The sequence below is a fragment of the Alligator mississippiensis genome, chromosome 5 (genome assembly GCF_030867095.1).
Source record: "Alligator mississippiensis isolate rAllMis1 chromosome 5, rAllMis1, whole genome shotgun sequence".
Classification (NCBI taxonomy): Eukaryota; Metazoa; Chordata; order Crocodylia; family Alligatoridae; genus Alligator; species Alligator mississippiensis.
Genome location: NC_081828.1, coordinates 219,310,092 through 219,447,703, shown reverse-complemented (window position 1 = coordinate 219,447,703; position 137,612 = coordinate 219,310,092). Strand labels below are relative to the sequence as shown.

General features: G+C 57.4%; 6 protein-coding genes and 1 long non-coding RNA gene across 9 annotated transcripts in view; 4 read left to right on the top strand and 3 right to left on the bottom strand.

The window, feature by feature from the left end:
• The window catches only part of LOC102565599 (zinc finger protein 420), a 26,792-nt gene extending 6,844 nt beyond the window's left edge, over positions 1-19,948 (top strand). Inside the window, exons 5-8 of the mRNA XM_059729373.1 lie at positions 11,314-11,542; positions 14,585-14,711; positions 15,583-15,696; positions 15,905-19,948. Coding sequence (XP_059585356.1) covers positions 11,314-11,542; positions 14,585-14,711; positions 15,583-15,696; positions 15,905-17,187 — 1,753 coding nt within the window. The 3' untranslated portion in view covers positions 17,188-19,948. The remainder of the gene's footprint in view (positions 1-11,313; positions 11,543-14,584; positions 14,712-15,582; positions 15,697-15,904) is intronic.
• Positions 19,949-24,974: 5,026 nt separating this feature from the next.
• Positions 24,975-50,703, bottom strand: LOC102565361 (gastrula zinc finger protein XlCGF26.1). 2 transcript variants are annotated; one of them, XM_059729409.1, is made up of 3 exons: positions 50,552-50,703; positions 35,687-35,813; positions 24,975-33,780 (listed from the first exon to the last, which is right to left on the bottom strand). In XM_059729409.1, the coding sequence occupies exons 1-3, from the start codon at positions 50,573-50,575 to the stop codon at positions 32,006-32,008; spliced, it is 1,926 nt and encodes a 641-aa protein (XP_059585392.1). In that variant the 5' UTR covers positions 50,576-50,703; the 3' UTR covers positions 24,975-32,005. The 2 variants fall into 2 exon arrangements, with proteins under 2 accessions (XP_059585392.1, XP_059585393.1); XM_059729410.1 differs by having other exon boundaries at positions 24,975-33,777.
• Positions 50,704-50,765: 62 nt separating this feature from the next.
• On the top strand, positions 50,766-62,323 carry LOC132250998 (uncharacterized). The gene is made up of 2 exons (XR_009462809.1): positions 50,766-51,150; positions 61,780-62,323. It is a non-coding gene; the product is annotated as an uncharacterized LOC132250998 (long non-coding RNA).
• Positions 53,814-115,179, bottom strand: LOC109285107 (SCO-spondin). Its single transcript, XM_059729438.1, has 114 exons — positions 114,492-115,179; positions 109,915-110,034; positions 109,024-109,236; positions 108,834-108,916; positions 108,481-108,651; positions 108,034-108,284; positions 107,064-107,166; positions 106,464-106,622; positions 105,536-105,621; positions 104,664-104,792; positions 104,404-104,566; positions 103,567-103,807; positions 102,895-103,033; positions 102,595-102,721; positions 102,140-102,312; positions 101,769-101,990; positions 100,769-100,934; positions 99,261-99,510; positions 98,208-98,388; positions 97,816-97,910; positions 97,466-97,722; positions 95,793-95,927; positions 95,322-95,524; positions 94,469-94,596; positions 94,038-94,147; positions 93,727-93,876; positions 93,048-93,141; positions 92,358-92,758; positions 91,909-92,139; positions 91,245-91,451; positions 90,752-90,988; positions 90,496-90,618; positions 89,518-89,609; positions 88,998-89,235; positions 88,602-88,754; positions 88,247-88,387; positions 87,443-87,625; positions 87,219-87,369; positions 86,812-86,971; positions 86,522-86,576; positions 86,162-86,281; positions 85,091-85,309; positions 84,642-84,769; positions 83,677-83,818; positions 83,337-83,501; positions 82,777-82,966; positions 82,409-82,454; positions 82,027-82,084; positions 81,771-81,891; positions 81,255-81,459; positions 80,871-81,012; positions 80,535-80,681; positions 79,961-80,335; positions 79,521-79,649; positions 79,225-79,395; positions 78,961-79,125; positions 78,517-78,696; positions 78,140-78,262; positions 77,708-77,837; positions 76,785-76,910; positions 76,448-76,539; positions 75,984-76,172; positions 75,582-75,746; positions 75,212-75,464; positions 74,942-74,988; positions 74,554-74,724; positions 74,251-74,382; positions 73,837-73,982; positions 73,603-73,697; positions 73,470-73,522; positions 72,890-73,060; positions 72,528-72,698; positions 72,229-72,308; positions 71,910-72,079; positions 71,654-71,700; positions 71,221-71,421; positions 70,874-71,044; positions 70,436-70,633; positions 69,736-69,832; positions 69,312-69,535; positions 68,813-68,962; positions 68,555-68,721; positions 68,021-68,181; positions 67,497-67,717; positions 67,336-67,377; positions 66,993-67,160; positions 66,482-66,691; positions 66,201-66,368; positions 65,638-65,769; positions 64,807-65,047; positions 64,524-64,676; positions 64,295-64,341; positions 64,049-64,219; positions 63,391-63,561; positions 62,799-62,963; positions 62,408-62,538; positions 61,021-61,145; positions 60,883-60,929; positions 60,348-60,617; positions 60,049-60,210; positions 59,763-59,879; positions 59,539-59,677; positions 59,116-59,318; positions 58,653-58,826; positions 58,234-58,361; positions 57,500-57,651; positions 57,212-57,258; positions 56,875-57,039; positions 55,872-56,074; positions 55,695-55,790; positions 55,368-55,428; positions 54,938-55,068; positions 54,313-54,463; positions 53,814-53,944 (listed from the first exon to the last, which is right to left on the bottom strand). Exons 2-114 carry the CDS (start codon positions 110,022-110,024, stop codon positions 53,922-53,924), a joined length of 17,358 nt encoding a protein of 5,785 aa, XP_059585421.1. The 5' UTR covers positions 110,025-110,034; positions 114,492-115,179; the 3' UTR covers positions 53,814-53,921.
• Positions 115,180-115,261: 82 nt separating this feature from the next.
• On the top strand, positions 115,262-124,235 carry ZNF467 (zinc finger protein 467). The gene is made up of 5 exons (XM_059729420.1): positions 115,262-115,503; positions 117,296-117,411; positions 118,001-118,114; positions 118,711-118,815; positions 120,294-124,235. Exons 2-5 carry the CDS (start codon positions 117,378-117,380, stop codon positions 121,718-121,720), a joined length of 1,680 nt encoding a protein of 559 aa, XP_059585403.1. The 5' UTR covers positions 115,262-115,503; positions 117,296-117,377; the 3' UTR covers positions 121,721-124,235.
• Positions 124,236-133,145: 8,910 nt separating this feature from the next.
• On the top strand, positions 133,146-135,530 carry LRRC61 (leucine rich repeat containing 61). 2 transcript variants are annotated; one of them, XM_006266419.4, is made up of 2 exons: positions 133,146-133,218; positions 133,854-135,530. In XM_006266419.4, the coding sequence occupies exon 2, from the start codon at positions 133,995-133,997 to the stop codon at positions 134,775-134,777; it is 783 nt and encodes a 260-aa protein (XP_006266481.2). In that variant the 5' UTR covers positions 133,146-133,218; positions 133,854-133,994; the 3' UTR covers positions 134,778-135,530. The 2 variants fall into 2 exon arrangements, with proteins under 2 accessions (XP_006266481.2, XP_019336660.1); XM_019481115.1 differs by lacking the exon at positions 133,146-133,218 and adding an exon at positions 133,234-133,297.
• Positions 135,531-135,853: 323 nt separating this feature from the next.
• Positions 135,854-137,612, bottom strand: part of RARRES2 (retinoic acid receptor responder 2) — a 3,476-nt gene continuing 1,717 nt past the window's right edge. The window contains exons 3-5 of the mRNA XM_014593427.3: positions 136,776-136,874; positions 136,382-136,487; positions 135,854-136,035 (exon numbers count right to left, since the gene is read on the bottom strand). Of these exons, the coding sequence (XP_014448913.1) occupies positions 136,386-136,487; positions 136,776-136,874 (201 nt within the window). The 3' untranslated portion in view covers positions 135,854-136,035; positions 136,382-136,385. The remainder of the gene's footprint in view (positions 136,036-136,381; positions 136,488-136,775; positions 136,875-137,612) is intronic.

Here is a 137,612-nt window from a genome sequence, read left to right as displayed (position 1 = left end):
CTGTCTCGGGGGCAAGGATGAACTGCGATACCTACTTTGTTCATGTATTTAATCGCACGTAGCCTAGCTTTTATTTATGCTGTATTTATGCTAGGTCAGTCTTGCGGCAGCGAGGAAGCCGTTTGCTAGGAGACCTCGCTGCAGCTTGCTCTGGACTATGGGACCTTTGTCACAAAGCTGTCTCTTATTTATTGTTTCCCTGGTACAGTGGGAAGTGACAGCGTTCTTCCACGTGCTGTTGAATTGTCCCACTGTTAGGTTTTTGTCCTCCTCCCTCATCTCTTGTAGCAGTCTCTGGCTTTAGTGAGCAAGCATCTGCAGTCAAGCACCCTTCCCAGTTCTGCTCAAGCTGCTCTGGAGTGACCCAGCATGCTGCATGAAAATGCCTCTTAAAGCACCACCAGCTGCTCCTCTTTTGTATTTAAAAAAAATGCATAGAAAACATTTCTAAAGTACAGGGGGAAATGCTCATTCTCTTGGATCAGTAAAGTAAAGGTTTCTTCCTGTGGAAAGTACAATGAGCCCCTTGGCTTTCCTTGATGAGCGGCTCCTTTCACCTGAATGGCTGCACCTACCTAGCGGCCTCTCTCTTGTGCCATGAACTTCATTGTCATGATCTTCCCCTACTTAACCTTTTGCTCCTGCTGGTTTATCACCAAGCCACAGCATTGAATTCTCCAATCTGATGATACTTGCATTGCTTTAGGGCTTGTCCAGGCTCACGTGAGCTTGCAAGAATTGGTGGCCCTTTGTGGCAGTCAGCGCAAGACAGATCTTGCGATGACCACCTGTCCTCTGGGTGTCTGTCTGCTGGCTTCTCTGGGGTACGTTGTCCACTCTAGGGGCTAGATCCTAGTTGAAGAACCATTTGGTCTTTGCATGGGTGCATGTGACGTTACTTTGGTACAGCAGTAATGGCCAACCTCCCTCCACCACATAACGGCGCTCCACACACCAAAGTCTCTGCCATGGATGCAGGTCTGTAGTTCCAGGGGATTAAGTCAGATGAACTGCTGATCCAGAATGACGGTATGCAAAAGGAATGGCCTGTAATCCTGCCAGATGCACAGGAAATGAGGACACTGCCTTTATGAGGCAAATGACCCTTGTATAGCTAGGTAGCTGCAATTTTGGGCCCCTCAATTTTGATTTTCTTTGCACCCATGATGGAATAGGATTGCCTGGTGCATGTCTGTAAAACTAGCAGGTGGGGAAGAGAGCCCTCATGCATTTAGCCCAATGGTCTAGTGGATAGAGCACTTGCCTAGGGTGGGAAACAGCTTCCAGCCCCCCTCTACCTAGAGAGGGTTTGAATTTGACTTTCCCAGCAGAGAGCTCTGATCACCAGGCCATGGGCTGGGCATTGCCTAGGGCAATTTCCAGCCTGCTCTTGAAGCTGGCTCATGGGGCAGCTAGGAGGGGAAGAGATGTGGGGCAGAGAGAGAGAGAGAGATGCTGCCACGCGGGAGAGAGGGCTGTAGGCTCTGGCCCTGCTCTTAATGCTGCTTCTGCATTTTGTATTTAATGGTCAGATGGGATGAGTAGCAGCGGGATAATTTCTACCCCACTGCAAAATGAAACTTAGGTGCACAAGTGTGAAATAAGACATAGCTGTCAGTCTCAAAACCAAAAAAGCATTTTTTTTTAGTAGGAAATCGGCTATTAGAAATCGAGAGCTGACAGCACAGGTAGGCAGGGCAGCAGCCGGTGTTCCTGGTCTCAGTCTCAAAAGGAGGCTTATTACTTTAGTTCATAAAAAAAACCCGAAAAAAAACTTAAGGAAAGCAACATTTTTCACAGGTTGAGGCATTTGGAGACCATTCAGACTATCAGAGATGACTGACCTGAATAGAACCAGCCCAGGGTTAAATGTTACATCTGTGTAGTTTGTCTAAGAGGTCAGACAATGGATGTGTGTAGGACGGTTTGGCCAGCGCTGATCCTGCCTCAGGCAGGGATTGGACTAGATGGGACCTCTGGTGCTCCCTGCCAGCCCCACTTCTCTATGTGCTGTGATTACAATACTAACATACAACGTCTCGGGCTCTTATAGCACTTGGAGCTTTAAAGAGTTTATCACGTCTGTGCCTGACTGGCCTTGGCAGGGGTATGCTGTGAGACCCCAGACCTTTTGAATATTTTCAGTCTATGGAAGAAATTACAGCCCAAAACCTAAATAAGCTGGGGTTCCTGGCAGGTCTGTGGCTACACAGCCATGCAGACAGGAATCATTTCCTTCGGCCATCACTGTGCAGGTCCTCATCAGGAAATATCTGTCCTTTGGTCTCTGTCTAAGGCCTGCAATATAAGTTATTTTAGGGTACTCTGATGTCTGTTTGTAAACTGAAATGTCACCAGGACGTTCTGGACATAAATTGAAGTCAAATGGGAGATTCAACCTACAGGTGTTTATAGTATAACACCTGTAGGTTGAATCTCCCATTTGGCTTCAATTTGTATATAACAATTATAGGACAAGCAGTTGCATCTTGTTGCAAGCTCATCTGGGCCCAAGCTGCTGTTGATCACCCAAGCCAGAAACACTTCTTCAGAGGGAGGACTTTGCCAACCTCCTCGTTTGCTTTCCTCATCCAGTGTTCAGGGCAATGTCATGGGAGACATGGGAAGTCTTGGGAATGCTCACTCAGTCGGAGGAGGAAGTGTGGCATGGCTGCTGCAGTGTGTCGGAGATGAGATAGCAAAGTATTACCCTGCACAAGAATTACACCGGTTCTCTTGATTAGACAAGCCTCCAGGGTTCCCCGGACTTAGGCGTTTGGGTGGAGAACAGTATTAATTCCTCTAGTCTTGCCTATTAATGCATTCTGCAGAGCCCCTTGCTGAACTGCAATAACCCCTAAGAGTGCTACCTCTCCCGGCTGCAGTCTGGATCCATGTCCTACCCACTCCATCCAAGAGAGTTGACTGGAGCCAGCAGGGTTAATTAGGCCTGCAGGAGAATGTCTAAGCTGCTCCTCTGATCATAAAGGCCTGGGATTTGGGAGAAGGCTTCAGGGTGACAGTGAACAAGAAGCTGAATGGGAGCCAGCAGTGTGCCCTTGGTGCCAAGAAGGCGAACAGCATCCTGGGCTGCATTGGGAGGAGCGTTGCCAGCAGATCAAGGGGAAGAATCACTTCCCCTCTATCCAGCACTGGGGAGGCCACATCTGCAGTCCGGTGTCCAGCTGTGGGCCCCCACTACAGAAAGGATGCGGACACATTGGAGAGAGTCCAGTGGAGGGCGAGGAAAATGGTTGTGGGCTGGGGGACATGACTGGTGAGGAGAGGCCGAGGGAACTAGGCTGATTCAGCCTGCAGAAGGGAAGACCGAGGAAATTGAATAGCAGCCTTCACCTCCCTGCAGGGGGGCTGCAAAGAGGATGGAGCTGGGCTGTTCTCAGTGGGGGCAGGTGACAGGACAAGGAGCAATGGGCTTCAGCTGCAGCAAAGGAGGTTGAGGTTGAATAGTTGAAAAAAACTCTCATGAGGGCAGTGAAACACTGGAACAGGCTCCCTGGAGAGGTTATGGACTCTCCATCCTTGGAGGTTTTTAGGGCCCAGCTACACAAAGCCTTGGCTGGTATGATGTAGTTGGGGCTGCTCCTGCTTGGAGCAGGGGGTTGGACTAGATGTGACCTCATGAGGCCCTTTCCAACCATCATTTTCTATGATCCTAGGATTCCTAAGGCAGTCTGGAATACTTAGGCAATGTTGGGAGAGAACTTGAAGACTGTGGGTTTGGATGCAGGTGAGCAAAAAACTATTTTATTTACTATGGAGCTGCCTTTTTCTGCCTCTCTGCTACTTGTAGCTGACTCTGCAGATGCAGCCAGTGGCTAAGGCCACTTGAGATCATACTGTTGTATCAGACCCATATTGTCATGGAATTTCTCCCCCTGAGGACAACACCGTCTGGCCATGTGTTTGACATGACCTAGCAAACTGGGATAGAAAGTCAAGGGAGGGCTTCGTAAGCGATGATCAGCATGCCTCACTCTGCTTTCCAAAGACAGTCAACCAGGAGTGGAGGAGTAGGGGCTTGTAATGGGAAGCAGGGTTCCTCCAGCAGCTGGCCCAGAAAAGAGCCTAGAGAAGGATCAAAAATGATCCTTTTGACAGTGTTGCAGCAGAAAATTAAGCAATGAACATGCCTAGGGTGCCAGGGTCTCACCCTGCCCCAGTCTAGATAACACCTGCTGGTTCAGCCACCAGCCAGTGGGCTCAGGGCAGGATTTCAAAGTGAGAAATTGCAACCTGTTTGGCAGGAGGTCTGGCTGGAGGACTGCAAACCCTTTTCTGTCCTAGGAATTTTTGAGTCCCAGGAGTCTGTCCCACGGCCCACTTGACAGCCAATGTTACTGCCTCTAGCTCACTCTGTGGCAACTAGCGTCCAGGTTTTATCTATGGCAGTGGTTCTCAGCCTTGTTAGACTCAAAGCACTGTTCATTAGACTGAAGGCTCCCTTGGAAAATGCCAGCTTTTAATTTTCTCTTCCTTTTGACCGCGCAAAAATTAAAAAGGGGTTTTTTTGGTTGTTTTTTTTTTTGTTGTTGCAAAGAACTTGGACCGACCCTAGCAAGGTGGACCCTTTTTAACACTTATTTGGAATCTGTGTTTATCTTGTGAATCACATTTGCACCTCTCGCAGTGCTAACATTGCATGGCACCCTTGAAAGGATCTCGAGGCATCCCAGGGGGCTGTAGCACCTAGTTGAGGAGCACTGGGTACATCTACACATGCAATTAATGTGGATGAATAACCTCTGAAGCACCCTCGTGCCCCAGCTAGCCCCATCGGCATCAGTGTGTTGCAGCAGAGTAAATAACTCTGCTGTAGGATAGTGCTTGTGTCTAACTGTACTATCCTACAGTGGAGTTAATTATTTTACTCTGTCCTAATAGCACTGCATGTGTAGATGGTGACACTTTACTGCAGAGATGGGTAGGCAGCTGTGCAGTAAATGTCTAGCATAGATGCACCCACTAATCTATATAGCCTACAGCATAGAGACTTCAGTCTATTTGCCTTCTATCTTTCTCATCCCCAGTTCCTGTGATGGTTTCATGCCTCAGACTTCAGCATTTGGTGATTTTTCCTGGTTGTACCAAGTTGATTTAGCTACTGAGTATAGATTTGGTAACTTTCAAAAGTGTTTTGCAAATCCTCACAGGACAAACCTACCGTTGTGCCACTTTCTCATTGCAATGAAGCAGCAGTGTCGGTGGGAAGGTGCAAACTGCCCTGCAGTACTGAAATCCAGTACCACCAGAGGACCAAGAAGTGACCCTGAGCACACACAGGATACCAGTCCTTATTCACCTTCTTAGACAGCTTGACGTATAACACACAAGTACAAACTGGCTTAATGTGTGTGACCTCAAATGAGATCACTGCAGTTTAATAACAGAGCTGGGTTTTATGTGTTGTGTTGCCAGGTCCCCCTTACAGAGTCCTGTGGGCTACCCATAGCAATGAGTTTCTGGACCAGCTTTCCTGTAGGACTGGATGGGGCAACAGCTGGATTTAAGAGGGAGCTTTCTTCACTTACGAGAGGAGTGATGGGATGTGGTTGCCTGCGATAACAGGTCTGGACTTCATGCCCCAGGTGTCCTGGCCCGTTCCGTGTTCCTGCTTTGTTTCTCAAAATCATAGCAATTAATAGTAAAATATAACGTGACAAATACAATACCAGGTCAGGCAGGTAGTCCAGCTACAGCAGTGGTTTTCAACCTGTTATTTGCAGACCCCTAAAAAATTGCGAACGGAGGTGCAGACCCCTTTTGAACTGTACGTGTGGGCATTCGCGTGCTTTTGATTGATCACAGCCATCTTTCACAGGCTGTTTAGATACAAACTGTGGACCCACCGATCTACAGTGATCCACCCTCCCTGGCATCTACCATCATTGGTTTAGGGATGTCAGAAGACACATCCCTGGCTGTTTTATTTAATAACTCCCAAGGGACCTGCCCTCCATGAAACTGTCTAGTCCCTCTTTTGAGCGTAGCCATGCTGCCTGCCTCTCCAACCTCCTGTGGCGATGCATCCTTAGGTTCGCTATGTAGTGCATCAAAAAGTACTTCCTTGTTTGTTTTAAATGAGTTTCCTGATGGTTTTGGTGGATGCCTCTGGTTCTAGTATTCTGGGACTTGATGAATAACTATTCACCGTATCCACCACCTTTCGTGATTTAATAGACCTCTGACCAGAGTACCTCAGCCAATTTGGGAATAAGTGGCAGATACAGGAGTCTCCGGGAGTGCAGCTTTGTCCTCTGGAAGTGTAGCGGTGAGAGAGACGGGAGCGAGGGCTTTGGTGGGTATTTAAACGAATGCCCATTAACGAAGTTCTCGCGCTGGTTCTGGACTCCAGCAAGTGTCAATGTGGGGCTCCTGATAGCTCTGCCTTGATGGAAGTGCTGCATGCAATTTGTTTTTTATTCAAAAGGGAAGTAAAAACAAAAGTGAGACCGGCCAAATTCACTATCTCCTGAGGCCTCCCTTTACATTCCCTGCCAGGGTCTGGACTCCCATTTGCTATTGTGCAAATGGTAAAGGGGGCTAAGAGAGGGGCAGACGCATGGGAACTAGCTGCACAAGCATCCAGGTCAGCAGCTGGCACGAGGGGACCTGAACACTGCAAGGGGTGAGATGTCCCCATGCTATCGGGCTGGCAGACTACAGGACTGAGGATCTTTGCCACCAAACAAATTGCACCAACGCAGGTGTGCTGCACAGCACTGTTCACCAGCACAGCTCTCCGCTGCTGTGACGTAGAGGTGCCCGCAAGCTCTGTGAAGAGCCAGCTGTTTGCACAATGCAGTCTCTCTTCCCATATCCAGCTTCTCTGCACATGTGTAAAATATTTCCTAGGATTACTTTTCCAGGACAGACCCCTCCATAGCAGAAGGGGAAACGTCCATGAGACGAGGGCTGCAGTTTTCACAGGAGCGACTGGTAAGGTGCTTGCTTGTGAATGGCATGCAGGGAGATATCATCTAAATTTGAGACCGAGATGTGGAGGCAGATGAGTGAAATGTACCTAGTTTGCTGTCCTCCTGGGAGCCCCAGTGAATACACAGCCCATTTATGTGCCAAAGACATGGCCTGTGGTGGTCTCCCTGCTTTACCTGTGGCAGGTGTGATGGCTGGTGTTGACTGTACTAAGAGATTAGACGATAGATTTATACAAAGTGGTTTGGATAAGGATGGCCTTGCCTCCGGTAGGAAGTTGGAGTAGTTGTGACCTCTGGAGGTCCCTTCCAGCCCCACTTCTCCCCATTTTTTGATGTGAGAAACCCCCAGAGCATCAGGCCGAGCTGAGAGCACACGGGAGAGCGCATGCCAAGAGCAGCTGCTGTGATGTGTGCTGGGCGAGGAAGAGGAGGTGACCGCTGAGCGCGGGGAAATCTCCAGAGAAGAGAAACTGTTCCTGTGCTCCAAGCCTGGGAAAAGGCTCCTTGTCATCATAAACTAAGGAAGGAAAATTAAACCAGGAACAGTTTTAGTGGGTAAGCACTGATTAAGTGGACAAGCGCCCTAGAGGGCTGCAAACCTACCAGGGAAGCAATAGTGGGGAGAAGCTACTTACATGCAACAGAGGTGGGAAAAGCTTCCCTGAGAGGAGCCGCTTGAGGATTACCCCCAGGACAGACCACGTGCAGGCAGGCAGCCCGGGAACATCTGACGGTCACCCAGCAGCAAGGACCTCCTTACCGGGTGCTCAGGGGAGAAAGGGGGGTGCACCAGATGAAGCGGGAGAGATTGGTGACGTGATGTGGGGAAGGCATCGGAGGTCGGAAGCAGGAGGTGAGGCACCTTCAGTGCCCTGTACAGAGCAAACTGTCCCCAGGCACTTGCAGGGGAAAGCGTTTCCCAGAGATATTAGCAGAGCATTCGTGCAAGAGAGGAGCCATTTCCAAGGGCAGAAGGGCCACAAGAGCCACGTCAGGGAGCTTGTGGGTTTGATCCTGGGACTATCAGCATGTCTCAGGGAAGGGTCAGAAGGATGCTGGGGGAGCAGATGGTGTGGGGTGAGTGCGCTCCCCCAAAACACCTGTGGCTCTGATAAAGAATGATTGCTATCCCTCCTTGTTTCCGTCATGGTGCCTGCCATGGGCAGACAGGTATTTAGTTCTAAAAAATGAGTGAAACTAAATCCATGCAAAGAAGGGACGCAAGGTCTCTTGGGGCTTTGAGCTAGTTTGGTGCTGTTTGCACCCCTGAGGATAGTCTCTTTCCTCTTCTGCTGGGTCTCAGTCTTGAACCTAAATCCAAATCTTCACTGCAGGCCATAGTTTCCATTTGGCAAGACCCTCACCCACTATTCCTGCTCTCTTGTCCTAGGGGAAAGGGCTCAAGTGGCACAAAGGAGCCATAAAAGACATCGATCCAGCTGGTGAATTCCCCCCCTGTGCCACCATTAACATGTAAGAACGGCCGTGTCCTGGGGCAGGCCAAAGGTCTATCCAGGCCACTATTCAGTCCCCTTTGGGACTGGGGTATCAGCCCCCACAATACATCGTGGCCCTGAGTTCTGCAAGTGAGTTGCACGCTGCATGAAAGAGGACTTCACAATCACGGACAAGGAGGGTTGAAGGGACCTCGGGAGCTCGCATCTAGTCCAACCCCCTGCTCCAAGCAGGACCAGCCCCAACTACATCACCCCAGCCAAGGCTTTGTCTACCTGGGTCTTAAACACCTCCAAGGACGGAGATTCCACCATCTCTATAGGTAACCTGTGTAGTTTACTACCCTCCTCGTGAGAAAGTTCTTCCTAATATTCAACCTCAACTTCCCTTGCTGCAGCTTGAGCCCGTTGCTCCTTGTCCTGCCATCTGCCCCCCACTGAGACCAGTCCAGCTCCGTCCTCTTTGCAGCCCCCCTGCAGGGAGGTGAAGGCTGCTATTCAATCCCCTCGGTCTTCTCTTCTCTAGACTAAATCAGCCCATTTCCCTCAGTCTCTCCTCACCAGTCCTGTCCCCCAGCCCCACAACCATTTTCGTTGCCCTCCACTGGACTCTCTCCAATGTGTCCACATCCTTTCTGTAGCGGGGGCCACAGCTGGACACAGGACTCTGGATGTGGCCTCCCCGGGGCTGAATAGAGGAGAAGGATCACTGCCTCGATCTGCTGGCAACACTCCTGCCAACGCAGCCCAGGATGCCGTTAGCTTTATTGGCACCAAGGGCACACTGCTGGCACGTATCCAGCTTATTGTCCACTGTCACCCCTAGGTTAATTTTAAACCTGGTCCCTAATAATTTCATTTTGTGTCCCCTCATTCTGCTGTTGTGAGAGAGTAAATAACAAATCCCTGTTTGTTTTCTCTGCATCATTTTTATTATTTTGTCAACCTCCATCACATTTGGCTCTCCTGGGTATCAGTGATGAGTCTAAGCTCATCTGGTGTGCTAATGGGATGCAGAGCGATGTGCAGTGTCTCCACAATGGGTCCATTGAGTCACCCTGCCTGGAGATGTCAGTCCTGACTCTGCATGTCTGCATGCCATCCTTTTCCATTGCTTGCCATTACAGATGTGATTTCTTGCTGCTGTGACACCCAGATGAGCCTTTTAGTATCACTGGGGCCCTTAGGCACATTGTGGCTCCATTTTTTTCTTGTACTTGTGTAGTTTTACCCAGCCCTTTCCAGCTCAGAGCTTCCCTGGGGGCCTCCTCATCTCCAAAACAGCAGGGACAGGAGGTGGTGCATGGATTTGCTGCTCTTTTCCTTTGGGACAGGGTATGAAAACAGCATTAGACATGCCTGGTTATCCTTGATTTACTGTGGGGTCTCCCCCAGAGCATGCAGGGACGTGGACTGGATTCAGCCTTTCATGCAAAGGGCCAGGGAAACTGCATCTTGAACATGGGATTGTTCCTGTTCCCCCACCCCAGTGTTGCAGGTTAAACATGGGGCTGTCCAGGGTTTCAGCCCAGCTACCTCAACCCCTTTTCCTTTCCCTGGCATCTGCCCTCCATGCCCAGGCATCGCTGGTGCTCCAGGGAAGACAGGACAGAGGAGACCTAAATATCTGACGACAGGGCACAGTCTCGCAGCAAGGGAAGTTTAGATATTAGGAAAAACTCTCACTAGGAGGGTGGTGCAGCACTGGAGCTGGCTGCCCAGAGAGAAGGATGGAGACTCCACCACAAGACCTGGCTGGACAAAGCCCTGGCTGGGATGATGTAGTTGGGGCTGGTCCTGCTTGCAGCAGAGGGTTGGACTAGAGGTGACCTCCGAAGGTCCCTTCCACCCTCATTTTCTGTGATTGCATGTTGGCAACAAAAATGGTTCAGGACACACGACTTATGAGGAGAGGCAGAGGGAAATGGGTTTATATAGTCTGCAGAAGGGAAGACTGAGGGGGATTGAATAGCAGCCTTCACCTCCCTGCAGGGGGGCTGCAAAGGGGACAGAGCTGGGCTGGTCTCAGTGGGGGCAGATGGCAGGACAAGGAGCAATGGGCTCAGGCTGCAGCAAGGGGAGCTGAAGTTGGATATTAAAGAAAAACTTTCTCACGAGGAGGGTGGTGAAGCACTGGAACAGGTGACCCAGAGAGGTGGTGCAGTCTCCATCCTTGGAGGTTTTTAAAATGAAATGTGGCTGGGATGATGCATTTGGGGCTGGTCCTGCTTTAAACAGGGGGTTGCACTAGATGTGGCCTCCTGAGGTCCCTGCCAACCTCATTTTGTATTGCTGTGGACTCTCCATCCTTGTCCCAGCTGGACAAAGCCTTGTCTGGGATGATGTAGTCGGCGCTGGTCCTGTTTGCAGCAGAGGGTTGCACTAGCTGTGACCCCCCTGAGGTCCCTTCCACCTTCATTCATAGATTCATAGATGTTAGGGTCGGAAGGGACCTCAATAGATCATCGAGTCCGACCCCCTGCATAGGCAGGAAAGAGTGCTGGGTCTAGATGACCCCAGCTAGATACTCGTCTAACCTCCTCTTGAAGACCCCCAGGGTAGGGGAGAGCACCACCTCCCTTGGGAGCCCGTTCCAGTCCTTGGCCACTCGAACTGTGAAGAAGTTCTTCCTAATGTCCAGTCTAAATCTGCTCTCTGCTAGCTTGTGGCCATTCATTGTCTATGATTGAATGTTGTGGACTCTCCATCCTTGCCCCTGTAGACAGTCTTGTCTGGGATGATGTAACTGGGGCTGGACCTGCTTGCAGGAGGGGGTTGCACCCCTTCCCACCCTCATTTTCTATGACTTTATGTTGTGGACTCTCCATCCTTGCCCCGGGTGGGCAAAGCCTCGCCCGGGGTGCTGGAGCCGGGGCTGGTCCTGCTCGCAGCAGGGGTTGCAGTGGGGTGGTGCCCCGTCCCGCGGTGCCCTGCACCCCGGCCGTGGCGGCGGCGGAGGCGGAGGCGGGCCCCGCGCTGCGGCCGGCCGCCGGCCCCGCTCCGCCCCGCACCCCCGCGAGCTGCGAGCCGCCGCGGGCTGCCGGGAGCTGTAGTCTGCCCGCGGAGCTGGTGCAATGGTCGCCGGGCTGCAAGCGCCTCGCCCGCAGCATGCCCGCCGGGCTGCCGGCCCAGGTAGGCGGCTGCCCGCGATGCTCCGCACCCCTCGCGGGCGGGCGGCGGGGTGCGGGCCGGGGGCCGCTCCTTGCACGGGGCAGCCGGATCGGGCACCCGCGCACGCACGGCGCTCCTGGCCAGGTAGCGCCGGGCAGGTGGCTGCGGGCCCGGGAGGGAGCTGCCTTGGTGATTCAGGAGCAATGTTGTCGCTGGGGATTTCGGGCTAAGATGGCAGCAGTTTGCAGCGGAGCAGAGAGAAGGGTCCCGGGGACCCCCGGGAGATTTGGGAGAAGGGGCAGCGGGGGCTTCGGGAGAGCGGAGCAGAAATTGGTCCGCAGCGGAGACTCCAGGCAATGGCAGAATAGGAGCCAGCAGTGCCCTTGCTGCCGGGAAGGCTGCATTGTACGAGCCTTGCCAGCACATTGAGGGAAGTCATTATTCAGCACTGGGGAGGCCACATCTGGAGTGCTGTGTCCAGCTGTGGGCCCCCACTGCAGAAAGGAGGTGGTCACATTGGAGAGAGTCCAGCTCAGGGCAATGAAAATGGTTTGGGGGATGGGACAAATGATTTGCCAAAAGAGGCCCAGGGAATTGGGATTGTTTAGTCTGAAAAAGAGACGACAGAGGGGGATTGAATAGCAGCCTTCACCTCCCTGCCGGGGGGCTGTCAAGAGGATGGAGCTGGGTTGTTCTCAGTGGGGGCAGATGACAGGACAAGGAGCAATGGGCTCAAGCTGCAGCAAGGGAAGTTGAGGTTGGTTATTAGGAAAAGCTTTCTCACGAGGAGGGTGGTGAAGCACTGGGACAATCTCCCCAGAGAGCTGGAGAAATCTCCATCCGTGGAGTTTTTAAGACCCAGGTAGACAAAGCCCTGGCTGGGATGATGTAGTTGGGGTGGTCCTGCTTGGAGCAGGGGGTTGGACTCAATGTGACCTCCTGAGGTCATTTCCAACCTGAATTTTCTGTGAATTGCACTGAGTAGCTGGATGCATTTGCAGGAGATGCAAGGAGCAGGTTTTCATAGTGTTACCCACTGGGGCAGTTTGCCAGGGTGTACTCTCCAGCCTCTGATGTTGAGCCCAGGTGTCCTTCTGGAAAGAGTGAGGTGGCTCATCCACAACACACAGCAACCCCTGGGTGGAAGCCTCTGGGCTGCATTATGCTAGAGGTCAGGCTGAAGACTCAACACAGTCCCTAAATATGATGACTCTGTGGATGAAACAGATGTGAATCCATCAGGTGTTGAACAGAGTGCATCCGCATGTAGCATGTCTGCTGAAATCAGTGAAGAGGATGATTTCAGCTGAGAAGTGTTTAGAAATATCTCATTTTGGGCCAACTATGTAGTTAGGAGCGATGCTAGACAAGCTTTCGGGCACAAAGTGCCCTTCCTTGGGTTTGAGAGAAGCAGATATGTCCTGAGAGAAATACCAGGTAGAACAAGGCCCTCTGTAACTCCATTATGACAATGAAAATAGTCACTTAAAATAAAAAGAAAGTGGGCAGTAAACCTGTAGTGCAAAGAGAAGTTATTGGAAGTAGGCCAATAACCAAGTAAAGGGCAGTTGAAATAGATTAGACTAATTATGTAAGAAAATAAGACCATTCAAAAGGAAAGAGGGTTGTGCAGCACAGAGAGGCCAGCCGAGGGAGCAGGTAAACCGAGTCACAGAAGAGCACTGATAATACAGAGCGCTAAGCATCTGTGTTATCTTCCTTGGGCAGATGATGGAGCAGAGCTGCTCAGGACATGTCAACCACGAGCTGGGAGCGTTGTGCTCCACGTAGCCGAGTCGCACCCATAGCTCTCCCCCACTCGGAGCTGCCCCGGATTTCGGTGGAAACTTTGTCCGGGTGCAAACTGCAGCGTTTAGCCCCTTGTGAGAGCCAAGACACACAGAGGAAGGAGAAAAGTGTGACCTCATCCTCATTATTCTGTGTATGAGGAGCCCTGGCTTAGCCCCAAAGAAAAATTGGATTTGCATTCATTATGCTGAGTTTCATATAGTGCCTCTGATTTTTCCATCCTCCAGTCACCTACACCAGTGCAATGCATGCGCATCAGAATGCTGCCCATTTTCACTCCTTTTGCACTGGTGTAAAGGATCACCCCTGGGCAGGGATAGAGGAGAAAGGCCCTAGATCTGTCATGGTTTATGCTGATCAAAGTCAACTGGGAAATCCTCTGAAGTGACAGAGCCATTGCCAGGCACCTGTCTAGACTAACTAGACTAACCTTTATAGGTAGATATGCACCTTTATAGACTAGTTAATGAAGATATATATAGCAAGCACCAGCTTATACCTATGTAAATCCATCCTTCCCTCTGAACTGCATTTTCCTTGTCTTCAGTATAGGCATAGAGATAATCACAGGCTCGAGCTCTGTAGATGGAAAGGGCCAAGGGAGTGTTCAAAATTAGTATTGCCAGTCATGAATAAAGAGGGATGCTTGCTCAGAGCACAGGGGTGATGTTTTGTGAAGTCCCAAAGCTTAACAGCATAAACATTGACAAGGGAGGGAGGAGGGTTTTGATGCTTTAAGGTTTCTTGGAATCAACTTCCCTTTACTTAGGCTTGAAGGAGTCCTGTGAAATCCCATGCTCCGATGCAGATGTCAAGGAAGGGCAGCAAACTTAACCAAATACACCCCTGAGACTGTGTCTGTATCGAGAAGGGATGGCTGAAAGGTGTCTTGCTGCTCCCTGGAGAATTTTGGTAGGATTTGAGTGACAGAGACCTAGTTAGCCCACGTGATCTGAAGTCAGGCTGGAGGCAGGACCGGGTCCATAAGGTGCCACCCCGTCTTGGGTTGCAGAAAGGGATGCAACAAGCTGGGCTTTAGCACCATGGCATAAAACTAGCTTTGCTTTCATTGTCATTCCCACGGTGAGGAAAGCGACTGCAAACACTGCCAGGCCATGACTGCAGCTCCGACGTGGAGCAGGAGGGTTTCTTTCCTTTCGGCTTCCTGCAGAGCTGAATTGGGAGCGAGCTGGGCTGCAGGGGTGGAGTGTCCCTGGCACACGAGGTGCTGAGCAGGGGCTGCTTGTCTTCCAGGTGCCCGTGGCGTTTGAGGACGTTGCTGTCTATTTCTCAGCAGAGGAGTGGGCAGAGCTGGCAGGATGGCAGCGGGAGCTCTACCGGGAGGTGATGAAGGAGAATTACGAGCTCATCTCTTCTCTGGGTAAGGAGAGGTTGCTTCTTGGGTGACACGGTCCGTGCCAAGCCAGTCCCAGCGGGCGAGAGGATTCTCTTTTTGGGGTGCCCGCTGATCAGGATCCTGTTACTATTCAGATGCATGGTGCAAAGGCTGCTGTACAGGTGGAGATCAAGCTCCTGTGCTCAGGAGGATGCTTAGCACCTGCCTGAATAAGAGGAGATTTCACTCTTCCAGTGGGGAACAGCAGGTAACATGGAGCTGATCCCCCTTTGTCCCCAGTGTAGTCCTTCCAAGATCATGAATAGCACAGTGAAAACAAAGCCATGAAGGAGGCAGGACGTAGCAGGTTAAGGATGCTTGTCTTACCCAAGCTGAGCTCTGCCTGCCAGCATCGTGTTTGAGGGGCAGGGAATAGTTAGCCTTTGTGCTGCTTATGTGACGTAGGGCCATGCAATGAGAAGAAATTCCTCTTGTCTGCTCAGTCTCTTTACAGTGTCACAGCGCAGCAGGAAATAACACAAGGCATCTCTGTGTGCATCCCACGAGCCTCATCACAAGAAGTTTTGGGCTGGATGTGGACACATTGGAGAGAGTCCAGCAGAAGCCAGTGGAAATGGTTGTGGGCTGGGGACAGGACCTGCGAGGAGAGGCTGGAGGCACTGGGTTGATTGAGTCCGGAGGAGAGAAGACCAAGGGGGTTGAATAGCAGCCTTCACCTCCCTGCAAGGGAGGGAGGGCTCTTATCTGTCTACCAGTGAGTTAGACAAGTAGGACCAGCCTTCCTGTCCTATCAAGGACGCTTGACAAGGGACTTTGGTCTGATGTGGTGTCCCAGGGAAACCCCTTGCCCTGATCCTGCCTCCCTGACCAGACCGTGTTGCTCTGCTCTGCACAGGATGCCCCAGTGCCAAGCCAGAGCTCATCTGCCAGCTGGAGAAAGGAGAGGAGCCGTACGTGTGGGATCCCCAGGGCTGGAGATCTGGATGCAGACCCCCAGATACTTGGGCAGGTGAGTCACAGAAATCCTAGAGAAGCGGGGCTGGGAGGGGCGTCACATCTAGTGTGACCGCTGCCTGAGGCAGGATCAGTCCTGCCCAAACCATCCTATATGAGGGGTCACGAGAGAGACACCCCGTGAGCGCAGCTCAGGTTGACTGTGGGAGCTTTCTTTTGTCCCAAGCAGATGAAACGATGTCTAGGCTTTCACCTCTTTTCAGCAGGCCACGTGATCATCGTTAAAAGGGAGGAAGAAGAGGAGGAATGGCTCCGCGAGGAAGGTGCTGGCATGCTGGCCGCACGTGGCAGAACAGTAGAGAAATCCCTTCCATCCTCGGCTCTGAGCTGCTGGACCCAGGGGCAGCAGAGGAACCTGTCTGGGGGCACCGAGAACCACGAAGCCCACGGTGCCCCCCACGGGATAGCAGCTGAGCGGCCCCACGCCTGCCCCGACTGCGCCAAGTGCTTCAAGGACAAGACGGCGCTGCTCATCCACCGACGCGTCCACACCGGGGAGAGGCCGTTCGCTTGCCCCGAGTGCGGGCGCGCCTTCACGCAGAAGCAGCACCTCACCACCCACCTGCGCACCCACGCGGCCGAGCGCCCCTTCACCTGCGCACAGTGCGGCGGCTGCTTCCGCCTGCGCCAGGCCTTCCTCGCCCACCTGCGGGGGCACGCCGGAGAGCCGCCCTTCACCTGCGAGGCGTGCGGGAAGGTCTTCCACCACAAGCACCACCTGCTCACCCACCGGCGCGTGCACACGGGCGAACGCCCCTTCCCCTGCGCCCAGTGCGAGAAGCGCTTCACCCAGAAGCACCACCTGCTCAGCCACCAGCGCACCCACTCCGGCAGCCGGCCCTTCCAGTGCGCCCAGTGCGGCAAGCGCTTCAAGGACAAGACGCCCTTGAGCATCCACCAAGTGGTGCACACGGGGGCCAAGCCCTTCGCCTGCGAGGCCTGCGGGAAGATCTTCAGCCACAAGCACCACTTGGTGATCCACCGGCGCGTGCACACGGGGGAGAAGCCCTTCTCCTGTCCCGAGTGCGAGAAGCGCTTCACGCAGAAGCACCACCTGCTCAGCCACCGGCGCATCCACACCGGCGAGCGCCCCTACCCCTGCACCCACTGCGGCAGGAGCTTCAAGGACAAGATCACCCTCAAGCTGCACGTCCGGCTTCACACGGGGGAGAAGCCCTTCTCCTGCCCTGACTGTGGGGAAAGCTTCCGGCTGCGCAAGGTGCTGCTCACCCACCAGCGGGTCCACACAGGGCAGGGCCCGCTCATCTGCACCCACTGTGGCAAGAGCTTCCGGCAGGCGCAGCGCCTGGCCATGCACCAGAGGAGCCACCAAGGCCAGGTCCGGCCCTTCCGGTGCGTCCGGTGCGGGGAGAGCTTCCCCCAGGAGCAGCAGCTCCTGCTGCACCAGCACGTCCACGCCACCAGCTGCCCAGAGCCCCCAGTCGAGGTCCCTGAGAAGTCCCCGGCAGCACCCCCCGTGAGTTAAGCTGGTTATCCCCAGGCCTGCTAAAGCAGCTTCGGTAAAGCTGTGCAGACCCCCGAGGGACTCCCAGAAGCAGCGGTCTGATCTTGGAGCGGGAAAGAAACACCATCGTGGTGTTGGCAGTGCTGTCAGGCTGCGCGTGCTCTGCTCTGTGAAGCTGACCCGGGGTAGAAACCAAAGACTCCTCATGATGGGCATCAAAGCCATCCTGCAATAGCCCAGGTCATTTTTCCTGTAAAAATAGCCGACCTCATCCATGGGGGAACCGTTATCAAAACGGGGAGCAGAAATGCAAAGCAATCCTGTCGGTATCTTCTGATAGCCCTTTGCAGGGTTTGGGCACAGCCTCCTCACCCTCTCCACCAGTCCTCCACCTTGCTCCACTCACTGGAAATGAAAAGACTGGGAAGGAGGTTTCCTCACCCTCAGCAGATCAGGTGCAGGGGATCATTTCTTCCTGGGTCCAGCAGCATTGTGTTTTCTGAGCGGCAGAGAGGATCCCAGAAGCTCCTGCTTTTGTTTAAGTGCAAAAAAGCATCATGGCAGACAAGGGTCTTTAGTTAGATGTGATATCTTTGATTAGTTGGCCTATAAACTAATGGTCTACTATTTTAGACTAATTAGTCTATAGACTAATGGTCTATAAACTTAGTTGGTTTTATTAGACCAACTAATAAAAGATATCACATCTACCCAAAGACCCTTGTCTGCCCATGTCCTTAGACTAACACGGCTACAACCAACACAACAGAGAGCATCGTGGTGACTGGTGTTCCCCTTGCTCTGAGCAAGAATGAGCATTTATACAGCAGGTTACAGGTGCTCAGACCCTGGGAGGGACCTGTGGAGAGCTGTGGGAAGCACCTTGCACACACGCAGGGCTCTGCTTCCCTGTGGAGGGATATGCACGGACAGAAGAATGCAGTCGGGAAGTTTCGAGATGGGAAGTCCAGTTCCTCCTGCAGGGTTAAGGTCGGCTGGTTCCCCAGCGCCCATTTCTAGCCCCCTGTCCAGCTACGTCTATGCTGTGTGGCTTCCTTGGGCTGGTGATTTCACAGCCCACTACATCACGTCTCTAGAAAGTTATCTTGATACTCTCCTTTCCCTATTGCATCTGATGTCCCTGTAGGTCATGGGCTTCTGGGCATGAGAAATCCCTGTGTGAGAGAGAAAGGGGATGATGGGATGTGCCGCTGTCTTGGCAGGTGTCCGCACCCTGCCTTATGGCATCTCATCTTCCTGTTGCTCTTGTTTGACCCCTTTGTGCTTGAAATGCATGTGCTGTGCGCGGCTCTGTTTTGCTCTCACTGCTGCAGCAGATGGATCAGCCCCCGGGAATGTCCCAGCACCCCTCTCCTCTGACAGGTTCAGCTTTGGGGAGAGATGACAAAAAACATTTTCATGGTTTTATTGGACCCCCTGTAATCATTGGGAGAGATGTTGGGCAAGCTTCTGAGCACAAAGAGTCCTTGCCTAACCTCTCTCCCCGTGATACAGTTGATCCGGTAAAAGATATTACCAAAGAAACCTTGCTTCTCACTCATCCTCTGGATCATCACAGCTACAACCGTGCTCCTCGCCCATGGAGAGCAAACGCTGCAGCCAAGTGCAAGTGCAGCCAGAAGGCAAACAAGGAGGGACCTGTCAGCGACAGATGTGCTCAGATAGTCCAGTGGTGAGCACCAAAAAATGTCTGGTAAGAGAAACACAGAACTGAATCGCATCCACAAGTGAATCGGTAACCAGGAAAAGGTACAGGACTCTGTCTTGTCCCTTCTGGCAGTCAATAGGAAACTCTCTAGGATCGCTGCGAGACTAGGAAGACATAGGATCAGCGTGCATCAGGAAGGTGCTAGCTTGTGCGGTGAATGCAAGAGAAATCCTGCCCTCCAGAACCCCGCTGGGAGGACTCTGCCTCTTTGGTGGCTCCAAAAAATGACTTTGCAATGACACCAGAGACTCTCACTTAAGTATCTGACCCACCTGGAATCTTAGAGGCTTCTGTGACCCCGCAAAAGACTGAAATATGTAGTCAATGTTATCTTTTCCTAGGATTAATTAAGCTATCTGATCATGTGTATTGAAATCCATGTGTATGTAATACCCCTTTCGAGCTCAAACAGGCCGTTGCACATATTAGGAGATAATGTAACAGATAAATATGTGTGTGACTGCGAACAACTGGTGAATATATAAGAGGGACATTAGATGACAAGCCTGAGCACTTAAGTGAGCACTTCCCAACTTCAGATGGCGTGCAAACATTTTATAAGGCATCCTTCACCGAATCGTAGATCAATACTCCTACCAGTGCAGCCCACGATGCTGTTAGTCTTCTTTGCAATAAGGGCACACTGCTGGCTCCTGTTCAGCTTCTTGTCCCGTCACCCCAGGTCCTTTTCTGCAGAGCCGTTGCCCAGCCAGTCGGCCCCCAGCCTGCACCGGTGCATGGGATTGTCCCGTCCTCAGTGCAGGATTTTGCACTTGTCCTTGCTGAATCTCATGAGATTTCTTTTGCCCCTATCCTCCAGTTTCTCTAGGTCACTCTGAATCCTAGGCCTACCCTCCAGCGTATTTACTGCTCCCCCCAGCTTGGTGTCATCTGCAGACTTGCTGAGGGTGCACTGCATCCCATCTTCCAGGTCAGTGATGAAGACACTGCATCCCTGTGAGATGGGCAGAAAGTGCGAGTGAGGAAACGGATGCGTTGCTAGATACACATCCCCGATTCAGCATTCAATAAACATGTCATGTTTATACCAAGCTTTGTGGCTACACCTCGTGCTTTGAGGTTGAATGGCCTTTCCGTGTACGGGCTGGCGGTGCTCCATGGATGAAACCGTGCAGGTGGGTGGTAACAGGCCGCTGGGCCTTTCAGGGGATCTCTCAGACTCCTCCATGGTTCAGTGCAAAACCCCATCAATATGAGACTTGTTTTCAGGTCTGATGGGACCTGGTAGGCACACAGCAAGAAGTGCTGGGGAGGAAGGAGGCTGAGAGAAAATTTCAGCATCTTAGGAAAAACTTTAATGGCAAATATTTAATTAAAAAAATCATTGAATCATAGAAAATGAGGGATGGAATTGACCTTAGGAGGCCACATCTAGTCCATCTCCCTGCTCCAAGCAGGACCAGCCCCAACTACATCATCCCAGACAAGGCTTTGTCTAGATGGGTCTTAAACACCTCCAAGGATGGAGACTGCACCATCTCTATTGGTAGCCTGTTCCAGTTTACTACCCTTCTAGTGAGAAAAATTTTCCTAATATCTAACCTCAACTTCCCTTGCTGAAGCTTGAGCCCATTGCTCCTTGCCCTGTATCTGCCCCCACTGAGACCAGCCCAGCTCCATCCTCTTTGCAGCTCCCCTGCAGGGAGGTGAAGGCTGCTATTCAATCCCCCTTGGTCTGCTCTTCTGCAGACTAAATCAGCCCATTCCCTCAGTCTCTCCTCACCAGTCCTGTCCCGCAGCCCCCAAACCATTGTTCTGGACTCTCCAATTTCCCCACATCCTTTCTGCAGTGGGGGGACCACAACTGGACACAGGACTCCAGATGTGGCCTCCCCAGTGCCGAATAGAGGGGGATCCCCTCTCTGCACAGAGTTAAGGTAGATTGCGCTGCTGCTAAAAAAACTCCTTCTTTGCTCAGTTGAGTGTGAGCACTGGTAAGGACTGATTTTTGTGGCCAGTTCAGTTAAAAGATTTTAGGCAACTGGGAAAGTTTCAGGGAGTCTGGGGTAGAGTATCCTGAGATGAGGAGGTGTTTTGGCGAGAAGGCACTGGTTGGGAAATGCAGGCCTGATGGGAGACGGGGGCATTACTGCTATACCCTGGCGAGAGCTGAGCAGCATCAGAGCTTGTTTTGTCCTGTCTTTTGGTACCTCAACATGGAGGGAGTTTAATGTAGCTGTAGAGCTGCAGATGCAGGGGCTTTGTTCCTGCAAGGCAGAGATGAGCTGCTGTTTCCGAAACACCTCGTTGCCTTTGATGTCGGGTTATGTTGCTGTTTGCAGTAGCCCTGTGTCAGATGGTCAAGTTCAGTCCTGACCAAAGAAGCAAAATAGCCCGTTCATGGGTACAAAGGGGAACAAAAATAAATATGCAAGTGTCTCCACTGAATTTTTGGCAGCAAGTAGGAAACTCAAGGATCATTGCAAGGCTGGGGAAGATCAGCAAAGCCTCTTGCTGGGGAATTGGCAATACTTGTTGTAAGCCAGGGGAGCTTTCAAGAGCCTGTGCTTTGGAAGCTGCGATAGTTTTGGGTCTAACAGAACAAACTGCCAAAGGTTGGGCACTTCCGCCTCGTACGCGGGCCTTGCAGCGAGGCGCATACACATGTAGGAAGCTTGCTGACCAGAAAGAGACCTGTAGAATAACTCTAGTCTTTCGGCTGGTTGGACCCCAAAATAAGAAATGTTGTTTCAGGTTGAGGATTTCTTAAGGTGAGATCTTTTATTGGCCCAGCCCTGGAGCTGGGATAAAGTCAGACAAGCTTTGTAAAACATTCTTCCTCAGGTCTCAGGCATGGTTGGTCCAATAGAAGCGATCACCCTAAAAAATGCTGGCTGCTCGCATAATTTCTGGACTGTCACGGCTACAGCATCGCTCTGACACTACTTTTTCAGGTCGACTCAAAGTAAATAATTCTTTGCTTTGGAGTGGTGGTGAGGGGGAAGTTTGGCTTTTAAAAGCAAAACACTGGGGACTTTTTGACCTTTTTCAGTAGATTTCCCCACCTCCCACCTGTTTTGTGTGTTTTTTAAGAGCAAAGCCACCCTAGAAAGGAAACCTTTGATAATAGAAAATCTGAAACCTGTACAAAATGTGTCAGCCTAAATGCTTTGACATTTTGAGCAGAAAAGTTACTTTGGGTAAATGTGATCTTTTATTAGATCAACTAAATAGTTAGAAAAATTGTTCTTTGCAAGCTTTTGGGCACAAAAACACTTCTTCAGGCATAGGGAGAGTCTGCTGGTGTTTGTCTACTCTCTTGGGTGGAATAGAGGTGTAAGGCAATATGCAAAATGCAAATCTGTGAAAATGCAAATGCACGGCAGGGAAGATCAGATGGGATGGGGGTTAATGGGTATGAGACAGGTAGGTGGGAAGGAAAGGAGAAAACGTTGATCTGGTGACAGAATGTAGCTGGTAAAATGTGGAGTAGTTACCTGGGGCTATTGGATGGCAGGCAGGTGATAATGTGCAATAAATCCAATGTCTAGATTTAGTCCATGATTTTTTGTATCCAGTAGATTTATGAAGTGAAGTTCATTGGCTCGTCTACGAAAAGTGTTTTGTAAATTCCCTTTGAGGATTAAAACAGAGACTGGAGAGAAAGCGGTTGTCTCATGAGAAGTGGGCACTCACAAGTCATTTTGTATTTTTGTTTTTGATGGATTTGCAGTGTGCATTCATTCTGCACGCAGTTGTTGCTTGGTTTCTCTTACATAATTCCCATCCAGGCATTCAGTGCACTGGATGAGATATATCACATTTCTGGAGGTGCAGGGGTCAGATCCAGAAAGGGGGATGGTCCTGTTGTGGGGTGTAGTTATTGTGGGGGTGCTGGAGATGTATTGGCAAGTTTTAATTGTCTTGTCCCAGCATGGTCTGGATCCATTCAGTGTGCTTTCGGCCATAGGACTTTTTGCTTCTGGTGGTGAAGTTGGCGAGGTTCAATGCTTCTTTAAAAGCTACGATGGGTGGCTTTGGAGAGCTCTCTTTTAAAATTGGGTCTTTTTCTAGTATGGGTTGCAATTGCTTGAGGATTTTCCATAGAGGCTCCAGGGAAGGGTGGTATGTCATAACTAATGGTGTGCGATTCATGGGGATTTTATTTTTGAGGTACTTTCATGCTTTTATTTCCCCCCAGAAGGGCTTGCTAGGATAAGTGTGAGTGCATGAAGGGGGCTGGTTGACCCCAAACCCAATCCTCCACAAGGTCAGTATTTGGCCCATGTGCTCTGCCTAGCCCTGGGCTCAGACTGATACAGGTGCAAAGGGGGTCCGTTGAGTGTCACGGGATCTTGAATATGCCTTCAGAGCACTCAGATTTCCAGGACTGAGACCATCTAGTTCAGTGGGTTTGACCTCTGGCCAAACTCAAGGCTTCCCATAGAAAACACCAGCTCTTTATTTCCACTTGTTTATTGACTACAGAAAAAAATAATAGAGCAAATTTTTGCATTGCAAAGAACTCAGAAAGGCCAAAGCAGGGCAGGATGTTTCCTATTTGAAGCCTCTGGGTTTATCTTGTGCATCGTGTTTGCACACTTAAAAGAGCCAGCACTGTGTGGCAACCTTGAAAGGATGTCAAGGTCCCCCAGTTGTGTTTCATTACAGTCAAACCTCCCTTAAGCCACTGTCTTGATTTCAAAGGCCTTGGGAGATGGAGAATCTACCATTTAATCGAAAAATTTATTCCACTGGACAAAGCACCCTTGTTTGTTAAAAATTTGTCCCTAACTTGAATCATAGAAAATAAGAGTCAGAAGGGACTTCAGGAGGGCACTTCTAGTCCAACCCCCTGGTCCAAGCAGGACCAGCCCCAACTACATCATCCCAGCCAAGGCTTTGTCTACCTGGGTCTTCAACACCTCCAAGGATGGAGATCCCAGCACCTCTCTAGGTAACTCATTCCAGTGCTTCACCACCCTCCTAATATCCAACCCTTGCTGCAACTTGGCTGGCTTCAGCTTTCCGCCTCTGATTCATGCTGTCCTTTCTCCTGCCAGATTAGAAACCCCAGTATGTTTTCCCAGCAAAAGTGCTTAGAGGCTAATCAAGTCACTTCAATCATCTCTCTGGCAGGATAGACGGGTTGAGCTACTTTTTTCTTCAGCCCTCTGTATTAAGTATGCTGATATCATTTTCATCAATCCCACTTGCAAAGGGGGAGAAAAATCACTACTTCACTCTTTATACGTCTGAGAACTGCAGTCTTTCTTGCCGCAGGATTGCATTGGGAGCTCATATGGCAGTGACAGTTATTCTTCCTAAATCCCTTTGAAGTCCCTGCTCCAGGATCCAGTCTGTGCTTGGTAGCTATGGTTTGCATTCCTTGTTCTTAGGTAGTAACTGGGTATTTGGCTGCATTTTGCTTGAATTGGCCCAACATACCAAGAGACTGAGGATGCTCTGTAGTGACTGCCCTGTTCTCGTTATTTATCACTTTGTCAACTAAAGTTATCAATGATTTGTTATATATATGCTATAATATATATATATATATATATATATATATATAAACTTCCAGATGACTCATAAAAAAGGCTGAGTAGCACTAGAGCTAGCATAGATCCCTATAAAACACCACAAGACACAGTCCTTTTAACAACCCTTATGACTTCCCTCTTAATAACTCAGTCTCTTGGCCATATCAGAATCCACTAAGGTAAGAATTTCTCAGGGTGATATCTTTTATTGGACCAACTGTGTAGTTGAGGTAAAGTTAGACATGCCTTGAATGCAAGACATTCTTCATCAGGTGTCTGATCATGGGAAGCCAGGCATGGCAAAGTGCTTTTTTATTACTAATGCGTGGTTAGTTTTTAATCAGGATTTTGTGTGGTGTCAAGCTGTGTACTTGGAGAACACATACCACCAGCAGAGTCTCCCTATGCCTGACAAAGGGTATTTGTTTCCAAAAGCTTGCAAATAACATTTTTTCCCATCTATTTAGTTGGTCTAACAAAAGATATCACATCTACCCAAAGAACCTTGCTTTTGAAAAGTCTAAGTGCATTGCATCTTTGAAACCTGTGCAGCAGAGACGGTGACTCCTGTCGTCTTCACTTTTTTTTTCCTTTTTATTTAGAAATATAGAAGAACAAACAAGCAAAAAGAACCAAAGATCAAATTAAGTCATTAACAGGCATAAATGATGCCTACAGAATAGCCAAATATTATATCATATAATATAATAATCATATTGTATCATACAAGACAGGCATGGACACCCTGGTGTCTTACCTTACATGTACAGACAAATGTTTTTCCGTAGCAGGTTTACCATAAGGAATGTGCTTTCCCTAGCCATTATTAGTATACACTGTGTAATGGAGCTTAAAACAGCAAAAGTACCTACATTACAGCAGGCTCAAAAATGTCACTCCGTATGTGAGAAAGACGGCAGCATCTCCAGCACTAGTCCCACCTCGTAACTGGATTTCCAAGCACCAAGCGTGGCTGCATCTTCTTGACGTTGCTCTTGGAGTTTGCGGTACCAAGTTCTGAGGAGTCCGATCTGCGGTCGGACCATTTGCCATCTGCTAACAGGGCGTCCCCCTTTTTAGATTTCATGAGCGAAGTTTCGCTTTGTGCGTCAGCATTTTACACTGAGGCAAATCTGCCAGAAACAACCCTTTATTGGTGAAAGTACTTGGCAAAGGAAAGAACAATAAACTCACTGTCTTCCTCTTCATTACACAAGTCTCTGTGGTTCGAGATGGTAAGACCTCTTCCTCTGAGCTATATTGTCAGATCAACAAGCTGGTGTGTCTTATATTTCATAGACTTCATAGACATTTGGGCTGGAAGGGACCCTGGAGGATCATCGAGTCCAGCCCCCTGCCCCAGGGGCAGGAAGTCAGCAGGGATCATAGGATCACAGGCATGCATTCGCTTGGGAAGGGGCATGTTTATTCTTCATTTCAGTTAAAACAAGCTTGGCTGGCATTGCTTATGAACACCACTGCTAGTCGTTCAGGCTTATTTTACCTCAATGCTTAAACGTCTACTGTATTTTGTGTGTTGTGTAATATTAGGAATAGCAGGTTAAAAAATAAGTGACACTGCAGATGCGCGTGTGTCTGTGCTCTCCCAAACTAATAGCCCACAATGCACGAGCCTTTATATGTTTTACAGAAAGCTCTCTCATTATAGAAAACCATTGTGAAAATAAAGGGAACCTCCCCACAATTCAACTCTAACCCCTGCAAAGGGGTTAGATCCTGCATAGGGGTTAGCCCCCTGCAACTCTAACCCCAGCACACTTGTCCTATGCTTTCCCTGCAGCATGCTACCACGCGGGAAAGGGTCCCAATGGCTCAGGGCACAAAGTGCACAGCACCACACTGACTTAGCATGATGCTGTCTGTTCCTCTAATGCCTCTTGACCGAAAGGTGGAGAACATAACAAGACCCTAAATCTGTTTCCCAACAGGACAGCCCCAAACAGTCCTTGATCCAGTGAAAGTTAGATTGGTAACTCCAGGAAGAAAAGTCAGTAACAAGCTCGTTATTAAATAAAATAGGATGAAGCGTGAAGAACACATTGTGAGGATAAGAATAAAAAGAAATCCCTTCCCACTGATTTTAATAGGAGCATGACTGGACCTCAGTATTAGCCAACTTGCCCCTGTTACCTTCCAGCAAAAAGCACAGCACGTGTAAAGAAAGCATAATTAAAGTTAAAGCTATGCATGAGGCAACTGCAGGAATATCATATTTACAATGTTTCTGTCTATCCCCTTCACTTACCATTGGGTGAGAAAAACCCATTTCTCTTAGCACCTCTTTGGCAGAAAGATAAGCACGCACCGAGCCAGTTCTGTTCTCCCGAACAGCGATTAATGACCGGGCCTGATGCAGCACCTCTGAGGTTGATGGCAGGGCTCCTATTGCAATCAATCCCCAACTGTGGACTTCATATTATTGCAAACCTGACCCCATATCATGCACTCTCAGCAACTGCAAAATGGGGGGAAACAGTAAAGCAAACACAAATACGAGTCCTTTAAAAAATAGCATGATCCCTCTCTAAACCGACAAAGTCCAACAAACTGACAGAGGCCACTTTCGTTCCAGCTCCAAGGACTTGAAGGAGCTCTGGTACGTTAAGGCATCAAATGGCTTTATGCTTTTTTTCCAGGTCACGAACACAGTTAAACATGCCCATCTGCCTCCTGTGCATCTCGAGGCAGCTCCTGGCAGAGGCCTCCTCTGTTGCATCCCACCTTCTTGTTTTAACCACGCTGTTTTCCATAACCCAAAGGGATATCTGAATGTTGGCCTCTCCATTTCCTCTGGCCACTTCACATTTCTTGGGGCATCCCCACACCCACTCTGTAAGGATTTACCAAGTCTTTAATTTTAGGAGTCACAAAAGAGCTTAAAGGGATAAACGACATAGCAGCTTCAGTGTTTGCACCAAGGCTCCCAATGATTTTTCAGGTTTTTTTCTCCGTTAAGGTTTATGGTGACTGGACTTGTGTCTTTCAGAAAAACAATCTCCTGGATTCCTGCTCTTCCCTGGCTGCTTTTCAGATTATTTAAGTCCTTCCTATATTGACTGAAGCTGCTCTTTTTAAATGGAACAAATCCAATATCCTCCAGCTAATTTTCTTTCTCCCACTAAGGGACTTCTTCAAACCAGTACGGGCAGGTTTGAGGTCAGCTCATTTATGCTTGCTCTCCCCCATATCCACTGAATAAATTGTTGTTTGCCACGAACTCCCAGCACAGGTTGGATATTAGGAAAAGCTTTCTCAACGAAACAGCATACTGTTCTTCACTGTGGCCGTGTCTACGTTAGATGCTTTACTGCACAGTAGACTAATCTGCTGCACAGTAAAAAGTCACTGTCTACATGTGCAGGCACTTACTGCACAGTAAATTTACTGCGCAGTAAAGTCAAATAGCATTAATTGCAAGTATAGATGTGCCCAGCTAGTGCAACTGTTCAATATCCAGGCAGAAAACTGGCCTATCATTTCTGTGGCGGCTCACACTACCAGCTGGCTGTCCTTAGGACCGATATCTAGTCCTCCTATAAAAATCTCCCTTATGTAGCCCTAGCATTAGCCAATTATTAAGTCAAATTCACCTGCAATCTGCAGCAGGGTCCTATAACTGTTTCCAAGGCCCAGTTTTCCCCTCCTGTGTCATAAAGGCTCTTCACATTGCACACAGCCAACTCAGCTCCATTTGTTTACACCACCGTCGTATGCTTCAGATGTCAGCAGTGTTGCGGGGTGGTAACCTAGCCTGTAGCTTTTCCTCCAGACTTGAAGCCTTATCAGTTTTAATTTAGTGTCTTGATTGCACACATAAGCCACAAGAGGTTCGTGAAGGCAGCATATCTGTTACGGGCTCTGTGTTAGGCCACGTTAGCAGACGAAACAGCTGCAGAAGCCTTCAGTCTGGTGGAAACCGGCACAGCTGTGGTGCATTGGCTCAGCGGAGTCTCTGATGGTGCGGTATGTCTCCTCCAATGCCAACCCTTCAACTATAGGGCAGCTTAGTGAGTGAAACGATGACTCTGGTCCTAATCACAACATGTCTCCCAGGGGGATGTCTGATCTCTCAGAGACAAAATCCAAATTGGCCACAGAACCATAGAGCCGTGGGGCTGGCAAACCCACAGGAGGTCACATCTGGTCCAACCCTCTGCTCAAGGCAGGGTCAGCCCTGTCCAAATCATCCCATACAAGAGCTCATCAAACCTACTCTCAAAGCTGCATGAACAACCGTCTTGCACAAGTGCAGGGCGCGCTGTCCAAAAACAGCAAAACTATCCCGACTCGCCCCAGGTACAAGAGGGAGGTGAGGGCACTGCTACGCTCCTGCTGCTGCCAGGGTAGGACGTAGCTTATTAAAAATACACCTGAGAGGTCTCAGGAAGGCCAAAGTGCATCTCTGCAAACCTGAGTAATCTCTGGGGATCCAGTTTGGCCACCAGCTGAGATACTGCCTTACTCTGGGAATAGCTCATCTGAGAAGACTAAACCGGTCCTCCCAGGACTACCTTGACTTTTATAAATTAGTAGATTAGGTGCCCCGATTCTTTAGTAATTGGCACATCAGGAAAACCCACATAAAGGCTGGCTCTAGGAACAGACAGCACAGAAACCTACCTGATTACCCAGTAATGATCATTTAGATGTCTCTTGTACCTTTGAACTGTGGGTCCTGTTATAAAGCAGTCCTCCAACCCCCACCCTCCCCATGATACAGGTTTTATTAACCCCATTTTACAGAGGTGGGAGCTGAGACACAGACAGGTTAAAGTGACTTCTCCCCAGGCACACAACAGTGCACCGGGACCAGGACGGGAGGGCGCTGTCTCCCTGCTTTGACCCTGGACCGTCCAACATCCAACGTTCACACGCACAGTCCTCGGGAATGCCAGCACATCAGCCAGGGACCAATTTGCCTCAATGAGAAACAATCCCTAATTTATCTCATAGTTACAGCACATATTAAGGACCATTACACAGAACAACCATGCTCCAGTGTGGCAAATAAACCAGCACATTGACTTTTTATACAGGGAGAGGGGCTTTCCAACGTAGTAAGTGAAAACAGCTGTCCAAAGAACCCGGGAGTCCCTAGCTCCCATGCACTCAGTTTGGTCTGCACCATTTAAACTTTTGTGTTGTTTTTAGCAAAAATATCTGGACCTGTTAGGAGCAAAATGCACCCCTGGGAGGTGTGCAGGGCAGCATGGAGACCCACCCTTAGTGTGAAGCAGTAACAGAGGCAGGAGAAACAGCTTTCCCTCGACCACGGGGACAGGTACTCGCTGGACCTGGGACTCCCACGTTAGCCCTTGGTGTTAAAAACAATCAGCAGGTACTTGAGGGTGGTTTGGGACATTTTTGCATCAGAAAATACATTTTTTAGCCGGACTTCTCACATCAGCAACCCCAAGCAGAAACTTGCGCTTATTATGCTCCTTGGAACATCGCCTGAGACGGAGAGAAACCACTCTAGGCCCTAATGTATGAACCACAAAAAGTCCCTGGATGAAGAGGAGTGGATTCCCAGCCCTGGCTTCCTTCCCTGGGGTTGCATCACTAAAGATGCTCAGGGGCCAGCTGAGACGGCCTGTGCCGCATGGTGAATCCTCAGGGGAAGTCATGCAAGAAAAGGACTCAGACAGCATCAGCTTCTGTGGGGAGAAGCTGCAGCAAGGGAAGTTGAGGTTGGACATCAAGAAAACCTCTCACGAGGAGGGTGGTGAAGCGCTGGGCCAGGCTCCCCAGAGAGGTGGTGCACTCTCCATCCTTAGAGGTGTTAAAGGCCTAGGTAGACAAAGCTTTGGCTGGGATGATGTAGTTGGAGCGGGTCCTGCTTGGAGCAGGGGGTTGGACTAGATGTGCCCTCCTGGGGTCCCTTCCAACCTTCATTTTCTATGATTTTATGATTTTAGGGGCTGTTTCCAATCCCTCCCAACACCTCTCACGCTCACTGTTTCACTTCTCCATTGGTTTCTAAGGTGCATCATCTCAGAGAGACACTCTTTCACCTGAAGCAGGGTGGGCGCTTTTTGTTTCTTGTATGCATTTGTGGTGAGGTCTGCAGTTACATTTCTAGCAGCACCTAGCAACAGTTCCTGTCTCGTGCAGTTGTGGTTATATTCAATGTGGGTTTCAAGCAAACCGTTTCTAATACTTATTACAGATACAACAGAAGTCAACGTGGAGAAACAGAAAGATGAGGAGTGCAGTTGCCCCAGGGCCAGTGCACTCAATGGCTTGAAAGTTATTGAAAGGGAAGGTCCAAATTCATCCCTGGTACCACTCCAGTGAAGCCAGCAGGCTGTGAACTGGCCCATGATTTCCAAGGATGTACGTGAAGCTAAGCTGGAGTCAGAGGAGATGACAGGGAATAACAGAAGGGAGCAGGGAAGGAGGAGGATCAGTTGGACGTTTGGGCTGGCTGGTTGGGAATGCACTGTGCGACGAAATGAGCGTGCAAACAAGCAAGCAGCATAGGGGACCTGTGCTAAACAGTGTTAACAACGCAGTGCACTGAGTCGTAGCCTGGGGGTTAAAATCACAGCAACCACTGGCTTGATTCATAGATTCATAGATGTTAGGGTCGGAAGGGACCTCAATAGATCATCGAGTCCGACCCCCTGCATAGGCAGGAAAGAGTGCTGGGTTCAGATGACCCCAGCTAGATGCCTATCTAACCTCCTCTTGAAGACCCCCAGGGTAGGGGAGAGCACCACCTCCCTTGGGAGCCCGTTCCAGACCTTGGCCACTCGAACTGTGAAGAAGTTCTTCCTAATGTCCAGTCTCAATCTGCTCTCTGCTAGCTTGTGGCCATTGTTTCTTGTAACCCCCGGGGGCGCCTTGGTGAATAAATCCTCACCAATTCCCTTCTGCGCCCCCGTGATGAACTTATAGGCAGCCACAAGGTCACCTCTCAACCTTCTCTTGCGAGGGCTGAAAAGGTCCAGTTTCTCTAGTCTCTCCTCGTAGGGCTTGGTCTGCAGGCCCTTGACCATATGAGTTGCCCTTCTCTGGTCCCTCTCCAGGTTATCCGCATCCCTCTTGAAGTGCGGCGCCCAGAATTGCACGCAGTACTCCAACTGCGGTCTGACCAACGCCCGATAGAGGGGAAGTATCACCTCCCTGGACCTATTTGTCATGCATCTGCTGATGCACGATAAAGTGCCATTGGCTTTTCTGATGGCTTCGTCACACTGCCGGCTCATGTTCATCTTGGAGTCCACTAGGACTCCAAGATCCCTTTCCACCTCCGTGCCACCCAGCAGGTCATTCCCTAGGCTGTAGGTGTGCTGGACATTTTTCCTCCCTAGGTGCAGGCTTGGTGCGAAGTTGCTGCAGAAAAGCCAGAGCAGGCGTTATGGATGAAAAACGAACAACGAGCAAGTCTGTAAGGCCTGAGACAGCGTGCAAAACTGGGGCTCACTCCACCAGGGCACGATCCCTACCTCGGACACGGTACCGCACGGGAGCACCAGGGAGTGGAAGTGAACGGGGGAACCTGGGCAGAGCTACGTCATGCAAAGGGAGGTCTCAATCACGCAGAAGAGGTCGCTGGGCATAAGCAGGTGGCAAGGCGAGTTCAAGAGACAGCTAGATTTATCCCGGGGGAAAGAGGTGGGGTCTGCGGAGAAAATGGGAAGCTGGGCTTCAAATCCAAAGGGAGGGGGCAGGGACTGGGGTCCAGGTGACTGGCCCCTGTTCTTAGCCCGTCCTGGGGCAGGCTCCCGGGGCACAGCTCCGCAGAAGCCAGGGGAGGGAAGCCGGGCTTTTGCATCGCAGCCGGCCTCTCCTCGGCGTGGGTCTTCTGGTGCGTTAGCAAATTTGACTTCTGGCAGAAGCTCTTCTCGCAGACAGTGCAGGTGAAGGCAATCATTTCCCGGGGGGGGTTTGGTGGGATGTAAGCCGGCGGCGAGGCCCCTCTGCTCCCCACGGACAGCTGCACCAGGTCCCGGGCGTGGATCTGCTGGTGCACCTTGAGATAGCGCAGGGAAGAGAAGCTCTTCCCGCAGTCCCCGCAGATGCTCCGCGACACCTGGGTGTGGATCTTCCGGTGGACTTTGAGGGAGCCCTCGGCCGTGAAGCGCTTCCCGCAGTCCGTGCACGCGTACGGCCGCTCCCCGGTGTGCATGCGCCGGTGGATCTGCAGATACTTGGCGGTGAAGCTCTTCCCGCAGTCGGGGCACGTGAAGAGCCCCTCTCCCTTGTGCGTGCGCTGGTGGATGCGGAGGTAGTCCTTCTGGGCAAAGCTCTCCCCGCACTCGGGGCAGGTGAAGGGCTTCTCCCCGGTGTGGCTGCGCTGGTGCATCTTGAGGTACCGCGTGGTGGCGAAGCTCTTTCCGCAGGTGTCGCAGGCAAAAGGCGCGCCTTCGGCATGGATCTTCTGGTGGATCTTGAGGTAGCCCTTGGTGGAGAAGCTCTTCCCGCACTGACCGCAGGGGTACGGCGTCTCCCCCGTGTGCAGCCGCTGGTGGATCTTGAGGTACCCTTTGGTGGTGAAGCTCTTCCCGCAGTCGGGGCACATGAAGGGCGTCTCGCCCGTGTGGACGCGCTGGTGGATCTTCAGCGAGCCCTTGGAGATGAAGCTCTTCTCGCACTCCAGGCAGGCAAATGGGCGCCGGCCCTTGTGCTGCCCCAGGTGGATCTTAAGGTAGCCCTTGGAGGTGAAGCTCTTCGCACACTCCGGGCACGTGAAGGGACGCTCGCCCGTGTGCTTCCGCAGGTGCACCTTGAGGTCCACTTTGCGGGTGAAGCTCTTCTTACACTCGCTGCACAGAAAGGGGCGTTCGCCCGTGTGCTTGCGCTGGTGCATCTTGAGGTCGCCCTTGGATGGGAAGCGTTTCCCGCAGTCGCCGCAAGGGAAGGGCTTCTCCCCCGTGTGCAGCCGCAGGTGGATCTTCAGGTAGCCGCACTGCGTGAAGCGCTTCTCGCACTCGGGGCAGGCGTATGGCCTCTCGCCCGTGTGGATGCGCAGGTGGATCTTCAGGTCGCCCTTCTGGGAGAAGCACTTCCCGCACTCGCTGCAGGGGAACGGCCTCTCTCGCTTGCGGCTCCGGGGCCGCATCAGCAGCTCGTGTCTCTCCAGGAAGCTCCTCTCGCGCTCCGGCGGGCCGGGGGGTCTCTCTGCCCCTGGGGACTTTTGCGGAGCCAGACTGCTCAGAGGTCTCTCTGGTGGGGTGCATGCAGAGCCTCTCGGCGTGGCCTGCAGTTTGCTAGGGTTTGGGCAGGATTTCGTCTTTGCTGGGCTCTGGAGCACCTTCTCCTTGAGCTTTGCAAGGAAGGGCTGCATGGGCAAGCTTTCCACCTCCTCCTCCCGACTCTTTTCCTCCAGGCTTTCATTTGTCAGCCCATCATCTACTGGAGAGAAAAGGAAAGATCATGTCATGTTATACGGACGTAACAAAAGGTATTGCATCTGGCTGGAGAAAAAATCTTTGAGTAGCTGCAAACCCCAACGATGTCAAGCGCCCCTGGGAGAAACCCCGCTTGGATCTGAATGGTGATTAGTGTGTGTGGCCAGAAAAGTTGGGCAGGCTGGGCCCTCGGTCGGGCTTATCCAGCCCCTGCTCAAGGCAGGAGCATCCCTGAATAAACCACCCCAGACACGTGTCTGTCCAACCTGCTCTTGAACATTTCCAGGGACAGAGAGACTCCACCGCTTCTCCAAGTGCCTGTTTTAATACTTGACCACCCTCAGTCAGAAAGTTCCTCCTAACTTCCTCCAATCTGAATTTCTCCTGCTGAGGGCATTGCTCCTAGTCCTGTCCCTTACGGTCAGAGAAAAAGACCCATCTCCATCCTTTCTGTCATCCCCTGTCACGTATTTGAAGATGATTATCAAATCCCCTCCCAAGTCTTCTCTTCTCCACACTAAATACCCTTAGCACTTTCATCTTTCCTCATAAGTCTTGCTTCCCAGGCCTCTAGTTATTTTTATTGCTCTGAGCTGGACATTTTGCAAACTGCCCACATCCTTCTTATAAGTGTGAAGCCCAAAACTGGACATAGGACTCCAGGTGAGGCCTCCCCAGTGCTGAATATAGAGGAACCATCATTTTCCTTGATTTGCAAAGGAAACTTCTGTTAATACAACCCAGGATGCAGTTGGGTTTTTTTTTTTGCAACAAGAGCACACTGCTGGCTCATATTTAGCTTATGGTCTACTGTAACGCCCAGGTCCTTCTCCGCTGCACTGCGGCCCAGCCGGTCACTCTCCAGTCTGTGTTGTGCACGCTGTTATTCCATCCCCAGTACAGGACTTTGCACTTATCGTTGCTGAAAGTCATCCGGTTGACTGTAAACCATTTCTCCAGCTCAATTTGCATCTAGCCCTGTCCTCCAGGGTCTGTAACTCCATCCGACTTGCTGTCATCCACAGATTCACTAAGCCTGCAATCAATCCCATCGTCTAAATCATTAATGAAGATGTTACAATTACCGGACCCAGGACAGACCTCTGGGGAACCCCACTTGATACCTCCTCCTAACTAGATATCAAGCCATTGAGCACAATGATCCAACCAGTTGTGTATCCACCTTACAATACTTTCACCCAGTCTGTGGGCACATTTACATGCGTGCTTTAATGCGCATTATTAGCCTTTTTTAATGTGCATGAATAAAGCGTCACAAAATACCGTTCATTTTCACTAATGAGCATTAAAATAGGTTAATGAACCTTTTCCTAGTACCTCACAATGGAGGTACTACATGTAATGTGCATTAGCAAAAGCGCATTAATGAACGTGCAGATGCACCCTTTATTTTCTTAATTTATTCTTAAAAAATCCATGTCGGCTGTGAGTGTTCATACCTCCCATGCTGTTATGGTTTTGACTGACATCACTGGAGATCAGAGTGTGTTTTAAGTGCTTTCACTGCACATTTCTTACTGCAATATGTTTATATTTCTTTTAAGTGTAACCTTAGTTCTGAATTTCCTGGGTTCGTAATGCTTGTTTTTTTGGATAACTGCAACATCCCTGCCAGGTTTTTGCCCTTCAATTACTGACCCATACTTTCAACCTTAACTGCATCTTTAGTGGAGTCTGTCTGTTTTGTTTGGGATATAAGCGAAGCTTAGAAATTGGAGAGACATTAACAACAACCTCAAATCTGCTCCCTGTGTTTTCACTCACAAAAGAGCTCGATAATGTGCAATTACAACTATGCACTCCCAGCAGAGTGAATCCCACCTCGCTGGTAGGTGACTTGGCTTTTCATGGCCCATGCAGCTGCCAGGAACACAGAAATATCTTTTTACCTAATGAAGTGACCAGCTCGTAGTTCTCCTTCATCACGTCCCAGTACAGCTCCTTCTGCCACTCGACCAGCTCTTTCCATTCTTCTGGAGAGAAATAGACTGCAACGTCCTCGAATGTCACCGGGGCCTGAAATACAAATGTTGACCTCTTTAGCAGCATGGTGCCAGCAGTCCTGACCCTCTCCTGGGAAAGTGGGGTTCAATTCACAGGGAGGATGACTTACTGCTGATACAAGGGGTCTGGTAGTCACATACCCAGTCTCTACCAGTGGCAGTATCCAGTGCTTCGTAGGGACACTTAACAAACTGTAATCCAGAATGATTTGTACATAGCGAAAATGTCTTTGCAACTCCATACCAGCTAGTGATTTGGAGTGAGCTCTGAAGAGGGGAGTAGTTTTTTTGCAAGCATTGTTGCCAGTCTTGGCCATTTTCAAGGGGCCTAGGTCAAACTGTGGCTAAACAGAAGGCCCCAAAACCTGGTTTTGAGCAACCACAGTATGACACTTTGCAGATGTGACAACGCTTTGTTAGCAAAGCAAAGAAAACCATCCCCATGTCTAACTAAACCAGTAATGAGATACAATTAAACAGAGCACAAGGCCTGAAAGGAGACATTATAAGGGAAGATCCTATATTACATCATCCAAATACACCATATCATATAGTTTTATCTTAAAATATTTGTAGTAGTGAGTGATGTAACCAAATGTTTTATATGCTGTTTTGCTATAATAGATATATTTTGGATCAGATGCTTAGATAATTTGTAAAAAAATCCAACCCCCCCCCCCCCCAAAGCCCCCAACTGTGTCAGAGAAACCCATAAACTAATGTAAAGAAGAAGCAGGCCAGTGCTGAACAGCGTTCCACCATGGGGAAGGAAAGGAAACTCTCCCGTTTACTTTCCCAAGGATATAAATCCCAACTAACTGACACCTTCCAAGCCCACGAGAGATCTGGTTCCAAATGTTTCAGCGAAACAAATAATTTTAAATAAAACCAATCAGAGATCACTTATGAGCCAGCAGTGTGCCCTTGGTGCCAGGAAGACTACTGGCATCCTGGGTTGCATTGGCAGGAGCGGTGCCAGCAGATCGAGGGCAGTGATTCTTCCCTCTGTTCTGCACTGGGGAGGCCACATCTGGAGTCCTGTATCCAGCTGTGGGCCCCCCACTGCAGAAAGGATGTGGACACATTGAAGAGAGTCTAGTGAAGGGCAACGACTATGGTTGTGGGGCTGGGGGACAGGACTGGAGAGGAGAAGCTGAGGGAAATGGGCTGATTGAGTTTGCAGAAAAGAAGACCGAGGGGGATTGAATAGCAGCCTTCACCTCCCTGCAGGGGGTTGCAAAGAGGATGGAGCTGGGCTGGTCTCAGTGGGGGCAGATGGCAGGACAAGGAGCAATGGGCTCAAGCTGCAGCAAGGCAAGTTGAGTTTGGATATGAGGAAAAAAACTTGCTCACTAGGAGGGTAGTAAAGCATTGGGACAGGTTACCCAGAAAGGTTGTGGGATCACCATCCTTGCAGGTGTTTACAACCCGACTAGACAAAGACTTGGCTGGGATGATGTAGCTGGGGATGGTCCTACAGTGAGCAAGGGGTTGGACTAGATGTGACCTCCTGAGGTCCCTTCCAGCCCTCATTTTCTATGATACTATGGATCATTTACCAGAATATTAAAACAAGCCATCTACAGATACAGGTTATAGGCTGGAGGGAAATTTGGAGAATTCAACTAATTCAAGAAGACCTGCTGTCAATCTGCGTGCCACAGTCCTCCCACCTTCCAAGTCTCCCCAGGTGGCATAGATGAGAGAATGTGTGTAGTGATGTCACAGGCAGCCAGACAGACTTTGGGATAAATGCTTGCTTTAATGTTTTAAAATGCAAGCACAGAAAAGGTTGGGCTGTAGCCCTGTTTCTGCCTCTTCTATCAGTAGCCAACCCAGAGGCCATCTGTAATCTGGGTAACAGTGTATGCAAGCAACTTACCTAAAACACCATCGGATGTTCACACAACTTTGCAAGTGTTTAATCTTGTCCTGACTTCTGTGAAACTCAAGGTCTTAATGATGCCTGGTGCTAAGGTGTTTCCCAGTGTCGTACATGTCACGGTAACCTGTGTTTCCTTCCCCAGGTTTGCATTGCTGCTGCCTTTCTGCTTCACTAGCTGGACTCTTGCTCTTGGGTTTTACAAGTAGATACCCACTTTGCCTTCCTTAGGTCAGGAGCCTCCACACACAGCTGTGCCCAGATGGCATGGGGCTGGCCATGCCTCTATGTCTGGCCACACCTGGATGGGGGAGGAGAAGAGGAAGGAGGCAGCGCGGTCCCTACTTATGATTACCTACAGCAATGGTCTGTGGGCCATTTGTCAGGCATGTTAGCTGTTCTGCTCCTGACTCCTCTGGTTTTGTGACTCTGGCTCCAAAACTCAGCCGCTACTTTTGGTCTGACTCCGCATGTCCTGGAAGGTAATGCCTTATACTCCTTATTAGCTTATTTACCTCTGGCATGTCCTCTCTGAACTGAATCGTTCTCATCTGTTTTCCTACAAACTCTTTGGCAATCCCTCGCAGTTGAGGATGACCGTCTTCCATGAAGGTCTTATTTGTGGGGCTGAAGATGGCCGAGGACGCTGATCTGGGATCCACGCACTCTGTTGCAATTCGGGCACGCGTCTCCATGCTGGTTGGGTGGCTCTGGGTTCTTGGCTCAGTCCACAACAGACTGTTTCTGCCACTCCTGCTTTTCCATCTCCTGTTGTCGTTGTAAGGTTTTAAAGTGCTGAAATCGCTCCAGCAGACTCTTCCTCTATTTGGGGTGGTCCTGGGTGACAGTCTCCCATGAGCTGATGTCAGTAAAGCCTGAAGAAGGGTGTTGGTGCCCAAAAGCTTGCAAAGAACAATTTTCCCAGCTAGTTAGTTGGTCTAAGAAAGATATCACCTGTAATAAGATCTCACATCTAATCTAAATAAGATCTCACATCTACCCAAAGAACCTTGCTGTCAATGTCCTTAGACCAACACGGCTACAACCAACAACCCTTGATGTCAATGATGCATTTGTTTCAAGTTGGCCTTGAAGCACTTTCTCAGCCCTCTTTGTGAGCGTCTGCCTTGGCTGAGCTGGGAGAATAAAACTTGCTTCGAGAGTCTGGAGTCAGACATCCAGATGACGTGGTCGGCCCAGCGGAGTTGATGTCGGATGATCACCACCTCGATGCTCATGGTGTGTCCTTAGTAGTGGGCACCAATGTTGGTGCATCTGTTTTCCCACTGGATTTGAAGGATCTTCTGCAGGCAACCTTGATGGTATTTCTCCAGTGACTTATTTGTCTTCCTCCATGACATATCACTAGCTTCTGGACCTACAATGTCTTTTTGGGGTGGACCGACAAAAACTGAACTCAAGATTGCAAAACAGGTAAACCACTGACTTCTATAAAGTCGTTATAACATTTTCAACATGAATATCATCTCATTCAATCTTCTAACACTGCAAAGACAGTGGATATCCTGCAAAGACAGTGGCTCCAGTGGCTCCAAGGACCCAGTGGCTTCCACCGCACTATCACGATAACAGCCAGGTCTCTTTCCGAGTAGTTAAAATTAATTGCGAATTCAAAATGTAAATAAGGAGGAATGATAAGGGACATTGTTGGGATTTTTGGGGGTATTGTTTTTGGAAGTCCATGTAAACGATGTATTCTCTTTCTGACACCTTTGTTTGCCCAGTTACAGACTTATGCTGGAACTCTATTGCTAAATATATAAATATCAATAGAGTCATAACGTTGATAAACATAAAGGTAGCAAATTTGGGGGTTTTTTTTTAAGTTATGCATCTTTGCAGGGGCGGGGATTTAAAAGGTGCTTTGACTAAAAGGTTTCCAAGAAAAAAACTTTCTGGAAAGCCGCACAGAGGAGCATGAAAGTGCTAGTGGGGCTTCAGAGTCTGGAGGGACCTCGAGTGATAAAACTGGCCCTGGGTGTTACCCAGGGACAAGTTTCAGCTGAGAAGGTGGAGCTCTTCTTCTCTGGACAAAGACCTTTGGGAGGGTTATTCCTGGGTATTTGTTAGACTAGAACTGAACTGTGAGATAAGATTTGGGCTTTTTCTAAATTACCAACACAGCAGCTGGGTTTGAAAAACAAGCCAGGCAGATGGCTCAATGTATTGGAGAGACATATCTGGACTGGTCCAGAAGATCCTGCATTTTTAACGTCTACGGGGAGGGTCTAAATGAGGCTTTGGTTTGCCAACATTTTGCATCGTGGCAACCGCTGGTTCTGCTCCCCTAAGAGCAGCAACGACCGGACCGCCAGGCTAGACACAACGACAAAGTTGTGCAAACACAAGTGGCCGCTGTGGCTGGACTTGTATTCCTGTTGGAGGATATACAGGAAACTTTTTCATGGACAAAACCTATGACCTGAATGTCATGTGCACCTCAAAGCGGTGAGGCCCAGATGCCGGGCTGCTGTAGAGCAGCCCTTGTACAATCAATGCCCATTGACACCCGCTGGGGATCTAGCCCCTGTATGACAGCCTGGCAACCCTCGAAGCCATGCTCCCTCACCCATGCCACGCTCCCAGGATGAATTGCAGCAGCATCGAGCAACAAAACCAGCGAACAAAACCCCTGCCTGGCCGTGCAGTGTGGGTGAGCGAACGTTGCTATGTGAACGCGCGTTCTTCCTCTGCCTTGCTTAACTCTTGCACAGCTACTAGAAATCCCCCTCGGGGCACGTTAAGTCCTGTCTCTTCAGGAAGGCCCTGTCCTGAAAAAAAAATGAGCCACCAGTTTTGAAAACAGCCGTCTCAGAAGCATGGAGAAGACAGCTTGTTCCTCCGGAAAATGGAGAGAGATCCTTAAAGTCTCCTGGGGGGCGCCTAGGGGAGCTGGGGATGCGGGACTGGAAATGCACATAGCAATCAAGATGAATCTTGTTTTCTGACTCCCTTGTTGTCTAGCCTTAGCGCAGCGTGGATATGACTAGGCAGAGCACAAAATCAAGTGTGTTCTCCCAGGGTGAAATTCACTGCAGGGCCGGTACAGCTTTGAAGTCCCACTTCAGCCACAAATACTTGCCTTGTATGCAGTGCTGGATTTCATTCCCTCGTCCAGGGAATCATATTATTAGGTAGCTCAGCAATGCAGGGAACTGGGCTGATTTAGTCTGAAAAAAAGGAAACTGAGGGGGATTGACTAGCAGCCTTCACTTCCCTGCAGGGGGGCTGCAAAGAGGATGGAGCTGGGCTGTTCTCAGTGGGGGCAGATGGCAGGACAAGGAGCAATGGGCTCAAGCTGCAGCGAGGGAAGTTGAGGTTGGATATTAGGAAAAGCTTTCTCACGAGGAGGGTGGTGAAGCACTGGGACAGGTTACCTAGAGAGGTGTTGCAGTCTCCATCCCTGGAGCTTTATAGGACCCGGGTAGACACAGCTTTGTCTGGGATGATGTAGCTGGGGCTGGTCCTGGTCCTGCCTTGAGCAGGGGGTTGGACTAGACGTGACCTCCTGAGCTCCCTTCAGCCCTTAACGTCTATGATTCTAGGACTGGGAAGTTTCTAAGAGGGAAACGGATGGCCAGTGAGACTATTTTAGTCACAACTTGAAAACTTTATTAGGATGCACAATAACAAAGATTTATTTGGATTAATAAAGATGGTGTTTACATGGCCTTGGATTCAAGTGGAAAACAGGTCCACTGGCCAGGCTTCTCTGTCCCCTTAGAGATTTTCACTGATTTAGTTCCTCTTTCGTACTGAACTTCGGAGAAGTCCAAAGTCGCACGGTTTAACCACGATTACATACTTAACACAGAGCTTTCCCTATCTGGTGATGCTTTTGGAGCTACACCAGTCCTCTTTCATTTTGCACTTAACAGAGTTTTTCCAGATTTGGTTCTGCTTTGGAACAACACCAATCCTTTTCCAGTTCCTTACATTATGTTACTGTACCTTATCACTGTCTGCAGTGCATGCTTACTAGGGCTGTGCAAAATTTCGCCGGCTGTTTCATTTCGATGCTGTTTTGACTCATTTCGAGCTCGAAACAGTGAACTTTAAATGAAATGGAGGGCTTCGAAACAACCTTGAAACGAAACGAGGGCAGTCAAAACGTTTCGAAAGTTTCGAAATGTTTCGAGTTTCAAAGCTGAAGCTGGGCTTGCTTGCAGGGAAACAGAAAGTAAGGAGAGACAGGGGGAAGAGGGGTGAAGGGGTGAGGGGGAAAGGACTGCTCTCATTATTGTCTGTGTGGCTGGCCAGTGAGTGTCCTCCTTCCCCGAGGTCCCTTCCAGTCCCAGTGCTCTGGGGGAGGGATGGAAAAACAGCACCAAAGGCAGCATTGTTTGACCTGACTTGCTTTCTGCCTTGAGGTCTGACAGCTATTGAGCTATCTTCCAGCAGGTCAGGAGTGTTAGACAACAAAGGTACTACTACCATTGATTTGAATGATTTCCTACTTGCTAGCATAGCAAGTGGGATTTCACAATGCCTTATGCTTTCTTCTAGAATAGACCCTTTTATTTTATTGCTATTTTCATTGATTTATTCTTTTCAATTTTATAATTATATAGGATATTACACTATAGAATTCATATAGGAACAGAGATACATTTATCGTTGTAAATTCCCTCTCAGGATCAGGCCTGAGAGACTGGAGGCAGAGTTTTTTTTGGTGAGGAAAGTGCCCCCATGGGTAGTTGGGTTTTGTTATCTTTGATAGAGTCTGGCGTGCAGGTTGTGGGGTGCTGGAGATAGTTGGCAGGTTTTGTGTTTTGAGCTGTAGGAAGATGGCTTCAGTTCTGATGATGAGGTTAGGTGCTTGTTTGAATGTACAAACCACTTTTCAGAGCTGAGCCTATGAACTGCACTTCATCAGCCTCCTAGGTACAGAAACTCATGGACTCAATATAGACATCGGATTTATGATGCAGTACAACCTGCCAGACATCTGACTCCCCAGGTACCTCTCCACTTTCACCTGCGCTGCTACACCCCCTTCCCCCCCACCCCAGCCTGTCTCTTATTCCCTGATACCTCCATTTCCATTTTCACTGACTAGCTTTCATGCCTGCATTGTGGGGCAGGCCAGCCTCTGGCTTCTTTATTACTCCTTCCATGCAAGACCAGCACACACACCCACCAAATGCAGGTGCTTCCTCAACCGGACAAAGGGTTTTCAACCCAAAAGCTTGCTAAGATATATTTCTGTAACTAACTATTCAGTTGGTCTGCTAAAACATGCCAGATTAGATTGAGCCAAAGGAAAGGACCTTGTCTGCCAGCGCCATGTCCTTAGACCAACACCCCTAGCACCTCTCCCTGGTCAGCTGACTGGGAGGACCCAGGACCCTGGGCACATCTAAGCCCCAGGGCTGGGGCTGACAGGGAGAGTTGTCTGGCAGCTGCTGGAGAAGAAGAAGCTCCTGCAGCAGAGGAAGGAAGGGCTCTGTGACAGTTTGGCTGCCTGAGATGCTGCTCGTGCTACTGTGCTGCTGCTCACTACGTTATTATTTTACCTGTTGTCATTTAAAGTGGTGGACTGGACTAAGGCTGTAGGGGAGGAGGAGCCTCACTGGGGCACACTACTGTGTCATGTAGAGGCCCCAGCACCAGTGAGGGTGCACCTTAACACACACACAGCATCACCCGTGTCACGAGTTATGCTTATCAGCAGCCTGAGGTGCAGTTTCCCAGAAACTGCTATACTTATCTCCTTGAAACTTAGCAGACTCCATGACCTCAGGCAGGGCTACCAATTCTGCAAGTTTCATCCAAATCAGGCAAGAAATGACAAAGTTATAGGCAGTTTCATGCTTCCCCATTATAGCCTATGGGCAAAATGTCAAAACAGAGTCGAAACAGTTTCGACGAAACGAAACAGCAGTTTCTAAACAAAACAAAACTTGAAACAAAACACCATCCTGTCAAAATGTATAAATGGCAATTGAAACAGAAAGGTGCCTTAGGTCCTAGCTACACAGGTCTAGCTTAGATCAGGTCATGACATGGCCTGTTACTCATTGCCCATGCTGCACACGGCCTACGATGCATGTATGACCTACACTGCAGGCAACAAATGCAGGAAATGCCTAATTTACAAATCCTGCCAGAGCTGAGGTGGAAGCTGGGCATCAAGCTCATGGGCCAAAGCACCTAGGGATTGTGCCCATAAATAAATATAGGCACCGCAGGACTCTGAGTGTCCCCAGAGCTAGCGAGCAGCTGAGCAAAGGGTTGTGAATGCCCCTGAGACCTGAGATGTGAGGCACATAAGACACTGAGAACTGGTAGGCAGGACCCTGGGGAGGCAAGTCCAAGGGAAAAAGGAGTCCAAGAGAGATGGCTGTACCTTAGTGAGATAGGGGCACACAAACAGATCAGATAGATGAGAAGGAAGAAGAAGAAAGCCCAAGGCACTAGCCTGGCTAGACAGCAAACTTTTCAATGACTTAAAACTCTTACAAAAAATGGAAACTCACCCATATTACTAAGGGTGAGTGTAACCGCATATCCCAGACAGGCAGAGACTTGAGACACAGCTAGGAAGGGGCATACAGCATAACAAAAGCATTAAAGGAAAGGGAAGGCCAAAGCTAGTGCTGATGCCTTACTGAATGGGAGAAGGGACAAGCTAATAATGGATGGATGCATAAAAGGCTGGTGTTTAATGACTTTTTTTTTAAACTTCATTCTTCACAAAAAAGGTTGTGCTTCTCACATGGCAGTCAATCAGTATCAAGAACAAGGGCATAAGAATTCAGCCCAAAATAGGGAAAGAACAAGTTAGGGATTAATTAGACACTTCCAAATCAAGCAGGGCCTGATGAGATTCATCCTACTGCACTCAACAGCAGCTGGGCTAATTGTTGAAACTTGTCTAACAAGTTTGAAAATTCCTGCAGGTCAAGTGACAGCGCAGAAAACTGGGAAAAGGGCATATCCATAGAAAAAGTGCAAATTAAACAAAAAGGGAGGTAGGGGGAGGAGACCCAGGGAACTATGGTCTAACTGATACTTGGATAACATGTTCCAGTATCTTCCTAACAAGCAATTTGGAAGCCCCAAGAGGCTGACAAGCAACAAACTCATGTGGCTGTTAAGTGTAAATCATGGCTATCCAAAGAGATTTCCTTCACTGATGAGCTAAAAGGGCTCGTATAAAAGGGGGAGCAGCACATGTGGTATGTCTGGACTTTAGCAAGACTTTGGACAGTGTCGCCCACAACATTCTTCAAGGAAGCAAAGAAAATAAGGCATAGCTAAAACTGCAAGTAGGTGGGTGCATAACTGGCTAGGTAACCATGCTTTGAGAGTAATCAAGATCCTCATGTCCAAGTGGAAGAGGTACCACCTACTCCAACAACAGGCATAACAGATACGTGTGTAAATTGTGTAACTGCATCACATGCTGCTGGTTCCCAATTCACTGCCTGTTGCTTGCATTGGACCAAAAACCATTCATCTACATGTTGGCTGAGGGCATAAACTGCTCAGGTGCATAGGAGCTCTTGCCTCGGGGGTAGCCTTGCAATGTAATTTTTACTCTGTTTAGCTGCATAATTGGTGGCAAAAGCCATCCATGTCAAGGCTTCTACTAGATACTCTCCAAAACAAGATAAAAAGTCAGCGAAGTATTGCTCCAAGGTTTAACTGGGGTTGAGAATGAGGCTGATGACCAACGAGACTATTTCAGTCACAACTTGAACACTGTATTAAGATACTCAATAGCAATGGAGTAAAGGACCAATATAACCAATCTGAACACAGCTCCAGGGTCCTGTACTACCCCGGCACTACCTATACTGGAGGTTGGCTTTCTCTTTTAGCCATTATCACTCCTGATGTGTATCTCCAAACTTTCCACCCTCAGTGTTCCCCTTTCTTAGCCAGCAGACTCACCTCCTTACCAGCTTGCCATAAACTAAGCAAATCCACGGATGATGACCTCTTTTCTCTGAATGCCTCCACTACTGCTTTATGTGCTTCTGGCCACATCTGTCCCTCCTTCACTTTCTGCTCAGCCTAACTATTAATCTCAGTCCCTTTCTTATGAAGTTTAACTTCTACTAATTTTACACACTTTTCTCTCCCCTGAGCTAACTGCCAAACTTGCATCAATTCGCTAGCATGCGCTACTGGTTTTTCAGTAATGTTCACAAGCTCCATGAATGACTCAAAAGATAGACCTGAGGGTATGCAGAATAAATTTTTAGGTGACACCTAGCTGGGGGCACACAAGGACAGGGCTGATATTAAGAATGAGCTTGAGAAAATTGGAAAAAAATGGCCTGAAATAAACAGGAGGAAAATCAATAAGGACAGGTGCAAAGCCTTTCATGTAGGAAGAAAGAAGTAGATCAGAGAAACATAGAAAATGAAAGTTGGAAGGGACCTCAGGAGGTCACATCTAATCCAACCCCCTGCTCAAAGCAGGATCAGCCTCAACTATATCATCCCAGCCAGGGCTTTGTCTACCCAGGTCTTAAACACCTCCTGGCTGGATGCACAAATATAGGCTGGCTAGGCTGCAGTACAGCAGAAAAGGACTGGGGGGTTATAGCAGACCACAAGCTGAATGAGTCACCTGTGTGCTACTGTTTCCAAAAGGCAAGTAACGTGCTGGGATGTATTAACAGCAGTGGCTCCTGCACATCCAGGGAATGGATTTCTTTCTGCTCTGTTCTGCACCGGGGAGGCCTCCCCTGGAGTCCTGTGCCCAGTTTTGGACACTGCGTGGACAAACTAGAAAAAGTCCAGTAGAGATCAATGGGGCTGATGAGCTGTCTGGGAAACGTGACTTATGAGAAGAGGCTGGAAGAACTGGGATGACTTAGAAGCATAGGGTTGCATTCACATCGCTGACTCAAGAAATCCCCAAAGTTTCCACTTCAGACCTTCCCCCTCCCCACAATCCTAACACCAAGAACACCCTATTACAGGCCCTAGGTAAAAGGGGAGCAACAGGGGAGACAAGGCACTGGAGAAGGGAAGACTGAGGGGGAACTTGGTTACAGTCTTGAAATACAAAAAAGGTTGTCCTGTTTAGGACGGGTAAGGAGCAAAAGGCTTGCCTTGCAACCAGAGGGCGCTTGTACACGTTACGAGTTGTCCTCATACACGGTACACAATGTTACAAAAATCACCATCTATGTAGCATAATGATGTAACTGTGTACACGAGCATTGTTTTCTTTTGTGACAGATTTCGATTTATTGTGGCTACTTAGGCTTAGATTAAGGTGTGTTGTTAGGAAGGACTTTCTCACTCCGAGGAGCAGCTACCTAGAGAGGCTGGGGAATCCCCATCCTTTGAGGTTTGCAAGAGTGGGCTGGACAGACACAGGCCTGGCATGGGTTAGTCAGGGATGATCCTGCCTTGTGCAGGGGCTTGGACTTCTTGTGACTTGTATTTCTCTATGAGTCTAAGAAGCCTGATTTTTCAGAGACTGGGGGCCCAACTGTTGAGAGAGAGGGAAATCTTCAGTAAAACCTTGTTAATTCACAAAGCAGGGAACCAAAAAACTACCAACTTCAAAATGAATGAAGTAAAAAACCCCAAACATACCGGCAGTAATTTGCATGTATGCAAATGACTGCAGGTACATACAGACTTAGTTCACCCATGTGCAGACCGTACTAACTGATAAGAATCAAGGGAGGAGTTATCCCAGTGTCAAATTAAGATGATTTCATGGGATGTAGCACAAGGAGGCTGTGTCTACACATGCACTTTACTGATGAGTAGACTAATTAGCTGCGGAGTAAAGCATCACTGTCTACAAGTGCAACAGTATTAAGCTGCAGTAAATGAATTGACACCGGTGTAAGACAGAACTGTCAGGGACAGCACTATCGTACGTAGGGTAATTTACTGTGATTAAACATACGTGCAGACGGGTATAAATTGCGTCCGCTCAACCCAGCGAGCCAGGGCCCAGCCTCCTGCCTGCTGCCTAGCCACACAGCTCTGAACTTTAGCAGCTTCATGCCCCAGCCACCACCTCCTGCCACCCAACACCACCACCCAGAGCCCAGGGCTGGCCCCCTGTGCCCCCTGCCAGCCGTGGCCTACTCCACACTGGCTCAAATTGCTGCTGTACTGGGCGCTCATGTAGACGGTGTGCCTGGGGGTAGTTTAGTCCAGCTCCACCTGCTCCACAGTTTATTGCTTCACATTAATTGCATGTGTGGATGCACCCAGAGCTCCTGATGTCAACCCACACCAAGGGTCTAGGGGCCCTTTTTCTTCTGCTTAGATCAATCTAAGTGTGGAAATGTGCTACCACCCCATCCCAGTCCCACCAACCCCCACTCCCCACGGCATTCCTGATCCTTCCCCCAGTTGTGCATGTAGCTGGGGCTGCTGCCTCTGCCTCCCACCCCTGCAGACTCCCCTGCACCCCGACACTTGCTGGCCTGAGCCCCAGCCACTCCATGTGCTCCCACCCCCTCAGGCACTCCCAACTTCCAGGTATCCCCATGGCAGGGAGGTCCCCAGGCCAGGTGTGCACTGCCTGCAGAGGTGAGTCCTCGTGTCCAGCTGGTCTGGGTGCCCCTCAATCTCATATTGCAAGGCAGAGGGGAGACAGCCACATCCTCCCTCCAGCCATCTCCTGCCAGGCTCTTATCACACGGCACTGCCCACCAGATTCACACCATAGTCCACAGCCTGGAAAAACTGCAGGTTGGTGCAATCAGGGTTGGCTCAGGAGTGCCCGAGGAGATGGGAGCACACAGAGCAGCTGGGGCTCAGGACAGCAAGTGCCAGGGCACAGAGGAGTCTGCAAGGGCTGGGGGCAGAAGCTCCAGCTACATGCACCATCAGGGGCTGGATCAGGGGTTGGCTGGACCAGGGGTGGTTTTGCAGGATCTGGGATGCTGTGTAGGGTGGGTTTGATGGGACCGAAGGGGTTGGCAGGGCAGTTCTGCACTTAGACTGGTCTAAGCAGAAGGAAAAGAGCCCCTAGATCCTCGGTACAGGTTCACATTAGGATCCCCCTGCGCTACATCCTATGAAATCTGCTTAATTAATTAGTCACTGGGATAACGCCTCCCTTGCTTCTTATCAGTTAGGACGGTCTGTACATGGGTGAAGTGAGTCCATCATAGGGACACCTACAAATTACTGTCGGCCCATTCATTTCGAACCCATTTACAGTCTTCCAACATCGATATATTTTGTTTCCTGCGTTTGGGGTTGACATGGTTTTCCTGGTCCATGGGCCCAGAAAACAGCTTCAAATTCAAAGCATAATTTTGAATTATCCATGTCATAAGACAAGCAAAACCCCAACCTTCAGCTGGGAGCAACAATAGCTTTCAGGTGTGCAACACTGAACTATCCCATATCGAACAAATGAGGTTTCCCCGCATTTTCGCAGGCCTGAGGCACTGCAAAACGGAGGGACCCAGAATTTCTGGGTGCCCACAAAAAACCTAAACCCCTATTAGAGTTAAAATAGGTACTAATTATTTGGATCATCATTGCTGCTATCAGTGGGATCAGGCCTTTTAGCTGCTGAGTTTTGCTCATCTGGATACAGTATAAAGGCTTAGCCAGAATCAGTCCAGGCATCGCAGCAGTCCCTGGAGCACAGAGGCGAAGTCTCTGCTTAGGGTCAGGTATGTGGATCCCAAATGATCCCTCCCCTGTGAGACATACCCCCCAGTTACTGCTCATTAATAAGGCTTCATGCATTGGGAGCAGGCCCCAGTGGCTTCAGTGGTAGCCGAGGCTCCCAACACCCCCACAAGCCATGCAGGAAAGGGGTCTCGTTGGGGGTGTCTAGGGCTGGGCATCCAGCGACGGGAATGCAGACTGGCACTGGGAACGTCTCACCGGGGGAGGGAAACTAAACCTTCGGCCTGGCACTACTGCAGTTGGCTCGGACAGCGCTGGCTGCTGCGAACCCCGGAGAGGCATTCAGTCTGTCCACATCCACTTCCACCCCCACGGGGGAGCAGAGACCGGTGCCAGGAGCCCAGGGTCCCGGTCCCCCCGCATGCATGCTCCAAGCTGCTCTCTATGGCCTGCTGTTACGGACAATGCAGGGTGCAGGGGCGGGAGAAGGAAGCAGTCTGAGCCAAGCCTTCCGGCAGCCGGAGCTCGGCGCACGGGAAGGGAGGGGGGGATCAGTCCCTGCCGCGCTGCCACGGACCCAGGACTGGGGCCTAGCTGGGGGGGACCGTGGAGCGGCGTCAGCCCCAGGGCACCCCAGCTGGCTTGGCAAAGTGGGGCCACAGGGTTGTTTGCAGCCAGTACCCGAGTGCAGCCTGGCCCCAGGGGCGTGAGCCAGACCTGGCTCCAGAAACCAGCGGTGGAAAGTGGGGCACAGAGGGACCCACCAGGCCTCCTGACTCCTATATGCAGCTGCTCATCAGCCCTGCCCAGGCCAGAGGCTGGTGGGGCAGGGCCAGCTTCATTCCCCCTGCCCCCCCCTCACCCCCCAGCCTCCAGCTGGGCAGCTTCCCCCCACCTGGCTCCAGGCCCAGCTGCAGGAGACCCCAAACGGGGTGGTGGGGGGGGGGTCCCAATGCTTCCAGCCCTTCCCCAGCCCCATGGCGCTGATGCCCCCCGGAAAGGGGGCTGCTCAGAGCCAAGCGGCTCCAGGGACCAGGCATCTCCATCCTCTGGGGCTGGGCAGGGGCTGTTTGCTCCCCCTGTGCCCCGGACCCCTGTGCACCCCAGACAACTCTCGTGCACCCCGGACCCCCCCATGCACCCCCGACCCCTATGCACCCCGGATCCCCGTGCACCCCAGACCCCCGTGCACCCCCCGATCCCCGTGCACCCCCCGATCCCTTGCAGCCCGGACCCCCGTGCGCCCGGGGCGCGGAGCCGGCTCCTACCTGCGCCGAGCGCCCGGCGGGCATCCTGCTCCCGGCCCGGCTCCGGCTCCGGCTCCGGCTCCAGCCCCGCGGCAAAGCGGGCGCGGAGGCGGGGAGGTGCCGGCGGGCGCGGCGCGGCGCGGCGCGGCGCGGGGCTGCGGGAGGCAGGGGACGGAGCCCGGCGCCGCGAGGATGCCGGAGAGCAGAAGCGGGGAAGGGAGAGGAGCGGCCTGGAGGGGCGGGGAGGCCCGGCCTGCTCCGAGCGAAGGGGCAGGGGGTGGAAGCAGAGGAGCCCAGAGGAATGGGGCTGGGAGGGACCCCCCAGAAGCAACCCCTGGCCCCAGGCAGGAGCAGCCCTGTGCAAACCAGCCCAGGCAAACCCAGCCTCTGAACTCTTCATAAAACTATCCTCAACTCTGACACAGCCCCAGGCTTCGCCCCGCAAACCGCGCCCCGGGAAAGCAGGAGGGACCAACGTCCTGCTGCCACACAAGGGGCTCGTGGATGCTGGAGAGACCCCGGGTCAGGCTGTGCCCCCGCTGCAGAGGAAGGCAAAACCCCCCAGTCCGGGCCATCCCAAATGGCGACGAGGCAGTCGCTGGGGATTGATGACTGACCAGGTAAGAACCAGGGGTTACGGCATGAACCGAGAGGGCTGGCAACTTCGCCAAGTCTTCTCTTGCTCCTTCACAGCTCGTGTCCTCCCGCTTGTCCCAGTGCCCTGCAGCCTGCTTATATCCGTCCTTTCGGGATTGGTCTCAGGTCCAGCCCTTCGTCTCTGCCTGTCTAGGTCTCAGGCCCTCCTGCAACCCCCTTCTCAGGCAGGCATTTGGCAATCCAGGCTTAGGGTCTTTGAGGTCAGGAAGGTTTCCCCCATGGCATGAATGCTACTGGGAGCAAGAGAGGTTTACTCTCCTCTCGGGGCTGGGATGTTGGTCACAGCTATCTGGGCATTTAGCCAGAGCTCCTGCTGAGCCTCAAACCCGCAGGGTCCTGGCTAGAAGGTCTTGCCCCTTCACTCAGGCGCAGACCAATGCTGCATTGGGGGCAAGAAGGGATTTTTACCCTGTGGTCAGGCTGGCAGGGACTGAGGGGAGTTACCTACTCCTGCAATGTGGGGCACAGTCACGACATAAGAATTGCTATTCACCGGGTCAGGCCATCGGTCCGTCTTGCCTGGCTGACCGCCCTCCGAGTTAGGCAGTTCCTCCTCATCTCACAGAGAGCTAGAGATGCAGGGCTGGAAGGGACCGCTGGGGAGCGCATCTGGTCCAAGCCCCTGCCTGAGCTCTTCCTTGTCTCCAGCCTCAGTTTCCCCTGCTGCAAATTGAGCCTATTGCTCCTAGTCCTGTCTCCTGCTGCCACACAGAAAAGCCCATCTCCATCCTCTCTGTCATCACCCATCAGGGATTTACAGACTATTATCAAACCCCTGTTCGGGCTTCTCTTCTCCTGTGTCGCACTGGGGCAGAGAGAGGAGGCTGAAGGGAGAGTGACCCCTGTTCCTCTCTCCCTTGCAGCCTCCAGCATCCTTGTTGCCCTTTTCTGGACCATTTCTAGTTCAGCTACATCATTTCTGAGGTGCAGGGACCAGTGTGTTACCCACTGCCTTCCCTGTCGCTGCGGGCCAGGGCAGGGACAGTGCCCTCCTCTCCCCCGCGGCAGGGTATGGGGGCTCCTGGTTCTGTGCCCTGCAGCCTGAACTGAAGGTCTGAAGGGGAGATTTGGGATGTTCCTCAGGCTGGCGGCTGCTGGTGAATGCAGAGGACTGGGTCTGATATCTCTGGCTGTCCCTGCCCATCCTACATTCCCTGTGCTCCTCCTGCTATCCGGCCTCGGTGCCTCCTTGTGCAAACATGCCAGGGAGACCCACAAGCTACTGCCCTGCTCAAATCCATTTCCAACAAAAAAGCACCTGCTTCCAGGGGCAGCTGTGGGCGTGATCTGAACCCTGCAGATTGCAATGGAGCTGCGAGGACCTGGACTGATTTTTGTGCGTGTGAAATTTCATCTCTGGGGCTAGATCAGCTCTGAATCCTCTCAGTGGAGCAGAAGTCGATTGCTCCCATCTGTGCGGTGCTGCCACCCGCAAGTCTCCCCCTTCCAGACCCCTCAGCCCGGGGCTGCAGATACCCCCAGGTCCACAGCCATATCCTACAGAGGCCTCGGAGTTCAGGTGCCCCCGGGTCTCGCCTGTCCCGAGCCAACAGGCCGGAGGAGCAAGCTCAAGGCAGAGCCCCAGAGGAACCCCCCATCGCCATCAGTCATGTGGCCACGATCCTGGCATGGGGGCCCTGCAGCTTGGCAGGGGTCAGCCTGTCGCCGTGCAAGGGGCAGACATCCACCCAGTCACTCAAGGCCAAGGAGAAGGGGGTCTCCCCTGCTAGGGCAGTCAAACCCCCTGAGGTCCAGACTGCAAGGGTGCGGACCGATTTTTGCATGCGTGTCATGTCGTCACCAGCCACATCTCAGCCTCTTCCTCTTCTCCCCCCTTTTTGGCACGTTTGTCCCTCAGGACTCAGTTTGTGGGGGCTCAGGACTGAGGTCTCCAGCCCGGGCGAGGTGTCCAGCTGCCCTCAGCAGGGCCAGGGTATGGAAAGTGCTCAGGCCATCACATCTGACAACTTACAGACAACTTTGTGGAGAGCGTCTCTAGACATGGCAGCTTTGCACAGGGGTGCAGCCAGCAGCTGTGGCTCCCCAGGTCCGTTCCCAGGAAGCAGGGAGGGAAAACAGTGCCTGCTCCAGCTTCCTTCTGCTTTGAGGAGGGGTGGCTAACCCCAGACCTGCCCTGCCGTGGCCGTGGGGGCATTTGGGATCCATGGTGGGTGATGCACGGTCCCAGTTTGCAAGAACCAGGCGCAGGCAGGGGGGAAAGGTAGGGCCTGGGCAGCAGCTGGTGAGTGCTGCATGCAGTTTCTCTCTGGAAGTGGGAGGGCAGGATGGGGGGCCCTGCTGCTTGGGACCCAGCTGCTGTGGCCACAGCAGGTCTTGTGTCTAGCAGAGAAGCAGGCTTTGCTTCATAGCTTCCCAGGGGCTGTTCCTGTCTCATCCCATAGCTAAGCACCCCCCTCCCGTGCTCCCAGCATCTGTCCCCAGTGCCCATCATAGCCCCCATTTCCCTGGCCAACTCTGCAAAGGATTCTGGGATGTGGGTTGGGGTGACAAGAGGAGCCCAGGGAGGCTGAGCTGCAGATGAGAATGATGCTCCAGACCCTGCCCTCTCCGCCTGCCCTGGGCAGCTGTCACCGGGGGGAGACAGAGTCGCTCAGAAGCTGGTTTCTCTTCTTTTTATTACCGAGTGCAACCACATTGGGGATGGCAGGAACCAGGAAGCACCTTGGCACCCGATCTCCTGCCGGGGGGCCACGCAGCCGGGGTCCTGGGGCCTTCAGCGCTTGGAGAAGTCCCCACCTAGAGAAAGGGGAGTGGGACATGAGGCTGGGAGCGGCCCAGAGGAGGGGGCTTCAGAGCCAGAGCTTCCTCCTGCAGTACCAGGGACCTGGCCATGCCCCATCCATGGGCCGCAGTCACCCCGGTCGGCAGCACAGCCTCAGCTGCAAGTGCTGTGTCTTTGCACAGCTCCAGCTGCCCGAGAGAGAGGCTGGCGAGGCCCAGCCTGGGCTACCCAGCTGTCTGAGCCATGCTGCAGGGGGTAAAGGCCCTCCCTGATGTGGGTCCCATTGCTGGCACAGCCACCCCAGGCTCAGGGGCACATGCACTCTGCCCCATGTCCAGGGCAGGAGGACAGGCCAGAAATCCCCTCACATGCGTGCACTCACCCTGGCAGCTGCTGCACTCGCAGCTGTGGATGACGGGCAGTACCACGGGCTCCACCTCCCCATCCTCGCAGCGCAGGCTCAGGAGGCGGACGGGGCTCACGGGGTCCAGGCGGTAGCTGCAGCAGTCACACAGTGTCTGCAGGTATGGCTCCTGCCAGGGGGAGAAACGCAGAGTATTGTCATGGGAGAGGTCCAGGATAGGGCCCAAGGATGTCGGTGGCTCAGCTGCTGCAATGCATGCAGTGGTGTAGAACAGGCTCCTGGCTGCAGCCCTCACGCTCTTCTTGGTGCCCGTAGCCCTGGCCGTCCCGCTGCGGCTTCTGGCACTGCCAGTGGGCACGTGTGCATGCGCCCCAGTGCAGGCTGTGCTCTGGCGAGGAGCTATGTGATGCCAGAAACACGTGTGTGTATGTGCCTTGTGGGTACCGAGACCAGTCAGGGCAGACAGGGACCTGCTGAGCATATCCAGCAGGGATAGGAGCCAAAAGCCCATCAGGTGAGCAGACGGGAAGGCGGCACACAAGCTGCAGGTGACAGAGCAGCCAACACAGCCACTGCCCCTGCACGGCTGCACCGCTCAGCTCAGGGGTCCCATCCCCGTGGCCCCCCGCCATGCCGTGCTCACCTCTGGGAGGACATTGGTGCGAGACAGGCAGCGCCCACGGCAGTAGCTGACCTCCACTCCGCGCAGCGAGCACCGGCCCTTGGTGATGTTGCGCACCTCAGTGTAGCGCTGGCACGCGGCCGACGGCTCCTCTGCGGGGACAAGGGCAGCAGTGACCATCCCCATCTCTAATGCTCACAGACCCACACTGTTGGGGTGGAGCAGGCGGTGGGGCTCTCTTGCTGGAGGGCTTCAAGCAGCTGTATGGCCTCTGCGTGTCTGGGGGCACTGAGGACAGCATGCTGCCTCTGCATGGGGCTAACAGGCCCCATCTCACCCCAGGTTCACCGCATTAGTGCCACGCTGGGTGTGGGATTCGCAGGATGCTCCTGCAGTGCCCCCCAGTGACGCCCCCAACCTTGTTAGTCCCGGGCTGCTGGCGGGTTCATACCGAGCGACTCCGTCCTGCACACGGGGCAGCAGCTGCCCGGCTCCTGCACCTTCACCTCCCCCTGCGGAGAGAGAGAAAGTTGGCACCGGTGAGGTGGGCTCAGCTCAGGACTGGCCCCATGGGCTCCCTCGGCCCGGACACCCGGTGCCAGCGGAGCCTGGGCTGCAGGGGTGAGTCCGGCTGTGCCCCCTGCCCTGGGCTGCCGTGTTCCCCACCCTGCAGCCTGCAGCTCCCTGCCAGCAACGCAGCCCTGGGGGCTCTGCAAGCTGGTGCCCAGGACTGTTGTCCTTGGCCTGATGGGGGACAGGGTGGCCGGCGGGCCCGTACCTCGAGGCAGGAAAGCGGGGGGCAGCCGGCCATGCACACGCCTCTCCCATTGAGGCAGCGGCAGGTCTCGCAGTCTTCATGCCACTCGGCGCCGGGCTGGGGGCAGAGGAGAGGTGTCAGGGCAGTGGGGGCCTTGGGGAGACCCTGAGGCCCCGGCACCCATCAACATGCACTCACCGGGTAGAGCCGGCCGCGGTGCTGGCACTCGCAGTGGGCAGCCGGGACACAGCGTCCACTGCCGTTGCGGTACAGCCCGGGGTCGCACATGCAGCCCTGCCCCGGGCAGGCCCCCGCCGCCGGCTCCTGGTAGATGTCCTGGCAGCTGCGCTCGCAGGGCGCCGTGGCCTCGGGCCGGTGCCAGCGCTCCCCCACGGGGCAGGCTGCAGGGCCGGGGCCAAGTCAGGGAGCAGGATGATGCCATCGTGCCCCCCAAGCCAGGCCTGCAGGAACCCCTGCACTGGGACCAGACCCCAGGAACCCCCTAGCCCAGTACCCACCCCTTCCTCACCACTGGGACCATGCCCGTCTCTCCCAGTACCCACCCTCCACTGGGACCAGAAACCAGGCCCTTCTCTCCCAGTACCTACCCCCTCCCTGCCACTGCGACCAGACCCCAGGCCCCCTCCCTGCCACAGGACCAGGCCCATCTCTCCCAGTACCCAGCTTCCACTGGGACCAGGCATCAGGCCCTTCTCACCCAGTGCCCAATCCCCTACCACTGGGACCAGCCCCCCAAACCCAGGACCCACCCACCACTGGGACCAGCCCCCAGACCCCTCTTACCCGGTGCCCACTCCCCTGCCACTTAGATCAGACCCCCAGGCCCCGTTCACCCAGTACCCACTCACTCCCTGCTACTGGGACCAGACCCCTAGACTCCTCTCTTCCAGTGCCCATCCCCACCCTCCACTGAGACCAGCCCCCAGGCCCTTCTCTCCCAGTACCTACCTCCTCCCTGCCACTGGAACAGCCCCAGGTCCTTCTTACCCAGTACCCACTCCCATGCCACTGGGATCAGACCCCCCCAGACCCTTCTCACCCAGTACCCACCCCCCCTGTCACTGGAACCAGACCCCCAGAGCCCTTTCTCCCAGTATCCAGCCCTCAGCCACTGGGACCAGAGCCCCGGACCCCTCTAACCCAGTGTCTCCCCACTGCCCTGGGGCCCAGCCTGTCTCACCGCAGTCCGGCAGGCTGCAGGGCATCTGGCGCGTGTTGGGGCCCAGGCACTCGGCCCCGTCGTAGAGGCGCTGCCGGAGCGGGTGGCGCTGGGACAGCTGCACGCCCGAGCCGCACGTCACCGAGCAGGAGGACCACGGTGCCCACGGCGCCCACAGGCAGTCCACTGTGGGGAGCCGGGGGGTCAGAGTACAGGCCATGGTGAGGGGGAATGGACAGTCAAGGTAAGGGTCAAGGCCCAGGAGAGGTTGGGAAGGAGAGGCGTGGGAAGGGGACCTGTCTGGGCTGGCCCCGAGACACATGGGACAGTACTGGGAAGCTCAGGGACCGGGTCTCACCATTGCAGTCCTGCTGGGAGCAGACGAAGGCACCTCCACGACACACGCTGCAAGCAAGGAGGGGGCATCAGAGCCATCCTGGCCCTCCCCGGGGTCTGAGCCCTGTGTCCCCACTGCACCTGGCTCCCAGCCCCCATGGGGGCTGCACTCCGGGATAGCTGAGGAAACTGAGGCAGAGAGAAGCTGCAGCTTCCCCAGGTGCCACAGCAGGGCAGCGCGGGTGTCCTGCCCCCTTGCTCCAGCTCCGGAGGCTGCAGCTGCCCTTGCGTGGCACACTGGGGCACTTACCAGCTGTTGCACTGGTGGTGGACGATGCTGCCAGGCGCGTGCTCCTTCTCCAGCTCCTCCCGTGACAGGTTGGAGAACCAGGGGCTGGGCGGCGTGGGGCCTAACGCACAGCGGCAGTCCTCTGGTGGCACGCACGCCCCGTCCTGCACCACCTGCCACCACGACAGAGGCTGCCACTCGCTATGGGGACGTGACCCCGCATCGGCACCCCCAGGCCAGGCTGGAGACCTCCACCCTCAAGCCAGGCTAAAGCAGCTTCCCAGAGACCCTCCCCTGGGCCCCCTGCTGACATGGGGCAGAGCCATAAGGAGGAGGCTGAGGACCAGCCGGGGCCATTAGCCCTCCCCTTAGCTGGACTTGGAGCCCACCTGCCCCTGCCTGACCTGGGCAGCCTGGGAGCAGGAGCTATCCCAGGTGCCTTCCCCTCTGCCCAGGACCCTTCCCCTCTGCTCTAGACTCCTCCCCCTGCTGCACTAGCCCCACCCACCAAGCCCCGCCCATCACCAAGTTCTACCCCTTCCACGTGCCCAGCACCACCCCTGGTGACCCCCCTCCTGTGTGCAGAGCTTAGTGGGGTGAGGTTGGGGAGGGGGCTCAGCCCATCTGGCCTGGCCCAGGGGGTCGAGGGCTAGAAGCCACAGAGGCTGGCCCGGGAGGGCTGTGAGGGCAATGTCCCAAGGCCCTGCCTGGGTGGAGATAGCGGGCAGGGGAGTCTGGACGGAGCTGGCACCCACCTGGCCAGGTGGGCAGGCGCAGCCGGGCTCACAGGGCTCCTGCTGGCAGGCGGTGCCCGGGCGCAGGTCGGAGCAGGCACGGGGGCAGGCGTTGGCACAGTCACGGTGCACTTGGCCACCTGGGCACTCTGCGGGGGAGAGGTGGGGGAGTCACGGACCAGGTGGCCAGGCAACCCCCCATCCTGCATTGAGCCCTGCCCTCCCAGCTACCCCCCTGTACCCCAGCACCCCCTGCTGGGCACTGCCACCTGCATTGGCTATGGGGGTGTGTGCCCCTGCTGACCCTGGACCCCTCCCTGCAGCATGACACCCCCTGCCCCCCAGCACAGCGCCCCCTGCTGGAGCCCCTGCCCCCTCATGGCACTCAGGGCTGTGCCCCCACTCCCGTCCACCCGTGCCCCCCGCATCCCGGCCCATACCTGGGGCACAGCCGTGGGTGTTGCACGGACGATGCAGCCGCAGCAGCAGGCCGGGGCAGTCCTGGCTCCCGCTCTCACCCGGGTCCAGCAGGTGCCGGCTCTGCTCCGAGATGCCCCCGCCACAGCTGGCGCTGCAGGGGCTCCATGCCGACCATGTGCTCACCTGGCAGCTGGCTGCAAAACCGGGGCAGGGGGTCAGAGCCGTGGGGATGCCCCCACTGCATGGAGGGACCAGCCTCACTGCCCTGGGCAGTGGGAGGGAGGGAGAGGCCTGGCCCATGGCCGAGGACAGGTGTTGCGCCCAGCTGGGAAGGTGCCCTGGTGTGCCCATGCCAGCCAGGGCTGGGGGGACACTGAATTGGGTAGGCCACGGGCAAGCACTCCCCAGGCAAGGTTGAGAGGTGGGCACCATGGGGTAGGTGCTCCCCGGGCAGGGTTGTGGGACCGCAAGGTAAGCACTCACCGGCGCAGGGCTGTGGGTTGCAAACTGTCACCTCCTCCATGGCCTGGGCAGAGCAGGGGGCACCGTGGGGGCTCTCGTGGCAGGGCCTGTGGCGCAGGGCACGGCCCCCCCCGCAGCTCTGGGAGCAGGGGCTCCAGCCGGCCCAGGGCCCATAGGATGGGCACTCGGGGGCCGGGCAGGCGAATGTCCCGTTCTCACAAGTGCTGCGGGAAGCAGGCGGGTTAGGGGGGGTTCTGAGCACCTTCCACCACCCGGGTGCAGCCCCACTGTGCCCTGCACCCCCAGGGGCAGGGAGGAACCCCATTAACCCTTCAGCTCCCGCAGCACTAGCTGCAGGAGGCCTCAACGCTCTCCCTGCCGTGGGACCTGGGGTGCTCCATGAGCGTGGTGGCAGCTGTGTCAATGGCCTCCTGCCCCTCTTACCAGTTGTGGCAATCCAGCTCAGCGGCCTGCCCAGGCCACAGCTCCAGGGTGACATTGGTACTGGGGAGTCCACAGAGGCACTCAGCCACAGGCACGCACACCCCATCCTGCAGGAGCTGCCCCTCGGGGCACCGGCACCCTGCAGGGAAGAGCGCAATGAGGGATGTCACTGCCCTGAGCATGGAGAGGGACAGAGTGGGAGTTGGGGGACAGGATGGGGGTACCTGGCTTGCAGGGGCCCTGCAGACACTCCACGTGGTCCCAGAGGTCAGCACAGGTCCGGGGGCAGCGGTTGGCGCAGGTTGGGGCATAGGCCTTGCCCCGGTCCTCACACTTCTCCCCTGGCAGGGGACATTGAGTCAGCACGTGGCCAGGATGAAAGGATAGGGGAGCTAGGTTTGTCCCACACCCAGCCCCTGGTGCCCACCAACCACGAGGGACCCAAAACCCTGGCACCAGCCTGAACCATAGCCTGGATGGGCACTGGGCAGCCCCAGGATGAGGGGTTACCTGGGCAGGCAGCCGTGTTGCAGCTCTCGGACTGGGACCAGGCGCCACGGCACTGCTTGTCACTGGCCAGGTGCTGGGGTTGGCGCCGGCGCAAGCGGAAACCGCCGCTACAGGGCTCGCGACAGGGGCTCCAGGCGCTCCAGGGGCTCCACTGGCACGGGTCTGGGATGGAGGGCACAGGTGCGGAGAGGGGGGATCCTCCCTGCTGCAGCTACCCTCACCCCACGAGGGCTGGGGCAGCTCAGGGACCCTGTCCCACCCCTCTGTCTCCCCATGGACACCCCTGGGCCTGGCATTACCATCGCAGATGTGGGGGTCTGGGCAAAGCCGCTCCTGCTGCAGCTGGGCAGAGCACAGCACCGCCTCGCCGGCCCAGGCCGAGCCCGTCTGTGGGTCCAGGCACACGCGGTAGCGCTGCTGCACCGAGGCCAGGGCCATGCTGGGCTCCTCGTCCTGCCAGCCGCTGCCCTGAGCCACGACCAGTGCCGTGGTGCCCAGGCCCAGCGCTGCCAGGGGCAGGCAAGGACCGCAGGGCGTCCACTCAGTCCAGTCACTCAGGGGGAGAAGCCCTGCCAGGGACACACAGCCATGGGGAGGAGGCAGAGACACGGGGCCAAACTGGCTCCCGATTCACCCCGTGGGAGGGTGCCAGGCTTGGCTGGGCAGGGGGGAGCTGGGACAGATGAGCATGGGCTTGCCCAAGGCTGAGCCAGGGGTGTGGGATGCATCCATCTGGAGAGGTGCAGATGCCCCCACTGCCCTTTCCAGCTCATGACAGGCCTCAGCTCCCCGGGGGAGGGACCCATGATGGGGCGAGAGGGGACAGATGCTTACCCTGGCAGTTCTGGCTGCTGCAGTGCAGCTCGCCCTCCTGGCACACACTGCAAGACAGAGCCATCGGTCAGCAGCGCCCCATGAGCCCCATGTCTTGCCCCCCCAGCCCCACTCCTCACAGCCAGCCCTTGCGCTCACCACTCCTTGCAGCCCACGAGGACGGTGTCTCCTGCCGCCAGGTACGTGGGGCCGTGGGGCTGGCCCGGCTGCAGGCAGCCGCACTGCGAGGGGGGCACGCATGCCCCATCCTGCTCCAGCAGGCCCTGCCGGGGAGTGGGGAAGGGGCCACGCGTCAGCCACGGCCCCTCTCCTGGTCTCTGTGGCTGTTCCCTGTGCCCCATGACACCTTGCCCCCCAGCCAGGTCCCATGTCGGCACAGGCCGGTGCCGTTCCCTGTGCCCGTGGCTGGTGTGCCCCAGGTCCGTGAACTGCTGTGGACTGTCAGAGCAGAGATCCACTGTGCCCACACTCTCCACATCCCAGGACCTCCTGCTTGACCTCCTCCTGGCACTTGCCAACCTCATCATCTCTGACCGGGAAGGAGGACCCTGAGGACTGTGGGAATGCTTTCGTGTCCCTCGTGCACTCACGTCTCGGGTAGCATCCGCTGGACTCGCTGGCGGGCCAGCAGGCACTGTGCGGTGTGCTCTGCATCCCTGCTTCGGATGCCTGGTTTTGAACCTCACTCCCTTCCCTGTTCTCCTTTTACTCTGCCCCAAGAAATCAGCTGCTACTTTCACTCTTAGAAAGGGAAGCTCATGGTTGTTCTTGGTGGGCACGGGCCCACGGGCCCTTAAAGTTGCAAGCAGGTCTGTGTTACATGGGCAGAGCACAGAGGCTGAAGGGAGAGTGAATGGGTCTGAGCTGGGTTTCCCCCCGTTCCTCTCTTCCTGGCAGGCTCCAGCACTGAGGGTCCAGGATGTTGTGATGCAGGGGCCGTGCCCCTCGCTCCCTGCTCCAGAGCCTCTGATGCCATTTTGCTCCAAGCACGTGTCCAACCCTCTGTGAATTTGGCTGAGCTCTCAGCTCTCGTCACGTCTGGTGGCAACACGCTCTACGCTTTAATGCTGCGCTGGGTGACACGAAAGACTCAGACTCATAGCAAATGATGATGGAAGGGACATCAGGAGGGCACATCTAGTCCAACCCCTGCTCCAAGCAGGACCAGCCCCAACTACATCATCCTGGCCAAGGTTTTGTCTACCCGGGTCTTAAACACCTCCAAGGATGGAGACTCCACCACCTCTCTAGGTAACTCATTCCAGTGCTTCACCACCCTCCTCGTGAGAAAGTTTTTCCTAATATCCAACCTCAACTTCCCTTCCTGCAACCTGGGCCCATTGCTCCTTGTTCTGTCAATCCGTACTGACTTTCTCCCCACCATTTAGTATTTTGTAAACTTTTCTCATCTCCCCCTGCAAACATCTCTTCTCTGCACTGACCAGGCCTAGCCTCTTCTGCTCATATGCCAGCCCCTCCATACCACTAGGGTCCTGGCAACCCCCCAACCCCGTGCCCTGCTCACCTGCGGGCAGTAGCAGCCGGGCAGGCACTGGGGCAGGTCCCGGCACAGGTCCTGGTGCTGCCGGGTGGAGCAGAGCCCGGCACAGGGCGAGCCACACTCCCGAAACTGGAAGGGCGGTGCACAGCTGGCCTCTGCGGGGATGAGGATGGGTGAGTGTCTGCACTTGGCAGCCATGGACCCATTCCCCCAGGTCCTTCCAGAGCCCCAGGCAGGGCAGGAGACCCTGGGCAAAGTGAGCAGGGAGCCAGGGGGAGTAAGGATGCAGCCCATACAACGGGTGTATGGGACACCATGCTGGGGGAGTAGTGCCCATGCCACTGGTGCCCTCCCCAACCCCTCCGTGTGCCCCCTGGACTCCGCAGCCCCCAACCCGTGCCCGAGGACCCCTCACCGGAGCACTCGGTGTAGTCGCACATGCGGAACTGGCCGTCCAGCCCCACGCAGGCGTCGGCCGCCGCGGCCCCGCCGGCAGCCCACTGGTTGCGGTAGCGCTGTTGCACCAGGAAGCTGCAGGAGCACTGGGTCCAGGCCGTCCAGGGGCTCCAGGAGCAGGCATCTGGGGGCACAGAGCTGCAGGGCTGAGGCTTTCTCCCTGCCCAGCAGCTGGGCAGAGACCCCAGGATAGGGGGGTACTGCCTGTACAGCATAGCTGCATTTGGGCACTCTCCCCTTGCCCCTGCAATGGGTGAGGGTCATCTGTGTCCCATCCCCTCCCAGCTCTCTCTTTGCCTCAGTTTCCCCTCTGCATCCTGGCAAAGCACTCTGGGAGCCAGAAAGGTGCCCTGAACACCTCTCCTTACTGCAGAGCTGGGGGGTGTCTTCCTGGGGAAGCTCAGCCCTGCGGCGTTGGGGGTGGGGGGACAGATGCACAGGGGGGCTGGCTGGATGTGCTCCGTAGGTGGATGAATGCAGCCATCGGGCATCAGAGCCAGGCTGCAGATGCCCCTAACCCCCAGCCTGGAGCCCCCCTGCCAGGGCCTTACCTTCGCAGGCCCGCAGGTAGCAGGGCTGCAGCTCCTGGCGGGTGCTCTGGTTGCAGGAGGCGCCAGGGTCCTGCGGCATGGGGCAGGCACAGGCCCCACTGCGGGAGGCCAGCCCCGGGCCGCAGGACCGCGAGCAGGGACCCCAGCTGGACCACACACACTCCTCGGCTCCTGTGGGTAGCAATCGCAGTCACGGGGCAGCCGGGCGGGTAGGGACCTGGGGGTCATGTCCAGCCCCCTGCTCGGGCTGGGAGCTGCCCCGTCTGCACCAGTTTATCCAACACTGCATGAGCAGCCATGTTGCATGGGCACCATGCCCCAATGCACTGAGGGCACCCTGACCTGCCCCGGGGAGCGCTGGGGGGTGAGGCCTGGCAGTGCCCTGGTGCTGAAAGAACAGGATGTGGGTTGTTAAGTGCACTTGAGAAACCCCAGGCTGAGGCTGTGCCCCAACTGCTGAGGAAGGCAAAACCCCCCAGTGCACACCAGTCTGAGCAGGAGGGAAATCCCTTCCTGCCCCAGTGCAGCGTTGGGCCGATCCTGAGAGGAGGAGCAAGACCCTCCAGCCAGGACCCTGCGGGGATGGTGCCAGCAAGACCCCCAGGTCCTTCTTCGCAGAGCTGACACCCGGTCGACCTTCCCCTGGGCCTGTCCTTACCTGGACAGGGTGGCGTGGGGCAGTCCTGGGCCTCGGCTTCGGGGCCGGTGCAGTCGAAGCCGTTGTTGCGGGGCGGGGGGTTGAGGCAGGCCCGGGTGCGGATCTGAGTGCCGGGGCCACAGGTGACAGGGCAGTCAGACCAGGGGGACCAGGGCGTCCAGGCACCATTCACTGCGGAGGGAACAGGGCGTGACTAGGGTCCCGCAGCGGAGAGAAGCCGGGATGGAGGGGATGGGGGGCACTCACCCGCACAGGTGATGTCCTGGCAGTAGATGCCCTCCGGGGTGCAGATGCTGCAGAAGGGGCAGGCAGAGCGGGAGGGTCAGTGCAGCCCAGCCCACCCCACTGACCCCCTGGTGTTAGGTCCCTGGTGTTAGCCCGCTGCTGAGGGGAGAGAGGGGAGAACCCAGGAGTCCTGGCTCCCAGCGGGCTGCACTGACTGCCCCCCATGCTGTCCTGACCCTGTGGCACTGACCATTGCTGGCACTCGCCCTGCAGCCAGGTATCTCCCAGGTGCCGGTCACTGCCCTTGAGAGGACAGAGCGGGGGACAAGGCCCCGGGGCGCAGGGCCGGCTCTGCAGCTGCTCCTGCTGGCACTCGGCCGCCTCCGACCCCGACGTGGGCGTCCTGGAAAGCAAGGAGGGCAGAGCATGAGAGCATGACTGGGACATGGCCACGGGTTGGGAGAAAAACAACTCCCAAAGGGCTGGGAGCTCCCCACGCCAATGCCCCCCAGCCCACGGCAGGTGGGGCCCACCTGAAGCGGCTCTGGCGGCCGTGGCCGCAGGTGAGGCTGCACTCGGCCCAGCTGGACCAGTGGCTCCAGGCGCAGTGGGAGGGTGGGCAGGTGTGGTTGGTGCACATGAGCCGCCCGCCCACGCACGTGCAGTTGTTGCAGCCATCATCCCGCAAGCTGCCCGGTGCCCAGCTGTGGCCCTGCGTGTCCGTGCACTCGCACAGCTGGGCTGGCACGCACACCCCGTCCTGCTCCAGGGTCCCTGCGGGGCAGAGGGGAAGGTGATGTGGGGCAGCCAGGGCCTGCTGGGAACACATGGAGCCCGTCTGTGCCCTGCAGGGCAATGCCCCTTGGGCTGTGGTGCATGTGCATATGCATGTGAGTCCATGTGCATGTATGGGTAATGGTATGTACATGGACAGGCACATGCATGTGTGTATGTGTGTATACGCACATGTAAATGTATGTGTATTTATGGGTGTGAATGTGCATGCATTTGTGTGCATGTGTGTGCGTGTGCATGAATGTGCTTCTATGGGTGTGCATTTGGGCATGTGCAAGAGTGTGTGTGCATGTATACACGTGTGTACGTGTGTGAGCACTTACGCAGCGCTGCCTCTTGCTGGGCAGCACCACATTACTCAGAGGGGTGTCATAGGTCCCATACTGCACACCGCACATAGAGAGTCCCCTGCAGGGCAGGTGCGGGATCCCACCGCTATCCCCACTCCAGGGAGAGGGCATGTGACCCATGAGGGGTGTCACCAATGGGAGGAGCACGATGCCTGAGCAACCCCCCTCAACCCCAAGCAGAGCCAGTGACCCTCCCCACCCCCCCACTGCAGCACCCACCGTCTGGGCAGCGGCAGCCGGGCTCGCAGGCCTCCGTGTCCTGGCACATGATGCCCTCCTGCAGGTCCCCGCAGTGGCGTGGGCACCTGTTGGCACAGTCCACCATCTCCATGCCTGGTGGGCAGCCCTCCTCTGTGGGGGGCACATGTTAGCTTAGCCCCAGGCTGGGAGAGACTGCCTTAGGGGGTCTTGGGGTTGTCCTTGCCTCTGCGGATGACATGGACAAGGGCCCCCTGCACCTGTCCAGGGGCCTCTCCTGGGCCCTGCCTCCCCGCTGCCTTGGTGGGGGGACGAGTGCAGACCCCCAGCCCAGCCCCTTTGCTGCAGGCCAGGGCTGCTCAGCCCAGCACAGGGGAGCTTGGGGGCCACATCTGACTTCCCCACCTGGCTCCGTACCCCCTAGGAGGTTTCTGAGACCCCTGTACCCTGCATGGACCCTGCTGTGCCTCAAGGTGCACAGCACGACCCCTGACCCCGGGACCTGCACTGCATCCCGGGGGACCCTCCAGCACACCCTAGAGATGGGGTCCCACGCTCCTGCCCATGACCCCCGCTCTCCCTACCGCAAGGCCGTGGGTTGCAGACACGGACATGGTGCTTCTCCCCGGGGCAGCGGCGCCCGCCGTTCTTGGGTGGGGGGTGGGTGCAGGTGCGGCTGCGCACGGAGCGACCCCCGCCGCAGGTGCGGTCACACCACGACCACGGGCTCCACTTGGACCAGGCCCCGTCCACTGTGGGGAAGAAGAGCCGTCACCCCCCAAACCCAGCTCTAGGCAGCTCCATGAGCTTATCCAAAACCGGGCTTGGCACGGGGCAGATCCGGGCTTGCTGTGAGCCCCCCTACCTCTGCAGGCTTGCAGGTTGCAGAAGCGGCGCTCGGCGTGGGCGCTGAGGATGCCCTCGCACCAGTGCCCGCCGGGGCCAGGCGGGTGGTAGGCACGTAGGCGTTGCTGCTGCCCCACGCCGCAGCTGCGTGAGCACGAGCTCCAGGGGCCCCAGCCTGTCCAGCTGCAATTCATGCCTGCACACTCCTCACCCAGGCATGGGGGCACGTCTGTGGGGTGGAGAGGGGCCCAGTGAGCGGCCATGCATGGGCTGGGGGTGCTGCAACACCCAGGGGCTGCATCCATCCCTGTTCCCTACACGCAGCCACCCTGGACCCCTCCGAGGGATGGTGCCTGCTGCCCCTGTATGTGGGGGTCTTTTGCTCCCGAGCCCTGGAGGAGCTCAACTGGGCCTGCCCCTGAGCCAACTAGGACCTGGGGCTGTGAGCGGGGAGAGCCCAGCACGCCAGCTGAGGTCAGCCAGCTCATGTCACAGGTGAGCTGTACCCCAGGACTCTCAGCCCCCCAAACCTGTGCACTGGGGCAGGTTGCAGGCCCGCTCCTGGAAGGCCTCCCCCGTGCAGTTGGCTCCTGCCGCGCAGAACCGGGTCCGGGTCTTCAGGGCCGGGAGCTCGGGGTCAGTGCAGGTCCGGGAGCAGGGCGTCCAGGATGACCAGGGGCTGAAGCCCTCCTCAGACCCTGTGGTGCGGGCACACAGGGTAGCACAGGGTTAACTCATAGGTCTAGAGGCCACCAGTGGACCCCTTGCAGGGGGAGAAGCATTCTGGGGAAACTGAGGCACGGAGAAAAGGAGGGGTGCATCCCAGCCAAGCAAAGGATATTCACAGCCCCCCATCCCAGCATGGCCCCGTACCTGGGACACTGGGCACCGGCTCCTTCGTGGGACCTTCCACCGCTGAGGGGGGAGAACAGAGAACAGGGGTTCACCGTGCAGCCACCGCCCCAACCCCCAGCACCCGCCTGGATCCCAAGAGAGACCCAGACATCCTCCTGCTGCCCCCGACGCTGGCTCACCAGCACAGTCGGGTGTCTGGCAGTACTTGGTGTCCATCCGGGGCCCGATGCAGTCCTTGCCCCCGTGGGCGGGCGCGGGGCGGGTGCAGCTCCGTGACCGCGTCATGTTTCCCAGCCCGCCGCACGTTCGGGAGCAGGAGGTCCAGGGGCTCCAGGCGCTGAAGCCCCCATCCAGCGGGCACGGGGTGAAGGAGCAGTTGAGCTGCCCGTGCTGGCAGGTGCTGGGAGGCGAGAAAGGGCCCCAGTGTCACGGGGAGACGGCGATGCCTGGGGGCGACTGTCGTGTGGCTCTGAGCTCGGACACGGGGTTTGCCTGGGGTGTTTTGGACAGGCCTGATCCTGCCTCAGGCTGGGCTTGGACTGGATGCGAGCCTGCAGCTCCCTCCCAGTTTGACATCTCTGTGCTGCTATGATCTGACGACACAGCTCCACGCACCGATCCAGCGTGGACCAGCGCCAGCACGTGGGCGCAGGGCCCGTGACCGCCCATCCTCCCATGGCTGCCAGAGTGCCCGGCAACTCACCAGCTGCTACAGCCGGAGTGGAGGCTGCCGCGGTGCGGCACCTCCTGGCCAGGCACGAGGGGGTGGCCCTGGACAGTCACAGCGGTCAGCAAGGCCCCAGGGTCCGCGGAGATGTTCTGCAGCGTCCACAGGATGTCCTTGGTCAGCACGCAGGGGCACTCCTGCCGGGAGGCGGATGGCACAACTCAGGGGAAACCCCTTGCCATGCAACGGGGGGTGCAAAAGGCAGGGACCAGCCCTCTAACTCCTGAACCTCCCAAGTGTTGGTGTTTCTGCACGGCCACGGCCTGATCCACACACTCGTTACACTCACGTTCAGCTTTGCAATGTTCACGAGAAGAAACCAGCACATCGCTTTTTATGCCGAGGCCTCGTCTAACTCAGCAAGCCCCCTTAGCCCCCAGCCATGCGTAGAGGGGTTCCCTTCCTGAACCCCCACACACAGGAGCGGATGCAAATGCAAGAGTCCTGGGGCAGGGAGATGTGGTGGTCCCCTCCCCTCTCACCCCCAGGGTACCTGGCCTGGGGGCTGACCTGGAGGCAGGCGCCGCGGTGCTGCAGGGTGCCGGCGGGGCAGTGGCAGCCCTCCTCGCAGCCGTCCGAGAAACAGTCCATCTGTCCGGCCAGGTGGGCGCAGCTGTAGGGGCAGCCCTCCTCCTGCAGGCACTCGCGGTACAGCCGCTCCGCCGGGCAGCCCACCTCTGGGAGAGGCCGAGAAGGTGCTCAGAGCCCGCTCCCCACAGCAGGAGCCCCCTTGGCAGGGGAAGCAGGGGAGGGTGGGGGGCCACTCACCGAGGCAAACTTGGGTGTTGCAGGTCTTGCTCTGCACAGACAGGCCCTGGCAGCCGGGGCGGAGGCACTCCCGGGTGCGGATCTGCTCCCCACCGCCACACGTGACACTGCATGCACCCCACGGGGACCACGCGCTCCATGGTGCTTCCTCTGGGACATGCAAAGCGGGGCGGGACGGTGAGACGAGGCTCCCCAGGATGACCCCCTGCCCCTGAAAGCAGCCCAGCTCTGCCTCCTGGCCACTTGCACAGCCCTCCCAGCCTCAGTTTCCCCTTTTCCCTGCGTGCTGCCCACTGAGATGGGAACGTCTCTGGCACACACGGCCTCTTACACACATGCAGCTCCAAGCACTCTAGGCCAGGAGGTCTGTGCAGCGACCTGAGCTGGATGTGCCCGGTGCGACAGTGCCTCTCATTTTGCATCCTACCACAGACAGGGACAGCTACAATGTGGCTTGACCCCCACCCCCTGCTCAGCCCTGTATCCTTTGGCCCGTCACCTTCGCAGGGGAGCTGTCCCCGGCAGGCTCTCTGCTGCTGGCTGCCCCCGGCGCAGCCCCGGCCCCCGTGCTGGGGTGCAGGGTTGTCGCAGGCTCGGCCGCGGACCTGGGTGCCCTCCCGGCAGCGGTGGGAGCAGGGCGACCACGGCCCCCAGGCACCCCAGTGCCCATCCAGGTGGCAGGCAGGGTCGGCGTGGCACCGCAGGTGCCCGTCCTCGCACGTGCTGTGGGGGAGGATGGGGGTGGAGCTCGTTATTGCCGGCCTGGCTGTGGACCCCACACTACCTGCATCCGCCAGCTGCCCCCCGAGTCCACAGGGATGTGCTGGGACCTGGCCGTCCCCCCCAGCCCGGCCACAGCCCCCGGGGCACCTGCCTCACTACTGCCCCCTCGGGTCAGAGCTCAGCTGCACCCCCGAACTCACCAGTTCTGGCAGGGCCCGTGCACCGTCTCTCCGGGCTGCACGTATTCCCATGGGGCAGGGCCGGCCCAGGCTGGCAAGGTCCGGTCTTCGGGAGTCCCTGTGGGCCCAGACATGGGAGACATCATCCCCGCTAGCCCCCATAGCTGCTGCACCCTAGGCATGGGACGAAGTGCAACCCAGCACACGGGCTGAGCTGGGCACGGGGCAGGGAGCCAGCCCAGAGGGACCTCTGCTTGCAACCCAACAGTGTCTCGCCGCATCGTCCCCCCTACCCCACGTGTCTCAGGGTGGGGGCTTGGACCTCGCTGCTCCCTTCTTGCCAGGCCAGGACTGGCGCAGGACCCCCTAACCCTGCCTCTAGCATCATAGTCACAATGAAGCAGAGCTAGGAGGGAGCTGCGGGGTCACTTCCAGTCCAAGCCCTAATGAGGCAGGATCAGCCCCGTCCAAACCAGCCCAGACAAACCCCGTGTCCGACCTCAGAGGAGCACAACAGTCACCCCAGGTATCACCCTTGCCCCTGCCGCCTCCCCGCCGGGAAAGCAAAGGGGCCGCAGCCGCCAACGTCCTGCTGCTGCAAAGGGGGGTCATGGATGCTGCAGAGACCCTAGGCCCAAGCCATGCCCCTGCTGCAGAGGAAGCGGAAACCCCCCAGTCTGGACCCCAGGGCCCACACAACCCCGGGCCCAAGGCCACTCACCCCATGAGCCGTTCTGGTACTTGCAGCGGCACTGCCCTGGGCTCACACAGGCTCTGTCCTGCAGCAGCCGCCCTTCAGGGCAGCCACAGGTGGGCTGGCACTGCGCGCTCTCCAGGCAGCCGGCATCGGCTTGCAGGTCCTCGCAGGAGCGGGGACACGGCTTCCCACAGGAGAAGGTCACTTGCCCCCCACCGCAGCCTGAGGGAGGGCATGGGGGGGTCAATGCCCAGCGGGGCACAGAGCCAGGCGGATGCAGGTGCCCGCGGTGTGTTGCCACGGAGACCACAGGGATGATGCTTCATCCTAGCACCCCATGGCCCTGGACCAAGCCGGGAGACCTGCCCAGCTGTCACTGATGCCAGGGTAGAGACCGGGACCTGGGATGGGGAAGAGTGGATAGTCCCCGGTGGGCCATGGAGAGGCCAGCCTGCATCTCACCTTCACAGGTGGTGGCCCCGTCGTGGCACGGCCGGCTCTGCCAGGCCTCCCCAGGGCAGGGCAGGCCCCCGAAGCGGGCAGGGGGGCTGCTGCAGTCCCGGCTGCGCGTCGACTCCCCACCACAGGCATCGCAGGGCGACCAGGGGCCCCAGGAGCTCCAGCCGCCGTCCACTGCCAGCAGGACAAGGGCATGAGACCCAGAACTGCCCCGGCTGACCCTCCTTGCTCGGCTGGGCCCTCGGGGGGGGCAGGGAGGGACACGGGGTCTCTGCCCCATGCTCTGGGTACCCCCTGCAGTCCCATCCAGCCAGGGCTCTGGGGAGGTGGTGGGAAGGGGGAGCCTGCACCTGGGCAGAAGGTGGCAGAGGGGCAGTCCTGGCGCTGCAGCTGGACACCGGCGTCCCCGTGGCGCTCCTGGTCTCCGGAGCAGTCGGAGCCGCCGTGCTGGGGCTGGGGGCAGGCGCAGGTGCGGTACCGCGTCGTGGCCTCGCTACCACATGTCCTCGAGCAGGGGGTCCAGGGGGACCAGTCGCACCAGGCGCCGGGCACTGGGGGATGGAGAGCCAGACAGGAGTTGGCGTGGGCCACCCCAGGGACCCTTTGTCCCCCATCCTGGCTCCCGCAGCCTATCAGTGGAGGGGCACAGACTACCCGCACCCTCCCCTGGAGACCCCCCCAGGCCCCTTTCAGCCTCCGGGATCCCCCCAACCCATCTCCCCATCTCTTGCAGGGCACCTCATCCCTCGCCCCTGCTGTAGCGAGACCCTCCTGGCTCCTCACCTGCGCAGGGCAGGCTGGTGCAGAGCATCTTCCCCCTGGTGCAGGTGCTGGGGAGAGGAGAAGAGGGCAGTGAGGCCAGAGGTATGGGCCCAGCCGTGGCCCCCGTGGTTTGGAGCCAGCACCCCTGGTTCTACAGGTCCAGCTGAGCTGCTGCCCAAGTGCATCTCCAGAGCGCAACGCAGGGTTTGGGATAGGAAGCAAAGCACCAGGGCATGCTAAAGGTCATCTCCAGGCTCTGCTACCCCCTGCCCCTCACCAGTGATTGCAACCATCGCCCCGGGGCACCGTCTGGCCGGGCAGGTGCCGGCGGCTGCTGAGCAGGTCCAGGCAGGTGCAGTCCCGTGGGTCCACGCAGGCTGTGCCGTTCTCGCTCAGCACCTGCCCGTGGGTGCAGTAGCAGCCGGGCTCGCAGCTCCAGACGCAGTGCTGGGGACACAGGGCACGGTCAGGAGGAGACCAGGCTCCCAGGCTGCAGCATCCCCCTGACGCGCTGGCAAGCTGGGGGATCATGGCATCAGGAGCAGGGGAGGCAGCAGTGTGGGGTGCCACCCTGGCAGTTTTAGGGGGGCTCTTACCGAGATGTCATCGCAGGAGCGGGGGCAGGAGGGGCCGCAGCGGCTGTACACGGAGCCCTTCACGACTGTGCACTCCAGCGCTGTGGGTGGGGAGAGGCAGGGTGTGAGGGTGGGACCCATGTTACCCCGGGGACTCCCACCCCACAGCCCTCTGCCCAGCTGGGGTGACTCCTCCAGCCCATTTGCAAAGGTGGAAAAGTATAGCATTTTTTCTGGCACCCCCACCCTGCCCTGCTGGATGCCCCCATTGCAGCCCAGTACCCCCCAGTATCACCACCCACCAGACCGGCCCCACTCACCTGGGCAGTCATGGGGGTGGCAGGCCTCCACCTGGGTGGGGGTCCCCTCACAGTAGTCGCCCTGGCCCTGGGGTGGAGGGTTGTCGCAGCCGCGGGTCCGGGTCCGCAGGCCCCCACCGCAGCTCCGGGTGCACTCGCCCCAGGGGCTCCAGGCACCCCAGCCCCCAATCCCTGGGATAGGCACTGCCGTCAGCTCCTGCCCCTGCACCCGGAGTGGGGGGTGCATGCCCCAAGTGGAGGCCCCCCCCCCCACCACAGCCATGCAGAGAGGAGCCTGGGCCAGGCTGCTGAGACCCAGAGACCCCCCCTCCCCACCGCCCCTCCAGACTCCAGCATCCCCCAGCTCAGCCCAGGGCACTCACGTGAGCAAGGCTGGAGGTGGCAGGGCTGGACCTCACTCTCGGGGCCCAGGCAGGGCAGCCCGGTGCCGGCGGGCATGGGGTCCGTGCAGAAGCGGTACCGGTTCTGGAGGCCCAGCCCGCAGGAGGCCGAGCACTCGCTCCAGGGGGTCCACTCCGACCAGCTGCCATTCGCTGTGGGGGAGGAGCGGGGGCACCATTACAGGGAGGCTGGCAGCCCCCTGCACCCCAGGGAGCAGAGAGGGTCTTCCCAGACCCATCCCAGCCTGCAACGCTCCCCCTCGGGGAGAGCTCGGGGGTGGGGACCCAGGTGCCTCTGGTCCATGCCCAGGGGTAGGTGCTGGCTGCTATGACTGCTGTGTTCGGGGAGCAGAACTGAGCTGGGGCCGCGGGGTGATAGGGGCTGCCCAGTGACCCAGGGCAGGCCAGGAGCAGGGTGGGCACAAGTGGGGAACAGCCTTTGTGTCCCCACGAGTGAGGGGGTCCCAGCAGTGGGACCATCCACTTCTGGGGGTACGAGATGGGGGGGCACCCACTTTCCCTGGGCTCCAAGATGTCCCGCAGGTGTCCAGCTCTGCCTTACCATGCCCACAGGGCCCGCGGGAGCAGTTGGAGATGCGGCCGAATACGCAGGAGCTGGGGGAGGGAGAGAGCAGGGGTCAGGCCCGGAGGACACGGGACAGGGGCGTGGGGAGCCGCGGGCGGGGCGCACTGACCAGGTCTCGCAGCCCCTGGTCACAGTGTCGCCGGGGCGATACAGCACGCCGGCCTCGGTGCACGGGCACTCGGACGCTGCCACGCACTGGTTGTCCTGTGGGCACACGGCACGTTGGACACCCCTAGCCCCCAACGTGGCTTTGCTGGGACCCCAGACCGGGCAGTGGGGACCGTGGGGCCTCTCTTCCACCTGCTGCCCCCACGGCCGCATCTGGCGCCAGCCCCTTACTCACCAGCAGGATGGCACCGGGTGGGCAGTAGCAGCCGGCGTGGCACGTCCTGTTGGCCAGGAACGCTGTGCTCAGCTCGGCGCACGAGGCCGGCACGTCGGCGCACTCTTGCCAGACCTTCCCGGCCGGGCAGACACCGGGCTTCTCGCCTGGGTGTGCGGAAAAAGCAGGGAGATGGAAGAGGGTACGATCAAGCATTTTTGGGGTGGCCGGCAAGTGCCCCAATCTGGCAAGGCCCCCACGGTGCCGGCCATGCATGGGACACTGGGGTCAGAGGAGAATGGGGGTGTCCTGGCTGTATTTCTCCAATGGCCGGAGAGGGGGCATGAGCCAGAGCTGATGGGCACGGAGCTGGGAGGAGGCTCCAAAGCTGGGTTTGGGGGAGCCAGGGGCTCAGACAGACAGACACAGCCTCACCAGCACAGGGTTGGAGGTTGCAGGTGGCGAACTCAACCCGGCGGAGGGTGGCGCTGGCCCGCGTGCGGTTCTGGTAGCCACCCCCGCAGGGCACCGAGCACTCGGACCAGGGACCCCACTCTGCCCCCGCACCTGCGGAGAATGGGCACAGCTCAGGCAGGCCGGGACGAGGCAGGTCCCACCACGCCTCTCGGGGTCTGCACCCAGTGATCCCCATCACCCAGGACCCCCAACCCCACGGACCCCCTGTGCCCCCAGGCTGGAGCAGAGGGGTCTCCTTGGCCGCTGTACTGGCTCACGCACCCTTGCAGGGCTGCAGGCTGCAGAAGGTGACCTCCACACTGGGGCCCGGGCATTCACGGCCCCCAAAGGCAGCAGGCGGCTGGGAGGCAGCGCGGTACCGCCGCTGTGTGCCCACGTTGCAGCTACGGCTGCAGGAGCTCCACACCGTCCAGCTGCTCCAACCGCAGTCCACTGCGAGGGGGAAATGGTATTAGGGATCCACCTCTGGACTCCAGGCTTCCCCGGGGACCCCTGAGGACCCTGAGGGGCCAGACTACACCATGTGGCAGCTGGGACTGGACTGGACCCAGCACCCTAGCATTGCACCTCCCTGTCCCCACCCAGCCCTGAGCACCCTCCTTGGAGAGCTCCATAGCCTGGCCAGGGCAGGACCAGGGCTGGATGTTACCTGGACAAGGCTCTGTGCTGCACACCATTTCCCCAGAGATGCAGGTGCTGTGGAGGAGACAGAGCCAGTCAGCTGATCCCAGCAGCTGCAGAGGGCTGGGATCAGCCCCATGCTTCACAGCCATCAACAAATGTCAACGACGCATCAGGGATGAGGAAGGAGGGAATTGTGAACGAGACAGAAAGGCTCACGATGCCCCTTTATCAACCCATGGCGCGTCCGTGCCTTGAATCCAACCCCAGCCGCGGTCCCCGGGCCACCGGCACCTACCAGTTGTTGCAGGCGTCGAGTGGGGCAGTGGTGCCAGGTGGGTAGAGCAGGCCCTGGTGGTGGCAGGGGCAGGCGGTGGGTGGCACACAGGTGTCGTTGAGCAGCCGGAGCCCGGCAGGGCAGTAGCAGCCATCGTAGCAATGGGCGGCGCACTCCACGCCGACGTCCTGGTCCAGGCAGAGCCGTGGGCAAGCGCCGCCGTGCTCTTGGCACTCCTTGGCCGTGCGGTACACCATGTTCCCCGGGCACAGCGCTGTGGGCAGGGGGGGCGTGGGTGCCTGCTCCATCGTGCCCCAAGGGCCTGCCCCTCCCTAGGGCATCTCCCACCCACGGGGGTGAACGTCCCCTCTGCCCAGACCCAGCCCCATACCCTTGCAGGGCTGCGTGTTGCAGTCGCGGGTCTGGACCAGGGGCCCCGAGCACTCAGGCCCGCCATAGGCCGGGTTGGAGCAGGTCCGGTTGCGGATCTGGACACCGGAGTCGCAGGCGGCTGAGCAGGAGGACCAGGCCGTCCATGGGGTCCAGACGCCCTCCACTGCAGGGCAGAGCCGGCAGCATGAGGGGTGAGAGGTTGGAAGGTCCCCAGTCTCCCCAGGGTTGGGGTGAAGGGGGCAGGATGGAGCCAGGACCCCCCAGCCAGGATGGAGTGCCACTACCTAGGAGCACATCCCATCCTTGGGGCCACGCTGCCACCCCAGCGACCCCTGCCATCCTCCCCAGCATGGGGTCCCCTGGGTCTCGGTGCCTTCCTGCCCCAGCTGGCGGCACTCACTGGGGCAGGGCGGCGTGTCACATGGCTCCTCCTGCACGGATGGCCCCTGGCAGCTGCCCCCTTCGCTGAGCTCCCCAGTGCCGTTGCAGTGGCGGAAACGCTTCCGCACCCCGACTCGGTCCACGTCGTAGAAGCAGGTCTTGGAGCAGGGCGACCATGGGGTCCAGGCGCTCCAGGGCCCGGGCGGCTCTGGGAGGATCATGAGGGAGGGAGAGGGTCAGTGCTGGTGCCAGGGGACGCGGCTGCACCATGCAAGGAAAGGGGTGGGAGGCAACAGGCCCCCTAGGACAGGTTGAGGGGAAGGTGCTGGGGGCTGCATGCCCTGCACCAGGAAATGCACTGAAGCAGGGCCACCTGGACTCCTGGGTCCTCCCTGGATGCGCTATCGCTCCCACTGCGGACAGCTGCCCTGGTGTCACCCCCCCACCCCGGCTGGCATGCAGCCCTCAGCAACACATACGTACCGGCGGGGCAGGGCGTGTGGCACTCCCGCACCTCCTGGGCGTCCCCATCGCAGGGGGCCCCGCCGTTGGCTGCAGTGGGGTTGGAGGGTGACCTGTGGGGAGGAGGAGGTCAGTAGCACCCTCCTGCTGACCCTGCTCCTCTCCTCCAACCTGGGGGGCAGTGGGACGTGGGGGCAGCTCCCAGCTCCCCCCAGCCAGCACGGCTCCATCTCTTCCCTAGGGCTCCCCAAGCCAGGGAGAGCCAGCGCCTGATGTCCTGGGTGGGGGGGGATGCTTGCTCTGCCCCCCACCCATCACGAAGGTCCCCAGGGCCAGGAGCTGCATCTCCCGGGCATACCTGAACCTCTCCTGCATGCCAACGCCGCAGCTGCGGTCGCAGGGCGTCCAGGCCGACCAGGCCGACCAGCCGCAGGGCATGGGGCAGGGCACGGAGTCACACGTCACCACGCCGTCCAGGCACACGCTGCAGAGGACACAGATGGGGTTAGCGGGAGGAAGGTCTGATGAGGGCAAGGGCAACCTGGGTCAGGGGTCAGAGCAGAGCGGGGTTTTGGCAGTGGCATGGGGCAGGTGAGGGCATGGGATCATGCCTGCCCCGGGCAACACCAGCCCAGATATAGGTTTGTCTGACCCAGATAAGCAATAGCTCTGTGCACAGCCACCAGACACCCAGCAATAGCAATAGCTCATAGCCTAGACACCCAGAGCCCCCAAACTTGCCCCAAGTGAAGCTGGGAAATGAGGCCTGGCAGTGAGTGGGCAGGGGCAGGCAGGATGCAGTGCAGGCATGTGCAGTGTGCAGTGTGGCAGGGGGCATCATGGCAGGAGGCAATGTGCAGTAGGGCAGTGGGCAGTGGGGCAGGGGACAGTGTCAGCAGGGTACAATGCACAGGGTGCCGTGTGGCCGGGTGCTCTGCAGATATGTTGCAGTGTGCAGTACGGCAGGATGCAGTGGGGCAAGGTGCAATGGGCAGTGGGGCTGAGTGCAGTGCCAATAGGTTGCAGTGTGCAGTAGGGCAATGTGCAGTGTGATTGGGTGACAGTGTCAGCAGGGTACAATGCACAGCGTGCAGCGGACCTGGGGGCATCACGCATCGTGGGCAGTATGCAGCAGGCAGCATGCAGTGCAGCCCATGCGCAGTAGGGCCAGGTGCAGTAGGCAGGGGACAATGCACAGGGTGCAGTGGGGCCAGGTGTAGTACTGCAGTGTGCAGTAGGGCAGGATACAGTGGGCAGGAGCCGAGCACTGCAGTGTCTCACCACTGGCTGCAGTTGTCACGCAGAAACATCTCCCCGGGACGGTGCGGCTCGGGGCCCACGTGGCAGTGGCACTGGCTGACATTCACACAGCCACCGTCCTGCAGGAAGAGCCCGGGGGGGCACCGGCAGCCTGCCAATATCCACGAGACGCAGTGAGCACCCACCCACCAGGCCCGGCGCAGCAGGGGTCGGCTCCTGCAGGTGCAGGCATGGGAAAACCCCCCAGACACCAGAGCCACAGCATGAACGTGGGGGGCTGGTGCCACGCAGGGCACCTCCAGCATAGCCTGTGCCCAGGGGGACCCCAGTGACGCCCCCATGTCTGCTCCCACCAAGGGGGAGGGAGAGGATGCATTGAACAGCTGGGGGACACCTGGGTTCTTGCTCCCCCAAACAACCCAGCCTGGCCTGTGGACCCCCAGCGCTGCTCACCCTCCACGCAGGGGCTCTGGCAGCTCCTCTGGGCGCCCAGGTCGCGGCAGGCCTGGGGGCACGGCGCCACAAGGCCCCTCTCGCAGTCCGCAGCCTGCACGTACACCATCTCAGGGCCACAGTCTGTGGGCAGAAGTGGGACCAGGGGCAGGTGAGGCGGAGACACCCTAGCTGTGCCCCCTTGCCACCCCCCACCTGCAGCCCTGGCCCCCAGTCACCCCTACAGCCCTCTCCTCCTGGCACTTAGCACCCCTGCCCAGTGCCCCCAGTCCCATCCCCATCCATCCCCTGCCCTACCCCAGTCACACCCATGCCCACTCCCCACAGCATCCCCCACTTGCCCCCAGGACCCCAACCCTTTCCCCTGGGGCTCTCACCGCGGGCATCCCCGCAGGGCTGCAGGTTGCAGGGCTCTGTCTGCACAGCGTCACCGGGGCAAGCCTGGCCCCCGTTCTTGGGCGGGGGGTCGGCGCAGCTCCGCGTGCGGCTCCGCACCCCGCCCCGGCACTCCGCATCGCAGTCCGACCACTCGCCCCATGCGGCCCAGGCACCGTGCACTGGAAACCCCCCCGGGAGAGAGGCACCATGGGGCCGGCAGCTGGGGATCAGCTTCCCCTGCCCCCAACCCTGACCACCAGACTGGTCTGGCCCCTGTGATGCACTGCCCACTGATCCAGCTGTGACCCATTCCCCGGGGAGACTCCCCAGGCATCATGCCTCCCCCAAAACCCCCATAGCTGGGACACTGCAGGGGAAGTCCCTGGCTGGACTGGGCCAGGTGGTATCAGGGAGGTGGGTTGCAGGATGCCAGAGGGGGGCACCTGGGCAGGCGCGGAGGAAGCAGGAGCGACTGTCAAACTCGTTGCGCTCGCACTGCCCGCCGGGCAAGGCACGGCGCAGCAGGTCCCGGCGCCGGAAGGTCACCCCCAGCCCGCACGACCGGCTGCACTCGCTCCAGCCACTCCAGGGAGACAGGATGCAGTCAACTGGGTTGGGGGAGAGAGACGGGGGGCGTCAGGCAGGACGTCCACCCGGAGAGGCGGGAGCGGGCATGGCTGCCAGCTCCACCCTGGAGCCGCCCGTACCGCAGCTGCTCTCGTCGGAGCCGTCGGCACAGTCGTGGTGCAGGTCGCAGCGCTTGTCCGGGGACAGGCACTCCCCACTGCCGCACAGGAACTGCTTGGGGGAGCAGGCGCCGGGGCGGCTGTCGGGCACTGGCAGGGTGGCGGGGGGCACCGTGAAGGGCGTTGGGCCGCCTGCAAGGGGAGAGAGGGTCAATACTGGCATGGGGGGCCCCGACAGCCACTCTGCACCCCCAGCAAGAGCAAAGGGGGCCTGCGAGCAGACTGAAGCGTGGTGTGCAGACCCCCCCTGGACTCACCGCATTGCCACTCATCAGAGCCGTCCAGGCAGTCCTCGCGCCCGTCGCACACGGCGCCCGCCTCCACACAGCCCAGCACCTCGCAGGAGAACTGGCCCTGGGTGCACAGGAGCCGGGGCAGCGCAGCTCCTGCCAGGGTGGGGGACACGTGGCACCGGGTCATTGCAGAAAACGCTGGGGGCTGGGGTCTCTAGGCAGCCGCCCCTCTCCCCACTCGCCTACCCCTGGACCCCTAGGCATGTGCCTGCTCCTCTGGCCCCATGCAAGGGGACAGCATCGCTGCGCTGCTGATATCCCCAAGACAGCGGCGGCAGGTGCAAGGGGGGCAGTCGTAGCTGCAGGCCTTTTCAGACAGGGGGGCTTTGAGGGGCAGTGGTGGGGACCCCCCCACCCTGGCCAGCTCCCCCCCAGACTGGGCACTAAACCACACCCCTGCTTACCTGGGAGGGTGGTGGCCAGCCCAGGCCAGCCTGGGATGGAGGATCCCGTGAGCATCCCAGGCATCCCGCGGTCTCCAGCTGACACCGTCACAGCAGCCATGGCTGGCGGGGTGGTTCCCGGCAGGCGCGGTGTCCCAGGAGAGGTCACCTGTGCCCAGGGCAGCCCGGGGGTCCCCGGAGCCCCTGTGGTGGGCATGGGGGTGCTTAGCCCAGGCACGACTGCTCTGGGGGGCTCTGTCGCACCGGGGCTGATGCTGGCAAGCGCGGGGGCTCCAGTATGCTCGGGCTTCTCCCGCAGCCCCGGCGTCCCGGCTGGTGTCCCCGGCAAGGGGCTCTGGATGGCTGCGGCAGGGACTGTTGTCTCCAGTGGCTCTGCTGTGGGCCCAGCACAGGATGTCCTTCAGCCACGGGTGGCTAGTGACCCCCACCTGACCCCCCAGCACCTGGTCTCAGAGACTGGAGTGCGTGGATGGGAGAGCACGAGTCCGAGCTCCCCACCAGGCTCCCATGCTAATGCCCCTGACTGCATCCTCCAAAACAGCCCTTCCGGTGCCCTGCTCCTGCCACCACTCACCTCCCGTGGGCATTGGCTTGCTCGTGGACTTGGCCTCACTGCTCTCGTTGGCTATGCTGGGCATCCTAGCTGGAGTCCCCGGGGGTGCTGGGGGTGGCTCTGAGGCAGCAGCGGGACTGGCAGGTCCGGTCCCTGGGGGAGCAGCACCTGCAAGGGGAAGGAGGAGGATGGGATCAGGCAGGCAGTCCCGGTGCTGGGTCACCCAGGCTCTTGTCCTGCCGGCTGCACCCGTGTCTCAGGCCTGCAAGCTGGTCCCTGCTGCCCTGCACCAAACCCTGACCTGACCCTGCCTGCGTGCAAGATCCCAGCCTGCCCTGCCCCGGGAGCACCACTTACCCCAGGGGCAGCCCTGCAGCTCCAGGCGCAGGTAGATGCCGCGGTGAAATGCCACAGGCACCAGGCGCAGGGAACGGGTCAGGATGGCGGGGCTCAGCTCCTGCCGCACAGGTGTGCTGCTGTCCACATTGCCCTCCAGCACCTAGGAATGGGGCAGGGGTTAGGTTTAGGGTTGCCCTGGAGCTGGAGCAGAGGTTAGGGGAGACCTTGCCCTGATTAGGAGGGGGCTATGTGGGGCTGGCTTTTGGGGTGAGGAGGGACAGGATCGGGGCCCAGCAGGAGGAGAGGATCGGGGCCCAAGAATCACACCAAAGGCCTCATGGAGAAGGGTGAGGGCCATCTATAGGGTACTGGGTGACTGGGCTGCGGGAGAGGCGAGGGTACCTGTGCCGGGCCGCCGCGGGGGGCATAGTCGCGGTAGTGCACGCCGTCGTAGCTGTAGGCCAGGCGGTAGCGGGTGATGAACCCCCCCGAGCGTGTCCCGCCCTGCGTGACCACGGCGCTCACAAAGGTGGGCTGAAGCAGGTCCACCTGGAAGTAGGGGCTGGGGTCGTCCGGCAGCGGGCTCCAGCCCACCTCGATGTTCGGCCTGGAGGGAAGTGAGTGCTTGGGGACCCCCTGCCTGCAGCCAGTCCCCCCATGGGGCTGGCACAGACCCCCTGGGAGCCCCCAGCCCCATGGCAGGGGTGCCACGTCTGCTCCCCTGGGCATTGCCCCCTACCCCTCTGGGACCAGGCTGGGTGCTGCATGGGCGCCCCAGCCCTCCTGGCTCTCCAGTAGCCCTGGGCTGAACCGGCCCCGCTCCCCACCCCAGAGGAGGTGACCGGGGCTTTTGCGGGGCCATGCCCCTGGCCAGTCACCCCATTGCAGCCCATGGAGGGGTGGAGGTAAGAGGCATACACATTGGGCATGCTGTTGAGACGCCCAGCGCCTGGGGGGTTGCTTTCCCGGTGGGAGGATGCGCTCAGCTGCTGGTCCCGGATCCGGCCGTCGTCCAGCCCCAGCGGCTCGGTGCAAGGACCTGCAGGGACATGGGGCGGCTCAGGCCAGGTCTGGGGCCCTTCATGCCCCTCATCGCCTCCCCGTCAGAGCCTGTCCCCCCGCTGCCTCTGCCCTCCAGCTGTGAGAGCCGGTAGGTGGCCCAGGTGCGCCGTACCTGCGGGGGTGGGCAGGATGCCGTCGGGGAACGGCCAGCTGTCGGTCCACACCAGCGCCTGGAGGGGAGGGAGAGCAGAGTCACTGACCGGCCATCGGCTGCACCGTGCCCGTCCAGCAGCCTGTCCTGCCGGGCACCGCTCTGAGAGCCAAAGGTGCTGGATCCAGAGGACACCTGGTCATCTCCAAGCTGACGGACAGAGTCTGAGCCCCCACTTCCCTCCCACCCGCCACCCTGTACCCCCACAGCCTCTCCATCTCCCCGAGCTCCTCTCCTCCAGCCCCTCCACCGGGATCCCCCTCTCTGCGCCGGCACAGCGGGGTCCCGTCTACAACGGGGCAGTGGCACAGCTCTCCTTCCTGCTGGCTCCAGGGTCACTCACCTCCTTGGGCGTGCTCCAGACACGGGCTGTCCCGGGGGTGGAGGGGCTGCGGGGAGCGGAGCACAGGGGTTAATACAGGGGTGCACCAGAAAGCCGGCTCCCCAGGGGTACGACCCCCCAGTCGGACCTCTGGGGCCGACATCTCACAGAGCCCAGCACCCGGCAGAGTGAGCAGGAGGCAGCAATGGGTGTGAGCATCTAGGGTTAGGCCAAGCCTGGGAACATGCCCTGATCTGGAACCGGCTGAACCTCATGAGATCCCCATGGCCTCCTGCACCCCAAATGCTGCACCAAATGGGCTGAGAAACCACCACGCTGCACCCCCCTCCCTACAATGCCAATGCCCCCCTGCTGTGGGTGCCCGGTACCTCATCGTGCCTGCAGGAGGCACTGTGCTCCCATGCAGGGTGACGCAGCCGGCCTCGTCCGTGCCGTCCAGGCAGTCGGCAATGCCGTCGCACCTCCGGGCCGCGTCCACGCAGCCCCCGGTCCCCGTGCAGGGGAAGTGGGACAGCGGGCACGGCCATGGGGTTGAGGGCGCCAGCGATGGGGCAATCCCTGCGGGGCAAAGAGGAGGACACAGTTGAGGTGTGGGGCAGAGATGGCTCATGCTGGCAACACTGGGCTCAGGATCGAGTTGGAGGGGAAGGGGGCAAAGCACCCAACCACCCCTGCTTTCTTTGCATGGCAATGCCCGGGATCACAGAGCCACGGAGCTGGCAGGGAGCTGCAGGGCCACATCCAGTCCAACCCCTGCCTGAGGCAGGATCAGCCCTGTCCGAACCAGCCCAGACAAACCCCATGCGCTGCATGACACAGCCCCAGGCATCGCCCCCACCCCTGCCCCCGGAAAGCAGCGGTGTCCTGCTTCTATTAAAGATTGCAAATAGATGCTGCAGAGCCCAGAGACCCCCCCGGACCCGCTCACCGCAGCGCAGCTCGTCTGAGAGGTCTCCGCAGTCATCGACCCCGTTACAGACAGCACCGCGGGGTCCGGCGGGGACGCAGCGCCCATTGCGGCACTGGAACTGGCCGGTGCGGCAGGGCCGGTGGGCAGGCAGCGTGCTGGGGGCTCCAGGCAGCGCGGGGGGCACTGGGGCAGAGAAGGGAGAAGTGTGGGGGTCCGAGGGGAGAGGCTGTGGCTGAGCAGCCTCCCCTCACAGTGCTGAGGTAACGGGCCCTCTGCGGCTGTCGTGGGATGGTCAAGGGACGGCTCATTTGGGCATTGCCAAGCACCCCAGGGCAAGCGCGCCGGCCAAGCAGGGTACCTCTCTCGCAGCCCAGCAGCTCAGCGCGCAGGAAGATGCCGTTGTGGAAGTCCTGGGGCAGGATGCGGACGTGCCGGGCCCGCACCAGGCGCTGGAAAGTTCGCACCACGGGGGTTGCATCGTCAAAGTTGCCCTGGAAGAGCTGCCAAAAGCAGTGCTAGATTATGACGTGCTGAGGCCCTAAACTATGTCCAGTTTAAGAGGCCCCATACAATAAAAATAATCCATGAAATCCACAAAAATGGATTTTCTTGACATATTAAAATGAATTATTGTTATTTCTGCACAAATTTATGAACTCAATAGGAATAATAATAGTGGAGCCATATATATGTATAATTTTGTCATATTAGAATGAAAATGTCCGGGGGGGGGTTCTTATTTAGAGGCCCCTCGTATTGTGAGGCCCTAAACTGTCGCTTAAGTAGCTTAAGCCTAAATCCAGCACTGGCCAGGAGGGTGCCAGGGCAGTTCAGCACCGTGCGGCACATGTGTACGTGCATGCATGTAAACACCCATGCACATGTGTAAAAACACACACACATCCAAATGTGCACAAATGCAAACACGTGTGCAAATGCACACATGGGTTGCAAACACACACAAGCATGCATGCATACACACCCGTGTACAGACACTAGGACACGCGTTTAACCACATGTGCAAATGTACATGGGCAAACATAGAAGCATGCGCGTACACACACAAGCACACGCACATGCAAGCATACGTGAACTTATGTACATAGACACACATGTGCACATCCTCCCATACACGTGTGTGTACACATGCCCACATGCTGCGCTGATTCCGGGAGTCCCTCTCTACACGTGTGGGCTCTGGTCAGGGTTACAGGACTGCGGTATCATGGACGTCTCCATGCAGGGGACCCGGGCTGTGGTGGGACTCTACCGTGTGGGGTGGATGCACCAGGGCCCCTGGTTGCTGACGTGTCATGCACATACCTTGGGCTCCAGCTGCGCATCTGGGAAGGCCTCGCGGTAGTCATGCCATCTCACCCCGTCCATGCTAAATTGCAGGAGGAAGCTGGTGACGTAGGCATCCGAGGAGCCTGCACCTTGCACCACCACCCCTGGGAGAGAAGAGCAGAGCAAAGCAGAGATCAGGCAGTGCCACGGGGATCCCTCTGCCCCCCGCCCATGGGGCGCTGCCCTGCCTGGAAGACTGTCCACACATGCTAGGTCCACCCTGCTGTGCAGAGACCCCCATCCTGACCCTGGGGGCAGCATGAGCGGAAACTGCCAGGTCTGGGATGCAGGGGTGGCCCTTGGGGCAGTTGGATCTCAGCCCCGGAGGGTAGCTGGCACCATGCACAGGAGATCCAGGCACCATCCCACCGGCCCTGCCCTGGGGGTGTGGGTGCCCTGCAAACTGCATAGGACCAGGTGCCTACCAGTGAGGTTCTTGGGCTCCAGAAGGTCCACCTGCAAGTAAGGGGGGTTGGAGAGGAGCTCGGGGTACACGTCCGCTTGGGGCCCCCAGCCCTGCAGGTCCAGCCCCGGCAGCGCCCGGTTGAGGCGCGCGGCATGCGCGGGGTTCTCGGGTTGCTGGGATGAGGCAGAGAAGCTGCTGTCCGGCAAGGAGGCCAGGCCCAGGGGGCCGTAGCAGCGGTCTGCCGGGGAGAAGAGGGTCAGAGGAGCTCTGAGGCAAGCCAGGGGTGCGGCAGGCTGGGGGGAGGGAGCCGGCACTGCCGCCGATGTTGGACAGAGCCCTGCAATCAGAGCAGCTGCCTCCCTGCCCCTCACCACGCACCCCACATGCACACTCATAATACATATATACACATACACTCATGCAGACACACACACATACACGGGCACAAACACATGCCCAAAACACACACACATGCCTACAAACACAGATACACAATGTGCAAATACAGCCCCCCCCAGATACACACATGCATGCCTACACATGCACACACAAATATACAGGCCTGCATATATATGACCCCCCCACACACACACGTGCACATACATATCTACATATACAGATGCACACACATGCTGACCCACACACATGCACATACACATACATGCTGACATACCCACCCACACACACATGCATATACATGATACATGCATGTGTGCATGCACACACACACACCCACACAGTTTTTCATTACTCTCATCCTCTTGCAGCACCTCCCCGCGTGGCTGGGATGGGCCCTGCCAAGGCTCTCAGGGACGCTGGGCTGTGCTGACCTCCAGCTGAGGCCACAATTGCACTCTCCCTGGACCTGCGGCCCACAGACAACCAGAGACACTGACCACATCCCTTCTGCCTGCCTGTCCGGGGCTACCCGTCCTATTCCTGGGGCTGTAAGCTCCATGGGGCAGAGACCCCTTGCATGCAGGGCCCGGTGCCACCCCAGAGGCAGCCACAGGAGAGACCCCAGCCGATGCAGCCCGTGCCCCCCAGCACTGCCCAAGTCCCCGCTGCAGGGAAGGGTCCCGGGGCTCACCTCCGAGAGGCGGCAGTGGGAAGGTGAAAAGAGGCGGGCTGGTGGGGGCACTGGGGCCGGCCACGCTGGTCCCCGGGGGCTCGGCTGTCGGCACGGCCAGTGTCGTGGTCCTGTTCTCACCTGGGCCAGGAGAAAAGCCCCCAGAGGAGGCAGGTGAGGGGTGGTTCTGCCTTGCTCTTTGCACCAGGGAGGGGGTGGGATGGGGATGGGGACGGGACCGGGATGCTCCCACAGGCAAGGGATGGGGACAGCCCTTCAGCATGGAGGGCACCGGCCCCCTGCTCTCCTTCACCCCAGACCCCCAAAGAGCCCTGGAGCAGGGCTACGGACCCCAGACCCCCTCCCCAGCCCAGGACTCACCAGCCTCCGCGCAGTAGCAGCAGGCCTCCCCCGTGCCCTCCACCAGCACCCGGCCCTGCCGAAGAGAGAGAGCTGCTGGCACCCCAGAGATGCCGGGTAGGGCCAGGGACCAAACCCAGGTGTCCTGAGCCAGGTCCTGGCTCTGCGGGTGCCAGGTCAACCTGCCCTGCAGACAGCGTCCAGTCGGAGCATGAAAGGGACTAAGAGTGGATGCCCCAGGCCTGAGAGGAGCTGATGCAGCGTGGGAGGGTCACACAGCCCCTCTGAGCCCCCCAGGCAACCCCACTCACCTCGGGGCAGGCCACGGTGCTGTAGGGGCAGTACTGGGAGCACTGCACTGTCAGGTTGGGCAGGCACTGGCACACCTGGCACTGCCCCGAGCGCCAGCGGTCGCCGACGGCGTGGGGCCGCCCATGATGCTCACACTCCTCGCATGGCTCTGTCTGGCACCTGTGCATGGAGGGCGCGCCGTGAGGGCAGGCACCTCTGGGTCTGGAGGACAGCCCCTGCCCCCCTGACACCGACTGCAGCCCAGCCCCAGGTCCACTCCCCTAGCCCGACCCACTGAAGCAGAGAGGGGCTGCAGACACGATGCTAAGCCCCCGCCTGAAGAGACCCCCGTGCTCTTGGTGAATACATGGCTTTGCCAGGAGGAGCGTGGCCCACCCCCGCCACAGCCCAGCCCATGCGGCATCACCTGCGGGCCTTGCGATAGATGCCGCGGCACTGGCGCCCATTGCCGTGCTTGCTGGGGTTGTTGGGGCTGCGGAAGGACCACTGGATGCTCTGCACGCCGCATGGCCCCAGACACTCGCCCCACGGTGACCAGGCCGACCAGCCGCAGTTCACTAGGGCCGGAGAGACAGGTGAGAGAGGCCCGTCCCTTGCCGCCCGTCCCCTGCCGCCCCTCGCTGCGCCTACCTGTGCACTCGGGGTTCTGGCGGCAGCGCCGGGGCTGCCCGTCCTGGCAGGTGCAGATGCGGCAGTTGACCTTGACCAGCTGCCCGGGCCAGTAGCGCACGCCCTCCACCTCGCAGGGGCACTCCCGCGGCCGCACGCACCGCCGCTCCCCGGCCAGCACCAACCCATCCGGGCACCAGCAGCCTGCGGGGGAACCGGAGGGGTCAAGCATTGTCTGCCCTGGGAGGTGGGGGTGCTGCACAGCAGTGAAACCCACCCCTGGGAACCACCCCACTGCAGCTGCAGCCTCCCACCCATGCAGTGTCCCGCAGGTCACAGAACAGCACAGACCCATGAGGGAGCAGCAGGGGATGGCACCCCGACAAATGCAGGGTGCTTGGAGCAACCTTGCCCCTGGATGCTCCTCCCCAGTGCAAGGAGCATGCTAGAGGTCTTGTCCTAAGTGCCTCCACCTTGCAGACACCCTCCACCACAGTCAGGCTGGGGACAGGCCAGCAAGGCCACACGGCAGGGTTTTGCTGATGCCAAGAGGAAAGCATCAAGTTCTGGCACTTGACTAGTCACATGCAGCCCATCCTCCCAGGTATGGGTGTTTCTGCATGGCCACAGCCTGATCTGCATGCTCGTGTTCAGCTTTCCAGTTAAGCGATGCTCTTGAGAAGAGCCAGGCACGTGCTCTTGATTCCAGGTCCCTGACTCCACTAGCCCCCTTTGCCCCCAGCTGGGCACGGAGGACTTCCCTTCACCCAGGAGGAGGTCTTCTGGGGGGATGGCCCTGCTCCCCTGGCCCCGGCATGTCCATACCTGGGCTGCAGGGCCGGTCTCTGCGGCACTTCACCTTGCTGGACAGGTCGGTGCAGGAAGCGGGGCAGGGCGCGCACCTGCGGCTCACGAGGTCCCCGGGGCAGGCGGTGACATTGAGGCAGCCCTCCAGCTGGCAGGGCTCTGTAGAGATGGTGAAAAGGGGTTACCTAGCTGGGGGGCTTCCCCATGGAGCCTGGGAACAGGCTGCAGCACCGCAGGGCACAGGAGGGTGTAGAGATGCCCAGCCAGCATTGCCAGGGGACCAGCGAAGGCCCTGCACCCAGTGCCAGTCAGCTGGCTCCCCCCTTGGCCTGAGCTGCAGGAGGGGGCCCTTGCTTTGGCCCCAGGGACTCACGGATCTCCAGGGTGCTGGGCGAGTCCCCGGGCAGTTCGATGCATGGCCGGCCCCCGTTCTGGGGAGGCACACACTCCCGGCGCCGCACCACCACCCCACGGCAGTCCTGGGTGCAGTTGGACCATGTTGCCCACTCGCTCCAGGCTCCATCCACTGTGGGAAAACAAATGGCATGAGTTCTTCTGGCCCCGGGATCCCCTCCTGCCTGCTGCAGAGGGCTGCCATGATGCCCCTTGCTCCCCATCACCTCCCTTAACTGACACAAGGGCAGGCACAAGTCCTCCCTTGCTTCTGCAGTCCCATGGATCCTGTGCACACCCAGCTGTGCTCACCCTGGACCCAATGCAACCCCCACCCTGTGAGGGCTGGCACCCGCTCTGCCCAGCCAGGACACACCAGGGCAGGCCACGGCAAAGCACTGCTGGGCCTGCGTCTCCTCGCCGTGGCAGTGGCGCAACACGTGGTCAGCCCGGCGGGTGCAGACACGGCGACGGACTTGCAGCCCCGTCCCGCAGGACCGGCTGCAGCTGCTCCACGGTGCCCAGGCACTCCAGAGCCCGCAGTCCTGCTCGTCTGAGGGCAGCCAGCCAGAGGTCACGCTCCCATCCGTGCAGTCCGCCAGCCCGTTGCACACCTGTGGGGGAGGCGGGTGAGCCCATGGTGCAGAGGAGTAAAATCAGGGCACTTCCTGGAGCTAAGGATACTGCCCTAGGCACAGTGGAAGTGATGGGGACCCCGGGGCACCGCTAGCAAGGGGCTCGCCTGCTCTGGGCCATTAACCCCGTGGTCCTTGCTCCTGGCTTGCTGCTGGAGGGACAGCGAAGCACAGAGGTGGAGTTGGGCCATGGTGGGGAATGAGGGAGCAATGCGTCCAGTGCCCACCTGGCTGGGGTCCCAGCCCCTGCCCCGGCCATACCTGCTTGAAGGTGATGCACTTGCCATTGCCACAGGAGTACTCGGCACAGGGGCCCACGGTCCGGTTCTGGTCAGCCGGCAGGACACGGCTCTCTGCAGACGGAGGGAGGGAGGGAGATGCCAACTGCCCAGAAGCTCCCCACCTGCACCCTGTGTCAAACTGCTAGGTCAGGGCATAAGGGCAGGGCAGGGAGCCAGTAAAGGAGCTCACTGCAGCCCAGCTCCAGCACTCTCCAGTCGCAGAAAGGCTGGATTGGAGGGGACCCAAGGAGTTGTCTGGGTTGACCCCCAGCCCTGAGGCAGGAGGAGTAACCCTAGAGTGCCCCTGAGAGAGGCCTGGCCTGTTCTCAGCCTGGGGCAGGCTGGGTGTCCCACTGCCTTACGCACAGGAGGCTTGTCCTAACCTCCCATCTAGGTCATCTGTGCCACAGGTAAAACCGATTCCTTCTCTTGTCCCACGGACATGGAAATAACTGATGGCTCTCTCTATGGGAAGCTGCTAGCACACCATCGGCAGCCTAGCAAGGCCTGCTCCTCCATCCCTCCTCTGTGGGCCCTGCTTTCTACACCATTCTTTCTCCCTGCTGCTCCTCTCTGTTTGTCTAGGGGTGAAGTTACACCTTATGCCTAGACCATGCTTAGTTAAGATGTGAGCATCCGTTAAGCTCATTAACGTGTTCTCAGCACCCTTCAAGCATCCCAAAGCACTGCCGCTTCAGGCAAGGGTGAACTCTGACCGCGATACCCAGCTCGAGTTAGGGTAACTTCAGTCTGCTCCATGGAGATAGAATGAGCAATCTGCAGTCCTCCAGCATCCCAGCAGGCACTGCTCCCATCAGCCCTTCCCCCAAAGCAGGCATAGAGTCCAGGTGTCCTGCCTCCTAGCCACGTTGTTGTTTCCCAGCCCTTTGCACGTGCCAGAACTGGGAAGTCTCAGCCCCCCACTGCCGGGGCTGCAGCACAGCCAGGGTCTCCTTACCACAGGCGATCTCGTCCTCGCCCTGGGGGCAGTCCGGGGTACCATCACACACCTTGGAGACATTCACGCACAGGCGGTTGTTGCAGACGAAAAGCCCCGGGCATGGCGGGATCTGCGTGGACCCTGCCCCAGGAAAGAAGGGATGTCAATGCTGGCCCAAAGAGGGAGGGTCAGTGCCACCCGACTGGAGGCAAATATGTGCTGTGTTTGATGTGATGAGGCACCGCATCCTTGATCTGGATCTGCCCCTGCTCACCGCAGTTGTCAGTGCTCTCATCAGACTGGTCGCGGCACTGGGGGAGGCCATCGCAGAGCTGCCCATAGGGGATGCACTCAGCGCTGAGCATGCAGGGGAACTGATCCAGCCCGCAGGTCCTGTTGCAGTCCAGCTCATCGCTGCCATCCAGGCAGTCAGCCTCATTGTCGCACATCCAGCCACGCGGCTGGCACTCCCCGCTGCGGCACTGGAACTCATAGCGGCTGCAGGGGGGAGCTGTGGGGATGGGGTAAGGGAGCCCATCAGCCCCATGCTCTCCCAACCTCCCCTGGGAGAGATGCCTGGAGAGGGCCCAGCAGCACCCTCCTTGAGCAGCTGTGCAACAGCTGTGGGGGCTATGAGGCAGGAGCACGGGCTGGGGGGAGGGTCGCAGCTGCTCCAGACCCAGGTGGGGGTGTGATGGTGGCAGGGAAGGCACAGCTTGTCTGGGCACGAATGGTCAAAGGGTACCCGCTGCGCCCTGGCCACTCACCCAAGGTGCGGTTGGTCGGTAGGGGGCGTGTCACTGGCAGCACCATGGGCACGGTGATGGCTGTGGGGCTGGGCAGCACTGCCAGGCACTGCGTGGGACTCTCGTCCGAGCCATCCCAGCAGTCCCGTGTGCCGTCACACACCTTCACCCTACTGATGCATGTGCCATCAGGGCAGGGCAGCTGCCCGGGGGCGCAAGTCACCTGGCCTGTATAGACAGAGAATGCAGAGGGGACCAAATCCAACAGCCCCCTTGGCCATCCCCCAGCCCCCACACTCCCTGCTGTGGGGTGCACCAAGCCATCTTAGCTGGAGCATGGCCAGGCCCACCACGAAGGATGAGGGGTGGCCAGCTTGGCTGGGGTGTGGCCAGGCCTATTGTGCCCCCAGGTGGTGGGGTGAGGCCAGGCCCACCATTATGAATGGACCCAGAGGGATGGCCATATTGACTGGGGTGTGGCCAGGCCACCCTGATGGATGGCCCTAGAGGGGTAGCCATCGTGGCTGGGGTGCAGCCACATCTACCATGATGGATGGTCCCAGGAGGGTGGCCATCTTGGCAGGGGTATCACCAAGCCCACCCTGATGGATGGCCCTAGAGGGACAGCCATCTTGGCCAGCTTGAGGGTTGTTGCCCACAGGGTAGTGGGGGCTGGCAGCCTCACCTGGGCAGAAGGCCTCATCAGCGCCGGCCAGACAGTCACTCCTTCCGTCACACACCTGCTGCTGTGGCAAGCATAGCGCATCCGGACACTGGAAGTGGCCAGCAGGGCACACACACTCCCGCTCATCACTCAAGTCCCCACAGTCATCGTGCCCATCGCACCGGTGCAAGTATGGCACACACCGGCCTGCCGCGCACCGGAACTCCGCCGTGCCGCAGGGTGGGCCGCAACCTGCAGGGACAGCTGACGTGAGACCTCTCAGTGAGGCACTGCCCGCAGGATCTCCACAGAGGATGGCAGCAATTACGCCATCATCCCCATCACTGCCAGTGTGTTGCCTCTTCCCTGCCCCAACTCTGGGCCCTCGTGTGCAGGGCCAGCACCTTGCTAGCCAGGCCAGCACCCCTGGATAGCCCCAGGAGCCCCACGACAGCCAGCCCGGGACTCGCCTGCCTCGTCGGACGTGTCAGCAAAGCCACAGTCAAGCTCGCCATCGCAGACATGGGCACGGGGGATGCAGCGCCCGTTGGCGCAGTGGAACTCGTGCTGGCCACACCCGGGCGGGGGGCAGCCCTGCTCGTCCGAGAGGTCCAGGCAGTCAGCAGTGCCATCGCAGCGGTAGCCCCAGGGCACGCACTGCCCGCTGATGCACTGATACTGGTGTGGGGCGCAGCTCAGGGTGCAGAACTCATCCGAGCCATCCCCGCAGTCGTCCTCGTTGTCGCACACCCAGGCACCTGGCACGCAGCGCCCACCCCCACGGCAGGCGAACTCTGTCTCGGGGCAACCAGGCCGGGCCGCGCAGGGCTCTGCCAGGGCCTCGCACTGCCACAGCCCTGCCTCGCACGTGCTGCGGTCAGGGAGAGAGGGCATCAGGCTCCGTGGAGCCCGTCTGGACAAGGGAATAACTGATGGCATAGGGGCAACTGGGGGAGATCATCTGTATGGAGGGAGCAGGGGCTGGGGTGGGGGAGTGTTGATGGGGGTGACCCAGAGGGCAGGGCTCAGACACCCCCAAAGCCCCGGACCTGCAGGCCCATGGCAATACCGCGACGCACCCCTGCTGTGAGGGGAGAGGGGCCGGCAGTGGGTACAGCCCCTCACTGGGGAGTTTAGGCCCCGACTCCCCCACTGCTCACCAGTTCTTACACTCCTGCTTCACTGCAGTGCCTGATGGGAACGAGGTGCCCTCCCAGTAGCAGGGGCACTCAGAGGGGTCGATGCAGCTCCCGCCTGCCAGGGTAAGAGAAGACCGCTTTTTGGCACCATCCCTGGAGACTCTTCCCAGGTGTCACTGTCCACCCAGGTCCCACAGGTGCAGGGCTTAAAGGAGGAGGGGGTCACACTGAACTACCCCCCATGGGGAAATGCACCAGAGATGAGTGCCAAGTGCTCAGCTGGGGCGGGGAAATCCAGTGCACGGACAGACCCGTGGGACAGCAGGAGAGGGCATGGGGCAGATGAAGCCAGAGACAGCAGGGTGATAGCAGCTGCAGAAGCAGAGCCCTCCCAGGGCTGCGTGAGAGCAAGGCGCTGTACATAGGATGCACGGGGCAATTGCTGTGCTCTCCCCAGTGTTGGGGAGGCCACTGTGGGGCTCTGCATCCCATGCTGTGCACCAGGCTTTTGCAGAGGCAGATGAACAGGAGAGACCGGAAGGAAGGGCCAGCGGAGAAGGGGATCGATGAGGAAAAGAGGAAGGAAGCGGGGTTCCTTTGGCCAGGGAGAAGAGGTCCGTACCCTGGCCAGGCTCCGTCTCCCCACCCCACCATTCGGTGCCCAGTGGGGTCATGCCCTGGAGAGATGCGGGCACCTTACCATGCAGGACCTTGCCCTCAGGGCAGAAGCAGCCCTCCACACAGGAGACAGCATCGCAGTGCTCAGCCAACTCCAGCCCAAAGGTCTTGCAGGTCTGAGGGCAGGCGGGGCCACAGGCCTCGTACTCCAGTCCGTTGTCACACTGCATAGCTGGGAGGCAAAAATATGTGGGGCATGAGAGATGGGGCTAGAGACAGGGCTATGCATGGGGCACAGCCCCACTGCCAGGCTAGTGAAGCCTGAAGGAGGCAAACTATGCCATCCTTTCCCCACCCCGCCTCACCGCTGTCACCCTCTCCCCCTGGGCTTACGGCACAGGTCTTGGCTCCGCCAGCGGATGTAGACCCCGCGTTGATTGCACTCCTCGGCGTAGGCCGCGATGGCCGTGCACAGGCACTCGCAGTCGCCCCCGGAGTCGCACCTGTCGGCAGAGAGGGGGTCATCCAGGGCCGGTGATGGGGGGGTATGCAGCTCCCCCAACTAGGGAAACCCACAAGGGAGACCCCAGCCCCATCATCTGTGCACAGCAAGGATCCTGGCTGCTCACAGGCAGCTTGGCTGGGGCGTCCCCCGGCTACCGAGAAGCCGTTGCTTTCTAGTGCCCATCACCCTGGTATCTGGGCATTGCACAGCATGGTGCCTCCCCAGCAACCTCCCAGGGCAGGCTGAATATGGAAGTGTCATGCCCACCCCCAGGAGCCCCTGCGCCCTCCAGACCCGGCCCCTGCCCTGCAAGACGTACCCGCAGGCGTCGAAGATGCACCAGTCGTAGAACTGCTGGCAGGGCACCTCCTCGTGGCAGGGGGTGAAGAGCATCTGCAGGAGGATGCTGCAGCGCTTCCGGGCCCACGTGGCGCGGTGCGAGTTCTCCTGGGAGCCGGGCACAGTGATGAGGAGCCCACAACCCGAACCAGGACCGGGCTGTCATATCCAGCCCCAGCCCCTAGCTCCCACCCCACCAGCCTGGCCTTGCCCATAAGACCATGAGAACTGGTATTCACTGGGTCAAACCCTAGGACCTTAGTTGCCCTGTTTCCTGCGTTGTACCAGGAGGCAGAAGGGAGAGTGACCGGGTCTGAGCAGGGTTTTCCCCTGTTCCTCTCTCCCTTGCAGCCTCCAGCATTGAGGGTCCAGGCAGGGCTGATGCGGAGCCCGTGTCCCTCACTCCTAATAGTTCCTGATGCCCCTTTCCTCCAAGCACGTGTCCAAGCCCTGGCGAACTCACGTCTGGTGGCACTGAGCTCCAGCTGTTAATGCTGCACTGGGTGGCAAAGAACTGCCTCGTGTTGGTTTTAAACTGTTGGCTTGCTCGTTTCATGCAGTGACCCCTCAATTATATCAATATACACTCAAGAGATCGCATGCAGAGGCCGTGCCCTGCTTGCAGAGGAAGGCAAACCCCCCCAGTCCATATTAGTCTGGTGAGAGATAGTCAGTAATAAACTCCTAGTTTACTTTATGTTGTAAACCCTTCTGTCCTCCCTTGAGTGTCTCTTTTCTGAACACAACAGTTTCCAAGCTGGATGAAGCCCCCCAGCCCTCCCCCCCAGCCAGGCCTTGCCCACCTCCCCCTGGCCCCCCGCAAGCACACGTACGGTGCAGGGGTGCTCAAAGTCCCCTTCGTTGACCTCGGGGCACAGGAGGCTGACACGCCAGGAGTTGCCGAACAGGTCGGCCGTGGGCTCCACCATGCCCTGCTGGCTAGTGAAGTCATTCTCCGTGTCCCCATCGAAGTTCCCGCACAGCCCTGCCACGCGGCCCTGGAAGACGGGGTCCAGCTTCACGTACACCCGGGTGCCTGTGCAGGGGAGGAGGAGGAGGAACACAGCCGGCTCAGGCGCTGCTGGGTGCAGGAAGCACTGGAGACAGCCCCCACAGGTGCCCTGGCATCTCAAAGCCATGTCTTGGGGGGACCCGTCCCTGCCCAGCCAGTCCTCCAGCAGCAAAGGCCCAGCAACCTCAGGAGGGATGCCAGGGGGGTGTCTCCACCCTGGAGCTGCCCCTACGCCTGCAGGGCCCTGCCCCAGTCCCCCCTGCTGCACCCCCACCAGCAAAGTGAGCTTCACCTCCATCCCAGAGCACTGTGAGCCCCAGCTGGGAGATGAGGATGAGGAAGAGGCCGGCGCGCTCCAGGGTCAGGCCGTTCCCACCATAAACCTTGGGCGGCCGCACAGAGGCTCCGTTCACCGTCACAGCCCTTCCTGGGAGTGGTGGGGGAAAATGACATGTGTGAAAACGCCCAGCGCAGCTCGGAGCCCTACCATGCATTATGGGGACCACCCCACCCAGCTGGGAATGCTGGCTCCCCACCGCCGAGGGCAGATCCAGGGGGTGCAGCGGTGCACTCGCACTCTGCTTTGATCCCTGCATCACCCCAAACGTAAAGCCTAGCAGTGGCAGCAGCATTTCTAGTCAGGCAGCACTGACGGAGTACACGGCTCATTGCCATTGACCCGATTCCTGCTACACTCTCCACTTCGCAGGTGTTAACCACTTCTCTCCTTTTTAATAGTCTTTTTGTTCTATGAATTAAGCTTAGGGTTGGACATTGGATCTGTCAATCAGGTTTGGTCAATGGACTGGTCAGATATCGGTCAAAAATTGTAAAAAAAATTGCCACTAGGTCCAAATAATACAGAAAAAAAAATATAGAATATTATTGCTAATATGTCCAAATGATACAGAAAAAGCACAAATTTTCCTGTAAGAAATGCATCAAAAAACAATTTAAAAAAATATTTTTTTCTGTCAAGAAAACTACCAAAAAATGTAGGGTTTTTTGTTAAAATTGCTATCCTCTTTAACCGGTCTAAAAAAATGCAGTCAATTGACAATATCTGACCGGTCAATTGACCGGCTTGCCAAACTTAATTAAGCTATCCTTTCTTCTGCAGTCAGCTGTCTGTTAGCCAGTCTTGGTAATGACTCTCTGGTATCTCACAGCCCTGCAGACTGCATTTAATTCTAGTTAAAAACATTAACTCAAGTGTGGTAATACTAACTCAGGAGTCATACTGACTGGCGACGACTGACTGCAAAGGGGTGCATGCCCTGTCAAGGTGCTGAAGAAGGCTACATTTTGGTGAATTAATCTGAATAAGAGATGTACATTCAACTCTAATGGCTACAAGACTAATAAAATGACACCTTTTGGTTGGGTCCAGAGAAGGGCAACAAGGATGATGAAGGCTATGGAGGGGCTTCCCTATCAGGAGAGACTAACCAGGCCAGGCCTGGTCAGGTTAGAGAAGAGTTGCTTGAGGCAGGACAGGAGAAGGATTTACAACATATTACAAGGTAAAGAGAAAGTCACTAGGGATTAATTATTGACTCTCTCATCTGACAAACAAGCGGTCACCATGAAACGGCAGCTTAAAACCAACACAACTAGGGACATGTCACTGATTCTTTGGGACAAATGATACCAAAACAGGGACAGGAGTAAAGGTCAATGGTTTATAGCTAGTGCATGGACGGGGGACATCAGGCAGAAAAACTGGGCAAGATGGACCTGTGGTGTGACCCAGTCTGGTCCACTGATGTTCTTATTTTTTGTCTAGTTTGTCGTGTTTTTTAAACTTTATGCAGGATCTTTCCTGGCAAGAGCTGGGCGGGGGGCTGGACCCGATGATCTCTCGAGGTCCCTTTTAGCTCTAAACTTCTGTGACTCTAGCAAATCAGCCCCTCGCCTCTCAACCGGGGGGCACCGTCCTCAGCTCTCTTCCCCACGGCCTCTCACCTCTCAGGAGGTGAACAACCGTGTTGCCGATCTCCACGACCACAGATTTGGTGCAGGTGATGCCACTGGTGCCGCAGGGCACGTTCTCGACAGTGACAGAGAAGAGGCCGCCGTGCTCGCGCACCAGCACATACTCGCAGTCGCCCAGGAAGGAGAAGGCCCGCCCGTCGAAAGTGATGTAGTGGGGGTCCCCCGAGGCCATGCAGGTCCCTGCACACCGGTGGCTACTGCACTGCCAGCGCCGGCTCCGGCACACGCTGTGGGGACAGGGGCTGAGCTCCAAACACGCCAGCCCAAGCCCTTGCCCCTCGAAGGCACCCCCATGCTGGAGGGGGTGCCACAGTCCTTACCAGGTGTTGCAGTCCTTGATGATGGTGTCATTGGGCTGGTACAGCCGGCCGTTGTGTTGGCAGGGACACTCTTCCGGGGAGACGCAGCGCTCGTTCTGGGGGCGGAGGAGGGAAGACAGGACAAGAGGGTCTCTGTGAGGTGGCAGGGGCTGATCCCAGTTGGGATACAGCAGCTGGGGTGTATAACAGCTTGCTCCACTGCAGGGGTGAACCCAGGCATCCAGAGGGGAGTGGCCGGTCTGCTGACCCTCTGTTCCCAGCCCACCCTTGGAACAAATGGGTCAGCAATGTTCCCAGCACCCCCTGAGCCCAGCCCAGAGCAGTGCAAGCCGCCGCCTACCCCATGGGGTCCCACCCCCAGCTGAGCTGCAGGAGCAGGAGTTGGGGCTCACCAGGAAGACAGTGCCAGGGGGACAAACGCAGCCTTCGGTGAGGCCAGAGCAGCTCAGGTTGCCCTCCGGGCTGTCGCAGGTGTGCAAGCAGCCCCCGAAGGCATAGACCAGCTCCCCAGGGCAGCTCACGGCCTCGGGGCAGCTGGCATCCGTGCAATTCCAGGCTCCGTCCATGCAGACACTGCAAGAGAGACCAGATGTGGGCATAGGCGTGGGAGCGCCCCTGGGCCAGCGTCTGCACTAGGAGTGGGGAAGACCAGGTGGGATGAGATGCCCTGATTGTATGAGGGATCATGGCCCACGTGCCCATGTGGCATCTGGAGTCTTGCTCCTTGCTTGGTTATGGGACTCCAGGGCATGAGGGACTGGATGGAGGAAGAAGCTCCACTGCTGGGGTGGGCTTCCCCGCTGGAAAGAAGCACCCGCCTCCTACCAGCCCAGACCCCCGGGAGCCCCCGTGCGGGGTGAGAGCCGGCGTCACGTGGCAGAGACATGCAATGAAATCAACCTATCCTGTGGCAGCGTGGGAAACAGGCCGTAGGGTGATTTCATCAAACATCTCCTACCACCACTTCGCCCGCAGCGGGAGCATGACCAGCCCCCATCCGCCACCACCCCTCTGCCATGGAGGCGACGAAGCCCAGTCCAGTGGGTCTGAGCAGGCCTTATTGCAGGGCCCAGATTCACTTGCCCCAGGACATGCACAGCCCTTGCACTCGCTGCCATCCCAAAGGGGAAGTGCAAGTCCCAGAGCCCCCAGCCCTGCACATAGCCCCTTCCCCTGCAGACCCATGGGGCCAGTGGGGCTCTGGGACTGAGAACTCATTGCTCTGCCCCATCAGCCCCCAGCTTGGGCTTGGTTTGGAGCCGGCACCTGTTACGATTCCCCAAGCCGGTACCCATCACCTCTGGCCTGGAGGCTGGCTGGGCTGTGGGCGGCTCACACGCCTCCCCACTGCTGCCCATGACCCCAGCATAGTGACCCCACGTGCCAGAGGCATGAGCCACGTGGCGTGGCTGGTGTGGCCCCACCACAGTTCCCTGTCTACACACCAGGTATTGCAGCTCCGGCGGATCCTGCTGCCCGGTGGGTGGGTCTCATCCCCATGCAGGCAGGGGCACATGGCAGGCGGGATGCACTGCCCGCCCTCATCCAGCACCAGCCCCTCAGGGCAGTTGCACCCAGCCACGCAGACGTCCAGCTCCTGGCAGGCACCGGCCCCATCCAGGTGCAGGTCAGAGCAGGTCTTCCGGCAGGGAGCGCTGCACTCCTGGTACACCTGGCCCCCACCGCACTGCACACCTGGGGGCACAGGGCAGGGGCCTCCGCTTAGTCACGCATAAACAAACATCAATGTATAGTTTCAAGCAAGGCTAACCTAGCAAAACGGTGATTTTTAGTATCGTTTTGTAATGTGGATTTAAACAACAAAAATTGGCTAGAGGGTCGCACCCAAAGAGTCGTGGTGGATGGGTCGGTCTCGACCTGGAAGGGTGTGGGCAGTGGGGTCCCGCAGGGTTCGGTCCTTGGACCGATACTCTTTAATGTCTTCATCAGCGACTTGGACGAGGGAGTCAAATGTACTCTGTCCAAGTTTGCAGATGACACAAAGCTATGGGGAGATGTGGACACGCTGGAGGGCAGGGAACAGCTGCAAGCAGACCTGGATAGGTTGGACAAGTGGGCAGAAAACAACAGGATGCAGTTCAACAAGGAGAAATGCAAAGTGCTGCACCTAGGGAGGAAAAATGTCCAGCACACCTACAGCCTAGGGAATGACCTGCTGGGTGGCACGGAGGTGGAAAGGGATCTTGGAGTCCTAGTGGACTCCAAGATGAACATGAGCCGGCAGTGTGACGAAGCCATCAGAAAAGCCAATGGCACTTTATCGTGCATCAGCAGATGCATGACAAATAGGTCCAGGGAGGTGATACTTCCCCTCTATCGGGCGTTGGTCAGACCGCAGTTGGAGTACTGCGTGCAATTCTGGGCGCCGCACTTCAAGAGGGATGCGGATAACCTGGAGAGGGACCAGAGAAGGGCAACTCATATGGTCAAGGGCCTGCAGACCAAGCCCTATGAGGAGAGACTAGAGAAACTGGATCTTTTCAGCCTCCGCAAGAGAAGGTTGAGAGGCGACCTTGTGGCTGCCTATAAGTTCATCACGGGGGCACAGAAGGGAATTGGTGAGGATTTATTCACCAAGGCGCCCCCGGGGGTTACAAGAAACAATGGCCACAAGCTAGCAGAGAGCAGATTTAGACTGGACATTAGGAAGAACTTCTTCACAGTTCGAGTGGCCAAGGTCTGGAACGGGCTCCCAAGGGAGGTGGTGCTCTCCCCTACCCTGGGGGTCTTCAAGAGGAGGTTAGACGAGTATCTAGCTGGGGTCATCTAGACCCAGCACTCTTTCCTGCTTATGCAGGGGGTCGGACTTGATGATCTATTGAGGTCCCTTCCGACCCTAACATCTATGAATCTATGAACACGCATCGTGTACAAGCGCCCAGAGACGTAGGGCTGCAGAGGTCCCATCTAGTCCTGGGGGAGGCGCACTCACCGCAGAAGGTCTGGTTCCTCCATGGCACCGGGGCCCCCTCCTGGGCACACTGCCGGGCATAGGCAGCCACGGCTCCGCACAAACAGTCCTTGTCGGCGGGGCAGCCACAGACGTCATAGAGGCAGAGCTGGTGGAAGGGCTCCCGGTCCACCAGGTGGTGGCAGGGCTGTGAGGGGCAAGAAGGTGGGGGGGGCATGGAGGGGCTCAGAGCCGACCCAGCCATAGGCCTCCCTGCATGGACCCCGGGAGGGTGCCCATCTGGAAAGGCCCCAGTACCCACTGGCTGGGGGCCCAGATTGGAACCAAGGCCCACATCTGTGCTGGGCTGTGGACAGGACGTGTGCAAATGGACACACGTGGAAGTTAGTCATATGAACAACCAGAACAAGCATACACAGGCATAAGAGTTGGGGCATTCCTAACTGGCCCCAAAACCAGACAACACGGGAGGATGGGTGGGCACACATGCATATGCAGTCAGGCATGCGCACATGCATGTGAGCACACAAAACACATGCACAGATGTGCACGTGTCCACAGACATCCATGTACACACGTGAGCACACAAAACATGCATGTGTGAACATATAGACGTACATATACATCGGGGTCGAACTCGATGATCTATTGAGGTCCCTTCCGACCCCTAACATCTATGAATCTATATACATACATAGTACACAAGACATTCACATGGGTGAACACTCAAGCAGACATGCATGTACACATACCTGAGCACACAAAACAGACACATACAAGGGCACACTCACATAGGCATGCGTGTAAGCAAAGGTGAGCACGCAAAACGTACGTGTGTGCAGACATGCATTTACACACACAAGCACACAAAACACGTGCCCTCACATGTGAGCACACAGAATGTACATGTGTTGACACACACACATGCGCACACCCTGCACCAGACAATGCCCTCTGGCTCCACCTTGCCCTGCAGCATCCCCCATCCCCACGGCCTCTGGTCCCCAGCCCTGGTGCATACCTGGAAGGCAGGGCCATGCAGCACGGCACAGGCGGCCTCGGCGAAGGCGCGGTGCTGGGCGTAGGTGCTGCAGGGGTCGAAGGTGGCGGCGCTGGGCACGGGGCACTCACCCGACACCCGGAACTTGTGGGCGAAGGCAGCCGCGCTGGCCTCCACATCCCCGGCTGGTGTTGTGAACTCATCCTGCTGGTTCCAGTTGTACGTGCCGCACAGCCCACGCACCTGCGGGAGTCAAGACGGGGATCAGGAAGCGGGGACGGCCACAGCCCTGCACCTCCTGGGAGGGGACCCCAGCCATGGCCTCTCCCCGAGCCTCCCCAGGGTCCATGCCAGGACCTGGGGAGATGTGGGAAGGGACCCCAAGGCCTCACCTTGTGGGCAAAGGCGGGTTGGAGGGTGATGTAGGCAGCAGGGAACTCCAGCCCCCACAGCACGTGGGCTCCAAAAGCCTGGAGCAGCAGGAAAGAGGCCGAGGCTCTCCGGATGGTCAGGTCGGTGCCTGCAAAGGGCAAGTCCACCTCGTGCCCATTCACCACCACGTCTCCTGCAGGAGGGACAGCAGGAGGAGGCATGAAATAAGGAAGCAACCTGCAGAGAGAACAGAGGGGGGTCCCATTCCCCTGCCCCCTTCCCCATCTGTCCGAGCCAGCCACGTCACCACCCCGGGGCTGGTAACCCATGGAGGGAAAGGATGCTGGGCTCTGCGCTCTGGAGCCGGTTGCCCCTAGAAGGGAGAGCCACGTGCCCCCTGCCTCTCACACCAGCCCAGCCTGCAATCCCATTAAGCGCTTCCAAAACGCCTTCCCTCTCCATGTGCCAGGGTCACCTGTGGTGCGCAGCTGTGCGGAGGTCTTGTGTGCCGTCACGGTGAGCGCCCGTAAGCAGCTCACGGTTCCAGAGCTCCCGCAAGTCGTGCTCTCAGCCGTGATCCGCAGCTTCCCATCCACAAAGTCCTGCCGGGCAGCAAATCCCACACCCCAACCCGGTCAGTGGGCACTGAGACACAGGGCACCCCATGTAGCCCCCCAGAAGCTGATCACCCCAAATGCAGGGGAACCCCTGAGACATTGGGAAGCTCCACCCAGCATCTACCCCCAGACCCAGGGGGATGCCCCCAGCCCCTCACCTGCACCAGGATGTACTCGCAGGCCCCGTGGAAGGAGTAGCGCTTGCGGTCGAAGGTCACATAGTGCGGGTTGCCCAGCACGGCGCACTCGGCCGCACACTTGTACTGGGAGCAGAGCCAGTGCCCGCCCTGGCACGTGCTGCAGGGGTGGGAGGAGGCTCCTAAACCCAGGACCCCCTGCCTTGCACAGACCCCATGCAGGGAGTTGGCACTGCCGGAACTCAGGACCCCTGGGGTTGGGCACTCAGCACCCCTGGTCCATAGCAGGGCATAGGCAGCATCCATGGGAAGTGGCCCCCCTCCAACAAGCTTATGGGGTGTCTCCCCTGGAGCCTGTGGCATTGTCCCCAGAGCATGGCAGCCATTGGTGCCCCTCCACAACCAGAGCTGCTTGGGGGCCCCTTGGCAGCAGCCAAAGTCCCACCACAAAGGATTCTGGGACTGGACAGCAGCCAGGGACCCACCACAAAGGATTCTGGGAATGGACAGCCTCCAGCGACCTGCCACAAAGAATTCTGGGAGTGGACTGCAGCCAGGGACACACCACAAAGGATTCTGGGAATGGGCAGCCTCCACGAACCCACCACAAACGATTCTGGGCAAGGCCGTGCGGGTCCTGCCGGGCAGGACGGGGTGAGTGGACGGGTAGCCACAGGGCTCAGCCAGACTCACCACTGGTTGCAGCGCTGCTGGATGGCGTCCCCCGGGGAGTAGCGCTGGCGGCGGTGGTAGCAGGGGCAGGCAGCCTCAGGTACGCAGGCGCCCTGCTCCAGGTACAGACTGGGCGGGCACTCACAACCGCTCACGCACTCATCCCGGCAGTGCCCATCCTCGGCAGCGCCTGCAGCCGCACAGCTGGCTGGGCACGAGGACACACAGTCCGAGTACTGCTTGCCCCCGTCGCACTGCTTCTCTGCGGGGACATGGGCACCACGGTGCTTCAGCCACCTCTGTGCTGCTCGGCCCTCTGCAGCCGGGGCAGCCTCAGGGAGACCCACCCCAGCCAGGACCCTTGCTGGCAGCAGGAGAAAGCCCCTTATCCCACCCTCGGGCCCGGCACTAACACTGCCTCAGGCCAAACCAGGGCGGGGTGGGGCAGGGCAGGGCAGCTCTGGGGTGACCCACAGGCAGGACAGAGTGCCCCTATGTGTGGCAGGGTGTGTGAGAGGGAGAGAGAGCGAGCATGTCAGTGTGACTGTGTGTGCATGTGTGAGAAAGAGAGAGTGAATGAGAGCATATGTGTGTGACTGTGTGTGCACACACATGTGAGCACGACTGTGGAGTACATCTGTGTGTGTGCAAATGAGTGAGAGTGTGTGGCTGTGACTGTGGGTGTGAGTGCAGGTCAGTGTGGGCTGTGGGGGGAGGGAGGCTGGGGGGGGCCTGCACCCCTGTAGGGTCTGTGCACAGCTCTGCAGTGAGCATAGCAGCTGGGGGTGAAAGCACAGCTGTGCAAGGTGGGGGTGGGGGTAGGTGTGAGCGCTGGAGAGGGTGAGCGCTGGCACCTACCGCAGAAACCAGGCCGCCTCCAGTCCACGTAGATATGGTGCTGGGCACAGTCCCGGGTGTAGCTGGCGAAGGTCTCGCAGACGGCACCAGGCAGCGCAGCCCCAGCCCCCGGCTCCTGGCAGTACGCGTACACACAGGCATCGTAGAAGCCACCTGGGTCCACCTGCCAGGGCAGAAGCTGAGTCAGTGAGTCGGGCACAACGCAGAGGGCAGGGGGCCACCAACCAGGCCTGCCAGACATGGTAACCTCGGCTTCTGACCTCGGAGTGGCACTGGCTGAAAGGATTGGCCAGCAGCTTTTGGCACATGGCCTCAGCCTCCCGCCGCACGGCGCCGTCTCCTGTTTCATCGCAGCTGTGTCTGACCTCCGCCGCGTCCTCGCAGGGCTGCTGCAGCAGGAGGAGCCCGTCAGCGTTAGGTACCGCAGTGCCCACCCCGCACGGCCAGGCAGGGGCAGGGAGGCAGCCCCCCATGGAGCCTCCTGCAACCACCCTGGGCATGGCACAAGGGAGAGCACCCCCTTCTGGCACACCAGGCAGCCTGCAGCTGTTCCCTGGAGGTATCCCTCACAGGCCCCCGCTACATGTTACAGACATTGTGCGATTCACGGGTGAATCGCACAATGCATTTAGATCGGTCACACGTGCAAAGTAATTACCACACAATTAATTGGTCATCCCACAATACATTTAGAATAGCCACATGTGCAAAGTAATTATCATACAATTAATTGGTCATTGCGCAATACATTTAGACCAGGCATGCTGGCAAAGTAATTACCATACAATTAACTGGTCATTGTGCAATGCACTTAGGCCAGCCACACGTGCAAAATAAAAATCAGACAATTAACTGGTTAATTCTGCAATAAATTTAGACAAGCTACATGTGCAAAGTAATGGTCACACCAGAAAAATGATTAGGCAGCTATAAAAAGAGCCAACCCGCTACAGTTAGTTCTTGAAAACATGTCACAACTTTATAGCTGGTTGCTATCTGGCTTTCATTTGAATGTGTAGCAGGGCCCCCTGGCCTGGGCGAAGGGCATCATGGGGCCCCCTGCCCAACTGAGGCCACAGAGCCGGGTGAGACGTTGCTGCAGCAGGGCAGCCTGGCTCTGGGGACCCGATACCTCCGTGCCGGCCTCCGGGATCCTCCAAGAGTTCCCAAAGCTGGCAGCGAGCGTGGTCACGTCCCCTCCGACACGCAGGAAATCATCTGCAAGCAAAGGAGAGAGGCTGGGCATGGTGGGGACGGGGAAGCATCTCTGCTGGGGAGAGACACGTGGGTCAGGGGCTGGCAGGAATGTCCTCTGTTCTGTGCCCTGCCGGCCTCTGTCTCCGTGCCCCCCGCAGCCAGCCACGGCTGCCAGCTGACTGCCTCCGCCTCTCGCACCTCGGAGGGCGGTTCTGGTGCTGGCTTTAATGTGCGCGTGCACACACATGTGCATGTTCTGTATGCTCACATGTGTGTGCAAGCATGCCTGTGTGAGAGTGCACACAGGTGCATGCATCTTGTATCGGTGTCAACACATGCACGTTCTATGTGCTCACACAGGTGGGTGCACGCATGCCTGCATGTACACACATGTGCATGCACCTTGTATGCGTGTCAACGTATATGTTCTACATGCTGACACACACAATGCCTGCATGACTGTGAGACCTTACATGGGCATGCATTTTGCATGCTCACGTGTGTATGTGCATACCTGTGTGAAATGTGAACACACGTGCATGTTTTGTGTGCTCACACATGAGCAAGGATGTCTGTGTGTATGCCTGACTACATGTGCATGTGCACACCCATCCTCCGGGACCAGGCAGAAAGCCCCTAACCCATGTGTGTACATGCTGGCTGTCTGCATGACTAATCTCCATGCATGTCCACTTGCACACGTGCTGTCCACAGGCAGGCACGGACAATCTAGTCTCCTTGTCTCCAAGCTTGTCTGTGGGGCCCCAGAGGAGACTGTGATGTCTATAGGGCCCCAGGGGAGGATGTTGTTCCCGTGGGGCTCAGCGGTGAGAAGGGCAGCCACCCGGCAGGGCTGCGAGTACCTGTGGGGTCGTCATTGTAGCGCCCGCAGAGCCCACGCGTGGTGCCCCGCAGCTCAGCACCAACCGTGACATAGACGGTGGCACGCCCATCCGACTTCACTCGCACACCCAGGCCGCTCTCCACGAAGACGAAGTCCCCAAGCCAGCGGATGCTGATCCCTGTGGGGCAGAGCACAGGGTGGGGGGCTCAGCAACGTGGAGCTCCCAACCCTCACCTTAAGGTGACAGGGCCCAATCCTGACCTTGCCTGGCTTGGATGGCCTGTGCCCTCCGAAGAGCCTCCCTCAGGGTCTAGGCAGCTCCTCCCAGGTGCCCCCTGGCCCTGACAGACCCTTCTCCAGTGCAAGCAACTGCCCCTCTCCCATCCAAACTGGGACCTTTCCATCAGCTTCTAACCCTTTGCTCACCCAGGCCAGGGCAGGTTAATCGCACAATAAATTTTGCAGTGCCCCGATGGGTGCATCAAGGGGACTGCGCAATAAATGTTGTGATACCCCAATGGGTGCAGCAAGGGGACTGCAGCCCTGAAGCACAGGGTGCAGATGGTGTGGCTCCCCCCAGCTCAGTGCCCCCCTCGGGCAGGGCTCAGGACCCCCTCACCGTTCTGCAGGTACGGCTGCCCCTCCGGCACTGTGGCCCCATTCACCAAGATGCTCCGGCCTTCGGCCACAACCAGGTCCAGCCCGAACATCATGCGAAGAGCCTGCAGAGGGGCAAAGGGTCAGACCCTAGGTCTGTCTAGCCCATGATTCATACTGGGACAGGGAGTATGGCTGAAGGGAGAGTGATTGGAGCTGAGCAGGGTTTTCCCCTGATCCTCTCTCTTTGCAGCCTCCAACATTGAGGGCCCAGGCAGGTCTGATACAAAGCCCGTGCCCCTCACTCCCTGCCCCAGAGCTCCTGATGCCCCTTTCCTCCAAAAACGCATCCAATCCCTTGGTGGACCTGCCGAGCTCTCAGCTCCCACCACATCCGGGGGGAAGCATGAGCCTCACACCTTCATGGGTGACAGAGAACTGCCTTGTATTAGTTTTAAGCTTCCTACCTGCTCCTTCCATACCATGACCCCTCGCTCTTGTCTGGAGAGAGACAGCCAGTCATAAATCCCTAGGGATTTTCTCATCCCCTTTTAGTGTGTTGTAAGCCTTTCTCCTGAACCCGCTCAAGCGTCTCTTTTCTAACCTGACCTTAGTCTCTCCTCCTAGGGAAGCCCCTCCATAGCCCTCAGCATCCTTGTTGCCCTTCTCTGCACCTTTGCTAGCTCTTCTCTCTCCTTTTGGAGGTGCAAGGACCAGACCTGTGGTCAAGGTGTGGCCACGCATGTATAAAGAGGGACCATTTTATTTGCAATTCTCCCCTGGGCTCCAGGGACTCACAGGGCTCTGGGGACCACGGAGCAAGTGCAAAGCTGGGTACTTTGGGTTCCTCCTCGCCCCTTCAGCCTCACCACGCTGCTCCTCCTCTCTGCCCCCAACTCCCCTGCATATCCACTCTGTTTTTGCTTCTCTTCCTCCTCATTCCCCCCTCGCTCTCCATCCTCTCTTCCCCTCTCCTCGCTGGGTCTCCTCACCCGCGTGCAGCGCCCCGGTGGGGTGCAACCCCTGGCCCCGGCGGAGATGTAGACAGCCCAGGTGCCGTCGGAGGCAGCGGCCAGGCTGTAGGTGCAGCCCCCATGGAAGCGGAAGTGCTTCCCATCGAAGCTGCGGTACTGGACGCCGGCCCACGTCACGCAGGTGGCGAAGAGGCGCTGGCCGCCCCGAGACAGGCCCAGCAGGGCGGTGGGGGGAGACGGCCGGAGCAGGAAGGGTCCTGGCAGGTCTCCTGCAGGGGAATGTGGAGACTCGTCACGCCACACTAGGGTCCGTGGGGGCTTCCCACTGCTGGAGGGGGGCAGTGGGGATATCGCTTCCTCGGGATACCATGCCACCCCAATATCCCTAGGGCTAGATAGGAGGTGGTATCCACCACTGTATGCCCCACCTGCCCCCCAGACCCACTGCCGGGGCTCATCACCCACCTGTGAGGGGCAAGTAGGCGCAGCTGAAGCAGAGCGCGGAGGACGTGTTCCTCCAGCTGTGACCCCAGGGCTGGCTGCAACACTCGGCCATGCTCATCAGCGACAGGTTGAGGGCGCTCGGGAAGTCCTGGCACTGCCAGGTGGAGAAGCAGTGGCCCAGCAAGCCCTCACCTGTGGGGAGCAATGCTGGTCACCGGGCCCGGGACCAGCTCTGATCCCCCGGCTGCCCGGCTCAGTGATGGGCAGATGCCAAAGCATCAGACCTGCCCCCATGGCAATGCCAGGAGCACCGGGCAGCGGGTTTAGGAGCAGCCCTGGCCTCCCAGTGCCCCCAGCCCTGGTGCTCCCCTCACCCTCCGTGCAGCGGGGTCCACTCCATCCCTCGCAGCAGGCTCGCACCGTGCGGTTCCACACCAGGGGCCGCGTGTCCTGGGGTCTGCAGGGCAGGGGGGAGAGTCACGGAGGGGGATCGTCTCTGTCCTCCTCCCCCCATGCTATTGACATCTCCTGCACCCACCACGTCTCCCCGCCAGCCGCACTCACTTGTAGATGTAGCACATGGAGTCGGAGGGCCCGGACTGGGCGTAGTAGTGGGCGATGCCCAAGTCCCCGCCGTAAGCCTGGCGCATCCTCTCCTGGTCGAGGCGCCAGCCCGCCAGGTTGTACTGGTACACGCTGGCGCAGGGCACCACGTTCTCACGCCGGGGGCTCAGCACCTCCTCCTCCGTCACCTGCACCGTGCGCTCGCACCAGCGCCTGCAGCCGCAACACTCGTGTCACCCCGCGTCAGCCCCAGTCCCGATCCGTGCACCGGTCCCTGCTCCCTCAGCCAACTTTTAAGCATGCCCCAACCCAGAACCCAGCTGGAAAGGGGTGCCCCACAACCAAGGTGCCTGCTGGCACCAACTCCACAGGGTCCTGGTGAGAGGGTCTTGCCCCTGCGCTCAGGCTCAGCCCCCTCTGCACCAGAGGCAGGAAGGGACCGGTCCACTTTGCAGTCACCTCTGTTCCTTCACCCCACCCAGACCCACTCCCACCCCGGCAGAGGGCACTGGGGAAGACCGGGAAGGGGCTAGGTAGGGCTGTGACTCCCAGCCAGGTGCCCTGAAGACCCCCTGAAACATGGGAAGGGGTCAGATGCCCTTTTTGGAAGTTAATTGCATCTCCCCAGCTGTGGGGAGACACCATGAAGCCGAGGGCCCGGCCTCCTGCCCTCCACCAGGCAGAGGAAAATGGGACGTGAAGAGGCTTCAGCATCGTCCCTGCTGAGAGAGTCCTGGGGGGGGGTTTGGAGCCAGTGTTGCAAAGGCACCGGCAACACCTGAAGCGCCAATGCAGATGGGCAGAGGGACATGGTGAGGGGCGCAGCAGGGATCAAAGCACATGGAGGACCCCGGGCAGCCATTCCCAATGTGGCTGGATGTGGGGACTTACCCATTAGATGATGCTGCTGTCATCCATATGGAGAGCCAGGCCAGGAAGCCCACCCGGACCCTGGGGTGTGAGCAAAGCTGCACTGGGCTCCTCATTCCCAACCCCGCCATCTCCAGAGCCCTGCGGGGAGAGAGAGGCACGTGGCAGAACTCCCCTGGGCCAAGCCCTCAGCTTGGTTGCGGTGATGGTGGGGCTCATGGTCTCTCTGCATTGCTCACCGCTTCCCAAACCCCTCCAGCAGCAGCACTCAAGACAGCCTGGGCTGCGGGGTAGGAAGCAGCTCCTGCCATGGGCAGGGTCTGGCATATCTGGCTGCTCCAGGGCGGTGTCACCTTCCTCCAAAGCCCCTGGACCAGGTGATCCCTGATCTCCCCACCTCACATCCCTGTCCTCGGCAATGGGGACACATCCTACAGCTCACCCCATGCAATGGAGAACCCACCCTCTGCAATGGTACCTGTGCCCAACCACCCACTGGCTTGACTCCCCGGGCCAGAGCAGGCTGCTGGGAGGGGATCTTGGGGACACGGGCTCAGTGCTCACAAGGGTGCCCCATTTCAATGTGCCATGAGGCCCTGGCACCAAACCCTCTTACCCGAGTGCTCTAGCCGGCGGTGCCTGGGTCTGCCTTCCCCCAGCCCCTGGCACCTAGGGCTGCATTGCTGATTGCTCCACCCCAGTAGCACTGGGACCGCGGCAAGCCCTGGAGGGAAGACTTTATATCCCGCAGGATTAGCTGGGCCCCGAGACATCTGAGGAGCCCTGGATTGGAGAATCCCCTGCGAACCACAGCTGCCTCACTTTGTATTTGCTCTGCCCACTCAGATGGAAACCCCCTCCACCAGCTGCCAGCCCCCCACCTCCTCCCAGCACTTGCAGGGGGGCAGAGCTCTGCTTCCAGCCTGTACAGCTCAGGATGCATTTTGGAGGATGAGCTGGCCTGACTCCAGCTCAGCATCCCGTATCCGGCATGTCTCTGCTGGATTTCAGTCCGGGCCAGGCAAGTCTGATCAGCCTGGAGCTCACGGACAGGCAGGAATGCCACGGGGCAGGGGAGCGGGGGAGCAGAGAGGAGGACTGGCTGGGGCTGAGTGAGGGAGAGCTTGGGGCAGCACCCCCAAATCTGCAGGCAGGGAGATACAGGCGCACCGGAGGCATCTCCAGCACACAGGCAGGTGGCAGGGCAAGGCTTTGGCATTCAAGGCCATGGAGATGGCATCTCCCCTGCCAGGTCAGTAAAACCCCTTGGGCCGAAAACCACCTCATTGCCTCACAGTATCCAGAGATCCCTGGAGGATAATACCCCGGGGTACAATCAGGGCCATGAAGGCTGCCAGGAGAGACCTCTCTGCCCCCTTTTTCCGAGGGGAAGCCATGCTGAGCATGGACAGGGGCTCTGCAGGATGTTTGCCAGCTCTGCACAGACAGGCGTGTAACTAGGATGCAGCCCTGGGCCGTGCCTGCATCCACGTCCATGAGCTCCGGCTCCCCACCGGCTTCCCCGTCACTGACACGGATCTGCCTTATCCTCACGTCCTGGACGCGGGCTCATCCCCTCTAGGAATGCCCGGGGTCACAGCCCCCAGCCCCGCCTGCATGCTCCCGGCTCCGCGAGGGGGTCAGGCTGGCAGGGCAGGGGAAGACGAGCAGGCCCGTCTCCTTGCAGAGCATTGCAACCCCTGCCCCATCCAGACCAATTCCCCCAGTGGAAAACCTGGCCTTCCAAGTCAGTCTCACATGCATGCAAGCTGCAGAGCAGCTGCAGGACCAGCCTGCAGTTCCCAGGTCCCGTGCATCCAGGGCTGTCCACCATTCGTGGCCTTGCTGCATCTGCCTGAGCCTGGTTGTCACCTCCAGCTCTGCTGTCAGAGCCTGGCTGTCCTGGAGCAGCCCCTTCCCCTAGCCCCAGGACAGGGTGAGAGCTCAGCAGATGCAGAAGGAGCCCAGGGGAGAAGGGGGTGCATGCATTTTGGGGGTAGGTGTGTTGTGGTGCTGGGACTGGGACAGGGTGAAGGCTAGGAGGGCATGATGTGCATTGAATTTGAGGAGAACGGGGCATCTTGCTATGAAACTGCAACACTGGTGCGCTCTCTCTTGCACACACACACTGGGGATTGGGGGTGGGAGGAAGCGGTCCAGGACTACACCCGAGTATCATGACAACGGGGCCAGCCTCACAATTTCAGCGCTCTGATGCACAACTGCTCCGTGCAGTCCAGGCTCATCCCAGGGGCAGCACCTCTGCCCCCCTGCCAGCACCTTACTTTTGGGGCAACAGACTCCTTCGGCAGGGTCCCCGACCGCAGCCCAGATGGCACCTCTGGGGCAGGGCCTTTCATCCAGCGCTAGCCTGGCCCATGGCCCGGACGGGGTCACGTTACATGATAAGAGGAAAAGAAACACTGCTACTAACGGCTTGCCTGTGGCCTTTTAAGCTAGCTGCTTAATCCTTCAGGGTTACAACACAAGCTCTTTGCTCCCCCAGAGAGGGGCCAAGGCCTGTTTTCTGGAGAGGGTTTGTACCTCTCATCCAGGGCCCACTACCAGGGGCAGGTCTGGAGGCTCTGTCTAAAAGCAGGGTAGAGTTGCACCTTCTAGACTAACTCAATTAGAGATACATAGTGCATAATACACTAAAGGTCAATTCATCTGATGCTGTGAAAGGAGGAGACACAACTTCAACCTCCTTCTGCTTGACTAACACAGCTCACTACATCTCCTGGCTCTACCAGAGCCAGCCCTGGAGCTCGTTCAGAAAAATCACAGACAAGTCAGGCTGGCAGGGCCCCCGGGAGGTCACAAATCCAACCCCTCGGTCCAGGCAGCATCCACCCCGTCTGCATCATCTTTTCCAAGCATCCATCTAGCCTCTTAAAAACCCTCCAGGATGGAGCCTCTGCATCCTCTCTAGGTATCTGCTCGGCCTTCCGAGTTAAAGAGCTCTTTCTAAACCTTGCTGCAATGTAAGCCTTTTGTTTCTTTGTGACACAGAGAAAGTCTAGCCCATTTTGGCAGTGATTTCACACCGTTGACTCATTCGGCCTGGGTGCACTAGGACACACAGGGCCTTCCCTGCCCTATGGCAGCCTGCATCGGTGCATGGTATTGCTCCATCCTACATGCAGCACCGGGCGCTCATCCTCACCGAATCCATCCCCGCGGCCAGGTGGGTCAGCGACACAAGCAAAGCCACAGCAAGTTCTCAACAAAGTTCAGATCAGGGATCTCAGACGGGTGGGAGTGGAGAAGCCCAAACACCGGCAGGGAGATAGGGGTAAAGTGGGGTTGGGACACCCAGATGTTTTCTGTTGCATTTGAGAAATCAAGGAACATGGCTGAGAAACTGTCTTGTGGGGCCAGGAAGCAGAGGAGGGTCTCATCACAGAGCAGACAGGGAAGAAAGTTGTCAGCTCCTAGCACCAGGCTAAAGCCGTGGTTAGACTCATGAGACCAGAAGGCAGCTCCAGAGGTCCCATCTAGTCCAAGCCCAGCCCGAGGCAGGATCAGCCCCATCTAAACCAGCCCAGAGGAACCCGTGTCTGACCTTGGAGCCACATGACAGTCACCCCTGACAGCCCCAGGTATTGCCCTCACCCCCAAGAAAGCAGGAGGGCCATGGCCACCAACATCCTGCTGGTGCAAAGAGGGTTGACATGCTCCAAAGACCCCAAGCAAGGCTCCAAAGACCCCTGCTGCAGAGGAAGGCAAAACCCCACAGTGTGGACCAGTCTGAGCAAGGGGGAAATCCCCTCCTGCCCCACTGCAATGTCAGGCTGAGCCTGAGGACCCTCCAGCCAGGACCCTGCAGGGTTGGTACCAGAGGAGCATTGGCACAGCCCAGTCCCATCCCCAACCTGGGCTACACCCAGTGCCTTAAAAAAACCCTGATACATGGAGCAGAAGGGAAGGGGGGCAACCAACACAGCCCAGCCCAGTAGACTGGGAAATCCCCATAGCAAAACACAGGCATGCTGCACCTAGATCATCCCCCACCAGCCTCTCCTTGAACCCCTCCAGGGATGGAGAGTCCCCCTTCCTTGGCATCTCTTCCACTGCCTGCAACAGTGAAGAAGTTGGCCCTCATGTGCGATCTAAATGGACTTTGCTGCAACTTCGAACCATTGGGCCGCGTGCTCCTCCCTACAGCAGGAGAGACCAGGAGCTTTCCCTCTTCTCCCCAGCAGCCCGACGGACTCACAGACTGCTCTCAGGTCCCCTCTGCAGCACCTTTCCTGCCACCTGAACCTGCCCAGCTCCTCTCCTCATGTGCCTGCTTTCCAAGCCCTTCATCACCTCGATTACCTGCCTCTGGGCCCTCTCCAACTTCTCCATGTCCTTTTTCAAATGCGGAGCTGCCCTGGAGATGCGGCCTGACCTGTGCCAAGTAGAGAGGCACCGAGCCCTCCCGTGTTCCCAACCCTTTAAAACTCCCGGCAGCCCTCAGCAGACAAAAGATGTAGCTCAGAAAGCTTCAGCTTTTGGTTTTCGCTCCATTTTCAACTCCGGGCATTGGAACCCAATGGTATACCGGCAGTCCTTGACTTACAATATTTTGAGTTACAAGGTTTTGCACTTACAACTTTTATAAATGGACATCCCGTTTCAACTTTCTGACCTCCATTTCGGCTTTACAATGCTTGATCCGATGCGACGCCACGCCAGCAAAGTAGTTCGCGGCGTGGCTCATCTCCCTGGAGAACAGCTGTCCAAATTTCCTTGGACACTTTCTTTAAGAAAGCAGACAGGACTCCAGAAAAAACCTGCAGCGGAGACTCCTGAGACGACTCCAGCCAAGAACCCTCCAAAAAGTCCTTTCAAAAAATCCAGCAAAGCCACCTCAGAGAAGTTCTTCCAAATCAGTATGATTGCTATTTACAATATAAATACATTATTGTAGCTATATTACTCATCTATAATTGATCGAGTACAAAATTCTGGGGTATTTTTGGTGAAAATAGGGTATCGGGTATCATTTATAACATTGTTTCTTATGAGCACATTGGTTCCGAGTTACAATGTTTCAACTTAAGATCCGGTTTTCAGGAACCGCTTGTGTCGGAAGTCCCAGGATTGCTTGTAGTAAACAGTGTAATAAGTGCAATGAAAATCCTAGAAACCGAGGACCTCAGGAGGTCACATCTAGACCAACCCCCTGCTCCAAATACATCATGCCAGCCAAGGCTTTGTTGAGCGACACCTCCACGGATGGAGAGAGTTTGCACCAGCGCTCCCGTGCTCCCCGCCCTCCCCGAGAGAAAGTTTCCCTAATACCCGACCTCAGCCCCGCTTGCTCCTCGCCCTGTCCCTTCTGCTGCAAATCGCTCCCAGGCCAGGAGGGTTTCACCCGGGAGGTCCCACCCGGGGCAACCCCGGCCACTGCCGGACCCCGGGAGGTGTCCGCGCTCGGGTCTCCCTGCGAGCAGCATGCGGACCCCCGCCCGCCTCCCCCGAGCTGCAGGGGCCGGGGAAGCCCGGAGCACCAGCCCCACCCCGCAGGGGCTCTCCCCGCCCCCGGCTCGGGTGTCGGGCAGGCGGGGCCAGCCCGGCGGTGCAGCGAGGGCGCGCGCCGCCCGCGCCCCGGCCGCGCAGGTAGGGCCCGGCCCGAGGCCGCGGGGATGGCCGGGGGGCGCGGGCGCGGGCGGGCCAGGGCGGGGGGTCGGCCCCGCACCCCCGGGGTGCTCCGCCGCCGCTCGGCGCCTTTGCAAGGGGTGCACGGGGGTGCATGCAGGGGTGCACGGGGGGGGCGGGGGGCCAGGGCGGGTGCATGGGGCGGGGACTGCGCGGGCGGGGGCGGCAGGCTGCGGGGAGGGGGCTGGGGGCGGCGCGCAGGAAGAGGAAGGCATGGAGCAGGGGGAGGGGAAGGGGCAGGGCTTGGGGGATGGGGCGGGAGGCAGGGCGTGCTGCCCCTGGGGTGGGGGAGCCCCGGGCTGGGGCCCCCAGCACCTCCCCGGGACCTGCGGGGCTCTGCCTGCGGCACCCGCACCCTGCACTCCATATGTGCACCCCTGCACCCTATAGGCATGCCCCTGCACTTTATATGCACACCCCACAGCTTATGTGCATGTCCCTGCACTTTATATGTGCACCCCACAGCTTATATGTGCACCCCTGCACTTTATATGCACACCCCACAACTTATTTGCATGTCCCTGCACTTTATATGTGCACCCCACAACTTATGTGCACCCCTGCGCTTTATATGCATCCCTCCGCACTTTATATGCGCACCCCACACCTTATATGCTCATCCTGCACTTTATATGCACACCCCCACAGCTTATATGTACACCCCACAGCTTGTACGCGCTCCCCGCACTTTATATGCACACCCCACAGTGTATATGCGCTCCCCACACATTATGCACTCCCCTGCACCTTATATGCACTCCTGCACCTTTTATGTCCCTAGCTCCACCAAGTCCTGGGACTTTCCAGGCAGACTCCTGGCTCTGGCCAGACAAGCCCTGAGCGGTGTCCATCGGCTCCCTCACCTCATTTGGGGGCAGCAAGTGCCCTGCTCTGTGTCCCCTTGCAGCTCCCTTGTTAGGACCGGCGACTTCTCCTGTTTTCTTGTTATTTGTCCTTTGTATTGAGTTGTTCCCTCATTAGGAACCTCTCTGATTAAGGGGGCATCCAGAGGTTTCTCATGGGCATCAGCCCACAGTTTCCTTGGCCAAGCCAGTAGGCCTGGGAGGTGCATGTCATCCCATTCGTCAGGCTGTTTCAGGGGTGTTGACTCTGAAACCTAAAGATGGCACTTTCAAACCCACCAGTGTTAGCTCCATTGGCAGAAACATCCGACCAGTGTGCTTCCCCCACCATCTTGTCCCACCTCTTTCCAGGTCTTGGCTGTGCCCTGCCTGGCTGCCAAAACCTCCTGGCAACTTCCTACCGAGCACTCCCATCACATCTGTACCTATTAAAATGCTCCTCGATAGACCCCAGGCCCCCTCGGGAAAAGCCAGCTCTTAGTTCCCATTAGTTTTTTGATTACAGAAAAATACGCACACCTCACAGTGATAATGTTGTGTGACACCCCGTGGCACCCTCGAAAGGATCTCAAGGCACCCCAGTAGGCTGTGACATCCTGGCTGGTGCACACAAAATCCTATAGCACGCTCAAAAACGAGCCCTGAACCAAATGGAGCTAAACCCCAGCATTGCTCGCACGAGGCTGCTGATGGTGCAGCTCACTTTCAGAGTCTGAGCCATTGTGGACCTCGTGCTGGGGTGCCGCAGCACTGGGCTGCAGCTCCCTGGGGAGTGCAGGGATCTGCGACGATCCCAGATCACCCCGCGGGATGTTCCTGGGGTCCTCAGGACCGCGCTGCTGCGGCTCAGCCCCGGCTTGTTCTTAGCACCGTGATGCTCGTTGTTGCAGGTCCCAGCGAGGCGTGAGGACGTGGCAGCCTGTTTCCTCTCCGAGCCGCGGCAAAGATTCGTGGGAGCAATACAGCCTCGCCATGCGGGAGAATTACGATGTCCTGATGGCCCTGGGTAAAGCACTGTCCTCTCCTCCTGCATGTACCCCCATGCTGATGGTGCCTGTGTCTGTGCGCCCCAAGCCCTGGGGGCTGTCACCCAGCGCCGTCTCCACCTAAGCCCCCCAGGGAATTGAGGGTCCACCATCTCGGAGAACAAGCCCTGCCCATTCCAGGTGACAGCACATCTGGGCTGAGGCAGCGCCTTGCACTGGGATGGGTCACGGCAGCTTCTGTGCAGCCACAAAGCCCCGCTGCTTTGGCTGGCATTTGGGGAGGTGGGAGGGGGGTGCATGGGGGGACTTGAGTGGGAATCTGGCCCAGGCAAGGAAATTAGCACCCTGATGTGACCTGCCTTGCAACAGACAGGCCTTTGGTCTGGGTCCCGGGCAGAGAGCGTCTCTCCTAGACCAGAGCATGGCACCGTCCTGGGGGAGCATTAGCTCAGCAGGCACAAAGTCCCCTTGGAGGGAGGGAGGCCAGCACAGGAGCACCTTGGAGGACCGGGGTGCTGTCTGTACTGCTGTTGCCCCCCCCCAGCACATGCAGGCAGAGGCAGCAGGGCAGCATGCATGTGCATCAGGGCCAGTCTCTGTGTTGCTCAGGGTCCCCCAACACCAAGCCAGAGTTGGTCCCCCAGATCGAACACGCTGAAGAGCCGTGTGTCCAAGCCCAGGGGCAGGCTGAGGAACAGGAGGCCCCAGGCTGCGTCAACCCAGGTCAGTGAGATTGCAGGGCTCGTGTCTTGGGGCGATGCCCAGGGTGGAGCGGGGAGGTCTGGGAAATGCCCGGAGTCAGGTCCCAGCCTGCCATCGGTGCGATGAACTGCAGCATGGTCCTTGCTCTGTTGCCAAACTGGATCTCCCCTCCCAGCAGCAGCGGCTGCCTGGGAGATTTGGCCTCAGCTATGCTTGGCCAGGCAGATGCATCCTTTTCCCCCGGGGACAGGACCCCTCCTCCACCCCACAGGCTGCAAATGCACTCGCTGGAGAGCTGACAGTAGCACAGAAAGCAGCAGCCTGGTCCCTGGACCTGGGGGCTCAGGGGTCTGCAGGGAGTTAGATGTACTGGTGTTGACCAAAAACACCATCACAGCTTGGGTCCCGAGTGCCAGAGAGGTTGCTTCTCCCGCTGCCTGATTCTGCGGCAGCTGCGGGCAGCTGGAAATCTCCTGGTTCACACGGTTTGCTGCCCCGATACCACAGATAAAAACCGGGATAGACAGATGGACACGCAGACAGGTGTCCATCTGGTTGAGATGCTTCCTGAAGTCTGGGGAAAGCCTGGGCTTTATTCCCTCTTTTCCTTTGGACAGGGTCCGTTGTCCCCAAGCCTGAGGTTTTTCCACTGGGGGAGCAAGAGCAGCAGCAGCAGCGTGGTGGGCAACAGAGGGGTCCAGAAGAGGGAAATGGCTGCTCAGGTGAGACCCTCCCCTTCCACCAACCAAATGTGGGCAGAGGCGCTGGAGCCAGCTTGCCTGCATCTCCACCGACATCTCTGTTTGGTGGGGAAATGCAAGCTCAGCCTCCATGGCCCATTTAGCCCTAGCCCCTCCTTGCAGATGGTTAAAGGGGCTGCTTCTTTCCACCCACGGAGCCCATGCCTGGTGGGCTGTGGCCCTTACATGACCCACCCACCCCCATACCCATGTTGCTGCACCCCGTCATCATTGTCCTTTGCTAGCAGAGGGGCCAGAGCTGCGGGGTTTCTAGCTGGTGTCTGTGATGAAAATGCAGCGATTCCCAACCAGGGCGTTGCAAGATCCTTTCAGGGGAACCACAGGGGTCTGTGCTGTGAGGTCTGCAAACACCTGCATGTGGTCTGTAAGTTCAACCCAGAGATTCAAATAGGCCTTCAGGGGCTCACAGCTCTTCTGTCCTGCCACGGTCTCTGAACTTCTTCTGTAGAAGAATTGCTCAAGTCCAGCTGAATGCAGCCTGCCGAGCCGTGGCCTCTGGCCTGTGGGTTGGGTAATTTGGCAGCAAGGTGGTTAACATTGCCAGCAGATCGAGGCAGTGATTCTTCCCCCCTATTCAGCACTGGGGAGGCCACATCTGGAGTCCTGTGTCCAGCTGTGGGTCCCCACTGCAGAAAGGATGTGGACATGTTGGAGAGAGTCCAGCGGAGGGCAATGAAAATGGTTGGGGGCTGTGAGACAGGACTGGTGAGGAGAGACTGAGGGAAATGGGTTGATTTAGTCTGGAGACGAGAAGACCGAGGGGGATTGAATAGCAGCCTTCACCTCCTTGCAGGGGGGCTGCAAAGAGGATGGAGCTGGGCTGATCTTAGTGGGGGCAGATGGCAGGACAAGGAGCAATGGGCTCAAGCTGCGTCAAGGGAAGTTGAGGTTGGATATTAGGAAAAAAATTCTCACTAGGAGAGTGGTAAAGCACTGGAAGAGGCTCCCCAGAGAGGTGGTGGACTGTCCATCCTTGGAGATGTTTAAGACCCAGCTAGAAAAGCCTTGGCTGGGATGATGTATCTGGGGCTGGTCTTGCTTTGAGCAAGGGTTGGGCTAGATGTGACCTCCCGAGGTCCCTTCAACCCTCGTCGTCTCTGACTGTAGGATTGTAATGCTGCCACCCTCCCTCCCCCTCTGCTAAATTCCCATGCCCCCTCTGCCTGCGTGGCTGGATCTGACCTGGTCTGCAGCTCTCCCCCCGCATGGCCAGATGGGGTTGTGCCCACCTTGGGCACCCGATCAAGATCCTGGCCAGATCTGGCCTGCAGACGGACCAGGCAGTGCCTGGGGAAGAGACTGAGCACCAATGTCCCAATATTTCTCCTTAGTCCAAAAACGGGGTGCAATAAGGTGAAGAACCACCATGGTAGCAGGTCCTCCTCACTGCTCTCCTCACGCATCCCACCTCTCTGTCTGCCTCTCCCCCGACCCCGCAGGCGACTGGCTCGTCAGGAAGGTGAAGGTGGAGGAGGACGAATGGCCCACGCCCCCCAATGCCGAGGCGCTGCTGTCAGGGCAGCTGCAGGGTGGCTTCCAGCCGCCACAGACGGATCAGAGCTACCTGAGCACGTGCAAGCCGGAAGAGGAGGAGTACACCAGCTACAGTGACCTGCCTGGCTTGGCTCTGCCGCCGTGGCAGCTGCCGAGCGAGACGCCGTACGGCTACCCGGCCCACGAGCGGCGCTTCGGGGACGGCAGCCCACGCCCCTTCCCCTGCGCACAGTGCGGCAAGGGCTTCGGCAAGAAGGCACACCTGACCCGGCACCAGCGTGTGCACACGGGCGAGCGCCCCTACCCTTGCGACCGCTGCGGGCGCCGCTTCAGCCAGAAGATCCACCTGGGCTCGCACCAGCGCGTGCACACAGGCGAACGCCCCTTTCCCTGCGACCACTGCGGGAGGTGCTTCCGCAAGAAGACCCACCTGCTGCGGCACCAGCGCGTGCACACCGGCGAGCGCCCCTTCCCCTGCGACTGCTGCGGGCGCCGCTTCACCCACAAGCAGCACCTGGCGCGGCACCAGCAGCTGCACGCGGCGCCGGGGGAGCCGGACGCCCCGTGTCCGCCGAAGGTGGAGCCAGACGTGGAGGCAGCCACAGTGGCTCCCGCGGTGGGGCCGAAGCCCTTCACGTGCCAGCAGTGCGGGAAGAGCTTCGGCTGGAAGAAGAACCTGACGTCGCACCAGCGGCTGCACGCAGAGGGGCGGCCGTTCGTGTGCGCCGAGTGCGGGCGCGGCTTCAGCGACAAGCGGCACCTGACGGCCCACCTGCGGGGCCACATGGGGCTCAAGCCCTACGCCTGTGCCTACTGCGAGAAGAGCTTCAGCCACAAGCCCAACCTCACCATCCACCAACGCAGCCACACCGGCGAGCGCCCCTTCACCTGCCCCGATTGCGGCCGCGGCTTCGCCCACCCCCAGCACCTGGTGCGGCACCGCCGTGTGCACACGGGCGAGCGCCCCTACACTTGCTCACAGTGTGGCCGCTGCTTCAGCTCCCGCCCCAACCTCATGGCCCACGCCAAGGCCCACGCCGAGCAGCGCCCACACGCCTGCGAGCAGTGCGGCCGCGGCTTCAGCCGGAAGTCCCACCTGGTGCGGCACCAGGCCGTGCACACCGGCATGCGCCCGCATGGCTGCGCCCAGTGCGGCAAGCACTTCAGCTCCAAGACCAACCTGGCGCGCCACCAGGCCGTGCACACGGGGCTGCGGCCTTACATCTGCACCCAGTGCGGGAAGAGCTTCAGCCGCAAGACCCACCTCCTCCGCCACGAGCGCACCCACTCCAGGCCCCTGCCGAGGGACGGCGGCGGTGGTGGCTGGGGGGCCCTGCCGGATCCGCTGGCCCAGCCCGCAGCCCACCTCTGAGGAATTGGCCAGCCGTGCCCGCAGCCCCTCCACCATGCCAGGACTCATAGCCCCCCACTTCTGCTAGCCCAGCCCTGGACGCCCGTATGGGATGGTGACCTGCAGACCTCCCTCTTATTGCAACCCTGTTGGTCCCCTTCCTTTCCAGCTGTATCGCCTGTATCATCAGCTGGGCTCTGCAACCTGCTCTTCCTGCATGCGCTGCTCTGCCCGGGCCCTCCATCCCAGCTCCGTTCCGGTATGATCCGTGTGATTACATTGCAAATCTGCCCAGAAGCACGCAACACCCTGGCTATAGACTGAGCATGGACAAAGAGAGCCACGTGAAGCCGGCTCAGACCCACAAGCAGGTAAGACACGGACATGTTATCACAGCCCGGTATCTACTCCACGCCGCCTGATGCAGGGAAGTTACTTGAGAGGAGCTTCCAGCCAGCTAAGGACATGAAACCCCAACCTGAGAGATGTCACAAAATCATCAGCTGCAAAATGAAGCCTTAAAAAACCTACAGGGCAGCTGGTCAAGCAGGGGATGGAGCGAGAACCCGTCCGTGGACCCTTGCTAAGTGTGGTTGTACCTAGATGGGGAGAGCAGTGCAACCCTAGAGCCAAACTGCTGTAGCAAATCATGCTGCAGATCAGGTTAGCAGGACATTTCTTAGCTGGGTTCTCCATGCCTTAGCCACGGACCCTGCAAATCCTGCTCTAGCCTGTCTCCTGTTCAAGCCGATTTATAGGACCCCAGAGAGGAGGACAGACCCTGTGTCGGGGAGTCACTGTTCTGCACCCCAGAAGCGGCACATGAAGGGACCTACAGTCATGATCTGAATGGGAGGGGAGCATGCTCTCTCCACATCTGAATGTCCATGTCGCTCTCTAAGCCCGTAGCCTTGTCAGTGCCATGTTTCCTGGGTGTTTCCACCCTCACGTACGGCTTGGGGGTGTCTGAAGAGACCTCCAGGATGGGGCGGTCAGGACGATAGCCAAGCCCTGTGTAACGAAGTCGTCACTGTTCTCCTTGGCTGGACAAAGGACCCCGCTAAAGGTCAGATGCTGTTTGCACTGTTAGGTGCCTGCGTGTGATCCTCTTCCAGCCCGCTCGAGTCCACCAAAGCAGCTGATGCAAAAGGTGGGTGGGTTCTTGCTGTGAAGGGTCAGAGGACGGTGCGTTACAAAAGCGGACGCGCTCGCAGATTTTCAGGGCTGGAATAGACACCTAAGTCGGGGTGCCCAGTGCATAGGGTGGACATAGACCCAGGTCAGCTGCTCAATGGGTAGAGCAGAATCTGGCCTTGAGCCCTGACGTTGCATGAACACTTCATGTCTCCAGAGCCCCGCTCCGTTCCCCTCATCAGCTGCATTGGCGGTCACTAATTAACCCCATTTTACAGACGGGGAAGTCGGGACTAGAAAGGGCATGTTCACAAATGCCCTTCGTGCCTGCTAACACTCGGGTACCAGAAGCCCTGAAATACAATTCTACCTAAAAACCCACAGATCTGCAGGGAACCGTTGTCTTTGGGCTTCATTCGAAAAGGACAATCACCTGTTAATCCTGACCCTGTATCTGCTCAGCACCCAATCAGTCAGATACCCCATCAGCCCTGCATTCATTAATTCTGCCTTCCCCGACCCTGTACGTACCCTGCTCTGTAGCCTTGTATCAGTTCCTCACCCCCCTTCTCCCATCTGTCCTGCACATCTGCAGCAAACTCCTGCTCTGTAAGCTTTTTGTCCCCCCAAAGGTGCTGGGAAGGGGGCAGAGGCCTCGTCTTTCCCAGACCAGAGATTGGAGTAGTGGTTCTCCACTTTTTGTAGACCCCAGGCACCCCCTTCATAATTTTTGTTTTAATCTAGCAGCCCCCCCTGCAAAAACTAGCTTCCCTTTTTTTTTTTTGACTATGGAAAAATCACAGATTTTTAATGCAAAATCTTTTATGTTGCAATGAATTCAGCAAGCCCAGGATGGCTGTGGTGCTCTGAATGCCTATGTGAAGCCTCTGGGTTTGTCTTGTGAATCAGGGGATTGCACACCTAACGGTGCAGATGTTGTGCGGCACCCTTCAAAGGACCTCTGCAGCACCCCAGCTAAGAACCTCAGCAGAGCCATCCGGAGCGGCTGGGCCCTTTCCACCTGCAAGCTCGTGCCAATTGCATTGGCTTCTCCCTCTTCCCTGCCCCTTACTCAGGATGTCTCGATGGTGCAGGAAAGCCTGGCTGACCCTGAGTTCACTTGGCCGCAGTCTCTGCCCCGGGGAGCTGCTGTCTGAACACCGTGGGGGCAGATGGGCTGGGGGAGTCGTGCCAGCAATGGAGCTGGGATGGTGTCATGCATCAGGTCGGTCCTTCCTTGAGCAGGGAGTTGACCTCTTGAGGTCCTTTCCAACCCTCATTTTCTATGATGCTTTGGCCTTTTGAGGCAGAGCCCCATCCTGGTCCTATTGGCACAGCAGGGCCCCGATCCCGGTTTGAGGTGTCAGCCGCACTGTGACAGAAATAAAGGATGATATATGGATGCCGCTGGTTTTGCGTGGGCTTCGTTTTCTCCTTGGCCGAGGACAAATGGGATCAGGCCTCTGGGAGGGATGCGTCCATACAGATTCATGAGATCTGGTGGGGCCGTTGCACCAGACCCAGCAGGACCCAGCCTGGCCCTAAGCTGGTGTCCCCGTTGCAAGAGCAAAGCATGATGAAGAAAGGGAGATGGCAGCCCATGGGCCAGGCGAGAGCTGCACTTGGGTGGGAGATTATTGAAATATGAGCCGCACAAAAGGGGCATCAAACTTGGACTTCACAGGGTTTTTGGTGGGGAAAACACCCTGACTTGTGCCACTTACCTGCTGAGTCGAAGCAGAGCAGATGACGGCTTCAATTTGAGGAAACGTTCCTTGGATTTGGGTTTGTTTCTGACCAGAGTCTGGCTTCAAACCTTGGCTCCAGATTTATCCCCTCCTTGGAGATGCTGGCTACCCTCAGCAGATGCATTTCTCTCCCCAGCTTGGTTGGACCCAAAAACCAGTCCAGCCCAGTGGCAGATGAGTGAGACACCACTATGGGGTGACACCTGACCCCCTGCTATGGGCCCAGACTTTGCTTTTGGCCCTTTCCCCCTGCACACAGCCATGCTATAGCAAATCCTCATGCTACAGGTCCCTAGATAGACCCCACTCAAAGGAGGGTGGGGGGATCTGAAATCAAGAATATCCTTTTTTCTCAGCACCCAGTATAAAAGCCTTCATGGTGGCAGTGGCACCGAGTCTGTTTCCTTCCAGTCACTTCTAAGCACCACATAAACTCAGTCCAGATTTACTTCTCTGAATAGGAAAGAAAATGTCTATGGTCCTGAGATGCAGAGAATAGAAAGCCTGTTAACTATGGGTGACTAGTTGTGATTACATGCACGCAGTATTGTACTTGACTGCGGCTGTCTTGGTTTGGAGCATGTCCACACTGTCATGAAACGGAAGAACTGATAGCCCACAGAAATGTGGTGCAATTTGGCTAATCCCAAAAACATTGCTGCAACTCACAGCAACCCCCCTCCTCCCCCTCCAGGATTTGTGGCAGGAATTAAACTATGTCCCAGAGAAGCTTTTAGTTCAGGGTCCGAGCAAAACAAAGTCTTTGCGCAATACAGAATTACTGTTTCTGCTCTAAACCAAAGGGAAAGGATGCTGAAACCTCATTATCTGTCCAGGAGGCCTCTGGCTATATCCTTTAGTGAGAAAGGAGGCAGCAGCATTGGAAAATAATCCAACCTATTCTACAGACCCATGCTCAGGTTTAGCATATAAGGAAGTCCAGGGTGTGCTAATGGGGAGAGAGGCTTAGCAGAGATAATTGACACCAAAACTCAAGGTATTTAGGGTAGCGTAAAGGCTGAATGATGCTGGAAATTATACTAGAATCATAAAAAATGAGGGTGGAAGGGAGCTCAGGAGGTCCCATCTAGTCCAACCCCCTGCTCCAAGCAGGACCAGCCCCAGCTACATCATCCCAGCCAGGGCTTTGTCCAGCTGGGTCTTAAACACCTCCAAGGATGGAGACTGCACCACCTCTCTAGGTAAACCCATTCCAGTGCTTCACCACCCTCCTAATGAGACATTTTTCCCTAGTATCCAACCTCAACTTGCCTTGCTGCAGCTTGAGCCCATTGCTCCTTGTTCTGTCATCTGCCCCCACTGAGACCAGCCCAGCTCCATCCTCTTTGCAGCCCCCCGGCAGGGAGGTGAAGGCGGCTATTCAATCCCCCTCGGTCTTCTCTTCTGCAGACTAAGATGCCAAGAGCCTCCCTACAGCGCGCGGCGCATTGAGAGGCTTCTCTGCATGGGTGTCTGGGGTTTTGCCTAGTGCAGGAGCGGACGGGACGTCTCCCGCTGCCTGCTGGAAAGGACAATCCAGATGCTGTTCCCCGTGCTTTAGAGACCAGGGAGGGACCGAGTGAGCCTTGCCTCTCCAGGGCTCTGCTACTTGTCTCAGTGGTAGCCAAACCCAGCCCTCAACATGAAGCAAAACCTCCTCAGACCTCTGTTCTGGGCTGGGGCTGAGAGGACCAGCACGTCCCCACCAAGCAGCAGGGACTGAACAAGAAGAAAGGTCTTCTGGGCAGGCCCAAAGGGTCGCAGGGGCAAGCCCTGGGCACCGCACAGACTCTGGAGGGAAGGTGCAAAACACTGATGAAGAATTTTTGTTCCTGTTTATTGTTCCAGCCTGGGATAGCTTGCTGGCCCTGGGGTGGATGGCCAAGCTCCCAGTGCCCTTGCCAATTGTGTTCGTGTCTGTCTTACAAGTCCTAGCATCTGCAAGTGGTACAACAGGACGACGGAAAGGGAAGGGTTGCTGAATAGTTTCACTAACAAATCATTTTAAAAAAGGGTTGCAGAATATTGTCAGAGCTTCCCTCAAGCCAGGCCTCTTGTCCCATCACCTTGGTTTTAACACTGCCTTTTAAAGCCAAGTGACTCTCGTGTGATGGAAGGAAGTAGACGGGAGGGAGACGCTCAGGACAGTATGGACATGGGTATGGGATGGACAAATCCAGTATGGAATGGATGGACATGCATTACATGGTCTGATTCAAGAGGATAACTCTTACTATTTAGCCTTGACATGGGCAACCTTAGCAGCCTCCTGCTGACAGTAAAAAGAATAAGTTAAGACAGGGGTCATTGCAGTATTTTTAATAAGCATTGCAGTATTTTTAACAAGAGGCATTGCAGTATTTTTTAACCTTCAGGGACTTTTAAAAAACTCAGTATCATCCGTTTTTATTTCCTTCAACTTCTTCACCTTTTCATAAAAGCCAACATACTTCTGAGAGGCGGGATTGGGCTGCTAGGAGTTACAGTTTTCATATAACAGGCTCAAGACAGTCTAAAGCTTTATAAAATATGAATTCTTTGAAGCCATTTAGATACAATGCCAAAATGAAAAAAAAAAAATCCTATTATTTTGGGGGGAACTATATAAACCAGTGCCAAAAATGGGGCTGATACATTCCGATTTATATCACGGGGCTCTTTGGTCCATCAAATTAGCTGGATTTAAAAGGTTTTCCAGGGGGTAACTGCACAGGGCCCCTTATGTTTCTGCCTGCTGTCATGCTTTTAGGTGTTGTGTTCAGTGGTTCCTCTTCTTGCAGTGTGCAATACAGGCCTTGGGATTCTGCTATAATCTATCATTAGCAAATGAAGATAAGCTTGCTGGTTACAGGAGTATTTTTAGCCCATTTTGAAGTGAGTGAGCTTGCAGTGTTGATCTGGTATGTTTGCCCGCTGCCCCTGACACCCGTGCAAACGTTATTTGCTCGCTTACTATGCCAGACACCCAGGAAAAAGTCATTAGAGAAACAGGAAAATCAAAGGGGAAACATATGCCCTCTGAGCTTGTGCAGAGCATCTATATGACAAGCTCTTCTTTTCCAAGCTAAAGCATAACAACAAACAGACAATAGAGACCAGTTTCTCACTCAATGCAGATTGCAGACAGCTGTCAAAGTTTTCCTTAAAATCCAGAGTGAGCCTTGGTGTTATCCTTGGTCTCTGTTTTTTAAGTTAATTTTTAAAAGGGCATTCACTCCATGTGCACGTTTCATGACATTTCTCATTAGTATTTTGCTAAATGTGTTCAAGAAGTTACCAATACATCCTTTTAGATTTGCTGAAATTAAGATGCCTATTCTGTTTGTGAGGACTGCCTTCCTAAATCCCAAAATGTAGACTTCCTTTATGTTCTAACATTGTCTGATTTGTTGTATGTAAGTTGAATAATTTATTTATCTTTACAAACTGACATGTTGGGGTTGGTATCTTAAATTCTGAAAACATAGCTAGCTTAATGTAGCAGGCAGGCATCATTGGCAGAGGGGCAAAAGTGAAAAATGGGCTCAGCTTTTGCCGGCATTTTGTTTCCTACATGGGTGTCTTAATCCGCTTTGCATTGTTCGAGTTCCTTTTAAGGTAGGCTGTAAGTGTGCTTTGTATAAATTAATTGCAATAGCAGGGTGGATGCTGGCAGACTGTGCAGTCCAGGACGTGTGCACATACGTTTACCTATATGTGTAGCAGCACACCTGGATTTTTAGTTTAGCTTTTTCTGAAATAACCACGATCACCCCGCACCTGAACACATACAGTGGTGCACATAGGTGTGAGATCTGCACAGTGTGCCTTGTGCACAGGTGTTTTCACTAGCAGATAATTATACTGATTGCACTGGGGTTTGCAAGTGCCCAAAATGTCTAAAATTGTGAAATATAACAAAGCTGGCAGGGATACAGAAATGGCAAAGCATTCCTACTACCTAAAATCCACACACACCTTCGCTCAGGCACAAAGAGGGCCCTGCACTTTCCCCTGATACTGTGAACCAGTAAATCCTCTTTGATCTTTGTGTAAAGAAAGGGGTTTGTGTAGGGAGGAGGGAGCGGAGCTTTCCCTCTTTCTTTCCTTGTTACCTGCCTTGCAGATACTAGTTAACACCTGTTCTCTGCACTTTAATGATTAGCAGCAACACCATTGACACAGCTGGCCTCAAGATTTCAGGAGGAAAAAAAACAGCTTTTCTTAAGAGCCTGGCATTCCTTAAGCAAGGACCATTCAGTTCTGTTTAAATTGCTAGCTAGCAACTATAATTACCGGCTATGTGTGTTATGTGGCCTTCCAAAAAAGCCTGCTAATATTTTACCCTTAGCAACTTTCTTTTAGAGACACTGGTTTAGCCATTAGCCTTGCACTGTTCTCCTTTTTTTCCCTTCTTTTTATTTCCTTTTACTACTTTAGATGCCTTTTCAAGAAAAAATTGAATTCTTCTTTTACCATCTTTATCTAAGGATGCAACAGAACAAGGAGCAACGGTCTCAGGTTGCAGCAAGCAAAGTTTAGGTCGGATATTAGGAAAAAAAAATGTTCATGAGGAGGGTGGTGAAGCACTGGAACAGGTTACCTAGAGAGGTGGTGGCCTCTTCATCCTTAGCAGTTTTTAAGCATCTCCAAAGAGTGTCCTGATGCCCATCTTGCTGGGGTCATCTTATCCCAGGGGTCTTTTCTACCCAAATGCAGGGGGGCTGGACCCAATGATCTGTAAGGTCCCTTCCATCCCCTAACAATTATGAAACTATAAGGCCCGGCTAGATGAAGCCTTGGTTGGGATGATGTAGTTGGGGCTGGTCCTGTTTTGAGCAGGGGGTGGGACTGGATGTGACCTCCTGGGCTCCCTGCAACCCTCATTTTCTGTGATTCTATGAACTGCTGCTGGGCAATTTTTTTTTTTTTGGACCAATAGTAAGTCTGTTGAAATATGCAGTTTTAGGGTGGGGCAGCTGAAACTATTTGCAAATTTGCATAGAAAACAGTGAGTAGCTTTGCCTGAGACAAATGGAGGGAAAGTTTGGAAAGTGTTGAAATTACAGCAGCCTTATCAGGGAAGACCATAAAGCAAGGTGAAAAGTGAAAAGAAAGTGGCATGTGAGGTTCCCAAATGGTAAAAGAAGGAGATACGAAATCCTTGGTCCTAAAAAAGGTAATTTGCACAAGGAAACACATTACTGCTGACTGACGCCTTCCAGGGCTATAGAACTGTGTTCAATACAGTTCCCAAAGTTGCAGAAAACCCCCATAGAAATAACAGGTGTGGACTGGGGACGAAAAAAAACATCGGAGAGCTCAGCAAAGCCAATAAGACCTGCTGCCTGCCTGGGTATCATCCTCTTCGTCCTTCCCCAAGTCTCCCCAGGTGACAAGAAGCCAAAATCTGTATTGTGCTGTTGTGAATTTGGAAAAGAAAAGGTGCAATAGAAGTCTATGATAGAGGATGTCTATATATACACCTAAAGATAGATAGATTTTAATAAAAAAATGTGAGTAGCTAGAGAGATGCTGGGATAAGGGCTGATTCTTGTGCATTGGAAGTTAATAAAAAGTCAGGCTGCAGACCAGTCTCTGGCTTCTTTTATCAGTAGTCAATCTACCAATACGCCTGTAATCCAGGTAACAGACCCAAGCTTTTTGTTGCAGTTTTTTTAGTGTATCCGCTGTTTTTTAGTACATCAGATTCTAATGAGCCATAAAGTCAGAGACTTATAGACAATGAGGGTGGAAAGGGACCCAACCCCTGCTCCAAGCAGCACCAGCCCCAACTGCATCATCCCACCAAGGCTTTGTCTATCTGGGTCTTAAAAACCTCCAAGGATGGAGATTTCACCACCTCTCTGGGTAGCCTGTTCCAGTGCTTTACTACCTTCCACATGAGAAACTTTTTCCTAATATCAAACCTCAACTTCCCTTGCAGCTACCGGTTACTACGTGTGAGGGGGCTTTGAAGCCTCCCCCAGAGGCGCTGGGGCTGGGGCTGGGCTGTGCCAATGCTGCTGCTGCACCAACCCTGCAGGGTCCTGGCTGGAGGGTCTTGCCCCTGCACTCAGACTCAGCCCCACGCTGCACTGGGGCAAGAAGGGATTTCCCCCTGCTCAGACTGGTGCAGACTGGGCGGGTTTGCCTTCCTCTGCAGTGGGGGCACGGCCTGGGCCTGGGGTCTCTGCAGCATCTATTAACAACCTTTGCAGCAGCAGGACACCGACCATGGTTGTGTCCCTGCTTCACCTGTGGCAGGTTTGGGTTTTGTGCTTTGTGACTGTGTGATAGGGATGCCTGTGCAGTTTTAGTAATAGGTTTGAAAAGAATTTGCACGGAGGGTTTGGACAGGGCTGCAGGGGGTTGGACTAGATGGGAGCTCCTTTCTAGCCAACTTCTCTGATTTTGTGAATGCCAGGCCTGTTAATTTGTCTTCATTTGCAGGGAAGGCTTTGGGACATGATTGTATAGTACAGAATGAAGAGAGACAGGGAGGAGAGGATAACACATGATGTGGGGTTGCTAAAGGTAGACAGTGCCAGACTAACCTAATGTCTTCCCTGAAGAATGTAAGAGAGTTCTTCCTTAGGCAAAAGGGGTGCTGTGGATCTACTCTACCTGGACTTCAGGAAGCCTCAGTGCCCTTGGTGCCAAGAAGGTGAACGGCATCCTGAGCTGCATTGGCAGGAGCGCTGCCAGCAGATGGAGGGCAGTGATTCTTCCCCTCTGTTCAGCACTGGGGAAGCCACATCTGGAGCCCTGTGTCCAGCTGTGGGCCCCACTACAGAAAGGATGCGGACACACTGGAGAGAGTCCAGCGGAGGGCAATGGAAATGGTTGTGGGCTGGGGGATATGACTGGTGAGGAGAGGCTGAGGGAAATGGGCTGATTTAGTCTGGAGAAGAGAAGACCGAGGGGGATTGAATAGCAGCCTTCACCTCCCTGCAGGGAGGCTGCAAAGAGGATGGAGCTGGGCTGGTCTCAATGGGGGCAGATGGCAGCACAAGGAGCAATGGGCTTACGCTGCAGCAAGGGACGTTTATGGTAGATACTGGGGGAAACTTTCTCATGCAATGCAGCGCCAGGTGTGCCCTGCAGACTTGATTAATTGAATCTGCTCTGATGCGCTGGATTTCTGGTGCATTGGAGCAGGCTGCGGTATGTTTATAAATGCCCCGAGGTACTAAATTTAATGTGCATTAGCAAAAGCGCTTTAATGAGTGTGTAGACGTGCCCTGTGATTGTATGAAAGGGCAAGGCTGCACTGCCAGGGGAAGGATCTCTCACAGCCAGGCCTAAGGACTAGGTTTGGAGTCCAGAACCAGGGGAGTCAAATTAGAGACCAAATGCCAAAGATAGGGTCAGGGCCAGGCCAGGTTCAGGGAGTGAGAGATGACACCAGGGTCAAAACCTGAGATGCAGTCAGGAGCAAACTAAGGGTCAGAAGCCAGATGCAGAGGCCCCGGGGGCCAGGATCAAAGCAACCTACCAGTGCCTGCCCAGCTGGTTTTTAGGCTGTTTGGGGTGGGGTTGGGTTGTAGCCAACAAGCCGTGGCCGCAGGAAGGATGACATACAAGCCCATTGCACATCCTGGGATCCTACAGACATACGAAGCATTGCCCCTCTTTCAGTGCTTGCAAAGCAAAGGAGATAAAATGGGGGAACCCTTTCTCTGCAGCGCAGTGGGGGCCAGTTCATTCATTGCAGGGACAAGCTGCATGTGTAAAGGGCTGTCTCTCTCAGGGTTTGACCCTATCCATCAGATCAGCCTCCACGGTCTGGTTTGAGCCTTCATTATTTGGAGGAAGGTGTCAAGAAATGCACTGAAGACACAAACTTGGGAGGCACCATCCAGACACAGGAGGATCGAGGCAGACAGGGTGACTTGGAGGACTAGAGTATTGGAAATGGGGTGTGATTTAACCCGGTGCACTGCAACATTTTAAGCGCGCTTAAAATCTTAGAGCCAGGGGGTAGCAGGGAGCTGCAGAGGTCGCATCCAGCTCAACTCTGGCCTGGGACAGGATCAGCTCTGTGCAAACTAGTGTCTAAGCTCTGAGCAAAATGACCCTCACCCCGACACCACACCGGGCATCGCCCCTGCCCCTGCCCCTGCCCCGGGGAAAGCAGGGGGGCTGCGGCCCAACATCCTGCTGCTGCAAAGGGGGGTCGTGGGCGCTGCGAAGACCCCAGGCCCAGGCCGTGCCCCCGCTGCCGAGGAAGGCAAAACCCCCCAGTGCGACCAGTCTGAGCAGGGGGGAAATCCCCTCCTGCCCCAGTGCAGCGTCAGGGGCAAGACCCTGCAGCCGGGATCCGGGCTGGTGCCAGCAGCAGCAGCGGTGCAGCCCAGCCCCAGCCCCATCCGCACCCCCCTTGGGGGAGGATTAAACCCCCTGCCCCATGGAGCAGGGGGCAGCGGTGGGAATGATCCCCCAGCCCCATCTGCTCGGGAAAACACCCGGGGGCAACAAGTGTGAGCTAGCACCGTGCATACGTGTTTGCACATGCAGCACACGCCCTGTCCGTGTGCAAACCCCAAGTACCCCCTCCCCCCCATGACCGTGCGCTGGCCCTTTAAATCCTCGCAGCCGCACGTCACCATAGCAACCCCGGCCAGGTGCGGGCGGCGGAGGGATCCGCGGGCTGCGGTGGGTGCTGCGAGGGGGGTGCGGGGGCCAGGGGCTCCTGCTCATTAACTCCCTGTTAATTGGCAGCTCTGCAAACGGGGTGTGCGCGCGTGTGTGCAGGGGGGCACGCATGTGCGTGCAGGGGACACGCATGAGTGTACATGGGGACATGCATGGGGGTGCAGGGGACGCACGTGGATGTGCAGGGGACATGCATGGGGGTGCAGGGGATGCACGTGGGTGTGCAGGGGATGTGGGCCTGCAGGAGATGCGGGCATGCAGGAGATGCATGGGTGTGCAGGGGATGTGGGTGTGCAGGGGACACATGGGCATGTACATCATGCGTGTGTGCCTGCCGGTCCCTGGCTGCCAGGGGCGTGGGGGTGAGCACACGGGTGTTCATACGTGTGCCTGGCCCTGCACGTGGGTTCACGGTTACTTGGGGGGGTTGTGTTTAGCACCCCCGGAGGGCCAACCTGGAGCCAGCTGCGCAGTGCAGGAGGGGCGGGGGGAGCAGCAGGCGGCCTGACCCCTGCCCTGGGAGACCCTGGGGTGCCCCGTTGCTTGCTTAAGCCCCCTATTTCCCCATGTGCCCAGCTGGGGTGGGGGACAGGCTTTGCAGGGTCCTGATCCTGTCTCCTCCTCTTGCCGTCCAGGAGCCGGCGCCTGTCCCTGCATACGTGGGGTGAGGCAGAGTCAGGGGAGAGCTCCCCGTGCCCCCATGCCCCGTGCACGCGGCCCGGGGACGCTGGCCGCGCAGGGGCCCTGAGCGCCAGGCTGCCCGCGTGCCGGCCGCGATGGAGAAGGGGGAGGAAGGCGAGGCGGTGAGGATCACCGCCCAGCTGCTGAAGGCCAAGACGGGCGAGTTCGACCTGGAGTCCATCCTGCTCCTCAAGCTGCAGGGCTTGGGCATCACGGACCTGGGCTGCCTGGGCGACTGCACCAACCTGGAGTGGCTGGATCTGTCGGGCAACGCCATCTCCTACCTGGGCCCGCTGGCTTCCCTGCGGGCCCTGACCGTGCTCAACCTCTCGGGCAACTGCCTGTGCAGCCTGGAGCCGCTGAGCGCCTGCGAGAGCCTGCAGACCCTCAACCTGGCCGGCAACCTGGTGAGCAGCCTGCAGCAGCTGCAGTGCCTGGCGGGGCTGCGCCAGCTGGAGAACCTGCGGCTGCGGGACCCCGCGGGCCGGCTCAGCAACCCCGTGTGCGCCTCGCCGGCGTACCGCGGCGCCCTGGGCGAGATGTTCCCAGGGCTCAAGGTCATCGACGGCGAGCGGGTCTCTGGCCGCGGCAGCGAGTTCTACCAGCTCTGCAAGGACCTGGACAACTCGCTGAAGCGCTGCGCCGGGGGCGGGGGCGGTGGCGGGGCCGAGCCCCCCAGCACGGCCCAGCCCTGGGTGCAGGAGGGCTACTGGGCAGTGCGCCCGCCGCGCCGCAGCTCCATCATCGAGGAGGCCTACAAGCAGTTCCACGATGTGCTGCAGGAGTGCCGGGAGCTGGGCAAGAAGGCCGACGATGCCATCGCCCAGGCAGAGCGAGCCCTCAGCCTCCGCCCCGACCCCAGCTCCTTCGTGTTTTGAGCCGGCCCCGGTGTCGCACCGCAGGCTTTTCCGTGCCCTCTTTGCCGCGGGTCTGTCTCGAGCGCCCTGTCCGCTTGGCTTCAGCTGCGGTCCCGTGTCCCGGGGAGAGACCCTCTCCGAGCTGCAGGCCTGTCTGGCTCTTCTCCAGGGTTGCAGCTGGCTGTAGGGTCCAGGGGGCTGCAGCCAAGCCAAGTCTGCAGAGGGTGGCTTTCACCTGTGCTCTCTGGCTGCTGGGATAATCCTAGCCCAGCCTGGACCTTGCTTTACAGCGAGTGCCACCCTGCAGCTCCCCAGGGCTGGGGGCAATGGAGCCAAGTCTGCTGCCCCACATTGCATCGGATGGGAGACTCCCCCTCTCCCAGGCAGCCCCCACCAGGCTCCGGAGAAGCTGCTGACCCCACGCTCCACCCTAGGGCTCAGTTTCCTGCTGTGGGGTTGTCAGGCGTCCGGTAGTGCTGGGCATCGTCCCTTCCAAGCTGGTTGCAGCCTGGGAGCCTGATGCGAGAGCTGCCTGGGACAGCAGTGGTTGAGCGAGGCAAGGGGAGACAGGCCGCCTTCGTGACCCCCAGCCGGCTACCACGGGGCTTCTCCAGCCATGCCTGCTCCAGACACAGCCATGGTGTTTGCTCCTACCCAGCTCTGGGCCAGAGGCTCACCGAGCAGCTGGGGCGATGTGGCAGGAGGGGGCATGGGAGCTAAGTGAGGTCCCCCTCTGGCTGTCTGCTGTGAAATAAACCCCCACTGTGTCCCCTCCGAGTCTGCTCCCTGCCTCTCTGTGCAGAGCTGGGCATGCGGGCAGGGATGTCATGGTGCCAAGCAGCTCAGCATGGGCCCTGCCCTGCTCCAGGGGTGCCTGGGTCAGCACGGGGAGAGGGTGGGACTGGGTTAAAGCCAGTCTGGTCCTGCCAAGGGACACTGACCCCCTCCAGCCCAGGGAGGAAGCAGGCTGGAGCGAGGGGATCTGTGCTGGAGGGCAGGAAGTGCTGTGATCCCAGCCGTGGGCACGGGAGAGACCCACCAGGCAGCGGAGGATCGTCCAGCCCTGCAGCCCCTGCATGAAAGGACCGAGGCAGGCCTGTGGCTGTGGCTTTATTGGGGACACACTGACCAGTGGGGAAAGCAGCGGGCTGGGATGCTCCTTTGCTGCCCACGTTGCAGGGGGAGGTCTGGGGTAGTCTCCTGATCTCTGCTGGATGGCAGCCTCCTTCCTTGGCTGGCGGGGGCTGGGGGCTCCCTGGCCCCATGGGTGCTGTCCCAGCTGGGTGGGGAGAGAGGAGACACACCTGGGAGTTAATGTTGCTGCCACGGGCGTGACACATTTCTCCTTTCTCGATGAGAGCCTGAACCTGGGAGCCAGCCTCTGAGCTGCTGCCAGCGCCCCGGGACAGGGTCAGGGCAGTTCCCTCCAGCATCTGCTCGGCTGGGCTGCAGCCTGCCCTGGGGGCTCAGTGCTGGGCTGGGGGGTATGGGTCAAAGGCTCTCATCTCCAAGGAGGAAGGAGTCCCTCACGGCTGTCCGGAAGATGGGCCAGGGGGCAGCTGGGGCCATGCCCTGAACATCATAGGACCCAGCCGCCCGCCCTTCGCTGCCCCATCTGTGCTCACCGTGCTAGTCCGGCTGGCTGAGGAAGGCGAACCTGCCAGGGAGGTAGACCACCTCACCGGCCTGTTCCACCCCTTGGCACTCCTGCTCGTCCTTGGGCGACAGCACCTGCAAGGCAGAGCCGGCATTACCGCAAAGGCAGCGGCTCTGAGTGCATGGGGGTGCCAGGGCTTGTGCCACATGGGTGCAGCCAAACAAGCATGTGCCCCCATGCATGCATGGCTCTAGATGTACGTGGGAGGGGTATTGCATCTGCCAGGGGCAGGCATGTGTTTGCGCACATGTGTGTGTGTGATCCTCCAGGTGTGGCACTGGGGCTGGCTCCAAGCTTTGCCAGCCCCCCAGACCCAGTCCCTGCAAGCTCGGGACAGCAGCTGGGCAGAGGGTGGCACTTACCTTGGCCAGCGGCTCCACGCTGCAGTGCATGTACTTGTCCAGCACCTCCGAGGGGCTGGTGCTGCCAAACTTGACGCAGAACAGGCAGTTGCGCTTCCTCTGTGGAGATAGACGGGGAGGCCGTGACCACCGAGTCAGGGGCAGAAGGCGCCTCTGGGGCAAGGCAGCAAGGCTGCAGCACCCCTGGCTGCCCCCTCATCTCCCAAGGGCATGGATGGGGCCCAGCAGTGTGGGGCAGGGCAGGGTGGGGTGGGATAAGGCTAGTAGCCCAGCCACCGCCGGGTATGGGGACCCAGGAGGTAAGGGACAAGGCCAAGGTCACGGTGGGAGCCTTTGGCAGAGGTCACGGAGGAAGCCCAGCCCAGGACAGCGGATGCCCTGCCTGGCAAAAACCCTGCCTAGCACCCACGTGGTTCCACAGGGATGGACTCATACACCCCCCTGGGCACTGCACACTCATGTGTTGGCACATTTACATGGTTCCAACAGGCACAGCTACATGTGCACTCACACCTCCCCTAGGCATTGCACACATGTGTGCATCAACACACACAGCTCTGCAGGTAAGTGTACATACATCCCCCCAGGCACTGCGTATACATGTGCATCAATACACACAGCTCCAAGGCATGTGCACATACATCCCCCCAGGCACTGCACATGCATATCCATTAGCACACTCACATGGCTCCAACAGGCACAGCCATGCATTCACACCCACCTCCCTCAGGCACTGTGTGCACACACACACCCACGTGCTGCTCCTATGTACAATACCTCTACTCCTGGGACTTGCACATGCACACACATCCATTCACACACTACTGCAATACACGT

What these genes read in the sequence shown, in the direction of transcription:
- LOC109285107 (XM_059729438.1), bottom strand. Translation starts at nt 110,024, where the DNA reads ATGGCGGGGTTGGGAATGAGGAGCCCAGTGCAGCTTTGCTCACACCCC. An exon ending in CTTTGCCGTGGCCTGCCCTG is followed by an intron (nt 88,755 to 88,997) that starts GTGTGTCCTGGC and finishes GTTTTCCCACAG; the next exon opens with TGGATGGAGCCTGGAGCGAG. An exon ending in CAGGGCGAGTGCCAGCAATG is followed by an intron (nt 64,342 to 64,523) that starts GTCAGTGCCACA and finishes CCCCTTCTGCAG; the next exon opens with CATCTGCACCCCGGAGGGCA.
- LRRC61 (XM_006266419.4), top strand. Translation starts at nt 133,995, where the DNA reads ATGGAGAAGGGGGAGGAAGGCGAGGCGGTGAGGATCACCGCCCAGCTG.
- LOC102565361 (XM_059729409.1), bottom strand. Translation starts at nt 50,575, where the DNA reads ATGCCCGCCGGGCGCTCGGCGCAG. An exon ending in CCGCCGGGCGCTCGGCGCAG is followed by an intron (nt 35,814 to 50,551) that starts GTAGGAGCCGGC and finishes TTTGTATTTCAG; the next exon opens with GCCCCGGTGACATTCGAGGA. An exon ending in CGAGCTGGTCACTTCATTAG is followed by an intron (nt 33,781 to 35,686) that starts GTAAAAAGATAT and finishes TTTTCTCTCCAG; the next exon opens with TAGATGATGGGCTGACAAAT.
- ZNF467 (XM_059729420.1), top strand. Translation starts at nt 117,378, where the DNA reads ATGCGGGAGAATTACGATGTCCTGATGGCCCTGG. An exon ending in CCCAGGCTGCGTCAACCCAG is followed by an intron (nt 118,115 to 118,710) that starts GTCAGTGAGATT and finishes TCCTTTGGACAG; the next exon opens with GGTCCGTTGTCCCCAAGCCT. An exon ending in AGAGGGAAATGGCTGCTCAG is followed by an intron (nt 118,816 to 120,293) that starts GTGAGACCCTCC and finishes CCGACCCCGCAG; the next exon opens with GCGACTGGCTCGTCAGGAAG.